This window comes from Balaenoptera acutorostrata, chromosome 1 (assembly GCF_949987535.1).
Source record: "Balaenoptera acutorostrata chromosome 1, mBalAcu1.1, whole genome shotgun sequence".
Classification (NCBI taxonomy): Eukaryota; Metazoa; Chordata; class Mammalia; order Artiodactyla; family Balaenopteridae; genus Balaenoptera; species Balaenoptera acutorostrata.
Window position 1 is genome coordinate 103,781,217 of NC_080064.1, and position 144,179 is coordinate 103,925,395.

The 144,179-nt window shown below is 47.3% G+C and overlaps 1 protein-coding gene across 4 annotated transcripts; it reads right to left on the reverse strand.

Annotated features, from left to right (window-relative positions):
- Positions 1 to 3,453: 3,453 nt before the first annotated feature.
- Positions 3,454 to 104,681, reverse strand: IGSF3 (immunoglobulin superfamily member 3). 4 transcript variants are annotated; one of them, XR_009005057.1, is made up of 13 exons: positions 104,549 to 104,681; positions 103,241 to 103,912; positions 47,979 to 48,356; positions 39,830 to 40,240; positions 34,745 to 35,134; positions 33,288 to 33,347; positions 30,158 to 30,559; positions 27,056 to 27,460; positions 17,460 to 17,870; positions 13,573 to 13,980; positions 8,449 to 8,934; positions 4,083 to 6,619; positions 3,454 to 3,977 (listed from the first exon to the last, which is right to left on the reverse strand). XR_009005057.1 is itself a non-coding variant. In XM_057526687.1 (12 exons), exons 2-12 carry the CDS (start codon positions 103,281 to 103,283, stop codon positions 6,369 to 6,371), a joined length of 3,645 nt encoding a protein of 1,214 aa, XP_057382670.1. In that variant the 5' UTR covers positions 103,284 to 103,912; positions 104,549 to 104,681; the 3' UTR covers positions 3,454 to 6,368. The 4 variants fall into 4 exon arrangements, 3 of the variants coding, with proteins under 3 accessions (XP_057382670.1, XP_057382677.1, XP_057382688.1); XM_057526687.1 differs by having other exon boundaries at positions 3,454 to 6,619; XM_057526694.1 differs by lacking the exon at positions 104,549 to 104,681 and adding an exon at positions 104,039 to 104,139 and having other exon boundaries at positions 3,454 to 6,619.
- Between the last annotated feature and the right edge of the window lie 39,498 nt (positions 104,682 to 144,179).

A 144,179-nucleotide genomic window follows, 5' to 3' on the forward strand; every position in this document is an offset into this window, starting at 1 on the left:
TCCCCGAAAACTGCGCCCCACTCGGCTGGAGGTGACAGCAGAGCTCTGTGCCGGGACGGGGAGGTTCTGAAGCGCTTTATTCCTTCAGCGCTTTCCAGCAGCCGCAGTCGCGCAGCCTCGCTTTTCCTGCCAGTCACTTCGCTACTACGACCCTGGACAAGACAGCTTCCTCAAATGTTAAGACAAAAGGAAACGGGCAACATTCTAGACGACTGCTAGACTGTGTGGGGTGCCCTGGTGCGGCCCCAATCCCCGCCCCCGCCCCCCCCCCCGCAACACACACACAAGTGCCTGCTTCTCCTCATTCAAGCGCAGCCACCTTTTCGTTAAGACGGACCTCACCACAACACTCCCTCGCTGGGAGCTGGGATTTCCAGCCTTGGGTTTCTCCCTTCTCCGTTTCCTCTTTCTTTCACTCTTCATCTCTACTGTGGACTGGCCCTCAGGCTGGGGAGTCAGGGCTGTTCACTCCCTCGCCGTTTGGCCTCCCCAAACCTCTCTCCCTCGTGCTGCAGTGGGCGCTTGGAACTCCCCATCTTATTGGCCAGTCCTCTCCCCTCAAATCCATCTGATCCCAGACTCAGTTACCACTGTATTCCCAGAACCAGCTACTGGCATCAGCCTCCCGGTCAGCCCCCTTTCTTTCAGACAGTGGCACCAGAATGATCCCTGCTCAGCCATTGCAGTTCAGGGAACTCTTCGTTACCATGTGAGCAGGAAACTCCTCCCATGAACTGGACTCCTGAACGGGACTCCCTGATGTCCTAACAAACACCAACATGTTTGCCAGTTGTGAAGCGGTGGAAGTGTGCTTTATTGTTGCTGTCATTACCATCATCCTCAGGTGGGAACCCCCAAACCACTCAAGACACTTGAACTGCCCTTCATAAATTATTTCTTACATTAGCCATGAAATTGTAAAAGGTGTCTATATCCGTGACATTTCTGGGACTGATGTTCTGTACCATGAGCTTAGACATTCCCTATCATCTGAAGATATTGGGAACATAAGGCAGGTACAGTGTGTAGCACACAATGTGAGAAGATCAAGTTTCTCCTCTGCTCTGGGCTAGAAAGAACTCGGGCTAACTTGGAAAGGTAAGATGGGATCAGATCTTTAAACACTGGGGAGCCCCTAAGTTTTTGAGCTGGGAAGTGATATAACAGCAAACATCTGTTGAGTACTTACTGTGAGCCAAGCCCTGTGTTAAGTGCATTACCTGCATTAATTTAATCTTATTGCTTTCCTTGTTTTTACAGATTAGGAAACTGAGGCTCTGAGAAGGTAAATGACTTGCCCATGGACACAGAGTAAGGTGCAGAACTGGGAGTCCAACCAAGGGTAAGTCCAAAGTACCACTCTTACCCTTTCATACAGGATGGGCAGCCATACTGCTGTTTGGACTGGCCAGCAAAAGCTGTCAACTCCCTCAAGAGCAGGGCTGAGGAAAGGACTGCCTGGTCACCTGGGGCTGGGAAGTATTCCCCAGGTCATGGTCTCCAGGTACCAGGTAAGGAATGGTTCAGTAGGTCTTCCTTGATTGGCTGCTTCTCTGGCCAACGAACCATTGCCAGCTCTTTCATCAAGAGAGATGCTGTGCTTCCAGCAAACATTTTTAGAAGCCCTTATATGCCTGGTCTAGCAGACTTCATTAGTCAAAAGTGGCTCAGAAAGGCTGGACCTGCAATGCATTAGGCAGATGGCCTAAAAGGCCCTATCCATATACTGAGGACTGGCCACCAAAAGGAGGGCTGGATGTATTTTACATCCTGTGACTAGTGTTGAGAGGTCCAGTTTGTTTTTTTTTAATTAATTTATTTATTTATTTTTGGCTGTGTTGGGTCTTCGTTTGTGTGTGAGGGCTTTCTCCAGTTTCGGCGAGCAGGGGCCACTCTTCATCGCGTTGCGCGGGCCTCTGTCGCAGCCTCTCCTGTTGCGGAGCACAGGCTCCAGATGCACAGGCTCAGTAGTTGTGGCTCACGGGCTTAGTTGCTCCGCGGCATGTGGGATCTTCCCAGACCAGGGCTCGAACCTGTGTCCCCTGCATTGGCAGGCAGATTCTTAACCACTGCGCCACCAGGGAAGCCCGAGAGGTCCAGTTTTATCTGCTCGTCACTGTAAAGAATCATGGACTAGAAGGGAAAAGAGGAGGGCCCGTTCAGTCTGCTTATGTGGCGTGGATGGGCTGCCGCTCTTCCCAGCATGTCACTCTAGTTCTCTGGCTCTAGTTCTTGCCAAGCTTGGAACTACACCCAAGAAGCTTGGGAATCCTAGAAAGACAGAGCAAAACACTGATTCTAATCCTGCATATGTGAAAATCGTCCTTGCCCCATGTGGAAGTGTATATTCACTTCATTTATATAAACCCTGGGCGGATTTGCACCAAGGATGTGTGTGTGGGGGGGTGTAATCTTTATTCCATAATACTCTGTTTCCCTTTTTAAAATGCTCCCTGGCAAAAAGAGAGCATTTGGAAAAAATTAGGCAAAAATAATACATAAGACTTAACATGGAACCATTCTGGGTACCCAAGAGATAAACAGTCACATTTCAACTCCCGACCAAGCCAGCAGCTGCAAGAAGTTGATAAGGATGCAGCAAACGGGGCTGGGGAGCAGAGGAAAGCACATATTAAAGCCTTTGAAAGGCTTGAGTTTTAAAAAGAAGAAGAAGAAAAGGAAGTACCTCCTTCTGCGTTTTACCTCCATCTAGTTCCTTTTGCACATTCTGTGAATTTTAAAGAATTACAGATGGGTTCTGACTAATCACGTCGCTGCTATAGCTTTAATCATTCTATCATTCTTCTCAATTTGCAGATGTGGTGAACTCCCCCCAAAACCTCCCAGCATTTGAGTTGTGCAGGGAACAGAGATGGGTGTGCTCTGTGGGCTCACTGCACAGGAATGCACAGCTCCTGCGCTTTCCTCCATCCTGGAAAAGGCTTGCTGAGCATTTCACTGCCAGGACAGTACTACAGAGTTTGAGGAGGATGGTGTGGTCTTGCTGCCAAGACCAAGGAGAACGCTGTCCCAGGTTCCTGCTCTCCTCCTCTATCAGTCTCCTCTCACTGCATCCTGTCTCCCCACCTCCACCCCACTCCCACCCAAAAGAAAGCTAGATTCTGAACTGGCCTGTCAGGCCTCCAGGCCTGTGTGTTGAGCGGTGCACGACGCTGGCCTTGACAGTCAAGGTAGATGTGTGTGTATGTATGTATGTGTGATATACATACATTTTCAGCAGCCGAGAGTAAAGTGTCTCGAGAAAGGGGTGGTTTTTATCACTTGTACAAAGGTGCCACTTGCGCTGGGGGTGGGGCGTGATAATAGAAGCCGCAATTCACAAACCCTGAGTTTAGCAAGCCAAAGTCCGGGGCAGGACTCCAGGCCCCCAGGGCACAGCTCTGTAGACAGAGTGGCTGATTAGTGAGGAGAAAGAAGGACAGTGGGCTCTAGTCAATGTAAACAGCCATATTTTCAACATAATTTACTACAGGTCTCTGAAGTGTATATAAAACATTTTAGTGCAACATCTTACAAATAGTTTTCCTTTAAAAAAAACAAACAAAAACAAATCAACAGCTCTCTACATCATGCATGGGTAGTTTGCCTACCCTACCTCTTTTTTTTTTTTTCTTCAAAAGCTAACGCAGAGAAACCATTGTTTGAAAAGAATATGAAAACTTGCTACAGAAACACCCTGGGGAAAGAGGGTGTGGTCATATCCATGTCCTGGAACGGGGCCTAGCACAGTGTCGTTTTTCATTAATGCAACATCGTAGATGTAGATAAGTCAAGAGAGCAGTCGGCAGTTTTCCTCTGCGTGTCTCTCCTGTAGGCAACTTGCAGTGAGGTTTCCCAGCCACTGGAGGCCACCATTATCACTCATCTGACGCCACATTTCCATAGAAATGGCCAAAGAAAGAAGGTCCTGGGGATTTTCATAGAAAGCTGAAAAGCTCACCCTTTGACAGTATCCCCTGGCCCAATAGAAAATGCACAGGAAAAAAAAAAAAAAAGTTATTAAAATACTGGCTTCGGTTTCTTTTTTTTCCTTTCAAATCTCCTGCAAGTGCTTCACTTACTTATGTGCAGCACTGGCTTTTCTTTCTTCTGTGAACCAATTCAAACTCAGATCTTCATTATGCATCCCAGTTCCAGCCAGCCCTCCGGCATCTTTCCTTTCAGACAAAGGGAATGTACATCATCTTCTCGAGTTGGCTCTATGAATTAAGGGCCAGCAATTTCCCACTGAAAGCCCACACCCTGAAATGAAGAAATGGGGCCAAAGACCACCTTATTTCCTCAACACTGCACCTGTTGTGTACCTCTACAGCATTGATGCAGCACAAGAAATGGGGACGAATACGTGAGGCATCAGTGGGATTCAGGTGGCGGTGCCTACACAGTCTCACAGGAGAGGACTGGTGTATCTGGGAGGGAGAGAAGGCAGCCTATGTAAGCCCCTCAGAAAACGGCTGGGCAGTTGCCTTGCTTCCCCCTTGGCTATGACATATCAAAGCACCTGCCGAGCACCCAGGCCCCCTGCGCACCTGCAGACGCCAACAAGGATCGGCACCCACGTGGCCTGGAATCCTACAGCCCTTCCCTGGAGTCTGTTCTGTCTCAGAACAGGGTTTCACACTAATCTCTCTGGTTAGACTTAGTTCCAGAATCCCTGGAGGCTTTTTCCAAAGTGGGAACTCCCTTGGGATTCAAGCTGCAAGTTCATAAGGAAGGGAGATGGACCTTTTGGCCAGCAAAATATGAGAAAGCCAGGGCAGAAAAACATCTTCATGGAGCGGGCAAAAGGAAACACTTGCAACCGATGATGCTCCAGAGCCCAGCATCTTGCCCAGCAAGTGTAAAATAACAGGTGACACTGGCCTTCGCCAGGCTTTAAGGGGCATTCAAATAAAAAGCTGCCATGACAGTGAACAACCAAATCACCTAAAGCCACAAACAAGATCTAAGAAAGGGAAAGATAAAAAATCCACAGACAAAGGCATGTGATCACTTTCTGCCGAGATGAGGTAATCCATAAAGATTACAAAGGGCTGCGTCTGGGCCTCACCTGGGCAGGTATTCTTATGGCAGTGAGATGCAGGTCAAACGGCGAAGAGGAAAGACATCAGTATCTTTGAGAAAAATCTAATTGGAAGGAAGAAGGAAAACCTAGTCTTCATATCTCCAGGGAGGTAGTTATTCCTCCCTGTTCTACAATGCCTGCCTCTGGAAACCTGCCCCTCACTGCTGGCTGACTGTCCCAATGTTCACGAACCTTAGTCGTCAGCCAGCCCCAGTGCCTCCCGACGGTGTATGCGGGGGCTGCTGGGCCCTCTGCAGGCTCACTGGCCATCTTCCCTTAAGAGTTTGGCAAAGCACCTGAAAATAGAAGCCCACCTGCTCGCAGTTATCAGTCAGAGACTGCCCTTGCAGAACAGACCAAGCCAACAACCAGCCTTGTTTCCTTCTTTCACTAATCAGTGACTGATCAATCTGAAAGTCAGCAGCTGCTACAAGCAGCCCTCTGCCCACTTTAACTTGCAAAGTGTGTGCCGTCTGGAGCTTCTGACTTGTTCTCCAACAGAGTTTGCTCATGTTTTGGCAAGGTTGGGATGAAGCCTATTGCCTCCCCAACAGATAGGCTAGGCTGGGCGCTATCTACTCCTAGTGGGGTTATGCAGGATTTATCTTGTACATACAGTTCTTTGAAGCAAAATTCAATGCTTTCATCTTGACTACAAAGTGGTTCCAACAACTCCAGCTGAGGGAAAATATAAGATACAAATTGGGCCCACACTACACATAATTTTCAAGTCTCCTGAAGGAAGTAAAAAATGTTTGGGTATATTTTGATCCATGGGTGGCATTTTCAAGTGTGCAAAAATGAAAAAAAGTCTTGGAAGAGATTCCTTTGCGCTATAAAGTTCGTCCTTCCTGCTGCCATCAGTTGTATTTAAGAGTAATTTGTCCACAACATCATGGAATCCAAAAAGCGTAAACCAAAGGGATTGAAAAAGCGTCCCTTACAAAGAATAAGAACCCCTGTAACATCTATATCTGAGAATACTATATAAATCAGTGAGTAGACGTGGCACCGGGAGCTACTCACCACATTACCGAAAACAGAAACAAGCAACCTAATTCGGCAGGATAGCGCCATCTGCTCGAAAATAGCTAACCAACCAAGACTGCCACCTAGAGGCAGTCCGCCTCTGGCTGAGCGGCGACTCCGAACACTTCTCAAGTCCGACCGTGTTCTGTGAGGGCACCCCAGAGGTCGGGTGCTGTCCGCTGTCTGATCGCAGAGCAAGAGGCAGTGGGGAGAGCCTCAGCTCCTCTGTGGCTTATGACCGCCAGGGGTCCCCTTAGTCTATGGCTCCTGGGTGGATACTGAGCACAGGGGGCTCCAGGCAAGTGGGGGAGTAGTTGAGGTGTGGTTCCTTGATCCACAACAGGGGCACCCCATTCTTCCCGTCGGAGTTCTTGCTGGAGTTCCGGCTCTTGAAGCGCACCAGCAGGATGGTGATGATAAGGATGCCGAAGATGGGGAAAGGGTAGAAGAAGACGAAGTAGAAGAGCGCGTCGTTGGAGCAGATGATGGACTGCAGGGTGGAACCTGAAAAGGACCGAGAGGGTGACAGGACAATGAGGGCTGAGAACCTGGACTCTCACTCACTCCTGAAGACCCCACCCAACTGCATGGATGCAACTTGGCAGCACTCCTGCATCCACCCTGTCTTTCCCCTCCTGCCACTACTGGAGGGCAGACTACCCTGGTATTCTTGTTTTCACAACCGCCATCTCTTCCAACACAGCTGGAAGTTCAAACAAAGCCATGCCTCCATTTCCCACTATGAGTCAGCTGTATTGCTTGGAAAGCCACACAAAAAAGTGTAATTTATTGATTGTGAACTCAGCTGTATCTGGAGTGGTGAAGACGCTGACTCCACTTCAGCCTGAACCTCCTTCCTGGTTGTATTTTACATGTCCCTTTGCACTTACTTCTGCTGCCAATGTCCTTTGGAACAGAACACATTCTCTACCCACCAGCTTCTGAGAGCAGTTTTACCAGAAATGATGCTCATTTGATTAATGTTATCAATTAAACAGTCATTATGGACCACTTACAAATGTCTGCAGTGTATCTGTGGTTGCACAGAACACAGTGTTAGTTATTCCTGGATACAGAGGAGAATGAAACCTCACACCCCTGACCTCATCAAGGACTGCTGCTCTGTGACAGGAGCCTGGGCTCTGGGAGGCTGCATTTTCTCTGTAAAATAAGGCTGCTGGATGATCTCTATGTTCTGTGAAGTTTACTAAGTTTGAACAGCCACAGTGGGCAGAAAAAATGTGGTCTAAACACCCTCGCTTGTACTTTTGGACAGTGGGTTATCCAGCAGATCATTAGGGGGTCTAAGTACGATTTAGGGTTTTTTGTGGGTTTTTTTCGGCTTTCCTTTCTACTGCATAGCTGTTGCTCATCAGTACTATTAAGAAAATTTAACGCACACTTACACTTATTAGATTTCCAAGGTCTGTGAGATTGGTGATATCAAACACTTTTGACCAACGAAACCTCAACTTCCTAAGGTTCTATTTAATAAACAGGAGGTTATCAAAGAAAAGAAAAAGCTGACAAAACTCAAAATGATCTGATAAAATGTTGTGATGAGAAGTTGAAATTTCTAGCCAATTTTTAATTTCTGTATCATAGGCTAATTCTACTATAACAAACACCATTTTCAGTCTGATAAATTCCACATTTTGACAGAAGGTCAACCAAAAGAGCTCCTCGTTAGAACTAATAATTCAGGTCAGCAAGTATTTCCTCCAGTCTCTGTCCATGAGTCCCTCGGTATGATAAAAACATTGGGTTCTGGATCATTCTGTAGCAATAGCTGCTGGCTAACAGAGCTGCTGCTAAGCTCTTTCCAGATGCTCTATAACATCATTGCCCTTCTAGGCTGGTCTTCCCAACTAACCATGCAAAATCCACCTAATCCTCCAAGTTACCCTCCAAAATAAAAATGACTCAGGAACTTGAGAAAAAGGGAAAATGGCAGTGAGGTACTCAGACTTCATTTTATTTTTTCTTCCTCTCCTGTTGCTGATTTGCTAAAAAGAGACTAAGCTGGACATTCTAACAAGTAACAAGGTAACATCTAACAATACACTTGTATAATGAAATCCAACTAAAATTGAATCTGGTGGAGCATCAAGCTTATTATAAAGATTATCACTTCAATTATCACTTTAATTCCTCTCTCTGTTTTTCCCAAGGGCAATCAAGGGTCAGTTATATGAACTGGTTTGTCAAATCCTAAATGCCCACAACAGGCAAGAAAACGGCTTAGCAGTCCACCATTAAGCTCTGATTTTATCTTCCGGACAGCTGGAATCAACTGGAGTGACATCCTCCCCCTGAAAACTGGAAAAACTCACTTGTGTCCAGAACCCGGATGCCGATGGGGGCCGACTCTTCCTCCGTCAGCCGGTACCATTCCTTCTGAGGGCTGGGCAGCCACTCCTCCACACGGCAGGAGTAGTTGCCCGTGTCCTGGGGGCTGGCCTGCAGCACTGTGAGCCGGTAGAGTAGCGGGGAGAGCCTCTGGAAGCGAAGCCTGCCCTCCCAGGGGCTGCCCTCTGGGCCAAAGACAGCGTCTGGGCCCACGCTCAGCAGGGCTGTCCGCTCTGTGGGGTCCTCTTCCTCCTCTTCTTCCCCCTCCTCCTCCTCCTCCTCCTCCTCCTCCCCATCTTCCAGGCCAGGGCTGCCCCTTTTCCCTCCAGCTTTAGTCCTCAGGGAGTACCAGGCCACAGCGAAGCGGGAGTCCTGGCTGGAGCGAGACACGATGCTACAGTCCAGCTGGAAAGCTGCCTTCTCGGACACCGTGGCATTGGGGACCACCGTGTCCACCTGCAGGGCGGCATCTGGGGGGAGACAAGGCTGTTTTAATTTCTGTTCAAAACAACCTAAATGTCCACCACTAAATATGTTCCAGTAATATACAAGAGGATTCTATGTATCTATTGAAAGGAACAAGGGGGTGCTGTGTGCAGAGAGGTGGAAGGAGATTCAAGAAAAACTGTTAAGAGTACAGCACACGGTGCACTCTATGCATCATCGAGTGGAAGAAAATAGAAAATAAGTTTTATACTAACATAAGAATCTGTTTAGGGGCTTCCCTGGTGGCGCAGTGGTTAAGAATCCGCCTGCCAATACAGGGGACACGGGTTCAAGCCCTGGTCCGGGACGATCCAACATGCCGCGGGAGCAACTAAGCCCGTGCGCCACAACTACTGAGCCTGCGCTCTAGAGCCCGTGAGCCACAACTACTGAGCCCACCACCGCATCTACTGAAGCCCGTGCACCTAGAGCCCGTGCTCCACAACAAGAGAAGCCACCGCAATGAGAAGCCCGCGCACCGCAACGAAGAGTAGCCCCCGCTCGCCACAACTAGAGAAAGCCCGTGTGCAGCAACGAAGACCCAACGCAGCCAAAAAAAATAAAATAATAATAAAAAAAAAGAATCTGTTTATATTTGCATGGAATATCTGTGGAAGAATGCACAAGGAGCTGGTAACATGGATGCTTAAAGGGATCCAGGGAGGGAGGGACACTTATTTTCACTGTAACCCCTTGTAGTGGTTGAATAGTGTCCCCCCAAATTCATGTCTACCTGGACCCTCTGAATTTCCTTAACTGGAAATAGGGTCTTTGCAGATGTAATTAGTTAAGATGCACTCATATAGTGATTTGGGGTAGGCCTAAATATAGGAAGAGGAGAGGACACAGAGAGACACACAGAGAGAAGGACACGGGAAGGCAGAGGCAGAGACTGGAGTGATGCAGCCACAAGCCAGGGAACACGGGGCCGTGAGAAGCTGGAAGAGGCAAGGAAGGACCCCTCCCTAGAACCTTCGGGGGAGCAGGGCCCTGATGACACCTTGATTTCACACCTCTAGCCTCCAGAACTGAGAGAGAATAGATTTCTGTTGTTTGAAGCTACAATGCTTGTGCTAATCTGTTATGGCAGCCCTTGGAAATGAATTCCCCATCAGCAGCTTTTGAATTTAAACTGGGTGCATGTAGATTATTGCCTACACCACAGGGAACCAACCCAAGGAGGTAAAAATTGTCAAAGGATTGAAGCTAAACAACAGACAATAAACCTGAAAGGGGGGCTTCCCTGGTGGTGCAGTGGTTGAGAATCTGCCTGCCAATGCAGGGGACACGGGTTCGAGCCCTGGTCCGGGAAGATCCCACATGCCACGGAGCAACTAAGCCCGTGAGCCACAGCTACTGAGCCTGCGCGTCTGGAGCCTGTGCTCCGCAACAAGAGAGGCCGCGATAGTGAGAGGCCCGCGCATCGCGATGAAGAGTGGCCCCCGCTTGCCGCAACTAGAGAAAGCCCTCGCACAGAAACGAAGACCCAACACAGCCAAAAAATAAATAAATTAATTAATTAATTTAAAAAAAAAATAATAATAAACCTGAAAGGGCCCCTCACCCTGAGTATAGACCCCCAGGAGGATAACACAGACAGTGTCCTGACAGAGGTGGGAGACGCAGACTAGCCACGGAGAGACACCTGAGCAGGTAAATCACATCCCACAGACACCACCAGGCAGCTGTATCTGTTTCTTTCTTTTGCGGGTTTTGGCTCACTGGGGTAGGTTCTAAACAAGTAATTCACTCCCTACCTCCTAAAAGGCCTCCCTTTGGCTCTGTTTATGAAACGCTCATGAAAGATGCCAATGTGGCATCAACGAAAGTAGAGAGACCAAATCGGATTCTACTTGGATGACAACCAAATAGGAGCATTTCCCAAGTACTGTCCTGGGCTTACAATGAAGTGGCTGAATCGGCGTGCCAGTGAACACAAAGCTGGTTACCACTGCTTCCGTGGGGCTCTGACAAGCCCCTCCCCACCCCCCTCAGCACATCTGGAACCTTGTGTGCACCGCTGGACACAAAAGCTTAGGAACCAGCTATAGGTGGCAGGCACGGTGCATCAGCTCTGCTATCACCGGGGCTGGGGAGAGATGCTGGAGGGCGGAAAGCGGCAGGACAGGAAATCAGTTCACAGGCGACTCAAACTCCCTCACTCATCGCCTTATCCCTCCAGGGAGCAAGGCTGACATGCCAACAGAGAGAGACGCTGTGCAGTGAGGCAATGGACCCATCATGGCAAGGTGGTCAGGGACCGTGGGACATTCAGTTCCCCAGAAGGGTCTCTTCCCATCTACTCTCTCTTTGCTGTCTTCTCATCTAAAGCTCACAATTTTTCGGGGCCCCTTCAAGTGCCTTGTCTCTGTTAATGACTCAAGTTTTTGGTTTCCCATGTCTGTCCCCTTCTAGAAGAGGCCAAAGTATCTCCCTGGTCAGCCTTTGACACTCTTTCCTTCCTTTTCCATGTGTAAGCTACAAGAAAAAAGTTCGTCCCTGCCCCTCCCCAAGGTCATGCTGATGCTCCCATGCTGTGACCTTGACCAGTGACTCTGGGCTATGGGTGAGGAATGTGGTTCTCTCTCTTCCCCAGTGAGCCAAACACAACTACTAATCTACTCAGCTACAATATCACCCAGGGTAGTCCTTCAGTTTGTATATTTCGTACTACAGTCGCCCCTAAGCAATGCAAGGCGATTCTTAACCCAACTTTTAGAGCTCTTTTATTTCAAGTCTTCTCTATGTTCAATTTATAGCTCAGAAAAAAAGCTTTGAGGTACATCTACATAACGAATGTTATGCAACCAGTAAAAATGGTGGTCATGAAATGCTTTCAATGACATGGGGAAAGGCTCACAAAAGAATGCTGAGTGGGGGAAAAAAAATCACATAAAACAATAAGATCCTGACTTCGTTGAGAGAGAGAGAGGGAGAGGGAGAGAGACAGAGGGACTATGAAGATATGTAGGTAGTGAGATTACACATAACTTTTTGTTTTTTTTGGCTGTAGGGCATGCGGGATCTCAGTTCCTTGACCAGGGATTGAACCTGTGCCCCCTGCATTGGAAGCGCGGAGTCTTAACCACTGGACCACCAGGGAAGTCCCCACAGATAAATTTTCTTTTCAAACCTATATTTTTCTGTTTTCCAAATGCTTTGTTATTAGCATGATCACCTTATATAATCAGGGAAGAAAGGAAGGAAGGAAGGAAGGAGGGAGGGAGGGAGGAAGGCAGGCTACTCAACTGACTGAACACAAGGCAGACTCAGGGCTGCAGATTTAGGGGTCACATTGTGAGCACACAGTGTGCCGGGAGGGAAATTTGGGCGACCACCCAGTCTGCTCAAAGTACTGGCTGTGCAACATTTCTCTTCAGGCTTCAGTTCCCTCGACAGTAAAACCGACCACTTGGGGTTGTTTTGAAGACTGAACATAAACAGCCTCACTGGGGCTGGGACGCAGCTGGCTGCCTCCTCCCACGCTGCCTGGGGCCTCAGTGTGCGGATCTCTGAAATGGGTGGGAGGTGGAGGGGCAGAGTGTTCCGCTGCCGTACTTACCATTTACCTTTGGGAAAAGACACGCAGCAGCTTCTAAGCAAGGGGGGCGGGGGAAGAAAGCTCATGGGAAATATGAGTGACTCAGAGTAGAGGCAATTTCCCCTCCAGCTTAGGCAAGACACGGAGGAGAGAGATAATGTCCTTCTCCTGTAACAAAGGCTGTATGCACTCCCCGAAGTGTGTTCCATGATGTGTGGGGCGCGCATAACCGTGAAGCTCCAGGATTCCACCAACAAAAAGAGCTGCTCTACATAGATGTGAAAACATTATGAACGCTTCCAACAGTGCTCACGACCACAAACAGAACCCTGGATGCTCAGAACACAAGACAAAGCATTCCCCTGCATGGAGGTCACAGTGCATTTCCGCTCCATGTCCTTCAGGGGATCACTGACTTTCTGCTCTGATATGAATGAATGATGATGTGATGTTTCGCAGGACACAGGAACCCTGCAAATCTCTGCTTTAATTATGTGTTTGAATGCGGAACAATAATTCTACCCAGTAATTATATGCATTTGGGTACTTTAGAAGCAACAATAAAGAAAAGCAGAAGGCCACAGAGAACAGTCATTAGTACCAATAAAATTATTAGGAAGTGAGAGTATAAAGGCTGCAGCTACTTCATTTTCCATTTAAATCATATGAATCAATTCTTTTCCATTGAAAATCCACAAGCTGAATTTTCTGAACCACATGGCTACTGTTGCAAGATTTTTGCCACTTGTCTGAATCTGAATGTATTCTTTAAAAAGAAAATATTCTAGGCTCTGGAATAAATAATTGACAAATGTTATTCTAGTTAAGAAACAGAATCACCTTAGGCCAAAGCCAGATGTGCAATTTTCCATTCACTAGGGGAAAAAAATCTCAGACAACTGTGAATGCAAATGTACAATGTAAATGCTCATATATTTAACTGCAAGTAACTAATTAATTGCGTTAATTTAATTAACAATTAGTTCACTTTAAAATTAACTAATTTTATGCAGTGCATAAAATATCACACTTAGAGGGGAACCACCAAAGAGAGCAGAGGCCTGGGGGCATTAACCCTCACCTGGTCGCATGACTCGAACAGCCGTCTGGCCAGCGGTGTCCTCTGCCCGTCTGTACCACGTGCCGCCAGGGCTGGGCAGCCACTCCTCGACGCGGCAGCTGTAGGTTCCGCTGTCCTGCACCGCCACGTTCTGGATGAAGAGCCGGTACACGCCCGGGGAAGGGCTCTCCAAGTGCAGCCGGCCCTTCAGGTTGTTCTTGGCCGCCTGCTCTCCGTAGTGGAAGGTGGCGTCGCGACTCAGGCGGGCCAAGGTCTCCCGCTCCGGGTGGTTGGGCTTCCACACGAACCACTCCACCAGCAGCTGCGAGGCCGCGCTCGTGCGGTTCAGGACCACACACTCCAGCTGCACCTGCCGCGTCTCCAGAACCGACAGGTTGCCCTGCGCCTGGCTGAGCTTCAGGCGGCTGTCTGCAAAGGCGAGGAAAGAGCTGTTGCCAACAAGAAAACAACGAGCCACTTGCACGCACCCCTTCCCGGCGGACGTGAGCAGGTGCCTTCCAAACGCAGGAGGACAGCAGCACGCTCAATCAGCAGAAGCACCGCTCAGGCGCATACCCTGAACGTTCTGAGTTCTTGATCTCGGGTCTGAGTGCCTGAGTTTCATGGAGTTCAATGTTACGGTAACAGCTGCCCCCTAATTTATAACTCTCATCGGTTCAGATGCTTAGGAGAGGACGAGCGTGCACGGTAGATGACTCCACGTCCAAGGGACAGCAGACCACAAAGAGCATGGCCAAGGGGAGGGGGTGGCTGGGAAGGGACAGCAAAGGGCATGGTGAGAACCCTGCTGGGAGAGCAAATTTTTAAAACTGACTACATGATGGCTAGAATGTGCTGGCCTGTCTGCCTCAAAAGAACTGCAGGGGAAAGCCACGTTAATACGTTCACTAGCTGGCCCTAAGAATTGCGGTTCTTACTTTCTTTACCAAAAAAAACCCCACACGGGTTCCCTCTCAAGGTGGAAACAGAACTGAACTGACATCAGTAAAGAAAAGACGGATACTGATGGTTGTTTGAAACCTCAGCCAATCAGATTCTCCTCTACAGAAAAAGTGTCATTAAACGCGGTACACTCTGATCACATACAATTTCATAAAGGGCCCAAAAGCCTCTTTGGACCAGAGGGGTTATAAAGCTATGAAACTGTAAATGCACAGAAGCCCCTGGGAAGGACACCTCCTGAGTGATATCTGAGGAGGGGGAGGTACTTTCACTTTTCACTTTTCCACTTTAATACTGTCAGAATGTTTTATGATGCACATTTATTTCACCTTTGTAATAAAAGGTCAAAAAATTAAAAAACAACAGAGAATGTATTTCAAATAACCAGTCTCCGAAAATATATACTTGGGAAGATATTAACTCTGCTTGTCTCTGGGTTGAAAGATTATTTTCTCCTTTGTGCTTTTTTAGTATTTTCCAAAAGCTCTATAACAGTGTGCTTTCTTATTAAAAAAACAGGCGGCGGTGGGGGGAAAGGGGGTGGGTGGGGACTAGACGAAGCGGGGCAGGGGGGAGAAAAACACACAAGTTAAAAATCTCAACGGAAAAGGGGGAATGTGTTGTTTTAATCTGTGTCCTGTGAGTTTTCTGTTTAGTGTTAATGTTCCCCATAAGCAGAGATTTCACTGTGTTTTGACAAGAAGCCTTACAGCCCTAGTGCACTGCCCCAGTTAGCTTGCTGTGAGTCTGTCATCTCCAATGGGGAAATTCCCTTGACAAATTTAGGACCTACCAAGAACCTCTTAGTTTCAGCACAAATGAGAAAAGGGAAAGGCAGAATGATGACTAAGAGGAAACGCGGTGGGGGAGGGGTGACCATGACCTCCCAATGGGGAAAGCGGTCAGAACTGAGAAAAGACAGGAAGAACAGAAACCTGAAAGAACATCTGTGGGCCTAATGGCAACCTTCAGTTCTCAAAAGCCCCAGGGACTGGCCTGAAGGCAGGACATAGGTCACTGGAAATACCAACAGGAATCACTTAGACCAGAGCTTCCTATTTTATGCACCAGAAGGGTCTGCATGAAATGTCACCGTGGGCAGACCTGAATCCCTGGATTGAGAATCCCCGGATTGGGGCAGCGTGAGAAATGTAATATCCTGAGGAAAGGAGGGGACGAGCCCCATGGCGTTCAGCAAGGGCCAGGCCACACCTGGACTTCTACATCTGGTTCCATTTGCTCACAGAACTTTTTTTTTTTGGCCATGCTGCGCCAGGCGGGATCTTAGTACCCCGACCGGGGATCGAACCCACACCCCCTACAGTGGAAGCACGGAGTCTTAATCACTAGACCACCAGGGAAGTCCCGGAATAAACTTTTATTGAGGCCTCCTGGGAGACAAGCCGTGAGGATAGCATGGTAAAGAGAACAAGATCTGTGCTCACTCATGGGGTTACCCATCTAGTGAATTTAAATATATTAAGAGTGAACAAGTGATAGTGTTCACTACAGTGAACATAATAACCAATGATAAATGAATTTCCATGAGTATAAAATCTGAACAGGTAGTTCATAATTACTCATATATGAATAGGTATGCCAGGTGGTGACATGTGCTACGAAGGGGCTGGGGAAAGGGGATACAGAGTGACTAGGGTGTCATTTTAGTTTAAATGAGCTAGGAATGCCTCTCTGAGGAAGAACAAGATAGATGGACATCTATGGTCAACACGTTCCAGGTTACGAGAACAGCAAGTACAAAGGCCCTGGGGTGTCAAGGAAAGCAACCATTCATTCCTTATTCAACCAGTATTTATTAAGGGTGTCATGTCAGCGGCTGGAGATACAAAGACACAGCAGCTGTCCTCAAAATGCTTACGGTATAGTGGAGAAGAAATGAAAATAATTATTACATTATGTGTTTTATACGGAACCCCTGGTGATATAGGAGAAATCAGGCAAGGCTTCCTGGAGGTGGTGCTGAGTAAAGTCTTAGGAATGGGGTGAAGACAGGGGAGAAGCTGCAGGAGGCGTGCATTCCAGGAGGAGAGGGTAGCATAAGCAAAGGCATGGAGATGGGACGCAGGGTGGCAACACAGCATCCCACAGCCCATCGGGCACCAGAGGCAGGGATAACAACTAACTACAGGGCATGCAGGAATGAGGGATGGGGAGGGAGCTTAGGGCCACACTATGTGAGAAGTCCAAAGAACTAGAGCTTTTCAACAAGGAGAAAGGGCTCCCTTCACATGGTGGAAAGGATATGACTCAAGGCTAATCTTGGGTTGTTCTCGGGCAGACCTAAAACCTGAGAGGGAAATTACAGGGAGGAGCAACTTTTCAACAACCAGGGCTGCCCAAAAGTGGGACTGAGGGCTGTGGAGGCAGTCAGCTCTCCCTCCTGGGAAGTGCTCGGGCAGAAGTCAGACGCCATCTGCCAGGGAGCAGGATATAAACGGAATAAAGGCTGCACCCACAGGGTCTGAGAGGGGGCCGAGGGGTGGTTCCGTTCAGAGACAGGAAGGGCTCATCCGTGGGCTGTGCGTGGTAAGGAAGAAGGGGAAGCCAGAAAATGCCTCCCAGGCAGGAAGCCTGGGTGTGGAGCTGGCACCAGGCCGAGATCCAAGGTGCAAACTGCAAACCCAGAATGAGATCCAGGCGCTGCCGGGGATCCGGCCTTGCCGCACCTTGCGACCCCCAGCTGCCCCTCGGGCCTCTCCCGGGTGAAGATGCTGTGTACAACAGCAGATGCTGACGGAGGATGCTTCTCTGAGTTCGCCAGCAGCACCAGGACCCACTAGGTGAAGTGGGTGGGCCTGCAGTGACCTAGGATGATGCCCCGTACCGCACGCACATCCATCATGGACCCCGCAGAGCCCTGCCACCCCCGGGCAGTCTCTGCACTCAGCCTACGGGCCCAGGCTGGCTGCACCGTCTATCCTTACCTGGCTGCTTCACAGTGACTTCTGTGCGCCCCGAAACCTCCTCTGCCAGCTTGTACCAGGCGTAGTTGGGGCTCAGCAGCCACTCTTCCACATGGCAGTAGTAGCTGCCACTGTCGCTGACCTCGGCTCTCTGGACAGTGAGGCTGAACAGACCCCCGGACACGTGCCTCTCAAACTGCAGCCTGGCTCTCAGGCCCTCCTCCTCGGCGTAGGTGCCGTACTCAAAGGCGGAGTTGTGGGTGGTTTTGAGGATGAGCTTGCCGTCGGCATCCGAGGGCTTGTGGACGTACCAGAGCACGGCGAAGTGGGAGTTCTGGCTGGTCTGGGACTTGACTGAGCAGTTCAGCTGGATGGGCCTGTTTTCCACCAGGGTGAGGGTCCTCTTTGATTTGCTCACCTGCAACTTTGTCACTGCAAAGGAAAAGGGGGTGCTTCAGCAGAATCACCACAAACCCCTGGAAATGTGGCCCAAGTCCCGCCTCCAGGCTCCCCGCCTGGTTTCGTCCAGCACAGCTCCTAGAGTACCAAACACTGGTGGGCTTCCCCCAAAGCGTGGCTCGGCCTGAGGACAGCAGAACAGAGCCAATCTCACCCCAAAGAACCCTCCGCTTGCCTCCTCCTTGCCTCTCCCTGGCTCAGGTCCTCACCATCTCTACTGGTCTCCTGCCAGCTCTCCCTGCCATCATATGGCCGCCAGGGGGATCCGGCAAAAACACACCCAGCCCGTATCAATTCCCTGCTTAAGAAGTTTAATGGCTCCCAACTGCTTACAGACAAGAAAAAAAATTCCTTTCACAGTACAAAGTCCCTCCAGGATCTGGCCCTCGCCCCGCTGTCCTCACTCACCTCCAAGCCTCCCCCGTCACACCCACAGCACACCTCCTCATGCTGCTCCGCCCTGAGCTCGGTCTCTGCTCAGCTGCCCTCCCTGCCTGTCTCCTACCATCTCCCCTCCGGCCCTTCTCCCTACTCACCCCCCTCTAGTCCTCCTCTCCCTCACCCCCATCCCACTGGGTCAGATGCCCCTCTTCTGTGCTCCCATCAGCACCCTCACGCATCTTCAGCTTGTTTTTCCTTACTTCCCTCCCATGCTATCCACGAGCTCCCCAAGAGCAGAGATCAAGCTTTCTCCATTTGATCTGCAAATATTTAGAGTGTGCCCACTCCGTGCCCCTCACGAGGCTAAGTGCTGGGGGTGCTCTGAAGAATAAGACGGTCCTGCCTGGAGATGTTCTCATAACCGCACCCCCAGATTCGGGCTTTGGAGAGCACCCACTCAATCAGTGTTTGCTGGGATATGTGAGTTAGTGAGTGAGTGAGTGAGCGGGTGAGCGAACGAGAGTGAGCTGGAGGACTACGGTAGCAGGTGGCTGGAGGATGCTGGGGTGCTCTTCCTGGAGGATGGGAAGAGAGAAGGCAGAGAAGAAAATGACAAACAATGGGACAGAACAGAGCCAACTCCGGCCTCCCCTTCCCCTCACGATCCTGCTCCAAAACCAGGAGGGAGGGCAGACTCCAGAGGGCCACCCTACCTGCTAATTAATGACCGTGCTCTCCTTTAAGGTGGCAAGAAGCCACGGTCTAATGAAATATATCTTATGAAGGTAATTTGAGATCTCACCCATTCCATCATTATTATACTTGGCTCTGCTTCCCCTACCCACCACCTTCCCCCTACTGAAAAAGAGAAAAAAGGAAAAAGTCACAATTCCAAGTTCCTCCACCAAGTTCCATGCACCAAGGCAACTGAAACTTCTGAAAGCCCCAGACTGTCACCTGGGCACTGGGGTAACCCACAGACAAAGGTTCTGAGTGGCCGAGAGGATTCAGCGAGCTAAGTACGGCAGAATCCGACACCCAATACCATGACTACAAAAGCAACTCTGAGGCTGTTTCCCGGTGCTAAATCAGGGGACACTCTTCACAAAGGAAGCTGGATTCACGTACCTACAGACCTTCTCAAGCCATCAAGAATACACCCGGCACCCGTCTGAGAGAAATCCCCTGGCCCATGACCCTACCCTTCTGGTTTCATCTTTTTTTGGGAACAAGCCCAGTCTCCTGCCTTCTCCCTTCTTCAAACGCACCAAGTCCTCCAGGGCACTGGAATCCAGGGCAGGCTTTACCAGCAAGCAACCAAGCTCTGGAAACTAGATTCACATTAGCTTGCCAGTCGACTTTTCATATCCGCTGCCTCTAATACTTGAAACCACCAGCTCCCTTTTCATTCCTTTCCAACCCGATTCACCGCATGCAAATGATATCTCTATCAGAGCAAATGACACCACCTGAATTATCTGGTTCTGGGCCCAAAAAACTGGGTTGTTCAGTGTAGAGCAGAAAGAGCTTTAAAATGCATTATTAATTGGGGCCAGATTATTTTTTGCAACTGTTACTAAGGAAACCTCCATTGCTATAGTAACCGCATATATTAAACGGGATGCCTATGACTAAACTTCAGCTCAGTCACATGGTCAGTCTGAGAACAAGAATCCAAGGAAGAGAATTGTTTCAAAGCATTTCCATTTTTTTCCCCTCCTTCCCACGTCAAAATATTGTGAGGTGTTGAAAAGCTTGAAAGAGGGGCATTTTTGAAATTTGGTGCATGTCTGACAGGCAGGCAAGGGGTCAGGCTCCTCGTCTACACTCTGAATTTCCTCCTGCTTCTCAAGGACAGGGAGGACCTTTCCTGAAGCCCAGGGGAGACAGCAGCCTGCACGACTAATTAGGAAGCACTCACACGTCCTGCCCAGCGCTGCCCTGGGCGGTGCGCAGCCTGCTAGCACCACCTTCCTCCGTGGGGTTGGGAGAGCCCAGCCCCCTCAAGAACCGTAGGCATTTTCATCTGCAAGATGAGAACAATCACAGCATTTACCTGAGAGGAGTGCTGTGCAGATTAAAAGCAATATCCTACAGTAAGAGTTTAGCACAGGACCTGGTCTATAATAAACACGCAGTACATTTTCACTATGCCCCTTTCTTTTCGGTTTCCGGGCTCAGTCCCACGTTCAAAGCTCCCTATGAGATCGAGAACTGCCAGACCTAAGTGGCAAACTTGCTACTGAAAGTATCGTCCACGGACTGGCAGCATCCGTGTCGCCTGGAAGCTTGTCAGAAATGCAGGCTCTTGGGCCCCACCACCCCAGACCTCCTGAACCAGACTCTGCCTTTTAACAAGACCCCCAGGTGACTCAGATGCACCTGAAAGCCCGAGAAACCTTGGACTTGGCTGTGTGAGTGAAATGGACTTAGGCAATACACACAAAGGTGAAAGACAAGATGCTGAGGACTTGGTTAATCGCCAACAGTGAGTCAGCAGGAGGAAGAGGCAGGAAGAAGGGTGTGAGGCTGCGGGCCAGGCCCCACCATTCAGCACCCCGCCTGCGAGCCCAGACGCCAGCGCACCCAGCAGCCGCCTTCTCAGGCACCTCACGACTTCCAGAGCGGGGCTGTTCCCTGCCGGAGGGAAGGGCCCTTTCTTTCTGCCTCCGGAGAGTTTCCTTCTGAGGCCTCGGATCACCTGTGGCCGGGCAGCAGCAGCACCACCTGGGGTGGAGACGCTGCCTCACAAACGCCACAGGTGAGGCCCAGAGACCTGCGGGCTCACGTGCCCTCCAGGTGATTCTGATGAGCTAAGTTCGAGAAGCCACAGGTGTGGCAGCGAGGGGGCCACAGGTAACTCTAGAGACAGCAGTTTCTGTGCAGTGGTGCAAGCAGCAGCCAGAGGGTAGCATACAGGCAGTGAGGGAGCAGAGGGAGAAAAGGAAGACTCTGTTCTTTGTTATAGATCCGTGACAGTAATCAGTCATGTTAGGAGGAGAGGGGGCCAGTGGCTGGACAGCAGAGATTTTTCAAACTGAGGGATGCAAGTCAGCTAACAGACTGGGAGAGAATGAAGGAAGAGCTGTGGGGGAAGTGTGTGTGTGTGTGTGTGTGTGTGTGTGTGTGTGTGTGTGTGTGTGTGTGTGTGTGTGTGTGTGTGTGTGTGTGTGTGTGTGTGTGTGCGCGCGCGCGCGCGCGCGCATGTCCCACCTGTCCTCATAGAAGGAGGGTTACTGCCCTGTCTGCCTCACCCATCTGCAGACACAGCAGTGACCCTTGCTCACTGACTCCAAATAGTTGCGCCGGGTGTTACCATGACAACGAGGCCTGAGGCGCGGGGGGGCGGGGTGGGCACTCCTCTAGGGCTCCTGGTCTCATGCTCACTCTATCTGTCAACAGCCAGCGGGCAGAAGCCACATGCACAGGGGACAGAAGGAGAACCCCAGGTTCTCCTGAAAGAAAGGAGGGGCCAATCCCTCTGAAGGATGGGGCAGCCTGTCACCTACTAGACTGTGACAAGGAGAGCCACTGTCACAAGCCCTGGACTCCCAGAAGTCAAAGAAAAAGCCCTCAGCTCTGCCAATCTGCCAGGTCAGCAATAAGAAATTGGAGAGAACGGATTTGGCAGCATCCAGAGGGTACTGAATATTCATCCTGACTGCCCATCAGTAAAATCCCAGCAGAATACACCCAGTGACAAGTCAGCTTTCTACACCGGAGGCTGTCCTCCTGGAAGCGTGTTTATTGCTTCGTCAAAGTTTTTTTTTTTAATAAATTTATTTATTTATTTTTGGCTGTGTTGGGTCTTCATTGCTGCACACGGGCTTTCTCTAGCTGCGGCGAGCTGGGGCTACTCTTCGTTGTGGTGTGCAGGCTTCTCATTGCGGTGGCTTCTCTTGTTGTGGAGCACGGGCTCTAGGCGCGCGGGCTCAGTAATTGTGGCTCATGGGCTTAGTTGCTCTGCAGCATGTGGGATCTCCCCGGACCAGGGCTTGAACCCGTGCGTCCTGCATTGGCAGGCGGATTCTTAACCACTGCGCCACCAAGGAAGTCCCTGCTTCGTCAATTTTAACGTGCAATATTTAATAGCCAAACCAAGATATGGTTGTAAATATCTGGAATATGAGTGCTGACATTTCCCTTATTCCTCTGTATTTAGGGAGATGTAATTGGAGGGTGTTTTGGGTGCTAAAGAAAATCAGAAAGAAGCAAAGCAATGCTTCAAAATTAAAAGAGAAAAGAATTGATTAGGAGCTCAGAATCGAATATGTTGACCTGGCTTAAAGGCTTGCCTAAATGCCCCTTGAGGGGTCACACTCTGCCATCGATGGCAGTAAGGCTAAGCCCGATCAACAACAAAACAGGAGGGATGGTGTTCCTTGAAGATTACCTTAGGGATGTGCATTTGGAACAGGAAGTCTAGAATGGTCAATAGGAGATCCACAACACGTTCATCAGGCCATCCAGCCAGAGATTTTAAAGAAACAAATACCCGTGATGTGGTCAGGTCAGCAGGTGGCTCTGGCAAAAGGACTGGTCTGGGGCACAGACCACACAGAGCCTTCTTGGGAGCCAGTGACATCAGCTGTGGAGGGCTGATAAATGGACTGGCATGAGCGAGCCAATGGTCCCTGGGTTTCTGCCTCATGCTGTTGGAATAAGAATATTGGACAAAATCATCTTCTAAAAGGGTTGGGGGCAGGGGGAGGGCGATGATATTCCTGTGGAGAACACCAGAGCAGGGATAAGAATCCATGTTTTGAGAGGCAAGGTATGGAAGGAGAGCATAAAGAAGCCAGCACTGGGTTGAGCTCTGGTGCCCCCAAGCCTTAGAGCCACCTGGTGGCAGAAGTTAGAACAAATAGAGGCATTCGAAGAGGCACAACTTAAACTCCTATACCATTAGCAAACCGTGTCTTGAGGAACCTCTACAGGGACCTTGTGACCCCAACTTAAAAAGAACAAATTTAAGTATTTGCTAAAGGGGCTCAGGGATGGTAAACCAGACAGAGCGGGGATTAAATCAAAGTATGCGGTACCAAAGAGAATTCCTGAGGGGAAAAAAAAAACTACCATAATAAAATAAAATGAAGAGCCTGGACTCTGGAGCCAGACTGCCTGTCTGGTTTTGCATCTTGCCTCTGCCACTTATTATGAATCACTGGAGAATTTATCTATTCTCTGTGTCAGTGTCCTCACCTACAAAATGGGTGAAGCTAGCACCCCCTCATGGCATTGCATGAATTAAGAACGAAGAATGTTATTGTATATAAAGCATTCAAGGTGGTAATGGGCATGCTACAAAAGCTCAGCAGAGATTAGCTGCTATCGTTACTGTTGTTACTTCTGCCGCTACCGGTGCTGAGCCGCCTCCACACAGCACTCTACAAAGAGAAACCGCTTCTGTAAATGATACTATTAACTGAATGCAGAAAGGATACTTTCTTTTCCCCCCTTTTTTTGGCTGCGCCGTGCAGCATGCAGGATCTTAGTTCCCCAACCAGGGATGAGACCCGTGCCCCCTGCAATGGAAGCGCGGAGCCTTAAACCACTGGACCACCAGGGAAGTCCTAGAAAGAATAATTTTTTATTATATGGCCTTAAGAAAGGCCGAAGTCTCCCTCTCATCCACCCCAACTGCTTTTTAATAAAGTTCATACCTGGGTTCCCATCCCCACTTCCCACTCTCTATTTCTTGACTCCGGCAAGTCCCAACCTCTCTGAGGCTCAGTTACTCCATTTATAAAATGGGAAAGCAGTAGCTTCTTCCCAGGGCTGCAGCAAAGGTGACTGAGGTCATCTACACCAAGTGTCCAGTACACGCTCCGGCACGCGGTCAGCCCTCTGGTATTTTTCCACTTCTACTTCCCCCAAATAAAAGCACCAGTACCAACCAGGGTGTGCGGGGAAAAGAGTAAAAATGAACATGAAGCCCTTTGGAAAATATTAAGTGCTCAGTGCATAAATATTTAATAAGGAGAGATTGTAACACTTAAGGGGGGTGCACTCTCCCTGGTGCCGCAGCCCTTCCCAGGGGCCGCGCCCGCCCAGCCTCAGCACCCTCCTTGCTCTCTGCGGCCCCCAGAGGGCCAGCCAAGTGCATTACCATGCACCTCTGAGCAGAGGCCACGCACGCTGCTGCTGCCTCCCAAGTTTCCCACGCCAGCCACTGCTAGTTCTCGCTTTACAGTGAAATCACAAACAAACTGACTCAGTGTAAGCCACAGGAGACACGAAGACAGTGTCTGGGTCAGAGCAGATCCTGGGTCCCCTGACTATTCTCCAGGGGGCAATAAAATGATGTAATGGAAAATAGAGATATATGGACATCAGAACGACCTAGGCTCCAGTCTTGTTCCAATCTGTTTTCCATTTGACAAGCTGGTTTGCCTCCATCAAGGCTCCTAAACACTGGGAGCCTGGCTTTCCTCATTAGCAGAATGGGCATAAAAGCATCTATATTATTTCATTGCTGGATGAATTTAAAAAGAAAACAGAGGTACTAAGCACAGAGCCTGGCACCCAAGACGTATTTAATACATCTTTGACCCTTTTCCCCTTTAGTAGCACCATGAATTGATCTGAATCCAAATAACTAGAACCTTCAATGACCTAACTCCATTTTCTTCCCTGAGTCACTCCAGCCTTAGATTCTAAGTCGTGAGACAAACAAGCAACTATTAGGGATTTATTCAAAAAGGCAAGGCTAGGCAAGGTCCTGGGGTCAGCCCTTCCTCTACCTTCTGCAGCTGGAACCACGTGACGGGCACCAAGGAGGCTCACAGCCCGACCCTGAGGCCAGAGGAGACCACAAAGGGTGCAATTACTCAGCGAGGCAGGCAAGCGGGTCCCTCGGCACTTTCCACAACAAGGGTTCACATAAAATGGGGTCTCTGCTTAGCCTTCCATTAACCTGAAAACCCACTTCACCAGAGCAGCCTCTTCCCCGGCATCTCGTTGTCCAAGTTTAGGCTCTAATTGGCCAAGGAACTGTCCCATCATTTATACAGTTCACTTGTTCCAAACTGGTTCGATACAGACTCCGTCCTGGGGTTAGAAGAGGCGAAGGATAAGCCCAGACACTGCCATTTCGTAACCTCGCGTTGCTGAAAATAACAAGCACCGTGACCATCTGCAGTGGTGGAGCAGACCGGGCTGGGCACACATCATGGCTGTGAGCAGGCAGAAAAATCCTTTCTGCAAGGTGTTCAAACCATCTTGGCAAAGTGGGTGGGGCAGAAAGTCAGAAAAGAGTCTTTGCAAAGTCACCTCCCATCCAGCCCCCACCCTTCGTTGCACGCATGCCTGTGCTCTCCTGCTTGGGGCCAGGCAATGGAGGGAAGCAGGAGCCAGGGCCGGGGTCCACCCTCCACCTGCTTCCACCCTAACCGGAGACAGGTACAGACACGGAGGAAACCATAAGAGCAGCACTAACTTACCCTCTGCCCCGCGTTAGGGGAAGGGCCTGATGAAGGCGAGTGTTTGCAGAACGCCCCCTGACTAAGGCTCCCCAAATGAGTGCATCCTTGTCACCTGCTGCGAGAGAGACCCCGCCTGCCTGCTCTCATGCGCTCAAATCCAGAGCAGGGGGACAGGGTCTGGGTCAGGGAAAGTGTCGAGGAAGGAAGGACAAGGATTCAAACCTTGGCTCCATTCGCCAGCTAGGCAACCCTGGGCTGATCACTTAATCTTTCCTGAGGCTGTTGTGCAATTCTCATAAAATAACCAACCCTAAGCACCTAGCACAAAGCAAATACTCAGTAAGTACCTGTTAGTTTCCCTTTAGCCTCTGAGGTTCCTTGTCTGCAAACGGGGGGGACAGTGGTACCTTGTTCACATCAACTGTTGCAAGGATTATAGGAGATGACATTAAGAGATGGAGCTTTCTGCAAAACAGTCTAGTTGGCCTGCACGCTTCACAAATATCAATGTCTTAACACACACGCGCACGCATGCACACGCGGCTGGGGAACTATTCTAGATTAAAGGAGTCTAAAGAGACACGACAGGGACTTCCCTGGTGGCGCAGTGGATAAGACTCCGTGCTCCCAATGCAGGGGGCCCAGGTTCGATCCCTGGTCAGGGAACTAGATCCCACATGCGTGCCACAACTAAGAGTTCGCATGCTGCAACTAAGGAGCCGGCGAGCTGCAACTAAGGAGCCCGAGAGCCGTAACTAAGACCCAGTGCAACCAAATAAATAAATAAATATTTTTTTAAAAAAGAAAAGAAACTGCCAAATTATTAAACATAAATAAATAAATAAAAATTTAACAAATGATAAAAATTAAAGAAAAATAAAGAGACATGACGACTAAATACAATGTGTGACCCCTGACTGGATCCTAGAAGGAAAAAACACCGTAAGGGGCATTTTCAGGACAACTGGGGAAATGCTAGTACTGTCTATAATCACGTCAAATTCCCAGGGTCTGATTACACTGTTGTGGTCGGGTGGGACAAAGTCCTGATCTTCAGAGATACACACTGACGTATTTAGAAGGAACTATCCTGACGTTGGCAACTTACCCTCAAATGGTTCAAAAACAACAAAAAATTACACACAGAGGGAGAAACAAACGCGGTAAGATGTTAACAACTGGTCATCACCAAAAGGGAATACGAGTCTTGCGACTTCCTACACACTTGAAATTTCTCAAACTAGAAAGTTGGGAAATAGGAGCAGCCGGGCCGAGGGCTCAGCGCACGACACTTCCCGCCTCCCTGCGGGTCTCCTCAGCCGGAGCAGGCGTGGGGGACCCCGGGCCCCTCACCTGGCTGCAGCACCCTGATCTCCAGCAGGTTGGAGGTCCTCTCGGCCAGCCGCGTCCAGGTGTTGTTGTAGTTCCTCCGCCACAGCTCTGCCACACACTGGTACTTGCCCGCCTCCGTGTCGCTGGCTCGGCTGATGCTCAGCCGGACGTTGTTACTGGACTCAGCCTTTTCAATGGCCGTTCGGGTCCGGAAGCTGGAGGACCTGTCCCCCCACTGGACTCCTCCATCCCGGGTAAAGGTCACCAGGTCATGGAACTCGGCGGTGCCCACCGGCTGGAACCGCCACGTCACTGACACGGGGACCCGGGCGGGGTAATGGGGTTTGATGATGCACTGCAGGTCAAAGGAGTCACTGTAGGTCACCCCCGGCGTGCGGGAGATGGCAGTGACTGCAAAGCCCGTTTCTGGAAAGAGAGCAGAGAAACTCAGGCCAGAGGAAACACTTGGCTTTCTCAGGGCCATGCGACGCAGTGACAGGGCTCCTGGCAAAAGCTAGCATGACAGAGCAAAGGCTCACACATGGGGCTCTTTGGATGCCCAGGCCAGTATTACTTTTGCTAGCGTGTTGACACGCAAACCCAGCAGTTCACAGGACCCCACAGAAAGAGGCCGGCGGCAACCCTCCTTAAGCAGCACTAGCAAACTCTTCCCGATGAAACCCTCATGTGGATTTGTGCTGGATCAGTCCCACTCACAGGGACTGAGTGCATGCAGGCGGGGCCATCCCTAGATATCTTGGGATTCCGCGCTGCAACAGGAGAAAAGAGCCCCAGGGCCGATTTCCTTCATCACACTCAGGTGGATGCACCCTGCCCCAGCCCGGACGGCCCCTGTGCCTGGCCCACCAGTGCGTCAGTGCCGGAGCAGGGGAGGCAGGTGGAGCAGGTGCCTGTGCTCCCAGGGCTGGGCAGCGCCGGCTTGCTCTCCGGTCCCTCTCCCACCTCCCCACGGAATCCAGGGCAAAGAGGCAGCGAGGGACCCACAGCAGGAGGGACTGACCTTCACCAAGGAGGACCTGGGGTGAGCTGGGGCCCTGCAGGTGCACTAGGCTGAGTCTCTCCATAGTCCAGCATCACTAATCCCCAATACTGACTCCTCAGTAGAAGTGATCAGAGTCCCCTCAGCCTTGAAATACGACTGACTGTTAACACATTCGTTATGATCATAAAACTGACAGCAGCCATATTTCCTGAGCACTATGGGCCAGGCATGGTGCCAACTGCTTGGCTTTCATCACTCTTCACTGAATCCATCACCCCTTTCTTACAGATGAGGAAACTGAGGCCCAGAGAGGGTAGATAAATTGTCCACTATCGAGCTGGCAGTAAATGGCAGTCACGCTACAAATCTGTGTGCCACTGATTCCAGGGGGCTTATTAGGTTGCTTTACTCCCAGGAAGCATAAGACAGTGGTTAAACGCACACAGACCCTGGAGCCAGATGCCCAACTTTGGCACTTTCTAGCTATGTGACCTTGAGCAAGTTACTTAACTTCTCTCTGCCTCTATTTCCCCATCTGTAAAATGGGTCCTTGTGAAGATTAAATGAGTTAGTATTTATAAAATACTTGGAATAGTACCTGACACACAGTATATACTATATTTTGTTAAATATGTAGTTTGTTTAAAAAACAAACAGACATAAAGGAAAGTACTTTAAACTTCACAGGTAAAAAACAAGGCACCGAATGAATCTTTTGTCAGAGCCTGGCCAGAGCCCCTTGGTAAGCTCTGGCTATGGGAACCACAGACATACGGTGAATATGAAAAAACTCAGAGGACAACTTGATGCTGTAGAATTACTTCTAACCCTAACCACCCCTCAGACATTCCTAGCCTCACAGGATGGGAAAGACTCCCTCTGCTGGACGCCCAGGACTTTCCTCACAGGTTCCATTTCCATGTGTCCACACAGGATACTGAGCAGAGACACGGGGAGTGAGCTGACCTGGAAACTCAACCACTGGATGAGGTTTCCAGAGACAGAAATCTGAATGGGATGATGAGTGCAGAAAGCAGGTCAACCTTTGGGATTAAGCTTATGGAAAGTAAAAATAATTCTAATCTGGGGCAGGCGGTGAAAAAGGACTTTGTTGGGGGCAAAACCACTTGGTGTTGCCATCTTTACTGGGGTAAGACGGTCCAAAGCGCCACCAGCCTTACCTATGAGGAAGGTGGCAGCATGGTCCCAGGGGTGGGATGCAAAGTCACTGAGGACAACTGACGTCACAGTCTCTTAACAAACAGAAACACCTAACATGACAGGTTACCTCCCCAGCAAAGTAGCAGATTGGTCTTTTAATATACTGATTCTATTAGGCAGATAAATGTTGATAGAAGCCTCTTCACCCTGTGAGAAGCAAATCTAATATTCTTTGGTTTTAGCAAATGTCAAGGTATCTTTTCATTTCATGCTAATCAGGAAATGGCTTTCTTTAGGAAGAGCCTTATAGAGGAAAAGGTAAAAACACAGGCTTTGAAAAAAAAATTTAAGACAGATTGCTGGTTTCCTGGGTTCAGATTGTGTGTCTGTCACTTAAAAGCTATAGTCCTGGGCAAATTAGCCAACTTGTCTCACTAGTCTCCTTGTAAAATGACAGTGTCTATCTGTAGGCTAGGTGAGGATTCCAAGGGACAATTAAGCTTAAGTGCTTACACTCAGCCAGGAAGGGTAGTGAGGGCTAAATAAATGGCAAAAGGTGATTTTCTACCCTTCTCTGCCCTGCTCTGAATTTTTAGGAGGGCTGAGCCCCTGGTACAGGAGGGCCTGGGGTGCAGGAGGGAGAGGATTTGCTCCTGCTCTTCCAGGTTAATTTTGGCAGTGGCCTTTGTTCCTCCACCTGGGGCCACCACTCCCCTGGCCAGAATCCTTACAACTTCACTCCTACCACCCAGACCAAGGAGTAGTAACAGCGCCCAGCTGTTGCCCATCCCCAGGGCCCACCACGGAGAACCACTGTTGGTTCCTTGAACCCCATCCACACTTCCATAAATACTTTCTTCAATCAAACCCTTTGGAAGGTGCCGTCTGTCTCCTACAGGAGTCTTGACAAGGGAGCATCACCCCAAAGGGCCCACGAAAAGACTACCGAGCTTACTTACCGAGAGCCGTGATGGACACGACGGTGCTGGCCCGGCGTTCCCCCACGACCTGCCACTCGCCGTCCACTGCCCGCACCCACTCGGTCACGTGGCATTCGTACTGGCCCTCGTCCTCCCTCCTGCTGTTGAAGATGCCCAGGCTGAACGAGTTGGGCTGCACCTGCTCCATCTGGACGCCCCCAAAGCTGCTGCGCTCCCAGTAGGACGCGCCAGGCTGCACGGTGCCGTCCCGGTCCAGCCACATGATGTTGCTGCGGCGGTTCTGCCTGTCCACCAGCTGCCAGATGACGGAGAAGCGGCCTAGGGCTCTACCCGCTGTGCGGATGCTGCAGGAGAGGTGTAGGTTCTCGCCCTCCAGGACGACGCTGGCGTTGCTGGCCACCTCCACCGAGATGCTGCTCTCTGTGCAGAGGGAGAGAGTGCCACGCTGGGGTTTTCTGGGCTCCACTGAGCCCTCCCCACTGACATCAAAGGAGGAGGGGTACAAATGTCACTCTAGGCAGGTACAAGGGGACCTTGGAGGATGCAAGCACTCTGACACTTGCTGCTGCTGCAAGCCCTGGCTGGTTCTGGGTTTCGCTCCCTGTGATTTTAGATCTGATAACCTAGGAGGCCCTTTACTGGATACAAAGATAACGTGTGGGATCACGAGCGTCTAAGACCTGAGACTGAATCAGAACAGAAAGACATTACCCTTAAGGCACAAAGCAATTCATCAGGCCCTCCATATCCCCTGGTTCCACATCCATGGATTCAACCAACCATGGATAGAAAACATGCCAAAAAAAGAAAAAAAATTCCAGGAGGTTCCAAAAAGCAAAACTTGAATTTGCTGTGCACTGGCAACTCTTTACATAGCATGTACATTGTATTAGGTATAAGTAATCTAGAGATGATGTGCGTAGGTTATATGCAAATCCAATGACATTTTATAAAAGGGACTTGAGCATCCGCAGATTTGGGGCGGTCCTGGAACCAATCCCCCTCGGAATCTGAAGGATGACTGTAATGTGTTCAGCAGGGTTCAAGAATTTTTGACTCGGATTTTCAGTAAGTTGAATACCTCGAAAATTCTACTTCACCGAATCTTCCCGTAATTTAGGGCTATGGCAGTCAAATAAAAGCTGAACATCCATACATGCCATTTGAGTCCTTCAGGGCAATATCAGGAGGTAGAAAAAAAAAAAGTGACAGGAAGTATTTGGAGGACAACACGTGCTTGCTTGGGTGTGGGCAGTAATGGAGCACAGATGGCCTCATTTCACAGCGTGTGCAGGGAGCAAGCTTTCATATTTTGATTAACACACAGGAACAGACCAAAGCCGGTGGCTCGCCTTCCTGCGGCTGTCCACCTTCAGCCCTGGGGTTCCGCTGCTCTTGACCTTGACTTTCTGCCAATCAAACTCTGGGATAAGTATTCCTCTCTCCTTCGCTCCTTTGCTAGTCACTTAGCTATGTGAACTCCCTCAATGGAATTATTTAAGCTCTACATGCCTTCTTCTATGAGATACGGAGAGTGCTACATTGTGCAGTTCTTTAAAGATTAAAAGGTAAATGAGACAATGTCTATAAATCACCTAATACATAGGTTTTCAAAAACTGGTTACCATGATCATAATTAATTTTATTATTCCCATTAACTCTTTGTTTTTATAAAGAGTGTGGATACTTTAATCTATCTTAATTATGCATAGATTATTTTGTATAATTATCTATAGAGCTCCAAAAGCCCTTAAGTATTAAAAAACAGAAAGTACCAGACTAATTCGGCTCCAGTTTTCTGGGCACCATCCACATGAAACACATACATCAATTTTAAATCAATCAGTAAATCAAATCCCAGATTAAGAAGCACACCCAATTACTGAGGGAAAAAGCATACCCATGACCATGCATTTGAATCAATCTTTTCTCCCGTGTGTTTCCCTCACAGGCAGAAACATGCAAAGATGAGCATTGAGCCCAGGCATGGAGCTCTTGCTATAGTGAACATGTCTGCCACCCATTCTGGATTGGCTTGTTTCACATGAAAAAAGGTCCAGACAGACAGGGTGGGGAAGAGGAATTTTCCCAGGAGCCATACCTAGATGAGTCATGGAGATGATGGGGCTCCCGAGTAGCTACATCTGTAGCAGTAGTGGCTGAAAGCAAGGATTTGGAGGCAGGCAGACCACGCTCAGGCCCAGGTCTACTGCTTCCTAACTCTGCAATCTTGGGGCTCTTACTTAACCTACCCAAGCTTCCATTTCTTATGTGCAAAATGGAGATACTAAGAGTCCTACTTCTTAGGGTCACGACACTGAGAGTATTAGATGGGGTAATTATTTTTCATCATCATCATTAATAATAACAATATTCCTCTTCAGATTAAAGACTCATTAATGACTCACTTCCAGCGTTATCAGTGAGGAATTAAAGAAGGGCAACTTCGGCATCAATGGAAAAAAAATCCCTTTGCTTGCCTTAAGCAAAAGAATGACTTGCAGGACATCACTCCCACCCCCTACTGTCACCCCAATGGGCTCTATCTTCTATAAGCCCTGGCTTGTTTGTTACAAGGGCTGCTGTTTGGTGCTGTTACTTGAGCAAGCCTGGAAAAACCACGCAGTGAGATGTGAAACTACGAGAAGCAAAACGATTCCGCAGCCCAGGCAAAGGCAAATGCAGACACAGTGCTGACTGCCCGTTAAGACTATTTACAAGTGTTCTCAGGCCTGAGAAAAGGCAGCCAACAATTTAAAACTCTCTGGATTAAATGAAAACTAGGACAGAACTAATGAGAATCTGAGTGCACGGTTACAAACGAAATTTCAAATCAGGAGGTTGATGACGGAGCACAGGCTAAGCGCAGAGCAGTGAATCTGGAGTTAGAAGCAAATACTTCTAATGCGATGCAAGCTCGACCACTATCAGAACCGGCTCGGCCATGTCCCTGTATGGTGCTCTGGCCTCTTCATTCACAGGATGAATAGAATCCTGGCCTCTCCAAGGATTGGAGGGGTGGGAGCGGAGAAGGAGATGATATACGCAGAAGCACTTTGGGCTCTTGAGAGGAAAAGCGCCATTAAAAATCCGAGTTTTTATTATCACCATTACCGATGTGATCACTGTTGTTCTTTGGTAGACTTACCCAAGTGGCCTTGGGGCAGGATCTGGTGGTGCTGGGGGACTTTAACTACCCAGTTATCTGCTGGAAAAGCAATATAGCAGGCCACAGATCATCAAACAAGTTCTTGGAAGGGGATGGAGGAAATCTCTTAGTACAAAAAAATAGGGAGGTACACAGTGTGGCTGTCCTTCCCTGGATCCTTACAGAACAATGAGGAATTAGTTGCAGATTTAAAAGTAGAGAGACCGTGGTTAAGGCAGGCGCAGTCCGACAGGAAAATACTAAAGAGAGTGGGCATCCAGTTTAACAAATTCCATTCTACAAATATTTAGCAAGCACCTACCCTACGCAAAGCACCATGCTAGGCATTGCAGGGGGAAACAGTCTAAGAAAGAAAAGAATTTCAAGATAATGAGATGTGTGTGAGAGAGAGATGTAAAAAAAAAAAAAAAAAGCACAAAGGAAAGTCATCCTGTTGGCGAGAAAAGAAAAAAAGAGTGGCAAGACCCCTGTTGTCTGTTTCCTTTCTTCACACTTGAAGCTACATTAAATATGTAAAAGTGTAAATGAAAATGTAAAGGGAATCATTACAGGGCTAAGAGAAAGAACAGCTTGAGCAGTGGAGAAATAGGTTAAAGGTTAGTTTAAAAAACTTCACCATCTTGCTTAAAATCAGGGCATTCTAAGCTTTCTCATTTTACTAAAAACAAAACTATGAGAGAAATGAGATATTAATGAGAACATCCTGATACTATGGAGAATTAAACCCAACATAAGCAAACACAGGTAGCCCCCCGAGTCCCCAGTCCTGACTGATACCCACCCAGACAATGCCAGCTACCAGGAGGCAGGGAGCCCACCTAAGCAGCCTTGGAAATAAGCTAAGCTTTAAAAGCCTGTGCTCCAGGAAGATGTGAGAGGTCCCATCCACTGACTTTTAAAAACCCAATTCCGATAGGGGATAGACAATTAGGGTAATGCCAATCCCTATACCTCCAAAACCCAGAGAGCAAATCCTTCTTAATAATGCACTTTAGCATTTAAAATCCTCCCATAAAAGACCAACCCTCTTAAGTGAGATTTCAAGACAGGCATCCACCCACTTCTTCTGGGACTTAATTCCCACACAGGAGCAAACAGCTGTCCTGGATTCCTGGTTGGCCTCCAGGCTGAGCTGGCAATGCAGGCGTTTACACAGAGCTGCTAGCGCTAGGATCTGCCATGCCCCCCTCCAGCCTGCAAACATGCACCTGATGCTCTGCCTACCGGGTGGTGGGGGGCGGTTGCTAAGTGTGGGCAGGTGAGCTGGAGAAAGGAGAGGGGCTAACAGGTTTCCTCTGCCAGCTCTGACTGAACCTGCCCCGCCCTGCCCTTCCCTCCCCATGGCTCTTCTCCTCTGCCCCGACTTCTCTCAGACGGTGCTAGCTACTGAACCAGACCAGCGGGAGGAGAAGGAAGCAGCACATCCCTCCACTTACTGATGGGGAGGACGATGATAGGAATGTTCCTGGGACGCTTGCTCTCCTTGTCGATGAATTCCCCGGTGACTGTCTTCTCTCTCTCTGTCACACGACAGTTGTATTTCCCACTGTCCTCCTGGCGGAGGTGGTAAATCTTCAGCACGAAGACACTGTCGCTCTCCTTGGCCACCTTGAGTTGGCCCCTGGCCTCCCGATGGGTGAACTCACTGTTGAGGACCGGCACAGCGTTCGGCCCCATGCTGGCAATGAGCGAGCTGTTGAAGGCCCAGGAGACGGCAAAGTAACGGTCGGGAGTGTTCTGCCCCTCCAGGATGCACCTGAACTCCACCGGTTCACCTACCGTGTACAGCCGCTTCTCCGTCTCCAGCCGAACGGTGAACTCTTTGTCTGAGAAAACAAATAACAAAACGGATGCATGCTGGGTGACCGAGGGCCCCGGCTCTCCAAACTGCATCAGCAAATTCCCACCCACCCACACCTTCTCACCAAGCTGACTACTGGGAAGGCACCTCCACGCTTGTCTTGAGAGAAAAACTCTCGAATATCACAGAACTCAAAGGTAGCCAGACCCAGAGAGTCTAAACGGCTTGTTATCCCAATCAAGTCGACAGGACTCTCTCTGCAGCGTATAATGCCCTAGGTTAGACTCTGAGGTAGGCAAGCAATATCACTCCTAATTTCACTTGCACGGCAGATTACAGCCATGTTGTGATTATGAGGGCATGGCTGATATACTGAATAAGATAGAGCAGAAAAAAGACTAAAACCTGGTCTTTTAATGATGTCATGAACTAGTAGATTAATAACTGCCTGAGTCACCGTGTACTTTCTTGGGACTTCTGTTGCATGACCAATAAAATTTTCTTATTGTTTAAGCCAAAAAAAAAAAAAAATCTGCACTTGCACGGCAGATTACAAAGGTCCATCCTTGATCTATATGCCCAGAACTCCATTAAAGCATCAGGATTACAAATATTTTCAGTAGATATTATAGACATGACGCTGCTGAGACTTGTGAGACAAATTACCCAGTGCCCCAGGTGCTGACCCCAATCCAAATAAACATTCTATCTATCTATCCATCTATCTATGTATCTATCTATCTATCCATCCATCTGGAGAGAGAGAGAGAAAGATGTCCTCCACCCCCAAGTGAATACTGGAAATAAGACACAGGTAAGACAATCCCTAACAAAACTGCATAGGAAAAGTGAAAACTAATGTCTTTTCACTAATCTATCACCTGTCAGATCAAATCTCTAGAAAGACGGAGTGGGAAAGTACCTACTTCCAAGGACAGCCAGATGACCTCTGAAATGGTCAATGAACCCAAGCACCCTTCAAAGAGCTGGGAGTTGAACCAGGCATGGGGGGGGTGGGGGGCAGGTGGTGATCAAAGAAGGGCTCATCGCCACTAACTGTCCCACACACCATGTAACGGTGCACGGTGACTGTCAATGCCGTGAGACAATGATCTTATCTCACAGGCACCGGTGGCAGAAGACAAAGGAGTGAAGGGTCCTGGTAAACAGAGTCACAGAGCCTTGGGTGGGAGAGGCTCCAGTTGTAAGTACTGCCCAAGTCCTTCCCCTCCCAGTTCTAGCTCTATTCCTCTAAAGAAAACATTGACTGGAGAATCGCATTTACAGGGATGTTTGAATTCCTTGTATATCCATTAGCTCCAATCTCGACTGTCTTCCCCACACTGGCATTTCCAAACCGTTACCACTATCTTTAAGTGGTATCTTACCTTTAAGGCCCTTGCCCCATTCTTATCCCCCTATCCCATGCACTCTTCAAGCAGATGAGAATCCTATTTCTCTAAAAAACACAATCACAAGAGTGCTGCTTCCACATTGCTATTCTCCAGCTCAAGTTTGGCTTTGTACCCACCTGTTCCTCAGGCTCTCCATCTCCTCCCCTCCCACATAAGCCAGTGTCTTGCCCCCAATACCCATTTTCTCCAGTGAATTAGCTTCTTCCTTTATTACCCAAACTTCCTGACAAAGCGAATTACCCTCAATGACTCCAAGGGCTCACTTCTAAAGTGACAGCTGCTGCCTCAGCTTCCCTTCCCAAAAGAACAACCTGAGAGACCTGGGTTTCACTCTGCCAGCCTCTGCCTAGATGCATACACCCACGTGGGACGCAGCCCATGTCACTTGCCAGATACTGGCTTTCTGGTCAACCAGATTACAGTAATTTATACCTCAACATCAGAGATTTTAGAAAAAAAAATAAAGCACCCTTTCCACATAAATGCCACTGAAGACATGCAAACAGGTGTCCCAGACCTCAGACTTCCCACTTCCTCAGAGTTAGGCTGGCTGCAACAGTGGCTGTCTTCTTTTGGCAGCCAAAGAGTCTTCTGATCTCACAGGAATCCCCCCATGGCTTGGTGAAGGCTTCACATTCCCAGGTTGAAGATGAGATTCAGGGCAAACCATCCTCTTTTCTGCACAGCCATTTGCCCTTGTTATACCCAGTCAATTAAACCTCTGTAAATCGATTTATGCTTTTTCCAATACCCCATCACTCTTCAGCTCACTGAAATTTGGCTTTGGGCCTTCACCCACACTTCGCTGACCCAGCAAATGTCCCCAGTGACACCCCCCGCCCATCACAACCAAAGGCGTTTCTCAAGTACATTTTAGCCTCTGGACCAGCTCTCCTCCCTTGGGTCCATGACACCATCCCTCCTGCTGCTGCTTCTCCCGCTGGCCTGGCCACTCTGTCTCTCGAACCTGCTCCCCTGACCACCTCTTACTGCCACAGCTCTCCTGGGCCCTCATCGTTCCCAAGCTCAGCCTCTGAGTGCCACGTCTGAGGGCATGCTGGGTGCTTCACATGCTGAGCATCTCTACGAAGGTCCGCTTGCGGGATGGACTCCTTGACCAAAATTTACAAGAGCAAATGCAAAGACACCCAGTGCTGCCACTGAAGGCGAAGCAGAGGCTCTCAAGCAAGACTTGGCACATTGCCTCATCCCTCCTTATCACAGTTCCAGGTACCCCCCGAGCCCCAGCCTCAGATTCCTCCTTCCACAATACTCTCCATTCTGTTGCCTCGAGCACCCACTGCCCGCTTCCCAAGTCACTGCCACTGACCTAGCCCTGGCCTTATCAGCCCTCCCCTACCTGGTCTCCCTACTTCAGACCCAACCTGTTTAGTCAACACTAGGTGGCCTCCATGGCTGTTCCCTTCTAAAACCCAGGTCTGATTGTGTCACCCTCTGCTTAAAAATCTCTATTCCCTCCTCCAAATGCTGGCAGCAGTGGTTTTCAAGCTATGCTCAGGCGGGGCGGTAGGGGGGGAGACCTTCCTTTCCTCATACAAAGTCTTTTGCTGCCCAATACAGAAAACATTTGGTTCAGGCAAGGGGGGAACACCGCGGCCCTTATACGCCCTCCTCAAGCACCCCATGGCATGCACCCATGCACACGAACACACACACATGCCCACATCCACAAGCGACCGCTCAGGCGCCTCTACAGGACTCCTAAGATTCCAAGGAGAACAACCTGAAATGCTGGGACCACAGAGTCAAGGCCAAGCTCACATTCTAGCATGTGGGCTTCAGGCCACCTTTCCTATCTCCTCTCACCACTCCTATCCGGAACTCAACATCTGCTCACCCTTGACTTCTCTGTGCTTGCCAAACAGGTCAAACGATTCTGTACCTTTATGCTTCTCCTCCTGATGTTTGCTCAAGCTTCAAGACTCAGTTCAAGTCACCAAATGTGTTGGTTTTCCTGAATTTTCCTCAACCACCCCACCCAGGGAAAACAATGTTGCAAGAACACTTTACATTCACCATGTTCCCAGGGCATCCTTCACTCAGCCACTGGCTTTCACATCTGTAGTTCCCTGAGTGCAGGGACCAAGAGTTATTCATCTCTGAATCCCCGACGCCTATCGCCACACCTGCAGCGTTGCAGAGACTTACTAAATGTTGACTGAAATCAACTAAGAGAAGGGCAACATTGGGGCTACAACCACTGAACCAGAGCAGCACAGACACAGAGTGAAGTCATCGACTTTTTTTTCACCTAGTTTTCCCTTTCCTGGCTTCGTCTGGATACATTTGCTGGGCAAATTCCAAAAAATCCTCATTCCAAATTGGTAAGATTAAAATAAAGAAGATTAACTGATGCAACCTAATTTGAAAGTGCTAAGACTTAAAATTTGGCCCAGACTTTTGAAGCTGCTCTTAAAACCATCCAGGAAGGGAAGGGATAAATATGAAATAAAGTGCCTTCTGTAGATTTAGTACCGGAAGTTCCAGAAGCTGCTAAATGCTCTGGGTCCTACAGAGCAGATAAAGTGCTCCCAGCGCAGGAGCCCAACCCTTCTCGTAAAAGCCCTCACACCCATTAGATGTCCAGAGAATCGCTTCTGCCCTTTTACTTCTAGATCTGTGCTTGACAAAGCATAGACAGTGGAAGTGTACTGAAAATCCAGCTTCCCAGGTCCCACCCCAGAAGCCTGATTCAGGAATCTGTACTGCCTGAGCCTGGGAATCTGTGCTATTAGCTAAGTCTGAAGCACACCCCTAGGATGGCAGAAGAACAGGTGGCAGGAAAGCTATGCAAAGACCAAGACCACCACCATCTGACTGGAGCAAATGGGATGGGGTGGGGTGGCGGGGTGTCAAAATACAGGTCCTGAAGGGGGCCCCCCACCTGTACCTCAGAAGCCCCAGCTCATCTCCCACAAACCACACCTCCGCTCACCAGGACAATGGCAGCCCCTCACTGAAGGTGGGCAGCAACACAAGGAAAAGCCCTTGGGCACTTGCTGCAGCTCCATGACAGCACACCACCACCTTCCAACCAAAACCAGGGGACAGAAGGCCCATGGAACCCCTGCCCCAAGCCCAGCTAAGGCAGTCAAGCAATAGCTTTTGGCTCTGGTCTAGAGCCCCGCTGGACTCAGGGGCCGGGGGAGTGCAGTTTGAGAAGGTCAGGGCTTGGGATACCAGGGCCCTCTGTACCCCGAGTACTGGCAGAGTCGCCAGAAGAGTCTGCACAGCCTGTCTGACCACCCTCCCTGCCAGACAGAGACTGGGGATGAGAGACTGACCGGTGGGCTGGACGTTGACCACAGTCCCCTCGGAACGCTTTCGGGTCATCGGGTACCACGAGCCGTCTGGGTCCTGGATCCACTCGGTGGCCTCGCAGTAGAACTCGCCCTGGTCGGAGGGCTGCAAGTGGAAGACGGTGAGGCGGAAGGTGCTGCTCCCCAGCTTGTCCAGGCGCACCTCCCCCAGGCTCTGCCTCTGCGCGTAGTCGCTGCTCGACTGCAGCACAAAATCCCGGCTCAGGGCAATGACCTCCACCGGCTTCTCGCCGCCCCGCTGCCGTAGCCAGGCCACGGACAGGTGGCTGTGCTGCAACGTCTCCGTGGCCACCTCACACGTGAGCTCTAGGGGGTCCTGCTCCACTTTGTGCAGAGTGTGGCGCACAGCAGTGGACTGCAGGGAGTCCGGGATCACTGCAACACAGGAACAGCCACGGGACACGGTCACAAGGCCACAGATCTTACACTTGTGGGGCTGAGCCCCCACCCACCAGCCCTCGACAGTCCCTGTGTGGCCATGGAGGAGGACCCCAGATGGCACAGAAACCGAATGAATTTTCTGTTTGGATTTGGACTGCAATTTTTTGGCGCTTACACTTACCTGTTTGATATTTCAATAACACTCAGATAAAAAGTGGGTTGGGGGAAGAGGGATAAGTTCAGAATTTGAGATTAACAGATATACACTACTATATATAAAATAGAAAACAACAAGGACTTACTGTATAGCACAGAGAACTATATTCAATATCTTGTAATAACCTATAATGGGAAGCAATCTGAAAGAGAATATACGTGTGTATAACTGAATCACTCTGCTATACACCTGAAACATTCTAAATCAACTATACTTCAATAAAAAAATACATAAGTAAAATAATGTTTGTAGACTTAAAAGAAAGTGGGTCATATTTCAGTTTACATAATAAATGAACTCCCTGAAAATAACATGTAAAAGGAATTCTGTGTCAGGTCAAATAAGATTTTGTTGTTCACGGTAGTATTGCTTCCAGACATTTTAACTTGGCTTCTGACTGAACTTCAAACAAAAAGAGTCCCTGGAACTTCGAGTTTCACATTTTTTATACAACTTGCTCATTTTCTCCCTTCTAGCCACCCCACCCCCATGTCAGCAATGCAGTGGTCTAGGAAGGTTATTTCTTCCTTTTTTTTTTTTTAAAAAAAAGGACTTCCCTGGTGGTGCAGTGGTTAAGAATCCGCCTGCCAATGCAGGGGACATGGGTTCGAGCCCTGGTCCAGGAAGACCCCACATGCCACAGAGCTACTAAGCCCGTGCACCGCAACTACTGAGCCTGTGCTCTAGAGCCCGTGAGCCACAACTACTGAGCCCGCGTGCCACAATTACTGAAGCCCATGCGCCTAGAGCCCGTGCTCCGCAACAAGAGAAGCCACCGCAATGAGAAGCCCGCACACCACAACGAAGAGTAGCCCCCGCTCGCCGCAACTAGAGAAAGCCTGCACGCAGCAACGAAGACCCAATGCAGCCAAAAATAAATAAGTAAATTTATTTATTTTTTTAAAAAAAAGAAGGTTGTGGTAGAGAGAAGCAGCAGCATCCTCAATTTTTTAGTAGGTTTAATTTTCATATGATTCATGTGTCAACATGTGCCATGTTCGTGGGCTGGAAGGAAGCCATGGTATGGGGATGAGTCAGGCAAGCGATGAGATTTCCCCTGTGGTCACCTGGTCAGCAGTTTGCTGTGGAGACTAAACACCACCCCCTCTCTGACGTGAAGGGTCGAAATCTTAATTTCTAGTTTTTATTATCACAATTAAGCCTGGAAATTATGACGTGGACAGAAAAACAGAACAGCCTTGGTATTTCTGACCCTTCACATTGGCAAACACTGTGGCCCAGAGCCGTCCACAATGAAATCCCTCTCCCTCCTCCTCCAGCTCCCTCCATCATCCAGGGGCCAAGGGAGACAGCTGGTGCAAAATTCCTTACTCTGGAGCCAAAGGACACACAGACCCACTTCAGGTCTGAGCACGGTCCTGCAGCTGCATTACCTTCCTGACTCAGCAGCGCCCCGGGCAGCTCAGAGCCACGTCCAAAGGCCCATCATTGAGAGCAACACCCAGCTCTACCCACCACCAGTCCCGCCCATCAGGAAGCTTGCACAAACCTCTTAGATAGCCTCATCCACCAGAGGGCAGACAGCAGAAGCAAGAAGAACTACAATTTTGCAGCCTGTGGAAGGAAAACCACATTCACAGAAAGATAGACAAAATGAAAAGGCAGAGGACTTTGTACCACATGAAGGAACAAGATAAAACCCCAGAAAAACAACTAAATGAAGTGGAGATAGGCAACCTTCCAGAAAAATAATTCAGAACAATGACAGTAAAGATGATCCAGGACCTCGGAAAAACAATGGAGGCAAAGATTGAGAAGATGCAAAAAATGTTTAACAAAGACCTAGAAGAATTAAAAAACAAACAAACAGAGATGAACAATACAATAACTGAAATGAAAAATACACTAGAAGGAATCAGTAGCAGAATAACTGAGGCAGAAGAACGGATAAGTGACCTGGAAGACAGAATGGTGGAATTCACTGCTGCGGAACAGAATAAAGAAAAAAGAATGAAAAGAAATGAAGACAGCCTAAGAGACCTCTGGGACAACATTAAACGCAACAACATTCGTATTATAGGTGTCCCAGAAGGAGAAGAGAGAGAGAAAGGACCCGAGAAAATATTTGAAGAGACTATAGTCAAAAACTTCTCTAACATGGGAAAGGAAATAGCCACCCAAGTCCAGGAAGCGCAGCAAGTCCCAGGCAGGATAAACCCAAGGAGAAACACACCAACACACATAGTAATCAAATTGGCAAAAATTAAAGACAAAGAAAAATTATTGAAAGCAACAAGGGAAAAACAACAAATAACATACAAGGGAACTCCCATAAGGTTAATAGCTGATTTCTCAGCAGAAACTCTACAAGCCAGAAGGCAGTGGCATGATATATTTAAAGTGATGAAAGGGAAGAACCTACAACCAAGATTACTCTGTCCAGCAAGGATCTCATTCAGATTTGACAGAGAAATCAAAAGCTTTACAGACAAGCAAAAGCTAAGAGAATTCAGCACCACCAAACCAGCTCTACAACAAATGCTATAGGAACTTCTCTAAGTGGGAAACACACTTAGAGAAGAAAAGAGAAGAAAAGGACGTACAAAAACAAACCCATACCAATTAAGAAAATGGTAATAGGAACATACATATCGATAATTACCTTAAACATGAATGGATTAAATGCTCCAACCAAAAGACACAGGCTTGCTGAATGGATACAAAAAAAAGACACATATATATGCTGTCTACAAGACACCCACTTCAGACCTAGGGACACATGCAGACTGAAAGTGAGGGGATGGAAAAAGATATTCCATGCAAATGGAAATCAAAAGAAAGCTGGAGTAGCAATACTCATATCAGATAAAATAGACTTTAAAATAAAGAATGTTACAAGAGACAAGGAAGGACACTGCATAATCATCAAGGGATCAATCCAAGAAGAAGATATAACAATTATAAATATATATGCACCCCACATAGGAGTACCTCAATACATAAGGCAACTGCTAACAGCTATAAAAGAGGAAATCAATAGTAACACAATAATAGTGGGGGACTTTAACACCTCACGTACACCAATGGACAGATCATCCAAACAGAAAATTAATAAGGAAACACGAGCTGTAAATGACACAATAGACCAGATAGATTTAATTGATATTTATAGGACATTCCATCCAAAAACAGCAGATTACACTTTCTTCTCAAATGCACATGGAATATTCTCCAGGATAGATCACATCTTGGGTCACAAATCAAGCCTCGGTAAATTTAAGAAAACTGAAGTCATATCAAGCATCTTTTCCAACCACAATGATATGAGGTTAGAAATCAATTACAGGGAAAAAAACGTAAAAAACACAAACACATGGAGGCTAAACAATACGTTACTAAATAACCAAGAGATCACTGAAGAAATCAAAGAGCAAATCAAAAAATACCTACAGACAAATGACAATGAAAACATGATGATCCAAAACCTATGGGAATGCAGCAAAAGCAGTACCAAGAGGGAAGTTTATAGCAATACCAAGCCTACCTCAAGAAACAGGAAAAATCTCAAATAAACAATCTAACCTTACACCTAAAGGAACTAGAGAAAGAAGAACAAACAAAACCCAAAGTTAGCAGAAGGAAAGAAATCATAAAGATCAGAGCAGAAATAAATGAAATAGAAACAAAGAAAAGAATAGCAAAGATCAATAAAACTAAAAACTGGTTCTTTGAGAAGAGAAACAAAATTGGTAAACCTTTACCCAGACTCATCAAGAAAAAGAGGAAGAGGACTCAAATCAATAAAATTAGAAATGAAAAAGGAGAAGTTACAACAGACACTGCAGAAATACAAAGCATCCTAAGAGACTACCACAAGCAACTCTGTGCCAATAAAATGGACAACCTGGAAGAAATGGGACAAATTCTCAAAAAGGTATAAGCTTCCAAGACTGAATCAGGAAGAAATAGAAAATATGAACAGACCAATCACAAGTAATGAAATTGAAACTGTGATTAAAAATCTTCCAACAAACAAAAGTCCAGGACCAGATGGCTTCACAGGTGAATTCCACCAAACATTTAGAGATGAGCTAACACCCATCCTTCTCAAGCTCTTCCAAAAAATTGCAGAGGAAGGAACACTCCCAAACTCATTCTATGAGGCCACCATCACCCTGATACCAAAACCAAACAAAGATACTACAAAAAAAGAAGATTACAGACCAATATCACTGATGAATACAGATGCAAAAATCCTCAACAAAATACTAGCAAACAGAATCCAACAACACATTAAAAGGATCATACACCATGATCAAGTGAGATTTATCCCAGGGATGCAAGGATTCTTCAATATATGCAAATCAATCAATGTGATATACCATATTAACAAATTGAAGAATAAAAGCCATATGATCATCTCAATAGATCCGGAAAACCTTTTGACAAAATTCAACACCCATTTATGATAAAAACTCTCCAGAAAGTGGGCATAAAGGGAGCCTACTTCAATATAATAAAGGCCATATATGACAAACCCAGAGCAAACATCATTCTCAATGGTGAAAAACTGAAAGCATTTCCTCTAAGATCAGGAACAAGACAAGGATGTGTACTCTTGCCACTATTATTCAACATAGTTTTGGAAGTCCTAGCCACAGCACTTAGAGAAGAAAAAGAAATAAAAGGAATACAAATTGGAAAAGAAGAAGTAAAACTGTCACTGTTTGCGGATGACATGACACTATACATAGAGAATCCTAAAGATGCCACCAGAAAACTACTAGAGCTCATCAATGAATCTGGTAAAGTTGCAGGATACAAAATTAATGCACAGAAATCTCTTGCATTCCTATACACTAACAAATAAAGATCAGAAAGAGAAATTAAGGAAACAATCCCATTCACCATTGCAACAAAAAAATAAAATACCTAGGAATAAACCTACCTAAGGAGGTAAAAGACCTGTACTCAGAAAACTATAAGACACTGATGAAAGAAATCAAAGATGACACAAACAGATGGAGAGATATACCATGTTCTTGGATTGGAAGAATCAATATTGTGAAAATGACTATACTACCCAAAGCAATCTACAGATTCAATGCAATCCCTATCAAATTACCAGTGGCATTTTTTACAGAACTAGAACAAAAAATCTTAAAATCTGTATGGAGACACAAAAGACCCCGGATAGCCAAAGCAGTCTTGAGGGAAAAAAACGGAGCTGGAGGAATCAGACTCCCTGACTTCAGACTATACTACAAACCTACAGTAATCAAGTCCATATGGTACTGGCACAAAAACAGAAATATAGATCAATGGAACAGGATAGAAAGCCCAGAGATAAACCCACACACCTATGGTCAACTAATCTATGACAAAGGAGGCAAGGATACAATGGAGAAAAGACAGTCTCTTCAATAAGTGGTGCTGGGAAAACTGGACAGCTACATGTAAAAGAATGAAATTAGAACACTCCCTAACACCATACACAAAAATAAACTCAAAATGGATTAGAGACCTAAATGTAAGGCCAGACATTATAAAACTCTTAGAAGAAAACATAGGAAGAACATTGTTTGACATAAATCACAGCAAGATCTTTTTTGATCCACTTCCTAGAGTAATGGAAATAAAAACAAAAATAAACAAATGGGACCTAATGAAACTTAGAAGCTTTGGCAAAGCAAAGGAAACTACAAACAAGATGAAAAGACAACCTTCAGAATGGGAGAAAATATTTGCAAATGAATCATCGGACAAAGGATTAATCTCCAAAATATATAAACAGCTCATGCAGCTCAATATTAAAAAAACAAACAACCCAATCCAAAAATGGGCAGAAGACCTAAATAGACATTTCTCCAAAGAAGACATACAGATGGCCAAGAAGCACATGAAAAGCTGCTCAACATCACTAATTATTAGAGAAATGCAAATCAAAACTACAATGAGGTATATCACCTCACACCAGTTAGAATGGACATCATCAGAAAATCTACAAACAACAAATGCTGGAGAGGGTGTGGAGAAAAGGGAACCCTCTTGCACTGTTGCTGGGAATGTAAATTGATACAGCCACTATGGAGAACAGTATGGAAGTTCCTTAAAAACTAAAAATAGAATTACCATATGACCCAGCAATCCCACTACTGGGCATATACCCAGAGAAAACCATAATTCAAAAAGACACATGCACCCCAATGTTCATTGCAGCACTATTTACCATAGCCAGGTCATGGAAGCAACCTAAATGCCCATCGACAGACGAATGAATAAAGAAGATGTGGTACATATATACAATGGAATATTACTCAGCCATAAAAAGAAACAAAACTGGGTCATTTGTAGAGACGTGGATGGATCTAGACACTGTCATACAGAGTGAAGTCAGAAAGAGAAAAACAAATATCGTATATTAACACATATATGTGGAACCTAGAAAAATGGTACAGATGAACAGGTTTGCAGGGCAGAAATAGAGACACAGATGTAGAGAACAAACGTATGGACACCAAGGAGGGAAAGTGGCGGGAGAGGTGGTGGTGGTGGTGTGATGAATTGGGAGATGGGGATTGACACGTATACACTAATATGTATAAAATAGGTAACTAATAAGAACCTGCTGTATAAAAAATAAATTAAATTAAATTAAATTAAAAAAAAAAAACAAAGGCCCATCATTTCCTAGAGGTTTGGCCTCTCTTCCACCTGATGTCACCTGCTTAGTGTTCCTCATCAGTTCTTCAGCTTATCAACCACAAATGTCCTTGCCTTATGTTTTTATATCCCCTTTCACCAGCTAGAGGGTCAGTTAACCTTCTCTGAAATTCTTAACATCTGCATTAGATCTTCTTTAAGTTTCAGCTTCAGCCTTCTACTATTTACAAGTGAACACACAAATCTGGTTCACTTATGCTACCTGTTGACCTCTAAAATATTTGGGGAGCTTTGGATTCTCCTTTTAAAGTCAAATAAAACTGCGCTATAAAAGAAGTGACTCAGTGTTATGGATTGAATGTTTATGTTCCCCCCCAAATTCCTGTGTTGAAACCTAATCCCCATTGAGATGGTATCTGGAGATGAGGCTTTGGGGAGGTGATTAGGTCATGAGGGTGAAGCCCTCATGAATGGGATTAGTGCCCCCCACCTTTTTTTTTGGCCGCACCACACTGCATGCAGGGTCCTAGTTCCCAGAGCAGGGACTGAACCTGTGCCCGCTGCAGTGGAACCGTAGAGTCTTAACCACTGGACCGCCAGGGAAGTCCCTGGGATTAGTGCCCTTATAAATGGACCCCAGACAGCTTTCTCGTTCCCTTTCTGCCATGTAAGGAGACAACAAGAAGTCAGTACTCTGCAACCCTGAAGAGCGCTCTCACCAGTACTAACCATGCTGGCACCCTGATCTGGAACTTCCAGCCTCCAGAACCGGGAAATAAATGCTTGTTGTTTAAGTACCCAGTCCAGTCTATGATAATTTATGATAGCAGCTCACACTGACTATGACACTCAGGCAGGACACCAGCCACGTGAACACAGTTATCTCCTTACCCACGAGGTTCATCTTGGCGCTGTAACTCCCGAAGTATCGCTCGTCGGTGTTGGGCGTGTGGCATTCATACTCCCCAGCATCCCGGGCCTGGAGATCGGTGATGTGCAATAAAGCCGAGTTCCCCTGGACCCTCTCCACGTAGATCTTCCCGCTGCGGACACGCTGGGTATAGATGGCGTAAGGGAAGGAAGAGTCCATGGTGCTGACAATTTGGACCTCGCGCTCAGGGGAGGAGGGCAGGTAAATGGACCACTGGAAATTCTGCTCAGAAGGCCCCTGGTAGCCACTGACGTTGCACCAGATGGTGATGTGGGAGCCCTCTGTGCGGTACAAGGGTCCTTCCTGGACGGCGACTTGCCGCTGTGCTGACACTACCCCTGTGTGGGAGACACACACAACAGGTTCACTGACTTCTCAGACCAAAATGCAAAGCAGGTAGCAATGTTCAAAGGGTTTGTTATTCGTGCGACGTGGTGATAATATAAGTAGCTTACTGGCCCTTTCTGAGGCGCTCTTTGATTTATAAATATTAATTAAAACACTGTGGTAAAGCACTGTCCCTAATTTGCATATATGGGAATTTGACCACGCAAGGACATGGTTCTGTTACTTATTCAATGGCTGACCCTTGGGAATTTCATTTAGTCCCGCTGTCATTTATGCGGCAGTTTTATATCTATTTATTAATGCCCTTTATGAAGTTTTTAATAAAATGAGCAGGAAAAGTTGAATCCTTGGCACAAATTCAGAGGAAAACAAATAAAAGCAACTGCCTTGCAATCTGGCTGAAACTAAATAAACGCTCCTTTCTTGATTAGAGGGGCTGGTAGGAGGGAGTCCTGGGGCCCTTTCTTTGGTGCTGCACCCTTATTTGCAAGAGGTAGCTACTCCCGTGACACCATGTAGAGCATTCGTTACACCCTCTTCCCTCCATATGCGGAGGCCAAGCTGAGCTCCTGCAGGCCGCTGTTCTGAGTACACATGAACAGGAATGGGAAGGGTTGACGCACATCCCTGACGCCCAGATGCCCACACACCGCCGATGGGGGCAACTGATGGGGCCCCCCCACCCCCACTCCCCGTAACAAGGAAGTCAGGCTGCTCTGGAGACTGAGCTCTGATTCACCACCGGCCGCCCCACCTTCTGGCTGGGATATGCGTCTCCGCCTGGCCTCTGCCTGCCTTCTCCGTGCTCTTAACATGGTCTCCCCTCGCAGACTCAGGGGCGGGAAATATAGTGAGTTTGCTTACTCATTCCATGCCAGCACAACTGATTCTGCCTGAGCCACTGAGAAGGGGGGAGGGGGGCACACCCCTGCGGCCTTCCCCTTGACAGCAGCGGGGCACAGCACTGTGGCTGAAAGAGCAGCGGAGGGCTAGTCACGGCTTCGCCCCGAACTGGAGCTGGCTCTGCCATCTTGGACGAGCTGCTTTTCCTCTCTTGGACCTTGATCTCTTCATCCACAAAATGATTTCTAAGAAGGCATTGGACTGGACTAGCACGTGTGCCAATGCTGGCTTTGTCACTTATTAGATTAGCTGTGACCTTGGATAAGTTACTTAACCTCTCCAAGCTTCAGTTTTCTCATCTGCAAGATAGGGATAATCATGTGTGCCTCGTAGAGTTATCAAAAGACTGAATTAGATAACGTATATAAAGCCCCTAGCATGGGGCCTAGCCCATAATTAGTCCTTAAAGAAAGAGCTGCTAGCTAGGGCCCCTCCTGGCTGGAATATTCTGTGGCTCTGGATCCAGAGAGGACAGGATTTTGGCCAGTGATCCCTCAAGGACACGCCAATGGCCTCTTGACGATGACACCATTTGTGGGGTCACCCACCTCCAACCACAGCTGCAGCCCACTCCCACTCCCATGAAAGCTTCTCCCACTCTCCCTCCAAAAGGCAATCACAGCTGCCCCATCATAAACTTATCTGAAACAGATCCAGCTGGGGAACAGCCGAGACAGCTCAAATCCTAGCGGGATGCAGCTCTAAGCCCAGCCCGGGGGATGCTTGAGCCTCAAAGCAAGCTGATCTAATCTAAAACAGACGCTACAAGGAAAGTCCTGTGGCTTATAAACTTTTATTCGTGCACAATCTTTTCTCCCAAACAAAATCTTACATGGAACCCCACCTTGGCTTAAGCAACAGAGCAAGGAAAGTGAAAAGGCGGGTGGGGAGAGGTGGCAAATCAACAGATGGAAGTGGTACGTAAATTTACTTGATACATTCTGGTTGACAGCATTCACGATTATATTGAAGGTCATGGAGAAGACAGCTCATTAGTTGTTTTCAGTATGTTAAAATTTAGTGTGTAACATTTTTACTATGTGTCCTCTTTCTATAACAATTAAAATATATATATATATATATATATAAAATGACACTTGAACCAAATGTTTGCAGCACTCCAGAAATGCAGAACTTTGAAAACAATGTAACTACATTCATAACATTTAGGTCTCCGTGCATTTCAATGTTATAGGACAAAACAGCCACAACCACGCCCCACCCGCTGCAAAGAAGGCTGGAAGCAGGTCAGGACGAGCCAGCATCTTTGTTAGGGCACTACTTCTCAACCTTAGACCCACACTGGAATCACCTGGAGAGCTTTAAAAAATAACAGGGCCCGGGCCCCACCCCACGTAACTGGTCTGGTGTGCAGAAGCCTGGGCATTAGGAGTTTTAAAAACTCTAACGCAGAGCAGTGTCGAGATGTCTTTATCTACGGAGTGCCAGCCAGGTGCCCAAATTAAAGATCAGATCCTGATTTAAGACTCTCAATAGCTTTGAGCTCCTCCCTTCGTTGATCTGGGTTAAGAAAGTTTTTATTCTCCTCTAGTGAATGGGCAGAAGAAAGCAGCTGAGGCCCATCAGATACTGGCTATGATGATGTAATACTGAGCTCACCTAGAGTGCATTCTATTTACAGACTTTACAAAAGCACTGGATCGGGGGATCATACACATTATTCCCCTGAAAGGTAAACAGTGCTAAGTGGCCTGAATGAGCCAGGGCATCAGGGTCAAAACAACTTCTTCAAGTCGGAAGCCGGTTATAAACAGTCCTGACAAATAAATAAATAAATAGATACTAGATTGTACTTTAACCATACACATTCAGCTGCACCTGCTTATTAAATATCTTCTGAATTCCCTTCCGACCCCACAAAGGGCCTCTGACCCTTGAAAATAATGCTGCTCTTAGGAAGTGGACCTTAACATAGAAATAGAAATTAACTTTTTCTTCTCAACAGTTTAATTCCCATTCCATACCCCACCTTCCCCATTTCCTTCTCCTGGCACTGCCCCTGCTGTCCAGATCTCATTTTCCTAGATGCTGCTACCTTCAAAAAGACCCAGGTCCCCGACCCTGGCCAAGGCATCTCCTGACCCCACTGTCCCTTCCATCTTCCCTCTCAGCCTACAATAGAAGGTTCCTCTGGGCAGGGATCAAAAATAACATTTTTTACTTTAGACATTTCTGTACTCTTTGTTTTGCAATAAGTAAGTATCACTTCTATAAATTAAAATGATCGAAGTATTATATATAACTATATAAAAAGGACTAGACACAAAAGACGTAAAAAGAGTGGGAGACAAAAATAGGAACAAAAAACAAGGGCAACAAAAAATAGTAATGAATATGGTAGATATTAATCCAACTATATCAATAATCACTTTGAATGTCAATGGTCTAAAGGTACCAATTAAAAGACAGAGATTGTCAGAGTGGATTAAAAACACCACCCAACTATGTCTTGTCTACAAGAAACCCACTTTAAACATAAAGACAAACAGATTAAAAGTAAATGAATGGAGAAAAATATACCATGTTATTAACACTTATCAAAAGAGCTGGAGTGGCTATATTAATTTTAGACAGACTTCAAAGTAAGGAAAATTATCAGGAATGAAGAAGGACATTACATAATGATTAAAGGAGTCAATTCTCCAAGAAGATATAACAGGTCTTACTGTGTATGCACATAACAACAGAGCATCAAACTACATGAGGCAAAAACTGATAGAACTGCAAGGAAAAAAAGATGAATCCACTAGCATAGCTGATGATGTCAACACCTCTCTCTCAGAAATGGACAGAATCAGCAAGCAGTAAATCCATAAGGACATAGTTGAACTCAACAACACCTTCAATCAACTGGATACAATAGACATCTACAGACTATTTCATCCAACGACAGTAGAATACACATTCTTCTCATGCTCACATGGAACATTCATTCACCAACACAGACCACATTCTGGGCCATAAAATACCCCTTAACAAATTTTAGAAAACTAGAAATCATATAATATCTGCTGGCAGGCCTAAATGGAATTAAACTAGAAATCAATAATAGAAAGATAACTGGAAAATACCAAAATATGTGGAGATTAAACACCACACCTCTAAATAACACACGGGTCACAGAAAAAAATCTCAAGAGAAATTAAAAAATATATACTTTTAAACTATCAATAAATGAAAATTAAAATATGACTTATCAAAAGCTATGATATGCAGGGAAAGCAGTGCTTAGAGGAAAATTTATAGCATTGAATTAGAAAAGAAGAAAAATCTTAAGTCAATAATCTAAGTTTCTACCTTAGGAAATTAGGAAAGGAGGAGTAAAGTAAATCCAAAATAAGCAGAAGAAATAAGAATTAGGGTAGAAATCAATGAAATTAAAAACAGAAAATCAACAGAGAAAGTTAATGAAACCAAAAGCTGGTTTTTTGAAAATATCAATAAAACCAATAAGCCTCTAGCCAGGTTAACAAAGAAAAAAAGAGGATACAAGTTATTAATATCCAAAATGAAAGAGAGGAAATTATAAGATTCTATGGAAATTAAAAGAATAATAAAGGAATCCTATGAACAACTGTATGATCACAAATTTGAAAACCTAGATGAAATAGACCAATTCTTTGAAATATACAATCCACAAAAACTCACACAAGAAGCAAAGATGATCTGAATAGGTCTATACCTATTAAAGACACTGAATCAATAATTAATAACCCTCCAAAACAGAAAGCACCAGGCCCAGACAGGGTCACTGGCGAATTCTACCAAACATTTAAGGAAGAAATTATACCAATTCTCTACAATCTCTTTCACAGGATGGAAACAGAGGGAATACCCCCTCCTAACTCATTCTATCAGGCCAGCATTACCCTGATACCAAAACCAACAAAGGAATTATAAGAAAACTACAGGCCAATATTTCTCATGAACATAGGTGCAAAAATTCTCAACAAAATATTAGCAAATCGAATCCAAAACATATAAAAAGAATTATATACCAGAACCAAATGAGATTCATCCCCGGTACATTTCACTGCCAGGGCAGTGAAAATACTCTGTATGATACTATCAATACAATGATGGATATATGTCATTCAACATTCAACATTCGAAAATCAATCAATGTATTATAACATATCACATCAAAGTAAAAAAGAAAAACCACATGGTCATATCAACAGATGCAGAAAAAGTATTTGACAAAATTCAACACCTATTCATTATGAAAACTCACAGTAAACTAGGAATAGAATGGAACTTTCTCAACTTGATAAAGACTACCTACAAAAAACCTATAGCTAACATCACACTTAATGGTGAGAAACTCAAAGCTTTCCCACTAAGATCAGGAACAATGCAAAGATGTCCCTTCTCACCATTCCTTTTCAATAAGGCAAGAAAAAGACTTTAAAGGTATACATATTGGGAAGGAAGACATAAAACTGTCTTTGATTGCAGGTGACATGATTGCCTATGTAAAAATAAAGAAGTTTTTACTGACAAAAAAAACTCCTGAACTAAGCGATTACAGCAAGATTGCAGTATACAAGAGGTTAATATACAAGTCAACTGCTTTCCTATATACCAATAATGAATAAATAGAATCTAAAAGTAAAAGCACAATACCATTTACATTAGCATCATATAGTCAACTGATCTCTGACACAGGTCAAAGGAAAAACAATGGAGTAAAGATAGTCTCTTCAACAAATGGTGTTCAAACTACTAGACACTCACATACAAAAAAAAATGAATCTAGACACAGACCTTACACTCTTCACAAAAATTAACTCAAAATAGATCACAGAGCTAATTGTAAAATGCAAAACTATAAAACTCCTAAAAGATAACACAGGAGAAAACCCAGATGACCTTGGGCATGGTGATGTCCTTTCAGCCACAATACCAAAGGCATTATCCATGAAAGAAATAAATGATAAGTTGGGCTTCATTAAAATTTAAAACTTCTACTCTGCGAAAGCCAATATCAAGAGAATTAGAAGACAAGCCACAGACTGGGAGAAAATATTTGTAAAAAACACATCTGATAATGAACTGTACTGTAAAACATAAAATGAACTCCTAAAACATAAAGAAAAAAAAAAAACCAACCTGATTAAAAGATGGGCCAAAGACCTTAACAGACACCTCACCAAAGAAGATATACAAATGGCAAGTAAGCGTATGAAAGGATGCTCCGCATCATACATCATCAGGGAAATGCAAATTAAAGCAAAAATGAGATACTGCTACACACCTAGCAGAATGACCAAAATTTGGAATGCTGACAACACCAAATGCTGGTGAGGATGCAGAGCAACAGGAATGCTCACTCACTGCTGGTGGACACGTTAGGGGAAGCACTGACTGGAACCGCCCGCCCTGGCCAGGCAAAGACAGTAACAATTTGCATGAGTTATTGTACAACAGGAGATCTGGTAAGGAACACGGAACTAACAAGCCACCAACAACTGGAAGAATTCGGGAAAGGTCAAAAGGAGAGAGAAGATGCCAGTCCACATGTCCTACCAACCTCCCAGAATCCTCCTCGCTGGAATCCATCTTGGCTGAGCGACGTGCATGACACCAGGAAGGACCCTGAGTCAGAATGATTGGCCAGAGACAACCCGGAAACTAACCCCATCACCATAAAACCCGAGACTGTGAGCCACGTGGCAGAGCAGTCCTCCTGGCTTCCCTTACCCTCCTGCCCTCCACCCGGGTGCCCCTTCCCAATAAAGTCTCCTGCTTTGTCAGCATGTGTGTCTCCTCGGACAATTCATTTCCGAGTGTTAGACAAGAGCCCACTCTCGGGCCCTGGAAGGGGTCTCCCTTCCTGCGACAGAAATGCAAAATGGTACTGATGCTCTGGAGGGCAGTCTTGTGGTATCTTGTAAAAGTAACCATATTCCTACCACACAATTCAGCAATTGCACTCCTTGGTATTTACACAAAGGAACTGAAAACTTCTGTCTACACAAACACCTACACATGGATATTTACAGCAGCTCTCTTCATATCTGTCAAAACTTGGAAGCAAATGAGATGTCCTTCAGTAGGTGAATGGATAAATAAACTGTAATACATACAGACAATGGAATATTATTCAGCAGCAAAAAGAAATGGGCTATCAAGCCATGAAAAGACACGGAGGAACTTGAAAATACATATTATTATTAAGTGAAAGAAGCCGATCAGAAAATGCTACACACTGTATGATTCCAAGTAAATGACATTCTGAAAAAAGCAAAACTATGGAAAATCAGTCTCCATAAAGATCAGTGGTTGTGGAGGGCAGGGATATGAATAGGGAGAGCACAAAGTATTTTTAGGGCAGTGAAAATACTCTGTATGATACTATCAATACAATGATGGATATATGTCATTCATTATACATTTGTCCAAACCCACAGAATGTATAACACCAAGAGTGAACCCTGAGGTAAACTACGGACTTTGGGTGATTATGATGTTTTAATACAGGTTCGTTCTTGGTTAAAAAACGTACCACTCTGATGAGTGATGTTGATAATGGGGCAAATTATGCATGTGTGGGGACTAAAGGTATACGGAAAATCTCTGTATCTTCCTCTCAATCTTACTGTAAAACCAAAACTGCTCTAAAGAAAATAAAGTCCTTATAAAGAACTCACACAACTCAATAGCAAAGAAACAATCTGATTAAAAAGTGGGCAGAAGATCTGAACACATGTTTTTTTCCAAAGAAGACACACGAATGGCCAATAGACATGCGAAAAGATGCTCAACATCACTAATCATCAGGGAAACGCCACTAAAAATCACAATGAGGCATCAGCTCTCATCTATTAGAATGGTTACTATCAAAAAGACAAGAAAAAACAAGTGTTGGTGAGGATGTGGAGAAAAGGGAATCTCTGTGCTCCACTGGTGGGAATATAAATTGATGCAGCCACTATGGAAAACAATACTGAGGTTCCTCAAAAAAATTAAAAATAGTACTACCATATGACCCAGCAATTCCACTTCTGGGTATTTACCCGAAGGAAACAAAAATACTAACTCAAAAACATACATGCACATCCATGTTCACTGTAGCATTATTTATAATAGCCAAGACATGGAAGTAACTAAGTGTCCATCGATTGATGACTGAATAAAGAAAATATGGTGTATATATACAATGGAATATTATTCAATCATAAAAAAGGAGGAAATCCTGCCATTTTCGACAACATGGATAGACCTTGGGGGCGTTATGCTAAGGCAGGGGGTGGAAACGTGGGAAATGGGTGAAGGTGGTCAAAAGGTACAAACTTTCAGTTATAAAATAAACAATTCCTGGGGATATAATATATAGCATGGGGACTATAGTTAACAATACTGTATTGTATATTTGACAGCTGCTAGGAGAATAAATCTTTAAAGTTCTCATTATAAGAAAAATAAACTGTAACTATGTGTGGCGATGGATGTTAGCCAGACTTCTGGTGGTAATCCTTCTGAAACCGAGCAGGATCCTGCAGGGCCTTCCTAGGTACACAAGCCCCTCTGTGTCCCCTGTTTCTTGATTACAGAAAGAGGCTTTAGTCTCCTAAGGCCTTCCCCAAGTTCCAAAGAGCAGACTCAAACAGTTACTAATTAGAGAAGTGAGAGAATGCAGAAACAAAGGAAAAGCAGTCAAGCAAGAAAAGTAATGATAGCTTAAACAACCGTTCAGAGATAAGACAGAGACACTGGACTCCTACTTTCTCCTCAAGGGATACACGTAACAATCTGACGCACATCTTTGAGTTGTTCTGCAGGAACTAAGACCCCCGTGCAGGTAGAGGGTTGGTGACAACATGCTGACCACAAGCACTAGACCCCAGGCTGGTTGGAACCAGAAGGCTGATGATGAAGGTTCCCAAAACATCACCCTGTTACCTCATCACCAACCAATCAGAAGAAAGTCCATGAGCTGATCACACACCCAGCAACCCTCACCCCTGATGTTGCCTTTAAAAACTCTTCCCTGAAAGCCATTGGGGAGTTTGGGTCTTTTGAGCATTAGGCGCCTGCAATAAACGCTGTACCTTCCTTCACCACAACCCAGTGTCGGTAGATTGGCTTTGCTGTGTGCATCAAGCAAGTAGACCTGAGTTTGGTTCAGTAACAATTTCACAACATATACAATACCGAATCATTATGTTGTACACTTGACACTAATATAATGTTAAATGTCAATTATATCTCAATAAAAATAAATTTTAAAAAAACTCTTAAAAAAACAAAGAAAGAAAAGGACGAGAAAGAAAAAACTGGGTAACAGAATGGCAAGTGATTAAAGAATGCAGAAACTGAGGAGGAGCAGCCATGGGGCAGGGTCCTGGTTCCTCCTCAAGGAAAAAAAACATAAACAATACCTTTGAGTTCTTCTGCAGGGACTAAGGCCCCCACCCAGGTGGAGGATGGTAACTTCAGGCTGAGCACAAGATTCCTGGAGCACCGCCCTGTTACTTCACCACCAACCAATCAAAAGAAAGTCTGCAAACAGTGGAAGATAACGAAGACTCTGACCCCCTCTGCAAATGATTCTCCCTTTCATGGTCAAGCAGAATCTTCGGAGTTGGGTTTTGCCAGCCTCCTGAATAGAGCAACCTTTCCTTTCCAGCCAACACGTGTCTCTTGTATTGCCTTTCAAGCAGCAAGCAGCCAAGCCCAGGTAACAAGAAAGACTATATATTTGGTCTTTGTCCCCTAGTTCCTGGCCCAGAGCTCCTAAAACTCTTGGAATTTCCTTAGTTATAGAGTCTTTTGTTATTCACAAGGAGCCTCTGACCGTACAGAAGTTGTTGCTAATGAGGTAATTCAAGGTAGGCCCTTAGATATTTTCAAGAGAGGGTTGGAATGTTCAGCCCCACCCCTCTGAAGTCCAGGGAGGAGAAAGGGGTTGGAAGTTGAGTTTAATCACCAATGGCCAATGATTTAATCAATCATGCCTATGTAATAACACCCCGCCCCCCTAGCCCCAGATAAAAACCCTAAATGACAGGATTAGAACTTGCAGGTCAATGTGCTGGGAGGGTGGCACACCTGGAGAGGGCCTAGAAGCTACTCCCTCATACCTTGCCCTCTGCACTGAAAACAGCTGACCTGTGTGACCAAAAGGAAATGCAGAAATGATGGAGTGTGACTTCCAAAGCTAGGTCATAAAAAGACACTGGGGTTTCCTCCTCGCTCTCTGGGATCACACACCCTGAGGAAAGCCAAATGCCATGTCATGAGGACATCAAAGCAGCCCTGTGACCAGGTCCACGTGAAGCCTAGTGCCAACAACCAGCATATAACTAAGCCTCCTTGGAACGACTTCCTCCAGCCCTGGCCAAGCCTTCAGATGACTGCAGCCCCAAATGACATCTTGACTGCGCCCCGCTGGGAACCCCCGAGTCAGAGCTTCACAGTTAAGATGCTCCTGAATTCCTGATCCACAGAGACTGTGAGAGATAATAAATGTTTACTGTCGGTTTTTTGATTTGGTTTTGGGTTTTTTTGTTTTGTTTTGCTTTAAGAATTATACTCACAATTGCAGTAACTACTGGTTTAGCAGAACACAGCTCCTCCAATCAAGATTTTTATTTTAGGACAATTTTTTTTATAAGAGCAGTTTTACATTTACAATAAAATTGAGAAGAATTTACTGTTCTTTTAGTCTTAAGTGTTGGAGTAATTTGTTTTGTACCAATATGTGTCTAATATAGACACCTGTGGGTCTTTAAGAGTGAATGAAAAATTATACTACATGCACTTGTGTGTGTTCTGCTAGAAAGAGTCCATAAACTTCAAAAGATAAAGAGATTCAAGACCCAGAAAAGAAGATTAAGAATCACTGCTTTAGACAATAAATGGTCAGTGGGAAAGGCTACATCCTTTTAGATTAGTTTTGGCAGTCTCTAATCCATAAACACATGATATCACTTAACTAGTTTTTCAAGCTATTGCTTGTCCAAGTTTGCTCCCGCTTTTTCCTTTGTGCTGAGTCCTAGACAACCTGGCTAGGGGCAATATGATTCAGGAGTTAGTGAGCAGGGAGGGGTTGGCTGCACCTGTGAAAGTCAGCTTCCCGTGCATTTTTGGAACATGCCTGGGCTCAGGGACACACATCTCTAAGCACAGGATCCAATTTCTGAGTTCAAGATGCATAAGTGAGTATGTCAAAGTGTCAGAAGGATCTAGCTCACCATTCCACATCTCCTGTTCCAGTTGTGACCTCTATAATCCTCAGAGCTCAAACAGCACACAGTTGTTACAAATTCTGCATGTGCCTCGGCCACACTAGTATATTTCTTAATCTGTAAAATGGGAATAATGTAAATGCACTATATATCAACCTCAGAGGTAATCCTAGAGATCAAATAATACTGTGAAGGTCACCAAATGAAAATTTAAAAATTCCATCTTGTTTCTACCAACGTGAGATACTAATCCAAAAACAGGAAAAATCTTTGTAAGTACAAAAGCATTAAAGAGAAGATTAATGTTTGAATTGTAGTTAAAAATGCAAAACTGCACACACAGTAAATTTATGTTAAAAAAAAAATACTGTACCTAGGAAAATAACCAAACAAAACATTAATGATACTGGGCTGAATCTGAATGGTGAATGATTTTCCCCTCTCTCTTTTCCTTTCCTCTATTTCACCATTTTTAAAAATAAGCAAGTATATGTTTAAAATGAAGGTTAAAAAAAAAAAAAAAATGAAGGTAAATGAGGATGATTAGCACTTTAGTGTGTCAGGCATATTCTGCATGCATCATCTCATTTAATCCTCACAACAACTAAACGAGGTTAATTTCATTATAGCCACATTTACCAGAGGAGGAAATGGTTTTTCAGGTTAAGTCACTTTCTCCGTGACAAAGAACATGGCTAATCGTTTTCTTAGTCTGTGGCTCATCCTGAATGTGCCTGGTGAATATCAGCAATAAGTGATGATAAACCACCCACTGCGTTTCCTTGCCAACTTGGTCCTGAAGACTATGATGGGGAATGTGCAAGGTCTCATGTTAAAAATGCCAAACAGACCAGCCATGGGGTGGAAACCAGGCCACCCAAGGGCCTCACAGAACGGAAAGGCTCCCGAGAGAGCAGTCAGGAAAGCCACTCCAGTGACAAGGCTGGGGATTCTCACGTTTCAGCCTTCAGCCAAGGGAGGACAAGAAGGGGCGTGAGCTAAAACGAATCCTCACTTGATCCCTTTCTGGGTCAGGGGACAGACAGACACAGAGCTTGGCCCTTACCACCAAGAGCCAGCAGTTGCTGGGCCCCAATCAGGGACAGTAAATTATGTGTATTAATATGTCAACGAGGGGCTTCCCTGGTGGCGGAGTGGTTAAGAACCTGCCTGCCAATGCAGGGGACACGGGTTCGAGCCCTGGTCTGGGAAGATCCCACATGCTGCGGAGTAACTAAGCCCGTGCGCCACCACTACTGAGCCCGTGCCCCGTAACTACTGAAGCCCACGTGCCTAGAGCCCACGCTCCGCAACAAGAGAAACCACCGCAATGAGAAGCCCATGCACTGCAACCAAGAGTAGCTCCCGCTCGCCACAACTAGAGAAAGCCCACACCTGCGTGCAGCAACAAAGACCTAACGCAGCCAAAAATAAATAAATAAAATAAATAAATTTATTAAAAAAAAAAAATGTCAACGAAGCCAGGCTGGAGACACACACACTATGGAAAACACCTTAACAAGGAAGGCCCCGTTAGGTCAATGTCACTGCCTTCCAGGGGCAGCCTGACCAAGGTCCACACACACGGGGGGGGGGGGGGGTCCACACTGAGCTCATGGCTCAGCTTCCCCAGACCACCTGCACAAAGACCTGCAACCAGGTCCTTACTTCCATCAAAAACATCCCCTGAAATAGCCATCAACACCCACGTGACATGTGCAGTGGCACAACACAGCAGCAGACCTGAAGGATGGAGCTAATTCTGGAATCTTCTCCCTCTCTGACTTCCCACAGCACAGGCAGTAGCTGGAGACCCTGGCTGGTCACTTAACCTCTCTGTGACTCAGCATCCTTACCTGTAATGTAATGTAATCTTCACAGTATTGTTGAAGGATTAAATGAGTTAAAACCCTTAGGACCTGGCCCACCATAAGTGCTCAATATGCATTAAGCCAGCAACTGTAGTTGTAGCAGTAGTTGTAAGTGATATTAGCTCTAGCTGTGGAACTAATCTCTCCCACACACCAACCATGGCAGTTTGTATTTTCCAAACATGGCAGTAACAATATCTCCTGTCCCACATGCTCTTCTGCATTGTGACCAAGAGATGGAGTTTATACCCTTCCCTTTGAATCTGGGCAGGTTTGTGACATGGTGTGACTTTCAAGGCTCGGCCATAAAAAGCAATGCGGCTTCCACTCTGCAACTTGATGCCACCGTGGAAGAAGTCCTGAGGCTGCCATGCTGTGAGGGAGTCCAAGACATGGAGAGGGCGCTCCAGTCCACAGCCCCAGCAGAGCTCGCAATCAGTAGCCAACCAAGGGCAGGAACCAGCCTTCATGATTCCAGGCCTGAGCTGTGAGCCGCCTCCCAGCCTTGGGATCCTCTCAGCCGAGGCCCCCAACATTGTAGAGCAGAGAGAAGCCACCCCTGCCGTGCCTGCCCAAATTTCCGACCCACAGATTCTGTGAGCCTAATAAAACGGTTATTTTAAGTCACTGAGTTGTGAAACAATTTGTTACACAACAAAGGTAACTAGAACATGTGTTATACTTTCAGCCAACATTTTTTGAATACCTATTATATGAAGGGGACCAGCACAGAAACCATGAAGGAGAGATGAATAAGACGTAGTTTTATCCTGAGTTGACAATCCCCACAGAAATACTCATAACTAGTTAATACTATACAACAGGATGTGATGGCGGTGAGGTGCCAAGTGCAAGGTTAAGACCTCTCAAAAGGAGATAGTAAGGCCAAATAGGCTTCACAGAGGTAGTAACATCTGAACCGGGTCTTGAAGGAAGCAAGGCGAGGTACGTGCCCTGTGAAAACATTGTACTATGTCCCAGGATTAGCAAGAAGTTTGCCAAGGTCTCTTTTGTCACGTGACTGGAGGGCACATCAGTGCCAGGTGGGAAAGGGCACTGAAAGGCATGCAAATAAAGTCACACCCCTCCTCTGGGACCGGGGCAGCTGAGAAGAGGCAAGTAGGAGACAGATCAGATTTGTGTTCCTGAATCATCACTCGAGTGGCAGGTGGAGGACAGAGTAGAGGGCAAGACCGGAAGCAGGGAGACCAAAATTAACAGTCAGGTGAGACAAGATGAGGGCCTGACCTGGTTTTAAGTTCAAGGACAAAAATATCACTCATTTAATCCTTCATTCTTTTTTTAGTTTAAATCTCCAGTGGTACCTAAAAGAGATGTTCTAGAGACAATGATGAATAAATGTTAAATTATTGATGCTACTTCTGAGGTGTGACTACCAGCTCCAGAACCAGCAAAGAGGGCTGCAAACGAATGAAATCACTTCGTCCCAAACTGACTTTGATCTCCATGATGTCCGCTGAGTCACCAGGTGCCTCACCATCCCAGGACATTTAGCTACCAAGACCCTGGGCTGGGTCCCTGCTTCTGAGCTGTTGTCTAATTCACTCATTACTAAATGTTGAAGCGGCCACCTTAGAGGACTGCTAAACTATGACTTCAAAAGTTTTTTAAACATTCTAATACTTACTTGATTTAGACAAAAATTTTTTAAAAATTTTAGTTAAAATATTACAAGCTGGGCTTCCCTGGTGGCGCAGTGGTTGACAGTCTGCCTGCCAATGCAGGGGACACGGGTTCGAGCCCTGGTCTGGGAAGATCCCACATGCCGCAGAGCAACAAAGCCCATGAGCCACAACTACTGAGCCTGCACATCTGGAGCCTGTGCTCCGCAACAAGAGAGGCCATGACAGTGAGAGGTCCGCGCACCGCGATGAAGAGTGGCCCCCACTCGCCGCAACTAGAGAAAGCCCGCACACAGAAACGAAGACCCAACACAGCCAATTAATTAATTAATTAATTAATTAATTTTTTAAAAAAATTACAAGCTTTTAATCTCTTCTGACTACTAGCTCTAATCCTGCTTTCCCCTCCTTTCTCCAGAGATTGGTACAGCTAAGACTTAGGGATGGATCACTCCTGACTTAAAAAAGGAAAAAAAACAACAACATATATATATATATATATATATATATATATATATATTAAATATATATTTACATATATAAAAATATATATATAAAGCCATTGAAAATATACACTATTGATCAGCATTTTTTTTAACGTAAACATCATCCTTTCATACAGAAATGTTCCTTAGTTTTCCTCCTCAACATTTTTGAGATTGAATATAATTCTGGGTCTTTCCTTTTATACAGCTGTATAGTATTCCACAACAGGACTACACCACATTTTATTTATTCCCATATTGGTGGATATTTAGGTTTACTTTTTTCTTTTTTTGGGGGGTGGGGGCTATAACAAACAAGTTCTTCTTTTTTCACATGCCTTCAATTTCTTGTCCTTTTCTCACCTGAACTTATGAAATCCTCCAGCTCTCCTCTCCTTCACTATTTAAACCATAGGGAAGACCTGGGCACTTCCAGGATGTCCATGGCTCTTTTCATCCCATGACGCGCTTGGCACGAGGACCAACCCAAAGACCACACCTCCCTGCTCTTCCACCTCAGCCCCTCCTCTCTTGTCACTCACCTCTTGCCACTACCCTCCACTCTTTTCCCTGAAAAGGCAGGGATAACACTCCAGAGTCCTACCCACGCCATAATATTCCTCACCCATATTCCCCGTCACCCCCAACCTAGGAATGGCATGGAAGCGACATCTGGAGGGACAGGCAGCCAAGGGGGGGAGTCCTGCAGCCCTGCCAACCATGCCCATGCCCATGGCTATGAGACAGACCCTTCTCCCAGCTCCACCAGGACTCAAGGCAGCAAATCCAATGGAAAACGATCATAATTGAATATAAGTACCAGCATTTGCCTTCTGTTTTCCAGAGGGGAAAAAAATTGAAAGATAGAATCGCACTACTTGCCTGTAAATGCTCTCCCTGTAGGTACCCTAGATCTACTGCCCACTGTTTCCTTCCATCCGGTCTCAAAGATGACAGAAGCGGGCTGAGTGTCAGGCTGGTTCTTTTCAGTAAGAAGGCGGCCTCATGGCACAGCAGTCCCTGCCGAGTCCAGGCGCCTAGGAGCCACAAGCTGACAGTGAGCTCTAGTAAAAGGACCATCGCTCAGAACCAGCAGATGCCTTGGTCCTTCTCACAAGCAGACATTTCAGGACTGCTGCCACCGCTGCTCGTTTAGGCTGCATTTCTGGACCTAGGATGTCTCGGTTGATCCAGATTCTGAGTCAGATCAAGAGGTGTCTGCTGGGCTTTACGACAGTCTCTTTACTGTCTGCCCGCCCTCCCGGCACACGGGGCAGAAAAACTCCTCCGCGGCTGCCCTCACACTCAGCCGTCCTGTTCTTCCTCCTGGAAGCTGGCCAGTCCCATCAGGAAGAGGACCACTGAGCCCAGGTCCTTCCTGAACAATCTCAAAGGGCTTCTTTGGGCAGCATAAGGATGCCGGCTCGCCAGGGCAGCAGAAGGAAGCAGAAGACCTTCTGGGGATTCCCCAGTGACATCAGGAACAAGACCTGACGTGAAGGGGTCCTTGACACACGCCCCCCGCTTCTGCCTCTCAGCACGCAAGCCTTGGAGACACAGAGCTAGAAAGTGGAGCCTGCCTTGCTGCCAAGGGGTGCCCAGGTCTGAACGGGTACTCTGCAGGGGGCCTCAGAGCAGTTTCCCACTCCAGGTGCAGCCCCTCCAGCTCTGACCCCGTAAGCCTCCTTGTGCAAAACACAAATGCTCTTCTCAACTCCATCCAAGGCCCCTGCCCAGAGCCTTCTCCTCTGGTCCCCCGGCCGTGCTGCGACTCTCGGGGCTGGAGTCACTAGACAATGAGCAACTGTGTCTCTCTCTGTGCGGCCCTGGGCAGAGCTCAGCGCTGGGCTCATGAGAGACTTCAGTAAACATTCCTGATGGATGGGTGAATGAGTTCGATGACTCCAGCAGGGCACTGGCTCCAAGTGCTCACTTCCCCGAGGTGAGGAAAAGCCCTGAACACTCGCGTTTGGTTCCAGAGGTTCCCGGCCAGCTTCCTGTGGGAAAGGACAGGTGGCTCTGGGCGCTGGGGGCTGGCTGCATAGGACAGTAAGGGCAGCAGCTGGGCGGGCAGCAGAGATGACCGTTCTCCTAGACCACAACCATCTCCAACACACGCGGGCTGTCCTGTTGGATGGTGACCAGACAATCACAGGAAGCTGAGCCCATTCAACTAGCTCAAGTGTGTGCTGGGGAGGAGGGTGGAGAAGGGGGTACAACTCAGAGTGGAGGTTCAGAGCAACCCGAAAGTACGATCACAGCACAGCTAAGCCTTGGAAGGCCCAGAACTGGAAAACCTGCATGACCTAGGCCCCCTCCCCCCAGACAGCTCCACTCCACTCTTCAGGGATGTGCTTCCTGCCCTTGGCCTCAGTTTCTGGGCTCCAGCAACGCAGCCTACACGTGCCTACTGTTGCCGCTGCACTCACCTGCAGCTCCCCGCTCTGCCTCTTGGCGCAGATTACCCAGACAGCAAGCTCAAGGGTTGAGCAACTCTTAACCAGCCCTCCCAAGCTGTAGACTTGGGGGCCAATTAGGATGCACACTTCACCCCACCCAGGTCCAGCCAGACTTGACCAGCTGGGCATCTGTACTCCATGACCTGGCATACAACCACTTAGGGCAGCAGGGACCACTCGAGGAGGGGCCCACTTTGCTTTGAGGGTGGGTGGCCAGTAATAAAGTACCAACGTCTACACTCAACTAAAACTTAAGAGTCAAGTGCACTGACACGGCTTCTGGGGATTTTCCCAGGCACGTGTTACTCAGAATAACAATCCGTGGCCCTTCTTCCTCTCTCAGCTTTGACTTTCCTTGTTGGTGGTTCAGTCTCTTGCTCTCTGCCCTCCTCTGTGGGCAGCCCTGGGGTTGCATCTTTTTTTCCCAATTCAACTAGAGGAACATGCTTCGAGCATGACTGTGAACAGGTGATAGGCAGTGGGCCCTGCCTGTTCTTACTTGGGGGGGCACAGGCACGGAAGACAGACCACGGTGGCAGCGATTAATTCTGCAGCAGCCCCGAGCAGAGAACTGAGGAGGAGGAGTCTGGACACAGTACTGGAATGTGGAGGGTTGTGCTGGCAGAGGGTACAGGAACCTTCCAAAGGGAGGTAGAAGAACGAGCAACACACCCCTGGGGCATTCCCAGAGCAAGGAGAGGTCCACCAAGAGACTCGGTTACATAAATTACAGCACTTCCCCGTGCGGTGAAATACTATGCAGACATGACAATCACAGAGAAAAACATTGATGAACACCAATACTGCTGAAAGCGCATGACTAAGTTAAAGGAGGAAAAGGCTCTAAAAGGGTTTGAAAGTATTTTTGTAAAGAACCCCCCCCTCACACACACACCACACACATGGGTGGGGAAAGTTCTGAGCGAACACACAAGAGAATGCTAAAAGGCAGTAAGGTAACAAGTGACTGTTTTCTTTGCACTTAGTGTTTTCCAACCATTCTGCACTCTGCGTGGATTACTCCTGCAACGAAGACAAATGGTCCTAAGTCATTTCTCAGACCACCTTCCTCCTCACCGCCCCCCAGAAAGGAGTCAAGAGGGGTGAACACTCTGGTGCAGATGAGTCAGAGGTTGTGGAAGTGGCGGAGGGGGTTGATGTGAAATAGGGAAGGGGCTGAGAGAGGAACTGATGCCAAAATGAGCTGGGAGCAGACTGGCCAAGTGGCCCAGCAAGTCTGTGATGTGTCACATGTTTAGTCAGTTGCCTTCTATTTGAGCTACCTACTGTTCAAGGACCTGGTTGAACAGGTTTGACCTCATCTCCATTCTTTTAAGGCTATTTAGTCACTTCCCTAAAACTCCTTTTTTTCCAAGGTATTAAAATTTCAATTCCAGGTTGATCTCTCTAACACATCTCCCCTGCTTCTTCCAACTGAGTGCCTCTGCACGCATTAAGAGATACCATGAGCCTCGATGAAAATCATCCTTCCAGGATCCAACAAAGAAGGCACCTGAGTGACAGATGGTTGGAGAAATCCTGAGAAAGCAGAAGTTCAGGCATTAACAGGCAGGCTGCCACTGATTTACACAGGGCCCAGGACATGACAGCCCACACAGGGCCGTTTCTCAGTCGCTACTGACAGCCAAGCGGGCGCACCATCCAAGGCCCTGGAGAAACTTGGACAAACAGGATTTGGGTTCTGAACGTTCGCTGAGGCCTCCACAAAGTGAGGAGGGTTCACACGCCTTTGCCCCCTGGTGGCAAACCCAGCCCTCCTGCTGTAAGGCACCCCCCCACCGAAATAGGGGCAAGATGAGAAGCCCTCTCTGAGAGGAGACAGAAGCACAAGGTAGTGATGAGACTCATCACCCCGAAACTGAGACTTCCTCCCCAGCTGTCAGCTGAAGTGGGCAATAAGGACCGAGTCCCTGCTCGGCTCCAGACGCTCGCCAAATCTGCACCACACTAGTCTTTTCCCAGGTGTCTTCTCATTTTAACTTCACAGCCATCTCGTAAGAAAAGTGTACTGTCCCCATTTCACAGATGAGATGAGCAAACTGAGGCTCAGGGAAATTCAGTGTCCTAGTAGATGCAGAGCCAGCACCACAACCCACAATCTCTGACTCCAAGCTCCTTTCTCATCCACTCTACAAATACTGATGGTGCTCTTCTTTGCCAGGCGTTGTGCAGACCCAAATCCCCGCAGTCTAGGAGGCGGAGACAGATGTGTAAATGGAGGCTGCAACGTGCTCGTGGCGCGGTCAAGGACACTTGGAGGACATGGGGCGAGGGTCCCCTCTAACCAGGGGAAGTCAAGAAAGGCTTCAGAGAAGGAGCGTCCTTGAGCCAGGTTTTAATTGAGAGGAGTGGGCATGCCTGCTGGGTGAGGGCAGGAGGACATATCGCAGGATCTCAGCACAGAGCAGCCCGAGTGTGCGCAGAGCTACAGGAGAGAGCCGGAGGGGCCAGAGTGCTGTAGCAGTTTGCCATTGACAGGTGAGGGGGAAACTGAGGGGTAAAGGTAGACCAAGAGGAAGCAGCAGAAAGGGGCAGATCAGGGTGTGGCTTGGATGCCATGCGAAAGAAGCTTCGGCCCATGGACCACAGGCAATGGGGAGCCACTGAGGGGTGTAAGTAAGGGAAAATCTACCTATCACCTATTTATCTACCTATCTATCTTCTGAATCAGGTCTCGGGAAGATAGTTCTGGCAGGAATGTTGGGAAAGGGGCCCCAGCAGAAGGCTTCGGCAGTGATCCCGATGAGAGCTGCTGAGGCCCCAACTGGAGCAGGGCACAGGGGGTGGAGGGGGTGTGGTCTGGCAGGAGAGATGCTAAGGAAATGACATCAGGAGTCAAGAGCACATGGCGGGGGTGTCTAGGGAGCTGTTGAGAACAACCCCCAAATCTTAGGCAACTGGGGGGGTGGCGTGCAGAATGGAAACAGAGGAGGGGTAGGCTTAGGGGGAAGTGGATGATGTCATCATTGGACTGAGAATTTATTCCCTGGGCCCATCCAGCTCTCTAGACCACTGCATCACATGCAGCCAGAAATCATCTCCTCCAGCTAGCCCCTGGCAGGACAGAGGGAGCAGAGAACAGTCACACAACTGATGGATAGCAAGCATTCAGACAAGAGGGGCCTCAGAGGCCATAATAAACCATCGATCCATTTGAGAAAGTTGCCAGAAGACTGTTAATTTCCAAGCTGCTCCCAAATACTTGGCATTCAGTCCTCCAAGTCTCCATCAGTTGCAGCTACCCCGCAGCTCCCAAATGGGTACCGTCACCACAAAGGTCAAGACATAGCAGAAGTCAACAAGGGCAGAGCCCATCCCCAGAACGCAATCAAGGACTCCAGACTCACGTGACCTAACCAAGGAAGGCTTGATTGAGGAAAGAGAGGAAAGACAGCCAAGACGTTCAAAACAGAAAATGATCCCAGTGATGAGGGCTCTGATGATATAGCTGTGAAGGTTATCACTTGGCTAGAGCTGCACCTTGAAAATACCAGACAATGGTATGACCATCCCCAAAGGTCTCCAGCCCACCCAGTGCTGAGAACTGGAATCATCAGTTAGTTGCCTTTTGTGTTGGCCAGATGAGATGTGGAGCCGGCGTGGGGCTGGGCAGGGGCTGTCCGCATCCCTCAGCACAGCAGGCTGTCGTCGCATGGTGACACATCCTCCAGGATCGAAACAGCATCTCCGAAACCACTTCCAAGACCACTGTGGGATAACTAACCACACAACACGCTGAGTGAGGAGCCCCCGGAGGTGGGAAGGAGAGCAAACCCGGAAGGCAACAAACGGGCACGTGGACGCTGAAGGATTAGTTTTTAATCCTGCCCTGCAATCCTTTTTCAGCCATATATTTCTGTCTCTCCAAAGTTAGGAAAGACTTTTAAAAAATCCATGCTCCAAGGCGGGAAAGAGAGATTGTACTCATTAACTCAGAGCTGCCCTTGTCCGACAGGATTAACTCACCAGACCTGCAGTGCCAAGACAACAGGCCCCAGTGCATGGGGGGCACATTTTGGGGGCAAAGGAGCTGCTGTTTAAATCCTTTTTACAGAACCTCCAGCCAAATCCAGAAAAATAAAGGGCTGCAGTGAGGAACAGGTGAGGCAACAGATAGAAAGGGGCTTTGAAAAAGTTCTAACTCCCCATGGGTAGGGACCGTGACATTAGCGTGTTTAGAGTACTTGATTCACTTGCCAAGGCAAAATTCCGAAAGCATGAGGCCCTGGGACTGGAGTGGAGCATTTCTTCACTGCAGCTATCCCTGACAGGCTCATTGTAAAGTAATGAATTTTGTGGACACGCAGAGAGAAAAAATAGACTCGAACGCTACGGATCGATGCTGTGCACTGCAGACACAGCCTCGGGTTTCTAGGAGCTGCATCAGGGTCCTGGGCAGAGTTCAGCTGCAATCTGTCCCCCTGAAAGCCAGCTAAGGAGAAGTCAGCCCCAGGCCTGGACACAGCACCAAACATCCCCACACTCGAATCATCTAGACTATCCCGGGTTCAAGCATTCCTGTCCAGAGCTGGGCCAGGTACTTCCACCGCCTGCTCCAGGGAACTGGGAGGTCTCAGCAGGTCACCATCCATCCCAGGAAGTATAGCAGAGTTGGTCTGGGTTTTTGGTTTTTTTTTTTTGGCGGTGGGGGGGGGGTAGGGGCTTTAGACAATATTTTAGTTTCCTGTCTAGTGCTGAATTCCCTATATGCCAAAAAAAAAAAAGCTTTTTTAAAAAACATTTTAAACCCACACAAAAAAACACAAAAGGGAAAACACCTAGACAAGCCTTAAAGTCCCTTTTCAGATTGTGTGATTTTGTGATACCAAAATTCAGAGCCCCAGGACTCCCCTAATTATATACATTTTCCTCTTTCAGGAAATTTTACATGTAAATGATAGAATGAAACCAAATATCAGAATCAGCATCTTGGGAGTAAAAGAACACTTAGAAACCATACAAAGTAGAAATGAAGAACCACCATGAAAGGAATCTGACCTGAATTAAGAAGCAACATTTAAAATCACAGGTTCAGAAAAGCTTGAACAGAATCCAGGGCTGAAGTCAGCCCTGAGCCCGCAGGCCCTGCCTTCTTGCGAAGGTGGGTAGATTCTGGTCTGCAGAGGGGGTGCCAGCTAGGGAAGTGCCTCCACCCCCACCCCACCCCCACCCCACCCCCACCCCACCCCACCCCACCCCCACCCCCACCCCCACCCCACCCCACCCCACCCTATGCTGCGGAGGCTGAAATGGAGGCCAGAGAGCAAGGAGCCCACAGCCAGCATCACAGCAGCAACACAGAGAGAGAATACTTTTTGAAGGAAACATGTGAAACCGAGAACACCGGTGACCTCTGGGGGGATGGGGTGAGAAGCAGACAATCTGCACAGTCTACCTCCTAAGCTATCCTTTTTAATTGCATTACCTATTCAAAAATAAATGAATAAAATACATGCCATGCCAAAATAAAATAGGAAAACAATAAAAAAGACAAAGATAGTTTAAAACTTCTCCTAATGAAATGTCATTTCAAAATCTAAGGGGAAAATGGGGCTAGGGGAGGGGGATGCAGAGGGCTCAAGCTAGCGAAGAAAACAACTTGATAAACAAGAGCCATCCGTCCTGGCCAAACCCACCACTCTCCGGTCCTCCTCGCTGTTCACATCTGCCTCGGAGCTCCCACAGCAAGCCCAGCTCTGCGCCCGGAACACCTGGCTCTCCTCCTCCATCCCCGCCCACGTCTCCTCAATAATTGGTTATGTCCCTTCCTGCCTCCTGCCCAGAGACTCAGGTTGCCCACCAAACCACAGGGGGTGCCCTCCACTCTCCTCTGCTGTAATCATACTACTAGGGAGTTCACCTGTTCATACGGGCTCCCCACCTGAGCCCAGGTGTTATTTCCCAAAGTTGCCTGTAACACGATCTCCCATCCCGCCAGCTCTGCCTTACGTGACTTTGACACTGTTCCCATCAAGAAAAGGGATCTGTGTTTCTTCCCCTTGAAGCTGGGTGGGCTCATGACTGTGAGAGTAGTGACCCTCTGTGACTTCAATTGGAGCCCTGAGAGCCACGTAAGCAGCCGGAATGCTCTGAGCGCCCCATGCTGAGGAACCCAAGTCAGCGCCCAGGAGGGACCCCGTGAAGACAATTAGATGGTGGTCCTGCTGTTCCAGCTCGCCCGTGGCCCGGCCCCAGCATGAAAGACACTGAGACACAGACACCAGCCAAACCCTTCCCGGAATCCTGAGCTACAGAGAATTCCTGAAAGACAATAAAATAATTTTTAAGACACAGATTTGGGATGATTGCTTACAAAGCATTAATAACCTGCCTCTGAACAGCAGAATCCCAAAGCCCCATCTCAAACTCACGTTAGGTTCCCACTTCTTACTGGTTTTAAGGCACTGAGCTAGACAAAGCCCTCGAGTCGCCAGTTCCAGAAATTTGTTTAAACAAATTCATTGTGTCTGCCCATAATGCCTATTCCTCCAAAACTGTCCCACTGATGTCTACCTTACTCAGTTCTCTTCCTGGAATAGAGGAGTCCATGGTCTCCTCCTCTCCTTGGTTAATTTCACCCCCCCTCATGCAAGTGTCCCTAAACTCTGCGTATTCATAGGAACTCGGCCCCAGTCCTTTCTTGCCTTCCTGCACTCACATCTCCGTCCATTTTCCTAGGCCTCTGCACCCGGGGTCTGTGTCAGCCACCTCGCTGCCCCTCATCCTTTCCAACTCCCCACACACACAACAGGAAAGACTATTTTGTTTGTTTGTTTTACACCCACGATGTTTCAGAAAAGACTTGAGGCAGCTTAAGCACCAAGAATTCTCATCCTCAAACACAGGGATGACCATCCCCTTGCGGGGGCACTGAAGTAGTATATCCTCCAGCGAACCAAGAATCAAATGAACAACATGTGGGTACGGGGTCTCTGGCCTCCACTCACAACATGAAGGTAAACTCGGGAAGATTTCAAGGCTCCTCCCCTGCAGTGGCCTTTTCTCTACCCCACACCCAACCAACTAGTCACACTTTGAGGCCCAGCTCATTTGTGATCCCTGCTGGGAAGCCTTCCTCGCCCCCTTAGGCTGTCAGTCACTCTCTCCCCGTGTGGTGTGCCTGCCCGGCACCAACATTTTTTTTTTTAATTTATTTATTGTATTTATTTATTTTTGGCTGCATTGGGTCCTCGTTGCTGTGCGTGGGCTTTCTCTAGTTGCGGCGAGCGGGGGCTACTCTTCGCTGTAGTGTGCGGGCTTCTCATTGCGGTGGCTTCTCTTGTTGTGGAGCACGGGCTGTAGGCGCGCGAGCTTCAGTAGTTGTCGCATGCAGGCTCAGTAGTTGTGGCTCGCGGGCTCCAGAGCGCAGGCTCAGTAGTTGTGGCACACGGGCTTAGTTGCTCCGCAGCATGTGGGATCTTCCCGGACCAGGGCTCGAACCCGTGTCCCCTGCATTGGCAGGCGGATTCTTAACCACTGCGCCACCAGGGAAGCCCCCGGCACCAACATTTACCTCCACACTCGCCTGCCTTGCAGACTCAGGGCACCTTAAGTCAGAGCCTCACCTCAACTCATCTCTGTGCGCCCTTCGCACTTCGGACGGTAGGTGCCCAGTGAGTGCTCGTGGGATGACTCAGTTGGCTGCTCTCTGGGAACCCCCTTTCCGTGTACCTACCCTCCTCACAGGGGCTGACATCACCCCTCACCCCACTCTGAGGCCTCCCTCAGCCTCTCCCTGAACAAAGCAGGACCCCTCATCCCGCTGAGAGCCCCACTCCACAGCCATCTTTCCTGGGAATAACGCCCCACCCCAGGTTAACGATTCATTCCAGGCTGGAAGGTGCCTCTAGAAGCACCTGTTCAGCTATCCAAGGCTTCATGGCTTGATCTTCATGCACTTCTGAGTCAGCCCTACTTACCCTTTAGGTTTCAAGCACATCAGCTGGAAGCCTGGTGACAACTTCCCCCAGCTCAGAACAGTTTTCCCACATACGGTGCTTACGCCTGAAGGAAATGCTGCGCTCTCCAGTAACATTAGTGAAATGGATGGTGATGTGCTTAGCATCCTAGGTCTTAGACTAGAAAAAGCACTAATACTGCCGAATCTCCAGCTTCAAGAATGGTGACTGGGGCTTCCCTGGTGGCGCAGTGGTTAAGAATCCGCCTGCCAATGCAGGGGACTCGGGTTCGATCCCTAGTCCGGGAAGATCCTACATGCCGCGGAGCAACTAAGCCTGTGTGCCACAACTTCTGAGCCTGCGCTCTAGAGCCCGCGAGCCACAACTACTGAGCCCATGCGCCTAGAGCCCGTGCTCCGCAACAAGAGAAGGCACCGCAATGACAAGCCCGTGCACTGCAGCCAAGAGTAGCCCCTGCTCGCCGCAACTAGAGAAAGCCCGCGCGCAGCAACGAAGACCCAATGCAGCCAAAAATAAATAAATTAAATAAATTAAAAAAAAAAAAAAAAGAATGGTGCCTGGCACTTCATAGGAGCTCAAAAATACTAGCTGAATGAATGAAAGAATGAACAGTCACCTGGCCCAGCCTTGACGTGGAGAAGCTGTGGTCTGCCGGGCCGCTCCACACCAGGTGCCGAAGCTTGAGAGGTTATGCGACTCCCCCAAGGTCATGAGCAAGCCAGCGAGGGAAACTGGAACCCCCGTCTCTTGCCTCCCAGCACATGGCCCTCCTTCTGCCCAAGTGGGCAGCTTTCTCACCACCCACCCCTTCCACATTCCAAAGACAGCATCTCCACGAGAAGTTCTGGATGGCATCCAGGAGTATTTTTCTTCCTGGCTTTAAAACAAACTGTGACAAATGGCTCTGCAGATCTACTGGGCCACGAAGCCAAGCAGATGGTACTGCCGTTCACACTATTAACTTGAATTCTACTCGATGCTATTTCAAAGTAGGGCATTTTATCTAGAAATTGTAAAAAGCACTGTTTTGGGGACGGGGGTGTGTACTTGTAAGTAAATTTGCCACCAGATTCATTTACAAATCTACTTGCTCCTGGCCACCCTCAATGATTACACATCTTTACCCACTCCCCCTTCCTCTCCTCCACCAGAAAGTCCTGACTCACGTAAACAATGATAGATTCCTGGGGCCCGCTGGTCTAACCACCCACCTAAACTTGACTGTGGACATTCTCCCCGCAGAGGCACATCGTCGCTGATGGCAGCCCAGGCGGGGAAGCTCTATTGGAAAGTTCTTTACTGTGAACTGATATCGGGCTCCAGGGTCCTGGACAAACCCAGTCTCTCAATTTATCCATTCAATGGGCAATAACCGAGCACATTCTCGGCACTGGACACTGAAGCAGACACTGAGGCTACAAAGAGACGCACAGAACGATCTTGAACCTCAAGGAGCTCGCCATCTAGAAGCTCTGAAGCTTCTCGTCTCCAGGCTGAACAGCTGGAGATCTTTCGTGGCTGTGCATGACATGGATTTGGTTCCTCTCCCTGTCTCTTACAAACGGGCTCCAGTTTGCCTCTGTCCCACCGAGCGTGTTGCCCAGAACTCTGTGCTCTTCCCCACGCGTGGTCTGGTCAGCACGGAGCAAGCAGACCACTACCCCTCGGCTCTAGACACCGCATCTCCTTTAGTGCAGATAAGACGCCTGCCGGCTAAAACCTTCCATCCTTCCACCACCTGCCCCTCCCACACTTGTGCAACTGGATTCAGAACTTATTCAGGATAAGGACACTTATCCCTGTCCGTCCTAACAGGACCCAGACCATCAGCCCATCTCTTTCTTCCTTATCAAGCCACATACTTGCTGTCCATTCTTGTTTTAAAGTGATGTACACAACTTTAAATGATATGGAGGAGTATGACCTCTACCTTCATCAAATGGACTAGAAACATGCAGAAAGGTCGAGGACAGAATGCTACAACACCTAACCCAGCCAGAGAACTCTGACAACGATGCTTGGGCACAGTGTTTCCCTGCTCTTGTCCTGCCTGTAAGTGTATGAGCTCATGGTGTCTCTAGCTGGCATCCGCAGCAGGTATGCTCAATAAATACACCAATTTGATGCCAAATCCTAAGCCATTCCACATGTATTAAAACTAAAAATAAAATTTAAACAACAACAAAAAAATGTTATCTCTGCTATCTTCCCTCTTTTTGTGGCTTCCTGCAGCCTAACTCTACCCCTTCACCCAAGCCTGCTTCTTCCTCACCAGAGCCTCTCCTGTTCCTCTGCCACCATCAGCAGCCCTGTCCAGCTGTCTTCTCTTCAATCTTAAAGGTCTTTAGCATATTTTAATACTTGGCTCCTTACTGCCACTCTCTCCTTCCGCCCCAGCCAGTCTACCCAGTAACTTACTGCCACTTATGTCCCCCACGGCAGTTTCCCGCCTCAGGAACAATGGCCCAGGGGCTCTGTTTTGCCAATCCCTTCATGTCCAACTCCACCTCTTGGTATTCAAGGCTCCCAAGTTCTGGCCTCGCTCCCCCATCTATCTAATCTGACTCCTACATGTCCTTCCACAATTTGCCTATTCCCCCCAAGCCCACCGTGACTCATTCCCGCCTATAGGTTTTGCTTCCAATGTTTTCCATCTTCCGGTGTTGAAGAGCTAAACAAGAAGAGGAAGGAGGGAAGGGAGAAGAGGAGGAAGAGTGAAAAGAAAGAGGAAGGGAAGAAAACGGAAGAATGGCGACAGCAGCACCAGCTAACTCTCGCAGAAGTATCCTGCCAGGCCCTGCTCTAAACGCCTCATACACATGACAACATTTAACCCTGACGACAACAACAGGAGGTAGCTGCCACCCTTATCCTCATTTGCAGATGAGTGTGGCGCCGAGAGGTTAAGTACTCTGCCCAGGGCACACATGGAGTCTGTACTCTGAACCACTCCACTTGCACGACAGGTGGAATTAAGCACCAGCCCCACACAAGCAGCCAGCTGCACAGGTACCGGGGGAGGCGGGGTCAGCCCGGGGAGTCAGGGAGGGCGTCACACGGAGGGCACCTTGATCTGAGTCTTGGAAGCAGGAGTCAGGCAGGCAGCCCAGGAGCAGGTACAGGCACTCATGCCACGTGAGAAGACAGGGCACGGGCAAAGCCAGAGGCCAGAGAACAAACGATGAGTTCACTCACAGGGCTGGTGTGGGCTCTGGCTGGAAGGGGAGCATGAATGGAGGTGGGCAGTGAGCAGAGGTGAAGATGGGGGGCAGAGACTAGGCCTTGAGGGGTTTGTCTCACTATAGATGGGCCCTTAATCCTGCGACACATCAGGTCAACCAGTTCTCATTATCTAAACCCTCCCTCTTCCAAGGCCCATCCACCCTATTCCAGTGCAAACAGGTGTTAACCAACTGCAGATGAAAGGGAAGAAGCTGCATCTAGGACCAGTCCCCATACAGGCAAGACAGGATGCCCTCCTCAGCCTCCCCTCTTCACACTGTCCTCACCTTCTCCAACAGAAAAAAGAAAATACGATGCAATTGCTTCTTCTATAAGCTTGTTAAGTCAAATCCTTAGGGCTTCATTACTTGGCTTTTGCTAACTATCAATATGAGCGTCTGGAAAATACGTGGAGTCATGGACTTCTAGGAATCCATTAAATTTAGGGAGAAACTGTGATCTAATGTCATTAGATGACAAAGAAAATAAGCATTTTCTCAGGACTGGACAAGTTTTTGAGCTTTGGTTTAGATGCTGACAACATCATGTGACACAGTGACCATCTCAAGCTCGTCAGAAGATGAAGAACAATTACACAGTTCTTAAATTTACTTCTTGAATGAGAAAGTATTTAAAATATATAGAAAAGTACAGAGAATAATAAATACCTGTATACATCCAAGACAGTCAAATCCTCATTTTTGCCACATTTGCTTTAGATTTTTTTTCAAGAAAGAAAGCATTATGGGACTTCCCTGGTGGTCCAGTGGTTAAGAATCTGCCTTCCAATGTAGGGGACGTGGGTTCGATCTCTGGTCGGGCAACTAAGATCCCACATGTCATAGGGCAACTAAGCCCGCATGCCAAAACTACTGAGCCTGCACCACAACTAGAGAACCCACACGCTGCAACTACTGAGCCTGCGCGCTCTGGAGCCCACATGCCTCAACTAGAGAGAAGCCCGCACGCCGCAAGGAGGAGCCTGCATGCCGCAACGAGAGATCTCGCATGCCACTACTAAGACCCGATGCAGCCTAATTAATTAATTAATTAATTGCCAAAAAAAAAAAGAAAGAAAGCATTAGACACTGATCAAGTCCCTATTTCACTCCCTTCCCGATTCAATTACCCCTACCCACCCCAGAAATAACATTCTGAACTTGGTATTTATCACTCTCATGCATTTTTATGCTTTTACTATAATATGTATGTATCCAAAAACATATTAATAATTTTTGCATGATTTAAAACTTTGTAAAATGGCATCACACTGTATGTACTCTTTTGCATCTTTCTTACTTGACAAAACACTTTTGAGAGTAATCCTTGTTGACATATGTCACTCTAGTGAATTCATTCTGATTGCTGCAGATCACATTTCATTGTAGGAATATTCACCATATGCATCACAAATTTTAAATTCATTTTCCTGTTGATGAATTTTTCAGACGTTTCCAACATTTCACTGCAATAAATATTCTTGTAAATGTTTGTCTAGGGGTATCTTTGGTCACAGGAGACATTGCCCAAATGACTCTGCAACACTGGTGCACCAATTTTATATTCCCAAGGTCAGTGTCTAAGTATTCTTTTTGTATCTTCATCATCTCCTGGTATTGTTCGACTATTACACTGTCACCAATCTGATGGGGATGAAATGTTATCTCCTTGTTATTCTGACAATTATTTTTAAATGAGAAAGTACATTACTAATAAATGTAGCTTAGTGGGCAAGAGTTCTCAACAACACATGGGAATAAAATAAGTTTTCCTTGGATTTTCTGGAAAATAATACAGAAGGGATACGGAAGTGAGCAAGGGTACACATAAAACAAGATTGGCCATGAGCTGATCATTGTTAGAACTGGGTGATAGGTGCATGGGGGTTCATTATCCTATTTTCTCCACTTTAGTCTATATTTGAAATTTTCCACAATAAAAAATTAAAATAAGGAAAAGCAGCAGCAGCATTTGGAGCAAACAAAATGCAACAAAGAGGAGCCCCTGTAACAGTGGAAGGAAGGCAACCTTCAGAAAGGGCAGAGCCTGGAGCCGCAGGTAGAAGAGGACAAAAGGAAGCTGGGAGAGGGGGCTTTCAAATTGTGTTGTGATTTAAGTCAGAAGAGTTAGGAACATTATTTCTCAAATTGGTGTTTCTGATGACCCTTTACAATACTGTAGCACCTAATTAAATGTTATCAGATTTTAAACGTACGATTGATAGGATGATCACCATTCAAAATCACTCAAGTATTTGTTCCATGAAATTTTACTTTGAATTACAGAACATTTGTTTTCATACTCCCAAGTTTGTTGTTCAATATGTGCAAGAATAACCTGTTACATCATTAAAAAACAAAACCAAAAAAATACTTTTTAGTGAAAAAAAAAAAAAGGTCCTTAGGCTTTTAAGTCTGGAATGACTTCAGTAAGGATAAGAGGTCATACTGTATGCTTTTGAGTGAAACTGTAACCATCATGAATCATATTAGAATTCTGGGTGCCTCCAAGCAGGTAGGACCTGAGTCCCCACGCTTACAGGGCAGGGGTCCAAGCAATGGAGTTGGTCAGGATGCCTGGGATATAAAAGATAATCCCCAAAGAAACACAGAGTGGAATTCTAGACAGAGCAAAATTTGACCCGAGAGGGAGCTAAAAATTCCTGTCACATAGGTAGGAAAAGGCAGATTAGCTCAACTGGATTAAGAAAATGTGGAAAAGGGAAAGCCTCAACCAGAATTACAGCCAGTGGTGTAGAACTGGGACGCAGGATGTCTGAAGTGTACTGAAAGGCAGGGCGTGGCAGCGCCAGGTGCAGGGCAGAGGCTCGGCCGCAGCGTCATCAATGACGGCTCCCGCGGGCCTTGGGAGCTCAGGGTGGCAGGTGTGAGCCGGGGGCCACCAGGGCCACCTGCCATCAAGCCTGCAGCAAAAACCACGCAGCAAGTCGTTTCCAAGTTCCTGGGAATGTTGTTGCCTAAGATCATCTCACACACGTGTGTCCCACACATCTTCACTCATAGTCGTCACTCGCCCACCTCTGCCCCTGAAGCAATTGTTCATTAACCACAGGCATTTACCAGCCAGTAACAAGGCCCACAGGTCCGGAAAGCACAGTGTGAACAGTGAAAGGGGCCGGGGTCGTGGCGCCAGCTCCTCTGCAGAGGCAATGCCCTCCAGAGCTGAGGGCAACCTGTCCAAGGTCACACGACCAGTTCCTGACAGAGAGACTTCGAGAGGCCAGGTCTCCAGATTCCCAGATCAGCGCTCTCGTCCCTCCCACGGCACCATGGGGGATCTTAGTTCCCCAACCAGGGATGGAAGCCATGCCCCCTGCCCTGGAAGCACGGAGACTTAAGCACTGGACCGCCAGGGAAGTCCCACGCCTCCCTCTTCTAAAGCATCCTCCTTGCGCTGGAATCCCGGCAATTGTTCTGTTCACGCCCCTGGGCCGCTGAGATCTCATTTGGATGGGCACTCGTGGCAGGACCTTCAGGGGCCTTGACTCACTCCCCTGCCGTCCTTTGTGTCCTCGACTCTGGACCGCTCGTCAGCAGCTCTGTGCTCTTTTGTGCATCTATTCCTGCCAGTCTAAGGGAGCAAGCAGGAAGTTTCCAGGCCGGGTGCTCAGAGGCTGACCATTCTCAGCAGATGTCACCTGGTGCCGGCCTGCCCCAGGGGCACCCATCCATGCCTGGTCCTCCCGGGGGGGTGCTGGGCAGCAATCAGATCCGGGGGAGAGGAAGGGAGGGGAGCTGAGGCCAGGTTACAGCTGCAGGAAGGGACTGCACGCACTCAGGAGGACTCCCTGTGGGCAGGGCGGCTGGCATCCAAATCCCTGGGCAACGGGGATGTTGTTCCTACTCCTCGGTGAGGAGCTAAGGGCCAGGGAGTCAGTGACTCAACCAAGGTCATCAAGTCCGTAGGGGTCAAGGAAAGGGCAGCAGCCAGGGCGTCCCACTGCGAGGGCAGGGCTCGTTCTGCCCCCACAGGTGGGTTTGCCAGTGGGCTCTGACCTCCCCAGACCTGTGGCCCCAACGTGGCGAGGCCCCTCCACGGTCCACGTGCTGCAGGACAAACAGCTGCGCGCTCGCACTCCGGATATCACTCCTTTAGAAAGGATGGCCTGTGCTTCCTTCCATCCTGACCCCTACCAAGAACACCACTCAGGAAATGCTGCCACAAGTAAAGAAAAAAGTACACCCAACCACAGGTCCTCAAACTCCTCCTCTCCATTCCCCCCGGAGGCCGCACCAGGGCGAAGTGCATCCACCGCTACCATTTACGGGCTCCGTCAAAACCTCGGCACAAAACAGGAAAACGATCCAGGCCACTGCGGTCGCTGGGTGCCTGTTCAGGAGCATCCTGAGCAAGCTCCAGCCCTGAGATGCCCGTGAAACTGCGGCCACCAAACAGCTGCCCAGGCCCCAGCAAAACGCCCTCCAGCGCGGAGCCTGCCCACAGCTCCCAGTGGCTCCTGCCCCGGCCGTCGCTGGGGAGACGGCGTCTCCAACTCCAGCTCTGGCCTGAAGCCATCCCACGGGGCCATGATGGCTGGGGAAGTGAACAACACATGTGTAGAATGTTCCAGTGTCCACCCTGCAAGAGGGCCCCGGGTATAGCATCGCAAATCCACGGGTGACCCTGAATTGTGAACCGAGGTGACGGCCAGTGGGAAAGCCAGCAAAGGAGGATGTCCACGGAGTACACGGCCGTCAGAGGAGACGGCTGTCCTGACTGGCTGGAGGGCGCCTCCGTAAACCCTTTCCAATAGCAACTGGCTCCAAACACTGAAACCTCTCCAGACACCCACTCTTAGAAGGGCCGGCTCGGGACTCCTTAACGTAACTATCAGCCACTAAAACCTCAGCAGCGAGTGACACTACAGTATGACCAGAAAGGTCCGAGATTAGAAGTCAAATGTACCAGGTCCCTTTCATTCTCTGCTGGTGGGAATGTGAGATGTGCATCACTATGGGAAACGATCTGGAAGTTTCTTATAAAGTTAAACACACTCACCATATGGCCCAGCCATCCCACTCCCGGTGTTTACACAAGAGAAATGAAAACCTATGTCCACACAAAGACTTACCCACAGGAAGAGCAGCTGTATCCATAATAGCCCCAAACTAGAAACAGACCAAATGTCCATCAGCTGGGGAGTGGAGAAACAAATGGTGATACATCCGTACCATGGAATACTACTGAGCAATAAAAAGGAATGAGCCAGACACATACAACCACAGGAATGAATCTCAAAAGCATTTTGATGAGTGACAGAAACCAGATTCAAAAGACTTCACACTGTAGGATTCCATGTGGACCACATGCTGGACAGGGCAGAACTGCAGTTACAGAAATCAGATCAGTGGTTGTTGGACCTGGAGATGTGGGGCGGGAGCTTTTGGGGGTGATGGGAGCATCCTACATTTGTTTGTGATGGTGGTTTCCATGACTGTTTACACTTGTCAACACTCAACGAATTATACACTTAAAATCGGTGAATTTTGTTGTATGTAAATTATACCACAATAAAGCAAATCAAAACAGTACTAGGTTCCTTTCCCTTAACTAGAGTTCAGAGAAGTGGCCCGTGCTGGCTGTGACTTGGAGAAATCGCATAACCTTGCTGTGCCTCAACTATGCCATCTGTACAGCCATCTGTACCGGGGCTGCCTCACGGTCCCCTGGCTCTAAACGACAAGAATGAAGTCGGAGGATGTGAGTGAACGCACAGACCTGGCACCAAGCGGGGGTCCGTAAGTGCCAGCTTCTGCCCACCCGCCCTCCCCGGTATAAGTCAGCCTTCAACCAGCCGGTGTCAGGGATGAGCCGGGGGACCCAGTGAGGAACTGAAACGCCGCGGAGGGTGAAGGACAAAGGCCACAGCCTGGGTGGGGCGGGGCGGGTGGGGGGAGCTCATGGAGGCGGCTGCTGGGGAAGGGGCTGAGGCTGGGGACAGCACAGAGGTGGGTGGGACGGCCCAGCGCTTGACCATTTTGCCCAAGGCCAGCCTGGCTGTGGCCTCCAGGTCTCTCATTTCCTCTACTTTAACGAGGGGTCACAGAAGTGCTTTCCCACAACTGCATCATCTCCCTATAAAGTCGTCAGCTTAAACACAGAGCTGAGCTGGGGCAGGACAAAGTCTCCTTTATGACACAATGTCCCCACCCGTTTGAACCCTTGGGCTCTGCGACACAGAACACAAGCTCCAGCCACTTCCCGCAGGCGCCAGGACAGAGCATTCCTTTCCCTGGCTTCTGGTTAAATGCCATCGTCAGTATCTTTAGGAGGAAGCGGGGGACTTGGTGCAGGGGGAGGTGGGTCAAAAAGAGGGAATGGATCCAAAGGACTTCTAGGAACTTTAAAAGGCTTGGAAATTCACGGTGCCAGTTCTTTACTATGTCTTATTTTACTCTGAAAGTTCCTCTTGGCACAAAACATTTTCCAGCCAAGACAGGGTTAGTTTGGGCTCATAAATAACGAAGGCGAGGGGCTTCCCTGGCAGCGCAGTGGTTAAGAACCCACCTGCCAATGCAGGGGACATGGGTTCGAGCCCTGGTCCGGGAAGATCCCACATGCCGCAGAGCAACTAAGCCCGTGCGCCACAACTACTGAGCCCGTGCTCTAGAGTCCGTGAGGCACAACTACAGAGCCCTCGCGCCACAACTACTGAGCCCATGCGCGCCTAGAGCCCGTGCTCCGCAACGAGAAGACACCGCAATGAGAAGCCCGCGCACCGCAACCAAGAGTAGCCCCTGCTTGCCGCAACTAGAGAAAGCCTGCGCGCAGCAGCGAAGACCCAACACAGCCAATAATTAAATAAAATTTAAAAAAGAAATAAATTAAAAAAATAACGAAAGTGAGAATTTCCTCAGTTCTCTGAATGGAGGTGGAATGAGGCAGAAAGTGGCCATAGACGAGAACCCACAGGAAACTAAAGTTGCCAGAGGCAGAATCAAGTGAGCTGTCAGGGGTGAAATGCAGAGAGGGCATTAGTTGCAGACAGCTAAGCTGGGCAACAAAGGAAACTGGGAACAAGACTGTGGGTCCTTCGGGAAAGCCTGGTAGAGCCTTCTTGCCTGTTAGATGCCTGTGTTTCAGGTGACACCAAGTCAGGTAAGGCTGCTATCTCCGCAAACCCTCCCCGCCACCCGGTGATAAACCACTCCCTTTCTCCAGGACACTCTAATTACATCCTCTTTGCTTGACACTCACAGGGCCAGTGCAGGTTCTCTGGAGTAAAGCCCAGTACTGTACACAGAGGATGTCAACACCGCTCCCTAAAATACCGGGAGAGAACGCAAAACGAAGGAAACCTTGAAGAACAGGCAAGAGACAGCAGTGTTGACAGGAACAGGTGCTGGAGGAGGTGGAGAAGAGGGAACAATGGTTGACACATGGGGGGACATCAGAGGCGGAGGTGTGGCAGGTGGCAAAAGGGGTGACTGCTGCAGGGCAGGGGAGACCCAGGCAGCACCACCCAGACCATGGGGGGAGGACCCCTCAGAGCCACCCGATGCTGTCAGCGTGAGAGAACACCAAAGCTGGGCAACGCCCAGGGGCCATTGGGTCAAAGGCTCAGAGATTTCAGCCACAGTGGCCTCGCCAAGACTGAAACAAGAACAGCAAGATATCCCGAGGGAGGTGACAATGTGGTCCAAAGGGGGTGTCTTAATGGCTCGGCGGTACGTACCGTGGCCTAAATCCAACCTCCAAATGACCGCGTATCTAACTAAGGCAACCTGAGGCCGTCAGCTGACTAGGGTGGCACCCTGGTCCTGAACAACGATGATAACTACCACTTACGGAGCATCTCCTACATTAAGACTCTCCCCGACGGTTCCACTCAAGTCTCACGATAACCCAAATGAGTGGCTCCTGCTATCTTCGGATAAGGAAATGGGCGCCTAGAAGAGTTAAGTAACTTGCTCCAAATCGCACCGCTGGCTGAATAACCAATGCCTATCGAATGGTGGTCGGGTGGACGGATGGATGGATGGACAAAGGAAAGGCCAGGCTGACAGACGGCGCCTCCTGGGACTAGACTTGGCCCTTCTGGGCCTGTCAGAGGGAGCAGGGAGAGCGGTGGGTAAAAACAAGCCCATGAACAGGACAGCATCGACAAATATATATGACAGCCCTATTTTGCTGAAAGTGGAGGAAAAATAAAAACACCAACTCTCCATGGGAAACAGGAAAAAGAGAAACAGTCTCTCCCTGTCTTTAAATTTGCAAATCATAAAGAAGAGCCCCGGTGGCCCATGCCGGCTGTCCCCAGGTCTGAAGGGTTTTCCTCTGAGTATTTATTTGCAGAGTCAAAGTTCTCAGTTAGAGGAGAAACAGGACACAGCAGAGATTACATCGGAGCAGGAGAGGCGCCGCACAAAGGCCCTTCCTTTGTGTCTAACTCTGCTTTGTTTAAAGCAAGATCAGATTTAGCATCTGCACTTTTACTCGCTGCCTGACGAAAACCAGATGCCAAATGCCTCCCAGCACTGCGTCGGGGCCCCTGCCCTTCGGAAAACAACTTGAGTCAGCCAGGCCAAATGCACACGGCACTGAACAAAGCGCGCCCGTGCTCCAAGGGCCGAGATCCGCGCTCCTGAGCCTTTAAGAAAAGGCACATTTGGAATCTTTTCAGGCTAGGAAAGGTGAAAAAGATAGGCTTCGTACCTCATTCTTCGTCTAGTCTAGAGGTCTGGAACTTTTTCCTGAAGCTCCACCTTTAGCTGGATGATTGAGATGCTGAAGCTGGTCACCAGTGGATACCAGTCACCAAAACATTCCCCTCTGCAAGCCACTGACATTCTGGTGACCGATGGGAGAGGGCAGCCATCTCGCTGACATGGCTCAGGGACAAGGATCTCCCTAAGCTAAAGGGCCTTCGGGGTGGAAGTAAACTCACCATCCAAAAATACTCAGAGCCCCAGAGAGAGGATAAACCTCAGCCAGCAAGCTCTAGCTCTTTCAACACAGATCTCTGAGCAAATCAAGTCAGAAGTAGATGGAAAAGTGTCACCTGAAGACCACTTATCTATCACCTGCATCACAAACAGCAGTCAGCAGTGCCACCCTGTTACAGCTCCAGACCTGGCTTCCACAAGGATCCCCAGCTAAAGGTGGAGCAATCCAAGTCTGATCCTGGAAGGATGGCACTCCTCCCTTTGTGGCCACGCCCCCCCGGCCCCTGGCCCTGGGCCCCAAGGATGCTATGGCAGGGGAGGACAAAATGAAGGAATACAGGCTCTTAGCTGCCTCGGCCAGGAGATGACACCTGTCGCTTTCTCACCCAGTTCACTGGCTCACATTAGTCACACAGCGTCAAAAAATCTGCAAAAATTTGGAGGAGTGCCTGCACATCTGGCGAGCTGATGTCTCTGCCACATCGTCTAAGTCCTAAGACCTCTCATTCCCAAGGTCAAGCCCCTATTTTCAAATGAACTCAAGGTCTCATCACTTAGCGCTTCCATCATTACCTCAAAACCCCAGTGGCAAAAACAGACAGCATCTTCCTAAATTCGGTCCCCTCTTCCAAATTTCCATTTTATATCAAGTCATCACACTCAAACTCCTACAGTCATCTTCTAGATGCAAGATTCAATCATCTCTTCATTCAATCCTCCCTTCTTTTAACAGTTACTTTCCTTTACAATTTTCCTTTGATATGTTCCCCCATTTCCTACTACTTTCAACTCAAATCTCACCACCAACCACTGAATTATTCCAGGAGCTTAAACTGGTCACTCGGCTTGTATTTTCTTCCCTTCCCATCGACCTGGTACACGGCTGCCTAATCCTCCCTTCCAAGGTCCACTTTCTTAGTCTCTCCCCTGCTCAAGGGCCCACAATCCTCCCCACTGTATAAACCAAGGGTCACCTTCTAAGCCTGCAATCTGCAGTGCTCTAGAGTCTGCCTGTGGAACTAGGCAGGACATAATTGCCCTGTTCTCTGCCACAGCCATGTCCACTCCCATCTCCACAGGTCTGTTCATGCCACCTGCTCTTCCCGTGCAAATCCTAATCCTACCTCACGATCCATTCCAAATACGACCTCCTCAGCTGAGTCCTTCCCACTAACATACTTAACCTCTTTCTCTTCTGGTTTACCACAGGGCTAAGCGCTGTCTCTGCCTAGTGTGCCTTCTGATGAGAATATACGTTGTACTGTTTTACAAGAATAAATCCTATTTCCTGCTCCTTGGAGGGAGTGTCTAATATAGGTTGCCTTCAACTGTACGTAGTGGAAAACATCAATTCTCTCACCCGAAGAACTGGGTTTGCCTCTCGGTGGGTGTTGAGCCAATTAAGACACAACCAAGCCAAAGATCAGGAGAAGGAAGGATTTATTACTTGAAGCAAGTAAGGAGAACACTGGGGGTCTTTCCCAAAGCAGTGTCACCCCGAACAGCAAGATTAGGATAGTTTTAAGCTCCGGGTACATGCATATTCATGGAGGGGCTTGGGTGGTTGAGAGTCTAAGCTTTAGTTGACTGAAGTCACGAGGGTCAGAAAAGGTCAACATCATCATCCCTTAGGTTCCAGCTGATCTGGTGGTTGAGCGTTTCAGGCTAATCTTTACTATTGAAAGAGAACTGGGAGTCTTTATAACTGATCTATTATCTTTGCTATATACTTACTATCTCTTGCCTGATAACAGTTCTTGCATTCTTTTGTTCCCTTAAGATTATTAACTACTGAGGTCTGTTCAAGGGCAAGCACTGTGGCCAGGCTCAGATCCCAAAATAACTTAGGCCAAAAATGGCTTCTCTTATGTCAAGAAAGCCATGCCTGGTTCTTCTTCTCCAGGGACTCCTTACCCTAACTGCTTACAATACCTTTGGCTGAAACAGTGATGACAGAAAGTGCAAGGTCGGCCTGCTCATTCTTCAGTGGCTCTAACGTCAAGGACCCTGGTTCTTCCCATCTTTTCCCCTCTGATGGCCTCAACAGATTTGCTTTCCTCATGGTGACAAAATGGCTGCCTCATTTCCAAGAATCTAGTGTATGGAGCTGTCCCTTCTGTGTTTCCTTTTAAGAGAGAAAATGTCTTTCCCAGAATCCACTCCCCGCCCTCCCCAGAGGACTTCTCATATCTCATCGGCCAAAACGATGTCACACGCCCATATCTAGACTACGGGCATCCATGACTGGCCTGGATCAATCAGCTTTTACCATGGAGCTTAAAGCAGAGTTACCTTTCCTTGAGTAGTTGGCAGGGAGGCAGGGAGGGGGGCATGACATTCAAAGGAAATCAGGGCTCTGCCAACAAGAAGAGAAAACAAATGGCTGTTGTGTAGGTAACCAACAGTGTCTGCCACAGGCAGGGCCCAGCGTCATGCATCCTTGCGTTTTCCCTCCCTTGCCACACCCATCCTGCACTGGCACATATGGATGCTCAACAAATACCGGTGGAATTCAGCCAAACTAGGAATTATCCTGTGGGTGTGAGAAAACAGTGAGCATTATAATAGAGTGGCACAATTGGACATTTGTGCATAGAAAATGGAAAGAGGGCCATGAAATCCAAACAGATGCAAAAAAGTACTTAGCAGAGGAGGCTGGGAAGCTCTGGTCCAAACCCTAGGCTGGGCCTGACTCCCAGTTCCACATCCAGGGAGCGGGCACCAGGCCAGAGGGCTGGGCCTCTCCCAGCAGGGCCCAGCTGGGCCTTCTCCTCATTTCAACCCTTGCCTCCACTGGGCCAGGGGTCTACATCCAGCCCACAGCCGGTCAGGCACAAAGGAGGTTCCCAATGAGGCCTGCCAGTGCCTAGCTGGTCTCTGAGCACATCATGGGCACCACAAGTCTGTGGACCATGAATACCTTAGCACAGGAGGTCTGGGCTCTGAAAACAAGTCCTCCCTTCACTCAGGGTCAGGGATGGCTCCTTCAGCTGGGCTCACAGGTCTCTGCACCCTCTTTCCTCTTCAGGCCACCCTGTTCCTATCCTTGCCTCCCAGCTCAGCTTTCCAGCACACTCTCCCAGATTCTCTGGGCTACGGACAGCAGTCCAGACCCCAAAGGCACATGCCTCCACCCTTGAGTGGAAAATGCACAAAGAACTGTATAGAAAATATACTGAACACAAGGCTCTGAAGTCTCACAGATGCCCTACGTCTACATCACAGGTCCATGAGTTTTTACCTACTGGAAGTTTTGGAGTTCCTTTTCAAATACTATAGCTGGGATTTCACTGGCTAAAGAAAACTGTGTTGAATATAGCCACTCTCAGAGCTCATTGATTATGACACGTATGCAACATTCGATACACAGTGACGGAGCAATATTAGGTTGAACTGTGTGACACTGCTGATATTCGACCGCTTTTGACCTACAAACACGGCAACGTCACACAGTTCAACCTAATATTTACTCTGTGCCAGGCAACTGGCTTGGGACACCATGACCAACTACACAGCCATAATTCCCTGTCCTGATGGAACTTACAGTCTAGTGCATTAAACCATTGACTAAAAATTCATCTCAGTTTTTAAAAAAAGAAAGGAATACACAGTTTAGCTACACTATTATAATTAATTATATGTGTATTTATGTGTTTACTGCCTGACTTCTTTGCACGCCTATAAACCACAAGGATGGCTGTGTCACCTCTATATAACACACAGCCAAACACATAGCAGAATGCACTGGATATTCGTTAAACTTATTAATTCATGTTACAGTAGACAAGTGCAGGTGCTCTGGAAGCATTTGGCAAAGTGATCTAACTAATTTGGGGACATAAGTGTCAGGGACTTCACCAACTTGGAATTTCTAACATTGCTGATAAGGCTGAATTAGGTCCTCGAAAAACAGGTCCGTATACCACACAGAAACTGCCAGCAGCATAAGTACATGGAGTTTCATGGGGATTATTTAAAATACTTAATAGAACAAACTGTTTTTAAGCACCGTCTAGTATTTCAAAAACGCCGTTTACATAAACAATTGGTACGTTAAGTGCAAATCATTCTTATTTCTCTCCTAAAGCAGGATGCCCCAAGGATCTTTATTAGGTGCTCTATTAGCCTAGTCTGAGTTACAGTATTTACTTAAAAGTACTAACAGTGAAGTTCTGGAGAAATATTTGGTAACTCGGACATTTTTCTAATTCAAACTAATCTTCCTCGTTAGTCTACGTTGCTAGGGATTTTACTATCCTATTAAGAGAAAGTATCAAAGGCTGCACTTAGAATAATATTCACCAAATTCTTTTGCAGGACACTTCTGGCAGCGAGAACCAGAGCTAACATTAGAGAGCGGGTGGGAAAAAAAATAAGGAAATGACAATTTGGAGAGCAGCTGTAATCCAATTCAGCCTAATACGTGACACCTACATGAAGTCACATTCAAATTCCAAGCAAAGCACGTGAAAGCTTTAGGCCCCGCACCCCTGATCTTTTGATTGACCTGACGTAATTTCATGAAAAACATCGGTGAACACCACTAACCAGCAGGCCTCCTATCTACTTTGCGGCATCTCCGTGAGAGCCAGCCCTTGACACACTGCACAGACATCAATGAGCCTGGACAGTATCTTCATGCGTGTCTGGCCTGTCATTGCTCGCTGTACCAGCACAGAGATTTGGTAAAACACTGGTCACATTCATGGAACATCTTGAACTCTCTTGACATAGCAAATGATCAGCAGGCCCTGTCCCCATGCCAAAGGCAAACAAAACTCTGTCGCCAGCAAGGAGGACACCCGGTCTCTCCGAAGGACGCCAAAGTCCCTGTCCTGCCTCCTCTGCGGAACCTTGCCAATCTCTGGGATGCAGGCAGGATGATCAGGGGCTAGGGGAGATTATGCTCTGAACGTCTTAAGCGATTAGTTCCTTAAAATCCTCCACCTGACTTCAGTCCTTCCCCGTTACAGATGACAGAGGAAAAGCCTACTTGATTAAAGCTGAATGCCTATACATTTGAAAAAGGGAAAATATGCAGAAGAAAACAAGAGTCAGATTACGGATGGGCATAGCACCAGCCCCAGGACATCAGGGGCTGCTGAATAAATTATGACAAGGAAGCACATACATTAACCATAGATTCGCCATAAATACCTCAGCCCTTCCGGCTCTCACAGTTACTTACTTTCCCCCAAAGTGTAGATTGAATCTGGCCTTGTCCTCAAGTGTGGCCTGGCTCTCCCTAGATTCCAAATATGGGAAATTACAGCTCTTCTGTGGTGGGGTAAGAGTGGGAAGGCAATACTTGTGTTGCGTAACGTTTTAATTAAAACAAAGACAACGTACCCAGAGTCTCTTTCTCGTCTGCTGGGAGAGTTTTCCAGGCCTCCTTCCACTCTCTCCCCACCCAGGCCATCAGTCTTTGCCTCCCCTCCAGAATAATAACCCCTTTAAAATAAGGGGATTATGCATAATGAGATCTGCAAAGAGTCTTCTAAAATAAATTCAAGTCTAGAGCCACATTCGTTTCCATCTACTTTCAGCCTTCTTAGAAATCCACCCTTGCGGGTGGGGGGTGAAGTGGAAGGATCCGGACTCGGAGTGTGAGAGAAAAAGGGGGCCACAACGGATGCCGCTCCTCCCAGCCGAGAGGTGCGGGGACACCCAGCTAAGAGTCATGCCCCATCCTGACACAGGGAAGGAGAAAGACCTGGGCCGGCGCTCCGAACGCAATCTTGCTTTTTTGTAATGCAATACCAGTAGACAGATTGCAGAACTCTCCAGCAAGCTACCTTACTGTACTGAAACGTCAGAAGACCTTAAGAAACCGCTCCAGCAAATCATCTCTGAACAGGGTCACGCAGGGTTGTCCAGCTTGGGGGTGAGCCGAGAACACACCTATCCGCACAGTCCCTCCTCTAACAAACCAACAGACGTGTCCATCTGCGAAGCAGAACCCCCCAACAGACCGCCCGTCTCCAAACCAACACAAAACCACCGCAGAACAAAACCACTGAGGAGGAAAACCAGAAAGGCCTCTGAGAAGAGCTGCTCGTGGGGAGAAGGCCAGCCCTGCGCACAGGCTCCTGGGAGCAGCACTGCCTGCTCCGGGGCTCAAGCCGTCGCCGCCAGGCACAGCTTACAACCTGCCTGGGACCTGCAGACTTAGGGGACGTGGGCGAGAGGGGGGGAAATACCAGCAGCGAGGGAGAGAAGCGCAGATCAGGGCTTCTTAGGGTTCACCCCAGGTCGAGGGAAGGCCCCTGGGAAGGTGCAGACCTGGAAGAGTCCGTCAGTGTGTCCCGTGCCACCCGGCTGAGCTAACCCAGCAGCTTCAGGAAAACAACCGTGGTGAGAGCCTTGGGCTCCGGACAGGAGTTAAGGGAGGCCAAGTACCACGTAAGGGTGATCAGCCTTAACACCACCATACCCCTAACACCAGGGTCCTCAGCAGAAAGCTGGCTATGGATGCTGTCTCCTATCTGATGGCAAAGTATGTGACTATTCTAGGTCTCCTTTGTTCTGACTTCCTAGAAGTTCAGAGCTAAGTATGCAACTCCCAATTCCAATACAACATGCCCAGCAGTTAATAAGCACGTGCCACATAGCCAGGACTCAGGATATTTGCCCTTACAACTCTCCCCACCCCCAAGCTCCCGCCATCATTGGTACCCTTCTCTTACTCCTATAGGCCCTTCACCAGGCCTGCCCAGGGCATGTGTAATTCATGGCTGCTAATGAAGAGTTGAGAACAAAACAGGAAGATTTAAGAAATAGTAAGAAAAAAGACGTACCTTAGGAAAAGAGTTCCCTTACGTCAGAGTGTCTTTAATCTTTCTATTTATTGAAGATTAAAAAAAGCCATCAGGTGACTACTTAAAATATTCATCATGATTTTAGCTTTTAGTTCTTGGTATTTGAGATAACAGAACGATTGCTTGTAACAGGCACTCAAATATTTGTCGAAGGAACAGATGAAAGTCTTTCCAGGAAAGTACTGGAAGGAGATTCTAAAACAACAGTGGTCTCTGGATGGGTGGTAGCCAGGTCAAACCCTGACGTTTAAGAAGCGTAAGATGTGACAAAGAGAGAGAGTGGCATGGACATATATACACTACCAAAGGTAAAATAGATAGCTAGTGGGAAGCAGCCGCATAGCACAGGGAGATCAGCTCGGTGCTCTGTGACCACCTAGAGGGGTGGGATGGGGGGGTGGGAGGGAGAGAGATGCAAGAGGGAAGAGATATGGGAACATATGTATAACTGATTCACTTTGTTATAAAGCAGAAACTAACACACCATTGTAAAGCAATTATATTTCAATAAAGATGTTAAAAAAAAAAAAAAGAAGAAGGGTTGGCTGTGATATGTGAATCCGACAACCATCACTCCAAAACAGCGACTCTTTTAAAAATCAGGTCTAAAGGTGAACCATCCAAGAAACCTGCTTTTGCCCCCAGGGTTTTAAAGAAAGTCACACCAGTGAACCTGAGAAGTAACCCAACACTTGGAAATGATCATCTTTTTAAGGCAATAGTTGCTCCTGCAGGGTTAAAGAAAAACAGTTCTCTTCCTTTGGGTTAAGGCCTTGAAGGTCTGGTAGCCAGCAACCTTAAAGGTTATTCCAGTCCAGTTCACTCTAAATGGAAGAATCATTTGGGAGTGGAAAACGCAGGAAAACTTCTCATTTTTTTCCTAGTCTGTGAACAAATAAGAACAGTTGATTGAATTGGATACAAAATCCAGTATTTACAACTGTCCTCTTAACAAGTTTTGAATGGGCTTTATTTTAATTCAAGATTATAACTAAGACAGTCAATAAAATATGTGTGTGCTTAATTTGTTAAATGTATGTGTTTCTAGAGAAAATATTCAGAATAAACAAGTCAATTATTTCTCTTCAGTACATTAAAACTTAAGGGTAGTGTTTTTATTATGATTCTTGCTCTTGATACAGCAAGACAAAATTGTTCTGTTATATAGCTATTGAATAAGGCTCACTACTCCCCAACGATTTCACCAATTACAGCTTCTTCTAGCTATAAAAGAACCAAATCAGTTCTGATATGGCCATAAAATTAAGACTGAAAAAATAGTGGAATACATCACCCCTTTAAAATCAAGTTGTTGAACAATATGTTTTGTATGAGTCCATTTATGTCCAAAAAATCTATATTTGTGTGAGTATACGAATAGAAATTATAGAAAAAAAGCCTGAGAGAATATAGTGTATCAAACTGTAGAGAATATATTTCAGACTCAACAAGGGGCACAGGGCAGAGAGGGGAACACTTTCACTTTTTACTTTCTGTAGGTACTGTTTGGATTTTTACAACAGAACTATATTCACGTCACTCTGTCCAAAAATTAGAAGTCAAAGAAATAAAGCAAGCAAATATAAGCTGTCTTGTGAAACTCCAACTAACAGCTCAGTACCTTTCTTTTATGTAACATTTTACCCTGAAGCACTTTATTTGTTGTTTTAAATTATGACAAATCTTCAGTGAAAATCGAGATTTCCTTCCTGATGGGGGTGTTATGTCTAAGAGGTTGTGAAATTTCATTCTCTGGAAGTCTTTAGAAAGGGTGGGTATGTGGGGTGGGGAGGTGGTAACTGGCCAGGACAGGGAAGGTGTGGTTTGCCCTGAAGCCAGGATGGTTACTCACACACAGGTCTCCGGTTCCTCCTCCTCCTCCTAAAAGCCCTTCCTAGCAAAGTCAAATCAAGGTTGCCCATGCAACCAGTTAATGGGCAAAAACCCCTAGGTAAGTTACGTAAGCTCCTTAGGGCTCTCAAAGTTAACACTTGGGGTGAGGAAGCTGGCCACCTTACAGGTTTCAAAATCACCTCACCATGATACCACTTTCCCTAAGCTGCAGACACAGGGCTAAGGTACCTAATGCGTCCAGGCTATGTCTCCTTTGGTCACCGGCAACCCAGAGAACCAAACTAATTTTGCTTTAAAACTGGACTACTGTATCAAATGTGAGAGGTCACACTGATTATCACGTAGAAAAAACAGATTAATACTACTTAATAAATGCTGCCTGGCTGGGAGACAGAAGATTTCAAATTTAGGTGGCTCTTGGGGGAAGGGGAGTTAATAAAGGGGGTCCCTGAGAAGGAGGCAGTCAGCCCATCTCATGACATGGCTCCGTTACCAGCATAACACAAGCAGAAGCCAGTGCCCAGCTGAGAGCAGAGAAAGTGTTTGCAGAGGTTGCCATGGAAAAGGAGGAGCAGACCGTACCCCAGAGTAGCGGAAAATGGGTGTTACAAGCAAAAGCAGAAACAAATACATGAAAATAACACCAACTTAAGGCAATTCTGAACATACTCCACTACATCAAAGAATCATAATGGGGGACTTCCCTGGTGGAGCAATGGTTAAGAGTCCGCCTGCCAACGCAGGGGACACGGGTTCGAGCCCTGGTCCGGGAGGATCCCACATGCCGCAGAGCAACTAAGCCCGTGCGCCACAACTACTGAGCCTGCACTCTAGAGCCCGCGAGCCACAACTACTGAAGCCCGCGCACCTAGAGCCCAGGCTCCGCAACAAGAGAAGCCACCACAACGAAAAGCCTGCATTCCACAACAAAAACCCAACGCAGCCAAAAATAAATAAATAAATTTATTTTTAAAAAAAAAAGAATCATAATGGGAAAGAACACATAGCTGGTATCAGATTTCTTCCCTCTGTTTTAATAAAGGGAAGGTCTGGGGACCTGTAAGTTGATGGGAAGAGGTCCCACGAGAAGACTGGACACCAGTCTCTTTGAGTTCACAGTTTTGTTAGAATGTCTTTGCTCTGATGATGTTTTGATAGACACACAAAAGCTCTTCCTTCGATACAGAAACAGGTCCCCTTCACTTCCACTCTGGACCCCCCCACCTCCAGTAATGCCCCCTGCCCTCCCTGCCACTTCTCCCGTTGGTCCTCTAGGACACCCACCTACAGCTCTCTGGTATCTGCCATCTGCCTCTGATCCAAATACCTAGAACCTCACACCAACCGACTGTTCCAGCTCTTCCCACCAGCACCTCTAGGGCCCAGGCCCAATGACACCTGGGCTTCTCCACCCCTTTAGAAGTCTTCTTAAAGCAGCCCCTTGTGCCCCAGTGTCCTCCACCCCAAAATTCTGCCAGGACCTCACTCTCCTATTCCTTAAAAAAAATGCCTAAAATTCCCGCCCATCCAGAAAGCCCTTCCAGACTGACCACTCGAGAGCTACTCCAGTCGCATCCCTCTCCTGGACAGCGCATTCCCTTCACTCCTCCTGCTAAGCTGAAAGCAAGACCAAACTTGTCTCGCGTCTCCTTCCCCAACAAGACAACTGTCCTTGGAGAGCACGTGGTATATCACTGTCTCCTTGTCCACTTGCAAAGTGATTTACCACTTTTTTTACCCCAGGCTTTAGATGATCATCTCCTAGAGGGGAGGAACATGGTTGTGTGCCAGCAAAGCCTGGATCACCTGGGTGAAGGGAAATAGGGTATTCGGGTGAATATCTTAGAGGGTTAATAGAGGGTTAGGCAGAACCTTTGTTTCAACCCTCATGATCATAAAGCCTATTATAAATAGGCCTATTATAAGCCTATTTTTAAGATACATCTGACCACTTCCCAGCCTGAGTAGAGTTAATATAATTTAATCTTTGATTCAGAATCTTGCAGTGCCCCCAGGCTCATCATTCTCTCCTGCTCCTATAATTACAGATGCGGAAGATGTAGAGACTGGGCTGATGGTGGCCTGGAAGCCAATTTCTAGAATCAATCCCTGCTACTACATCTTGTGATTTTCACGTTCCTGAAAGTGGAGCTCAAAAATAAAAACAAAATCCCACTTAACTGGGATGGGATTCCAGTTAAGGGAGGCCCATTGCCATGGTCTTTGTTAAGTGCCCGCGGCTGTGGCCCACAATTAGTCACTTAATCAAGGGGTCTCGATGAGGGAATTTGGCAACATGTGATTTTCTACAAATATAAAGCTTGGTTTTGATGCAACCATTCATTTCTTTGAAAAGCAGGGCCATTCACACACAGGTGTCCTAAATTTCCTTAAATTAAAATCCAACCGTTTACAAGGAATAGCTGTGCTCACATCGAAGCAGCAAAGAAACAGGTGTCCAATCACGGTGAATGAGGAACTCCCAAAGGAACCTACAAATAATAATCAAGGAGCCATAATTCAGGATGCACAAGGCCAGGGACCATGGGAGGCCAGTAAGTGGAGTCACTTCATCCAGTTCCCGGGCTAGGGCTCAGTGGAAGTGGTCTGCCTGAGCTCCACAGACCCAGTCTAAGCCCAAATCCCAAACTCATTACAATCTGCACTAATTCTCTGTGTCCGGCATCATCCCGCATGAACTGGTCCCTAAAACTACTGACAATCATTTCTCCAATCCCTATGCCACCACTATGACTGCTGACTCCTCTGCATTTGCAGGACTCTCAAGAGAATGCCCTCCCCATCCAAAGGCTGCCCATTTCTGAAAGCCCAGCCCAAGTCCTCACGCATAGGTCTTTCCCAGTGACCTATGGGAAACAACAACCAGTGACTACATTGAACTTTACCTTGAACTTCCTGGGAGTCCATGGACAGATTTCAGGAGGTATGTGAACTTGAACGGGAAAAAAAATTACATCTTTATTTTCACGAACCTCTAAGTTAACTGTTCCTTAATTGTGAATGTAGGCAAGCATCATGGTAATGTTTCCAGGACCTGTGACTGTCACAATACAAATCACACATACTTTCATATCACGTCACAGTGGATGCAGATACCTCAAAATATCATTTTCACCCTTCACTACAGCAAAATTACATAACTGTTAGATCTGCTGGTAGATCTTGTTGTTGAATGTGTTATTAAAGAAGCACATTGCTGTATCATAAATTTTTTTAAATATTTTGATGGCAGCATTTCAATATAATTGATTTTCTCTGTTATCCTATGTTATTATTTATGCATTTGAGAATGTTATCCTAAGAAGGGGTCCATAGGCTTCACCAGGCTGCCAAAGGGATCCATGGCACAAAAAAGGTTAAGAACCCCTGGTCAGTGGAATAAAAGCACAAGCTCTATAGCCAGACAACCCGGATTCAAATCCAGGCTCTGCCAATTTCTAGCTCTTTCCCTTTGAGCACAATGATTTGAACTCCCTGAGCCTTGAATTTCCTCATCTTGATCGAGGGAGTCAATATAGAAACAACACCTACCTTGTGAAACCATTCATTCATCAAAAATTTAACTGAATACCTACTTTGTGCCAGGCACAAGGCTGAGTTCTGGGGCTACAGTAATGAACTGGACAGAGACGGTCCCTAAGCACTTTATACACAAGATCATGCTATATAAAGTGTTTGGCAGTGACTGGCACATAAGCATTCTATAAACACTACAGTACCACTGTTAAAACCACAATATTGAGCATTCAATTATATGCTGATTTGTGTTGCTTCCCATGTAACAAGCGTTGGTTCATCTAGCTCATGCCTTCCCAACAAGGCTTCCTGGAGGCCCGGGGCGGGGCCTCATACTCAGAGGGGCAACTTGTTAGATGCAAGAACACAGGATTTGAACCCAACGGTCCTGATTTCAAAACCCTGTTCTGCCACTTCCTAGCTTTGTAACTGTGCCAGAGACCAACAGCTGACCCCCCAAAAATCTGTCCTCTCCTTCCCCTACAATAATAGAACCCCAGTTTTGGCTGGATACTTAGAATTAAGGATGACATTTCCCAGCCTCCGTTGCAGCAAAGTATGGTCATGTGATCAAGTTCTAAACAATGGGGATATAAGCAGAAGTAATGTGTTCACCAGGGCATGCCCTTCACCAACCCTTTTCGTCCTTCCTAATGGTTGGGACTAGCACAGCCATCTTGGACCATGAGATGACCTCGGAAATAGAGGCCTGCACTTGGAACAAGATAGAAAGGACCTGGTCCCCACCGCTGTGGAGCACCATTTCAAACTGGTACAGTCATCTACCTCAGGCAAGTTCCTTAACCTCCCTGGGCCTCAATATCCCCATCTACGAAAGAATGATAATATAAGGTATCTAGCTGGCAAGATTGTTTGAGGATTTAATGAGATAGGACTTGCTTCACAGTAAGGGCTAGAGTTAGGAGAGATGGTAGTACTACTGTTCTCTTGCTTCAATGACAAATGGAGGGGATTGGGACATCTTAACACAGCCCTGGGTACCCAGGGGTGGCTCAATGATTCACACAGTTGAAAGGCGTCTTAGCTGGCCTAGTCCTGACAAGAATTCCCTTCTCTGGCACCCTTGTCAAATGGTCCCCAGAGGGGCTTCCCTGGTGGCGTGGTGGTTGGGAGTCTGCCTGCCAATGCAGGGGACACGGGTTCGAGCCCTGGTCTGGGAGGATCCCACGTGCTGCGGAGCAACTGGGCCCGTGAGCCACAACTGCTGAGCCTGCGCGTCTGGAGCCTGTGCTCCGTAACAAGAGAGGCCGCGGTAGTGCAAGGCCCCTGTGCACCGCGATGAAGAGTGGCCCCCGCTCGCCGCAACTGGAGAGGGCCCTCGCACAGAAACAAAGACCCAACACACCCAAAAAAAAAAAATCAATCAATCAATAAATAAATTAAAAAAAAAAAAAAAGGTCCCCAGAAAAGGGAAGGGCACTGCCTCTGGGACAACTGTTAGGACAGTGGTGTTTGTTCATCCGTAAATCACGATCTCCATCCTCTTCCTTCAGAACCCTTCCCCGACTGCCCCAAGCCATCTCGCTGCTCTCCACTTCCTCCTCCTTCTCCTCTGCCTTTGATCACCCAGTCCTGCCTCTGAGCTCACTCCCCCCAGAACATCAAAGTCCCTTTCAATCTCTTTTGGAAGCACCCTCTGGCCTCTCCCCTAAGAAGCCTTCCCTAACTAACTGGGAAGGTCGTGATCGCTTCCTCAGTCCCAACCTATTCAAACAAGAGGCTTTTCAAACTCTACGAATGAATTTCTCTCCCACTGGAGAAGAACACAGATGACCATCTGACATCTACAAGTTCTCTGTGTTGATCCAGGGATGTCCCAATCACTTACATTTTTCATTGCTAACACTTTCAAAGCTATTTCAGCTTGTTTGCAACATCAGCACTGGTCTGGAAGGCCTAACTCTTCATGGTTACGCAAAATCGAAATTTGCTTTATGTGCTTAAAGCTTATATTCAACTTTCCTGATTATTCCCTTCCTGCTCTTGCAGACACAAATCCTATTGTCTCCCCCACAGTGCTGTCACCTTTCCATGTCCCTGTCGCTCACACAGGCTGCTCCCTGCCCCGGGCCTAGGCACAGATACAACCACCCTCTTCTCTCCTCACTCCCTCTTCCACACTCAAGCCACGTCCACACCAGCCCCTGTTCTCTCTCATCTTCTGCCCCTCTGGCTCCATCCCTTCTCGGTAGCGGAGACTCTACTATCCTCTTGGCTCAACCAAGCCCACGCTTAAGATGGCTTTAGAACTGGAATAAGGGTGGCCATGGCAGCCGATAGTTCCCTAGTTGGGTGAGGCACCCAGAGCTGCAACAGGACGAAACAAGACACGGTGGTCGAGAGGGCAGGAATCGGTGGTCAAGAGGGCAGGAATCGGTACCCAAGCAGGCAGAAAAGGAGGAACCTGATCCAAATCCTAGACATCGGTAAAGGAAGGGAGCGGAACGCACGGGTCTGATGATGTCGAGGGGGTCACAAGCATCTCAGATTTACCCTGTATACCCCTCACATACTGTCACAGGGTTTTCTCAGATTGCCACTTCTGGAGGCTGGCAGCACCTGTATCAGTCTCACTTTGCAGAGCACTTAAACTGGTCCTACTTTTTACATACAAAATTTTATTCCAAGTGTGTGACCCACCTGGACACAAAACCTTGAGAGTCTCTGCTATTTTCAATTCGTATTACACATTAATTTTCATTACACAGCCAGAATGCTGACACATGAATCAGATCACACCAGATTGCAAGCAAGAAATAAGACCCCAACCTGGGTTTTGCTCCCTCTACAAAGACCTTCTAGTCTCCAAGGTTAACAAAGTAGTAGCGAGGCCCCCTCCCTGCCATGCTGCCAGTCATCGAGTGATAAGAAAAGGTGAGATTTCCCCAGTGGGGGATCAAAAAACAGGCATGTCCACAGTTCTAAACCTCCCCACTCTCACCCAGGTGTGGTCTTCTGCCACCGTTCCCCTTTGACACCACCTTGACACTCATTTTCCTCCATGGCACCTGTTTATACTTGAGGCTGGGAGTGGAGGAAAGATACTAGTGCCCAGTGCCAGGGCTCCACTCCAGAGTGGCCCAGAGGGTGGACAGAAGGGGAACGAGCCAGCAGCCTTACATTTCTGGAGGAGCCAGGAGAAACAAACAAAAGGCACACATGTCCCATTGCCTTGTTTGCCCATCGGTGGTTCCTTCTCCTGCCCTGGGCCCTACCCTTCCACTCAGCCCTCTGTCCTGCCTTAGCCACACCATCAACCCCATGCCCAAGCCTCCCGGAGGGCTTCCCCTGTTTGTCCTCTTGTATGCACATGAATCACTAATTACTGATTTAAACCCAGACACTAAGTGAATGACAAACACCAATACAATATTTAGGATTGGCGAATGGAGAGCTACCTGTCTTCTTGACTCTGCCTGAGCATACAGGAGACACAGAGACACTGTATCCTGACCCACACCTGAGGAGAAGACTGACTAAACTTGCCGCCAGACGAGGTGTCCCTGTGAGTGTTGAGAACGGGAGGACAGAGCTGGCAGTGATGAACTCACACACCGGTTCTCTAACTCAGCTCCACACTGGAATTGTCTAGGAGAGCTAAAAGACTCATGCCTGGGTCACCTTCCCAGAGAATCTGGTTTAATTGGCCTGGGGTCGCTGCCTGGACATCGGGATTTTTTTAAAGCTCCCCCAGTGATTCTAACATGCTTCCAAGTTTGAGAACCACTTATGGAACATACTTACGTGCTCCCGACATTTTTCAAAGCAGTCAAGACCTTTAAAACACCTTATAGCCTTTAACAGTCAAGATAGCCCTTGGCGGTACACCCCATTTTGCTGTGATTCAGACGTCAGTCATGGTCAGGCTGAGATCTGAACTCAGGTTCTCCACCGCCAAAGTCCACTCTCTTTCCACTCTCTGTGAACTCTTGCAAGGGTGTAGACAACACATGAAAGCAATCTCCACTGCCGGTAGGTCACAAGTAAGTCCCATAAATGCAAGACACCTAGATGTGGAGATGCAAACACCACAAGCAGCAGTGATGACCTTTTCTGAATGCAGGGGACTGAGCTGAACCCAGAGGGCAGCCGGGTGTGCTCACGTGCCAGGTCTAAGGCAATGGAGGGAGAGGATGCATCAGATCCTGGCCAGGGAGCTTATCCTAGACCCAAGATGTGTCCTGAGATACCACACTTAAGAGTAAGACAGCATTCGATGGCATGGAAAGCACTGTTGAATCGGAGAATGTCAGGCAAAGCGGGGCCTCTTCAATGGGAGGGAATCTTAAGAGAGGTGTCAAGGGTTCACCTCTCAGGCCAGTTTCTCCATCCCAATCTAACCATCCTAACCTTCTGTGGGGTCACAAAACCCAATCCTAGCACAGCCCCCTACCAGGCACCACTCCTCCAGTCTCTCTTCCCCCCAGAACTACGATCTGAGCTTCTTTGGTGAGGGGACATATGACTAGACCCTCAAACATTTTTAGTCCACTGATCACTTAGGTAGGGCAAAGCATCCCTTCAACCCCTATTCCACCCATGCTTACTTCCCCGTCAAAAAAACCAAAAAACAAAAACAACACCATCGTTATCACCAAACCAACTTTCCTGAGAGTGGGAATATCGTTGCCACTTCGGATTAGGAATTGACGTGGACTGACACAGACATTTAGATGCTGAAGCACCACGTTTATAAAATACAAGAAACCAATCCACGATCCACACGGAGTCCCTAAAGCGTCGACATAGATGGGGGACCCCACGGCGAGGCCCGGGACAGACACTAAGGACAGCAAATGTTCCTTCTTAAAGACAACAAACGATGTACCACCTTTCCTCCTGGGTCAGAAATGGGGCTCTATTCCAACCTGTGACACACGCCGCTGCCTCCCGGGGTCCCCCAAAGCCGAGTGTTGATGGGAAAGAACCACAAGGAATTACAGGAGCCAAGAGCAGGTTAAACTTTCACATCGATCGTGCTGATAAGCAGCAGCCACTTACCCAGCACAGCCAGACAGCTCAGCACTGGGAAGAAGCACTTCATGTCGGCAGCCGAGACAAGACACAACACAGGGCGCTTCCTCTTCTCCCAGCACTTAATCTCTCATTTCTGGCAATCCACTTATAGCTCCAGAAGGCAGTTTTGGAAACAGAACTTAACTCAGGGAATGAGAACAGGTTAAAGAGCTCAGCAGGAGGGAGTGGGGGAGGGGCGGCGGGTGGCAAGTGTTAAACTCCCCTAGGCTAAAGGAAGGGTCCAGAACAATTCGGGGACGGCGCTGGAGGCTCCTGCCACATCCTGTGCCTTGTGGTTTCCGCTGTAATTGTAGATTGCGGTGGATTAATCCTCAAGGAAAAGGAAAAAAAAGAGTCTGAGAAAATCCTTTCATCCACTGATTATACAGAAATGTCCTTGGCTTCTCAGTGAAGGTGTCTGTAATCTTCCCTCATTCGGATTCCCCAAAGGGAACAGGGCAGGTTTTGTCAAAACCTTTGACAGCCGAATCGCCCTAGCCGGCCTCGACTGCTCTGGGTTTCTTCATCAAAAAGTCTGTCTCCATGCATGATGATGGGTCACGGGCCTGCCACCTGCCCCAGACCTGCCTGCAACGCACGAAGCAAGTTGGCGTTCGTTCGGCAGCCCTGAAGCGGTCCCACAATGCCAGCAGCTTTCTAAAACAAACACAACAGAGATTTATCAAAGGCAAGCACGGCCGCCGCAAAAGCGAGAGGGGCTGAGCGCCAAGCTGGTCCGGGCACCTAGTCCTGGACCAGGACGGTCAACCTTTGCAGTCTGACCTTGGCCAAGTCGCCACCTTAGCCTCCACCTCAGTTTCCCCGCACAGAGCCGAGCAATTGCGGGAAGCCCGATTGTTCCTGCAATACTTTCACCAAATGCTTCACTCCTGGGAATTCCTTCCGCCTCCCACCGAGCCCCGGCGCCGCGGGTAGCCCCACCCTCCGCGGGGGCAAATCGGGAAGAGGCTCCGAGGTGGGGCCGCCACTCCCCGTTCCACCCCCGGCCCTCGCCCCAAACGTGGGAGCTCGGCGCGCGCCGCGTCCCAGGTGGCCCCGCTATTGTTTTACCTTCCCGGGTGTTTATTTTTCGCTGATTGGGAAGAAAAGAGAAGGAGGGAGAAGGGAGCCCGGGGCTCCGCTTTCGCTGCCAGGGGAGGGGTCTCAGGCCGACCCCCCGAGCGGAGCCGCCGCCGGGCCCACCGCCGCCCCTCCCGCCGCCCTCCCCCCGGGCTCCGGCTCCCCTCGCTGCCGCCCCTCCCCGCGCCGCCCGCGCGCTCGCCAGATACCGACCTCGCCGCCGGCCCTCTCCCTCCGCGCGTCGGTCAGTCGGTCCGTCTGTCCCGGCGCACGCCTCTAGGGACGCGCCGCCTCCTCCCTCTGCTCCCGCAACGGCACCAGCAGCCGCGCTCCGGCCCCTCCCCAGTCCCCGCCCCCTCCACCCGGCCCGTTGCACCCGGGCCAGCCGAGCGCGGGGCGAGGGCGGTGGCCTCGGCTAGAGGCACCGCCCCCGGGCCCGCCCCTTCCCCCCCCACCCACGGGGCCGGACGGACGCGCTGGGGGCCGGGCGGGGGCCCCGGGTGCGGCTGGTGGAGCCCCGCCCGCACCTGCGGGTAGCAAGGGCCACCCGAGGACCTGGGCGTAGCTGGCGTGGGGGCCGGGCAGCGCCGAAAGTTAATCAGGGGGCTCACAAGCAGACTACCCGGCCGCCGGCTGGATGCACAGGCCCTTCCCAAAGCCCAGCAAAGGACCCCTGAGCCTGGAAGAGGGCGGACCGGGGGGCGCATCCCCTCTCTGGGAAACAAAAACAAAGCCCTCTGCAGGAGTCTTGAATCTGTTCATATAGTAAGAACCCCACATTGCACTTCACTCTAAGACAGAATTTCCTAGACGTTGAGACTGAATTGGACTCTGGAAACAGTCTGGCTTCTAACCCCGGCTCCTCCACTTCCCTGCTAAGGACCTTGGTCGAGTTACGTAATAGCCCTGTGCCTCAGTTTACCCACCTGTTATACGAGGACATGGCCTATGCTTAATAGGGCTATATGGGATGTCCATGGCACACTTGTAGAACACTTAGGATGGTGCCTGCTACATCTTAAGCACTCAGTAAATGTAAGCTATAATTATTTTATGAGGAACACTCGTATCCAAGCAAGTGCATTTTCATTCACTCAATACTTGTCCAACACATGCATGTACTGAGTAAGCACAGACCCGAGGTAACCAAGGTAGACAGTCTAGTAAGGAAACCATAAAACACGTATGGCAGGAAAAGAACAGTGTTGAGGAAGCACATGCAAGTCCTCCGACCCTGTGTTGGGGGGTCAGGGCATGAGGAGGAGGGGGGTTTGATCAGATCAGGCCAGGTGCCGGGAAGGCTCCTCAGAGGAAATGAAAACTAGGTAGAATCCAAAAGAGCAGAAGGAGGCACCAGGGGGAGAGAGAAGAGGAAGGGGAGGACTCACAGGCCCTGGAATCAGTGTCCTTGAAGGCCCAGAGGGGAGAGAGAGAGTGGCCCAGGTAGGGGATCAGAAATCTCTGTTGGACCCAAACTAGTCTGTAAGGAAGAAGTGGCAAGAAACGAGCAGAGAAGAAATCAGGTGTCAGAACCTGAAGGGCTTCGTATGATGTGTTAAGGGGTGTGGACTTTAGCCCAGAGCCATAGCAAAGCCCCTGCAGATTTTGAGTAAGGCGGTATTGTTATCAGATGTACATTCTAGAAAGACCACTCTGGCCTAGGTGTGGAGGATGGATGGGAGGGGAGTTCTACAGGAGGCTCGACATCTCCAGACGAGAGATGATGGTGACCAGGGCCACAGAAGTAGCAACAGGGAGGGAGAGGAATGAGCAGGTCAGGAGCTAGGCTCTGTGGAATGCCAGGTTGAGGGTGAGGAATGGAACAGAAAAACCAGTGCAACCTCAGCAGCTGAGATCACAATACATAGGATCAGGTTGGATGTATTGAGCTAGAGATGCTCAAGAGGCATGCAAATGAAGATGTCCAAAATGTAATTGGGATGGGGGTAAGGGTAGAGTGGAGTTCAGAAGTCAGAAAGGTACTATGGCTTTGTAAGGTATTTTTCACCCCATTGGACAGTGTGATGGTGACAGCATTTAGTGAAGAAATAGTCTGATAATCCACTGATCCCCCAAAAAAAAAATGTTAATTACCCCCTCCCCTCACCAGGGTGCAGGGCAATGAAGGTCATGCTATGGGGATGCAAAAATAACTAAGGGGTCTTATTTGCCCTCACCCCTCTCTCTTGGCTATAAATTTCTTGTGGGCAGGATCTGCCCTTTAATTATCATTTACCCCAAACAGCTCTTGACATTGTGATCTGCATACAATAATTACAGTATTAATACTTCGACCGAATTGAATTAAATTAAATATTTATCACATCTGCCAAGTATTGTATTGAAAATCTCTTCTTGTGTTAAATATTACCTCTTTCCCCCAAGACAACCCTGACTCCGGCATCTCTCACTTCTCCTTTTCTGCTAGACCCCTTCCTTTATTTATTGAGTGTCTATTATGTGCCAAGAAAACTCTCTGCTCTCGCTCATGGTGCTTACATTCTCATGGGAAACACAGACAATGAGACAAAGAAATATATGGCATAATGTGACATATTCTGAGGAAAACTGGGATAAGGGAATATGCATGTATGTGTGTGGGGTAAGGAGGAAGATTCTGCTCTAAGTAGGCGGTCAGGGAAGGTCTCACAAAGGCAGTGACATCTGAGCTGAGATCAAATTAGAAGGAGTGAGTGAGCCCCGGATATTTCTAGAGGAAGAGCATTCCAAGCTTAAGGAACAGCAAGCACAAAGCCCCTTAACATGCTCTGATAATAGAAGGTGTGTTAGTGTGCCTGAAACGGCATAGGAGGGAAGGAGAAGGAGAAATATGATCAGGGAAGTTGCAAAGGCAAAATCCTGTAGGACTTTGCAGGCTTGGGGGCAGTCTGGGGGGGAACTACAGTGTTGGGAGATAGGAGTGGAGAAGGGACACTGAAAAGGTGAGAGAGGATGGTGGCTCAGGCTAGGGTGGTAGAGATACAGGTTGTGAGAAATGGGTGGCGTCTGGAAGCATTTTGAAAGTAGATTCAATGGAATTTTCTGGAGAACTGGATATGGAAGGGGTGAGAAAGAGGAAAGTCGAGGATTCTTCCAGAAGATCCACCTCAGCCTGCAATGGAGCTCTCAGCCCCACCAGGCTGCCCAACCTCTTCTCCAAGACCATGCTTCCCAAGCATTCAAACCCCAGTCCTCTGCCCAGGCCACTTCCTCCATCTTTGAACCTTGTACTCAATTATCCCTTCTCAGTTCTTTCCTTCTCAACCCACCCCACCTCCTACCACCTAGACCCCTGGCATCCCTCTGGATGATCTGTCAACCCTGGACTTCCATCACCACCCCAGATACGTTATGGCTGGTTCCCAGCCTAGTATCTTTCCTATTTCCACATTGATATTCAAAGAGCTGTGCTAACTGTCAGGCGGGGAGAGTAAAGTACAATTAAAAGAATGCCTCTGCCCTTCGGACAGAGGAACAAGTACATGAAGTAAGTGCTGAACAGTGGCCCTTTCAGGAGATCATCCACAGGCCGAGAGAGACTCAAGTCACAAGGGAGGGAGAAGCATCCAAGGAGAAGAGGGGACAGAAGTCCCTAGTCAGCAGATCTGTCAGGGGCCCAGGCTGAACATTAGCAACGTGCTTCAAAACATCTTACGTTGGAATGTTGAAGCCTCTCCTGGACTGGTCGGGAATCGGGTGGATAGTTTGAGTGTTTTGGAAAACTCAATCTTCTCCCCCAGGGAGTCAAACGAAGAAACCCTACAGAAGCACAGCTCCAGCAAAGCGCTGCACTCGGGAACAAAGGTCCAGTGTTGCCTGATTTTCCTACTTTTCAGGAAAAGCAGGAAATCCAGACGTTCACTGAATTCTTCCTAATTTTATTTGCTGGAAGCTAGTGTTTAAAAATTAACACTCTTGGGGAGCAACAGCACAGAATTTCTTTGTGGATAAATATGGCCAAGTGGTTCTATCTGTTTTGACGTCTGCAGACCTGTTGTGGATGCAATCGAAAGACTAATACAAAACCACAACTGACAGAAAGTTCTATTTTTTAAAAAAGGGAAAAAAGGAAGGGGGCATTAACCTAGTTCTCTTTTGTCAGCTGAAAGAAAGCTGAGGGCAAGGCATTTTGCCTAAATATAGCCTGACCCTACGTGCTCACAAGCACTGATGTTAATTGCTCCTAATGCATCTTGAAATGCTGGGTGGAAATAGCAATGCCTTCACTAAACAGCCAAGTAAGAGCTCAAAGTGCCACTAAACAATCTTCCTGGTAGAAGCTTCCTTCTTGGTGATTACCCTCCTGCACGGGCGAGGATCCCCAGAGCTGAAGACTAGGAATAGCTTACTCAGGATACCATCTATCTTCAAAAAATATAGAGTTGACTCTTCTATCTTGAGATGGGGTAGGCCCCTTAAGCTTTCCCCACAGGTGGGTGCTCAGAACCCAAGGGGTGCCATCTAGCGTTAGAGAAGGGTCTGGACTTGCACCCACCCGCCCATGGAACTCTGAAGGCTGGTTCATCCGGGATGAAAAGTAAGATTCATTCAGCGAACATTCTCCTTCCTCCACAAAACCCCACAGCTGTGCTCGCTTATTCTCCGGCTGACAGAGAACAGTGGACCTGGAGAAGAATGCCTGGGTTTGTATGATCTACACTTACTGACACTCAACTCTGGTCAAGTTACTTCACCTCCTTCACCCTAGGTTTCTGGTTTGCAAAAAGGGATCGCAATAGCACCTGCCGTCGCAAGGAGCTTGTGAGGATTAAATGAGCTGATATGTAGAAAGAACTTAGCAAAATGCCTGGTACTTAGTTCTCAGTACTCCTTAGCTATTCTCTTCACTGATTATAAACTTCACACAGTCCAAGGAGCCGGGAACCGGGAGCCAGAAATTCGAGCTTTCAGTCCAGACTCTGCTGCTTATGCTGTCTTTCGACCTCTCTGGACCCAAGTTTTGTCTTCTGTAAAATGGGATTAGTCAGATGAGTCAGAAGGTCCCAAACTGCTGTGCATGAATTACTCCAGAAGCATTAAAATACAGATTCCCAAGCCCCATCCCAGAAGATTCAGTTTCCAAGCATCAGTGTGAGACTGGACTAAATGAGTTCTAAGGGCTCTTCCAGCTCAAAATTTTATGATGGATCTTTCCATCATAAATGGAAATTCAAGATCCATCTCCTCTTTCCAAGTCCATTTCTGATTTTGATTGGGAGGACCCTCAACTGCAATAGCATGTCACCTAGATCAAAAGAATTAGAAGAACCCATCATTTCCACCACTATTCCATTCTAAACCTCGTCCTGACCATGTCAAGAGGCTCCCCATCCTTCCCACCCCAAGCCTTGAGCGTTTCATTGCTCTCTTCATTCCTCCTTTCCAAAATCTCAGCAAGTCCTGATTTTTTTGTTTGTTTGTTTAAACCCAACAACAGCCTTAGATGGGCTTCTTACACCCAACTCTGGCTCACCACCTGTGCTCTTCTCTCTCTGCACTCCCTCCCTTTGCTAAAGAATGGAAATAACCCAGAGCCTCTGGGTAGGCAAGGATTTTGAGTTCAGTCTGAACGCTGTGGCGCTTGTCATGTTGGAGTGATTCCTCTGAGTTAGATTGGCTGACCCCAATCTCTGTCTCACTCTCTCAGTGTCCCAGGGCAGCCGGGCTGGCTGCCAGGGCTGGCTGCCACTTTCAACCATGCTGTTGCCCAGGTGGAGGACTCTTAAGAATTTGGCTTGGCCTCTCTTGTAAAAAAAAGAACGTTAGTTTGATCATAGAGCCTCTGTCCTCCTACAGGGGAAGGTGTGTCACCATAGACCTAAGATTCTAAGGATTAAACAGCCATGAGCTTAGAGTAGAACAGAGCCTTTTGGATGTGGAGGTGCTCTTTCTGAGACATCTGTTACCCCACTGATCACCCAGGCTGTCTGGCCTGATCTGGCTGGCATGTTGCCTGTTTCTATAAAAGAGTGCAAAGACATTGGCCAATCTCACCCAAATATATATGGGCCCGGCTGACAGTTTCCAAAAGTTCACTTTGAAGTTAATTATTTGGAACTCAGAAAATATTTCCCCATAAGAGTAAGATAATAAATGGTGATTATATTTCCAGGCTGACACACAAGTCTCTTTAACCCTTTATATGCTTAAAATACTACATATTTAAGAGGAAAAGAGCAGTCAACCAACAATACAGTTGAAACACCAGTGATTAAATAATATTGAAAAATAACACTGGGACAGGATTTTTTTTTAAATGTAGCAAATATTTAGTTAACATAAAGCACTGTTCTATGCCCTGAAGTCCTGGAGAAAGCAGGCATGCTTCCTATCCTCGTAGAATTTACACTGTGTTGATTTTTCTGTTCATTGTCTGTCTTTTCCTGAGAATGTAAGCTCCCTGTGGGCCAGAATCTGGTCTGCCTGGTCCTCTAGTGTATGCCAATGCCTAGAAAAATGCCTGGCACAAAGAATGTGGTTAGTAAATAAATATTTGTTGACTTGGCTTCAAGTCATCTGGATGTGACAGGAGCCTAGAACTTCCACTAAAGGAGTTGCAGACTGGGAGCAGCACCAGGTACCTTCTAGAAGCAAATGAAAATCCTTTCAGGAGGGAGATCCTATTATTATTCTAAAATGAAATTTCCAGCATATAATCATATATAACCAGAAAATAAGACAGTATGAGTGAGAACCAGTAGAAACTGCAGAAAACTAAAACAGACCCACACATCCTTAAGATATTGGAGTTATCTGACACAGCCAATAGAATAACTATGCGTACTGAAATTCAAACTGGAAAATTTTGTCAGAGAACTGGAAGCTGTAGAAAGATCTAGAGGAAGAGTATTCCAGGTTGAGAGGAAAACATGTGCAAAGGCCCTGAGACACATTTGAGGGAGAGAAAGTCAGTGTGGCAGAAGCAGAGTGAGCGGGAGAGAGAGAGAATGGTGGAAAGTGAGTTCAGGAAAGAAGGCAAAGGCAGATCATGTGGAGATGGGAATTTGGGTTTTATTCCATGTGTCAAGGCAAACCATTGGATGGCTTACAGCATTAAAGTGACATGACTTACTTTACTTTTTTAAAAGGCCAATCTGGCTGTTGTATAGGAAATAGGCTACAGGGAAGCAAAAGTAGAAGCAAGAAGACCAATTAGTAGATCATTGCAAGGTCCAGGTGAGAGATGATGGAGGCTTAGACTAGGGTGGTGGTGATGGAGGTGGTGAGAAGTGAATTCGGGATATACTTTGAAGGGAGAGCTGACAGCTCTTCCTGATGGATTGGACATGGGGTATGGTAAAAAGGTCAGAATAGCTCACCGCCCCCGTGTACTCCCTCTATGACCCCGTTCTCCCCCAGTCCCCACGTGGTCTCTACTTCTCTCTCAGTAGACAACTTCCTAATTGTAATTTTCAGCCCAGTCCTTTTTTCTGAGCTTTACCCCTATGGAGCAAACCACCTTTTGAAATGTTCTACCTGGATGTCATCAGACCTTCGACTAAACATGCTCAAAACTTAGCTCGTCATTTTTCCCTCTAAACTATTTTTTTTCTCCTCAATTTCCTATCTCAGTTAATGATACCACTTTTCACTCGACAAGTCAGAACCTTGGGACTAATTCTAGACTTCTCACTTTCCAGGTCCAAGTGGTAACAGGGACTGGCGATTCTACCTCCTTCCTTAACATCTTTCAAAGATGTGTGCTCCTTTCTGTTTTCATGGCTTCTGCCCTTGCTCAGGCTTTGTCACCTCTTTCTAGACTCTTGTCATGGTTTCTCACCTGGTCTCACTCCCAGCCCATGCGTCCTTCTAAAGTACACATCTTTCTAAAGTGCAGGTGGAACCCTTCTGGAGCTTCCAATTGCTTACAGAAGATTCAAACCCCTTAGAATGGGTTACAGGCCCCTCCTCCAATACCCCCATCCGCACACCCACTCTGGAGCCATCTCCAACTTCTCTATGCCCTTGATTCTTCCCACTATGATATGATCTGGTCTCACCCAGTTACCTATGGTTTCCTGGACGCACCTTTATATATGCCGTCATCTGCCACTTTATGCCCTTTCTCCTTCCACTACCATCAACTTGGCAAACGCTCACCCTTCTAGTAGGAACAGTTGAAGCATCAGCTTCTCTGTGAAGCAGACTTTCTCCCCTCTCCTTGCTTGCCTCCTCCCAGCATTGAGTTCATCATCTAGGAAAGCTCTGTGTAGACCTCTAGGCTAGCGCTTTTCCACTGCTTAAGGTTATGTGTTTACTTGTGTATTTTGTCTAACGAGTTTCTTGAGGTCAGAGACTGTCTGATAGAACTGTGTCTTCCACTCCCTGCATTGAGCCTGGCACTTAGCCGGCGCTCAACTAAAGCTCTAGTGGCTAGATGGAGGAGTGGTTACGTGAATACCCTGGACTGTATCCTCAAGCCCACAGAGTGGACCCCCAGCCCCTGAGCTCCAGGAAGCAACAGCAGCCAGGGGTTGGGGCATTTCATGAGTTTTACTCTGGGTGACTTTATGCATGGCATCTGCTTCTCTGCCCAGCTGCTCTGGATGGATGGTCCATGGAAACAAGTAGGAGGTCCAATTTTTTGTTCCTACTTGTGCCCAAGAGCCTTCCTTTTTAGTTCCATCCACAAAGTCCCCAGACAAGGGACATATGCCCTCCACCACCCCTGCCCATCTCCCTGGGATCCCCAAGTTCCACCCCAGCCCAGACCTCATGGCCCTTGGGACTTAATCAGAGACAGCATTTCTACTGGGTGGCTTTGGGTAAAGCTGACAGTGTTTAGGAGCCCACAGTGTGCCTTAAGTTCACAGCACAAATGACCATACATGGATATTAACAAGCTTCTTTCATAATCACTTGTGATTTCTATAACATTTCTCTGACACCCGTCCCCCCGCCCCCCGGTCCTCTTTCCACTCTTTTCCTCACTTATAATTTTCTATTTATGGAAAAAGTGGTAGGGAGAAGCAGAAAGGGAAGAAAAGAACTTGGAAAAGAGAGACTGAACCAAAGAAGAAAAATTAGGAAGGGAGAGGAATGAAGGAGGGAGTAGAGGGAAAGAAAAGAAAGAAGGAGGAGAGAGAAAGAGGGAGACAGAGAGAGAGAGAGAAAGAGAGAAAGAGACAGAGAGAGAAGAAAGAAAGAAAGAAAGAAAGAAGAAAGAACCTTAAATTAAGTAACCACACATGTGTCTAAGAAACATATCTGAAGTATCTATACTTAAACAGCAGGGACCTCATGGCAGATATTACACATTTAATTGACTAGAGAAACCAATCATAGAACAAACCCCCTTTCTTTGTGAGCTGTCATATGATAACCCAAACACAGTAGTTGCTAGTTTTCTCCAGACACTACCAACCACAGCCGTCTGTCTTGGTCCTAGACTGTTTAAAAAAAAAAAGAATTTTTTTTTTTTTTAAATATGTGCGTGTGTGTATCAGTCACAAGACCATCGCAACAATGGCTGCCCTGTGGAATTCAGCTGGGCTCTCCCAGCCCACAGCCCACTCCTGGCCGCCAGATGTCAGCCAGCCAGAGGTTCCCTTTCATCCTCACCCACCGCAGAGCCATTTTGGTCTGTGCAGTGGTGAGGGCTGACAACCCTCTCCAAGCTCCACCCCAGATCTGAGAGAGGCCTAATCTAGCCTGAGGCCAGCTAGGGGTGCAGGGTGAGGGGGTGGGGAGGGTGAGAGCAAAGCCTCCTGGGAACGGAGACGGGGTGGGTTAGGGCTGTTCTCAAAGCTCAGCAACTGCTGCTTATTAAAAATGCTTGTTTTCAACCTAGGGATCCAGTCGTGACCATCAGGGAAAACCAGGACAGACCTCACTGCCAGGGCTTGAAAGAAGCACCAGGAGCTGGGGTGTGTGGTGGGGAGCACACATGAGTCCTCCTCCCGTGGGTGCTTCCCGGGTGGTCCTGTGTCCTACTGTCGAGGCAGGAAGCAGCTGGATGACTCCGGACCCCACTCCTTCCACCACCTCCTCCATCCCTTTCTCTCCCAACTCTTTCTTCTTCTCTTCTTCCTCCTCTTCCTTCTCCTCCTCCTTCTTTTTTCTTTCACACTGCAGATTTGGAACAGCAATGGAAGTCCAGCAAGGCAGTCGGAAGGCTCACCACACAAAGATGTTGCCCGGAGGGCCCCAGAGCTGCCAACCCCGCCTCTGGGCTGTGAGAGGACACCGCAATACAGTTCAGCTTTCGGGGAAGAGCTTCTTCCTTCACTGGCTACGTGACTTTAGATAATTTATTTACCCTACCAGCCTCAGTTTCCTCACCTGCAAAATGGAGATAATAGCACCTGGTTCATGTGAGGAGGTATTGGAGTGCTTCGTTCACAGGGTTAGCACAGGGAGCTCAGGGGTAATACGGTGGGTAAAATCTGCAGCACATAGTAAATGTTTAAAGAATTCAGTCATTTAACGAATATGATTAACACCTACTAAATGTCAGTCTGTGTTCCAGGTGCTGGGAGAAAAAACAGACAAAAAGCAAACCCCGATCTCATGGAGTTAATATTCTAGGAGGGGGAGACAGACAAGAAACAAGTAAAAAAGTAAAATAGGTAGGATGTTAGATGATGAAAAGGGCTGTGGAAAGAATAAAATCAGGGAGGGGATAGGAGTGCTGGAGGAGGGGGGCTTTGCAATTTTCAATACAGTGGCCAACACGCCCTGGAAAGTGACATTTGAATAAAGAGCTGAAGGAGGTGAAAGAGCCCAGCCTGCAGATGTCTGAGGGAAAACCCTCCTGGGCAGGGGGGACAGCAAGTGCAAAGGCCCTGAGGCAGGTGTGCACCAGGTGGGGCTAAGAAGCATCTAGGAGGCTGGTGTGGCTGCAGCTGAGTGGGGGTGGGAGAATAGTTGGAAATGAGGCCAGAGAGGTAATGGTTCGCATGTGCAGGAGGGTAGGGTGGTAACAGGGAGTGCAATCACGTAGGGACTTGTTGATCACTGTAAAAACTTGGGAGAGTTTTAAGGAGAGGAGTGATATAATCCAGTTAAGGTTTTAACAGGAGTGCTCAGGCTGATGGGTTGAAAATAGACCACAGGGGTCAGAGTGGCAGCAGGGAAACTAGTTAAAGGCCAGTGCAGTAGTAGTTCAGGTGAGAGACGGTGGTGGCCTCGATCAGGCAGAAGAAAGGAGGTGGTGAGAAGTGGGTTGGATTCAGCATATGTTTTTTAAGGAGGAACTGACAGAATTTGATGACGGATTCCATGAGCAGTGTGAAAACAAGAGAGGAGTTCTAGAATGTCTGTGAGATTTTTGGCCTGAATGAAATTGCCATTTAGAGCAAATGCTATGAGTTCTGTTTTGGATATTGTGAGAGACTGTTGCCTCAATAGCCCCCAATGAGTCATGCATTGGGGCTTGTACCCTGGGACTTGCCCTCTTAGAAGGCTGCCTCAGCCATGTGAGAAACACAGACTGTCCTGCTGGAGAGGAATACGCAGGACAACCAAGAGCTCCAGCTAATGGTCCGACATGTAAATGAGGGCATCTTCAACCATTTGGTCCCAGTAAAGCCTCCAGAGCATTTCAGTCTCATGAGTGATCCAGCTGGTCCAGCCCAAAATGCCACTAAGCTTTAGGGTTTCTGATGAGCAATAGATAACTGGTACAATCACGTGAAATTTGAAATGTCTTATGGACATTCAAACTGGGATGTCAAGTAGGCAGTTGGATGTATGAGTCTAGAATCCAGGGGATGTCCAGGCTGCAAACACATCTTGGGAGTCATCAGCATATCAAAGATAGTTAAAGCCATGAGACTGAAAGCACCAACGGTGTGAGTATAGGTACAGAAGAGGAGTCCAAGGACTGAGGCCCGAGACACCGCAACATCCAGAAAGGAAGAGGGATTGCAAATGTGACCGAGAAGGACCAGTCGGTGCAGAAGGAGAAGAACCAGGCATGTGTGGTGTCCTGGTACCAAGTAGCAGACTGTGTTACTGGTAGAAAGAAGGAATCAGTTATGTTAAAAACTGCTGATGGATTCAATAAGATGAAGACTGAGAATTGACCAATGGATTTAGTCCATGAACATTTTTAGTTAGCTTGAGAGGAACAGTTTTAGTGGAGTGATGAGTGGAAGCCTGCTTACAAGGAATTGAAGAGTGAATGGGAGGAGAGGAAATGGAACCATGGCCATAGAAATCCCCTTTGAGGGATTCTGATATAAAAGAAAAATAAGAAAATGCATCCATAGTGGTAGAAGGATGTGCAATCAAGGAAGGTGTCTTAAGGTTGGGAGCATGTTGTTTATGGATGGGAATGATTTAGTAGAGAGAGGAAAATCAAGTGATGCAGGAGACAGAAAGCAGATTCGCTGGATAACGTCCTTGAGTTGAGTGGAAATAAGACGCAGGGTATAAGTGGAGGCACTGGCCTTAGCTGGGAACAAGAATGGACCATACATAATGTGGGAGGAAAGGCACAATACGTGGAAACTGATGTAAGCTAGTGAGTAGATGTTGGTAGAAGTATACGAAATTTCACTGCTGACGTTTTCTTGGCAAGGTCATTAGCTGAACTTGAGGATAAGGGAAGGGGTGTTGGAAGGTCAAGGAGGAAGGGGTAGAAATGAATGGTAGCCATTGTATGATCTCCCTGTGAGAGATGAGCGTTCCCATCCTACCCATTACTCTCCAGGACTTAGGACACTGGTAGATCCAGGCTTTGTATAGCCTGTAATGTAGAGTAACTTTGGTAGGCACTACTGAGCCTAGACAAAGCCATTTCTTACTTCCTCCTTGACACAGAACCCAGTTTTGTTCAGATACACGGTGGCCATGTGCTTAGGGGAGTCTGGGTCTTTTCCCTGACCAAGGTTGTGAATCTTGATTAGTGTGAGCTGATCAAGATAATTCTGGTCCCTCTGCCAGCAATTGTTGTAGGCCTGGACATGTGTTGCAATTCTGATCAATAACATGTGAGGGGAGATCTGTTGACAGTCTCTTAGAAAAGATTTTCCCTTATGATAAAAAGAGAATCATAGAAAGGACATTTCTTCTCTTAGCTCCCCTGTGTTATCTGTGTATAGAACCTGAGTCTGAAGCAGCCACACTGCGGCCAGGTCTAAGGGGGGCCCACATGGAAGAAGGAAGGTCTTTCATGACATCACTGAGGCATTGAATTCAACCCAGGAGCCTCCCTACCTCCTGCCATCTTAGTATGTGAGATATTATCAGCTATTTTCCTTATTGATGTTGCCCTTTTGTGTTGGTTCATCTGTGTTTTGCAACTGGAAGAAATTTGATACCCAGAATATCAGCAAAATAGATGCAGAATTTAGCTTGGCTTTATTGAGGACACCAATTCAATTCGATGCAACACAGATAAAATGAGAACAACGTGCCAGGCATGGTATTAGACACAGATGAAAAAAACTCCCTTACCATAAATTACTTATAACAAATCTATGTGTGTTTGTATTGGGGGATGGGAATAATAAAATATAAAATTACTCTTCTAGAAAGCAGAATATGTTAAGTGCCTTGAAAGAGATACAGGAGGTCAAAGAAGATAGTGATAGCATCCAGTGGGGGAAAGTGGGCTAGTCTCCATGAAAGCAGTAGAATAGAAGCCGGGTCTTGAAAAGTAGGTAGGATTTTTAGAGACAGAGTGAAGGGCTTTCCAGGTCTAGAAACTAGGAATCTGTACTAGGAAAGGCAGAATCCAGAAAGTAGACTGGTCTGGAAAGCCAAGTAGAACATCCGGTTCAGCTGGCGTATGGAAAGTGTGTAGAGGAGGGGTGGAAATAATGTTGAAAAGTTACACTGGGTCAGGATCTGAGACACCTTAAATACCAGGCCAAGAAATGAGGGTTTGCTTAGGTTGCAAATGGCGGCCCCTGGGGATATTCTCAATAGATACGTAACAGGATCAGAGCTGAATGTGGGGAGATCCATCTTTAGTAGATGGACCGAAGCCTGTTCTTTTTTACCAAATAATAACGGTTTTAATTATTTGCCACACCCTCAACACACACAGACATGAATATAGATGCACCTAAAGCCTCAGCAAGAACGAACAAGAGAGAATTACATTCTCAGACCCAAGCCATGGGAGGGAGGAACAGGGACAGATCATTTGCCCTGGCCTTGTACAAACCTCTCCAAACCTTCTTCCTGGATTCCGCTCCCCTCCTTCTTTTAGGCTCCCTATAACAGAAAAGAATCCGCATTCTGTTTATTTATTTATTATTTTTGGCTGCATTGGGTCTTCGTTGCTGCGCGCGGGCTTTCTCCAGTTGCAGCGAGCGGGGGCTACTCTTCATTGCGGTGCGCGGGCTTCTCAGTGAGGTGGTTTCTCTTGTTGCGGAGCACGGGCTCTAGGTGCGCAGGCTTCAGTAGTTGAGGCACGTGGGCTCAGTAGTTGTGGCGCACGGGCTTTGTTGCTCCGTGGCATGTGGGATCTTCCCGGACCGGGGATTGAACCCGTGTCCCCTGAATTGGCAGGCAGATTCTTAACCATTGCGCCATGAGGGAAGTCCCCCCCACCCCTCATTCTGTTTAAAATCTGCCCGCAGAGCCCACATTTGCACCAGGACAGTGGTTCTCTACCTTCTAGTCTCTAATGTTTTATACAGTGGAGCTCCCATCAGTCACGGTACCCTTTGCAGAACACCATAAAATATTGATATATTTAAGTCCAAAATACAGCCTATGATTTAGCACAAAATTAGATATTTAGCTACTGTATGCTTAAGTTGCTTAGAAATGTTAAATTTAATTAAATTTACGGACACTAACACCCAATATAAAACCACAACCATAAGCCCAAACACCTGTCCATAGAAAAAACAAGCTGTCAAACTAAGCACCGGCGGCTATGTCCGGGTCCATTAATATTCACTTGCTACTTGCTAATTCTCTCTGTCATCTGCTAGCACTGGCCAGTGGACAAGCAATAGCAGCTGCCAAAGATTTAATAAAAATGTAGAGAGCAAAAAACAAAAAACTGGAGAAATTCTATCCATTAACTTAATTTTCTGGGAATTAGCCTATTTCTTCATTCATTCAACAAAGACTGATTGGGCAGTTACTGTGTGCCAGGCACCATGCCAGGCGGAGGAGACACACAGAAGTAAGGTGCAGGCCTGCCTCCCAGAAGATGCCTCGTCGTGGCTACGGTCGAGAAAACGCTAACAGGACGAGAGGAAGTGAATGCCGTGGTGGAAACAGTGGAGGGACCTACGGAGCCTAGGGCCCAGGGCCAGGGAGGGCATCCTGGAGGATGAGCAATGAGAGGTAAGACCTGAAAATAAGCTCAGGTAATCTCAGCCAGTGCTCGTCAGAGACCAGCACAATGTTCACGGCCTCGTTGGGGAGGGCAGGGCCACTACTGGGTCACCGATGTTTACATTTTGTGAGATAATGATCATATAAAATATCACCTGCCATTATCATAATTTTATAGATGAAAGGCCTTTTAGCACCTGAAATTTAAAAAAAAAGAAAGAAAGAAAGAGAAATCAGAAGTACATAACTTCATTACAGATGTAGAAAACAAACTTATGGTTATCAGGGGAAAGGAGGGGGAGGGACAAATTGGGAGGTTGGGACTGACATATACACACCACTATATATAAAATAGATAACTAATAAGGACCTACTGTATAGCACAGGACACTCTACTCAATACTCTGTAATGACCTATATGGGAAAAGAATCTAAAAAAAGAGTGGATGTATGTATAAGTATAACAGATTCACTTTGCTGTACACCTGAAACTAACACAACATTGTAAATCAACAATACTCCAATAAAAATTTAAAAAAAAATACACAACTTCAGAAAAAAGGACTGTCCTGTACTTGGTATAATTTTAACTTTGTGAAGAAATCATCACATTGTTCTTATTTGTCTCATTTGGCTGCAGATTCATGAAAACATGAGTCCTAGAGCTGCAGTGGGGAGAGAAGCTGGGGAAGGCGCAGCAGCAGAGCGAAGGAACGTGGACAGAGGTGGACAGAGGTGCTGAGGCGTCTGGGACTTCGTCTTTCTGGGCGCCCTGGGTTTGGGGGAGGGAGGGGAGTAGAGGCAACTAGCCCCCAGGGCTGTGTCATGACCTTCCAGGGCATGCTTTCCTTGGGGGGGGGTGTGTAGGGAGCAGGTCTTCTTCTATAAAAATATTACAAATTACGTTTTATGACTATGTTGGAATAAAGAATATAATCTTTGACCCTAACAGCTTATTATTTCCCCTTTGATGTTAAAAGAAATTAAAACATTTTTGTGGACCCCTAAAAGTACTGTGGACCTAAGGTTCTTTGTCCTCTATGCCTAATGGGTAAATCAAGCCAGACGGTCCTAAAACTAGGGGCAGCACCCGGTGAGGTGGGATGCCAGAGGACCTCTGTGTCACCATCAGGACCTCGCTGGTCCTGCCTGTGGAAAAGTCGGGCCCTGCTTGGGGAGCAGGAGTGTACCAGAGGAAAGTTGAGGAATGAAGTCACAAGACAGCCAAATACCATAGAGGTGTGTGGATCTGGTAAACGAGCACAGCCAAGAATGGATACCCCAGAGGACAAAGGGCCACTTGCCAATGGCCAGTAGGACAGCCTGGCCTCTTCCGGCTTTGGAGACAAGACACAGCAGGGACCAGCCCTTCCTAGAAATTCTGCCAGATGGTCTAGCATCCTGGGCTTGGCCTCATCTACATTTTATCAGCCAGGGCCAGACCAAGCCTTTCAATTCAGAGCCCCTCCCTCTACCACGATCCTTCCCCAAATACCACCTGTACTGTGGACTGGATAAACCAAGGCTAAATTTTAGCCCCGCTGACCTTTTTTGTCCAAGTCTCAGGTGTGTGTTTATACAAGGTAGGCACTGGGGCTGTCACTGGTGCTTTTTCCCTTGCTTCTTTCTGCTCAAAGGAAGTCTTGTGTAGGGTACACAGGGCTGGAGGGCAGGGACCAAGGTCGTTTAAATGCATAGGGCACTTGAGGTCGCTGATGGGAAGACATGAGAGGATAGAAAGAGAGAGAGAGAGAGAGAAGAGGCACAGAAGGAATACACAGCAGGAGCCCAGATGATGTTTTTGAAAGAATGATGTCTCCTTACAAATATATGTGCTCTGATACATTACCCTCATTTTTCTAATTTAGCCTAGGTAAAAGGATTCCAAAGACAAATGCATAATAATAAAAATTGAGAGAATCAAAATGGACAAAATGTAAATGTCTAACTAGAATAGTGTCTAAATAAGTAAATAGGATTTTCATGCTCTCTGCTAATGTCTTTCTGCCCAGTGTTTTAAAGTGAAAAATTCAAAGCTACAAAAAGCTTGAAAGAATAGTGCAGTGAATAATTTTGTACCCTTCCCCTAGATCCACTAGTTAGCATTTTGCCACTTTTGCTTTTTCTGTGTATATGTGTGCCTGACTGTTTGTCATGTGTGGTGTGTGTGTTTACATGAGTGTATTTGTGTCCGTATTTTTTTTGTAAACTATTTCAAAGTAAGTTATGGATATCAAGACACTTCACTATGTAACTACTAAGAATAATGACACTCTCCTAAAATATTGCTATCACACTGAAGACATTTGACATTATTGCAATAGTATTATCCAACATATAGTCCAACTATCGAAAAAATATATTTTATAGCACTTTTATAATCTAGGATCCAATTAAGTTCACTCATTGCAGTTTGGTTCTTATATCTTCTTCGTTTCCATTCATCTGAAAGAGCCCTGCCTTTTGACTTCTTTTTTTTAATGACACTGATATTATCCAAAGAGTTCAGCTGGTTATCCTGTGGAACGTCCCACGATCTGGGTTTTGCTGATTGTTTCCTCATGATTATATTCAGGCTGAGTGTTTGAGGCAAGAATAGGTGAAGCTGTGTGCATCCCACTGCCCACATCAGGAGGCCATAATGTCAGTTACCATCATTGTCTGTGATGCCAAGTTTAAAAATTCGGCTAAAGGAATGCCTATCAGACCTCTTCATTGTAAAGACAACGTTTGACCTTTGTAATTAATAATTACACTGTGGGTGTTAAAGTCTTTTTTTTTTTTTTTCTTTAGGGGCCAAAAGTAATCTACTTTTCCTGAAAAAAAAAAAAATCTTCCCTCCGTTGTCCCATTAAAAACCTCGCCGATAGTATGGTGTGTCTTAGAGCCCATACTAACATCCAAGAGGCTGCTCCTATAGCAGGAAGCTTCATGATTGTAATAATGAATACTTATAACATTTCCTAAAGTTTTTGTAGCATCTCACAGTTTACAGAACATTTTCACACTTACTACAGCTTTTCATTTTCCCCCAATTTCCTTTTCCTTCTATAAGAAGGGGGACTGTTTCTAATCACTCACTCATTCATTCACCCACCCATCTCTCCATCCCGACCACATTCAGGCACTGAGCTAGAGGCAGGGGGCTTTCAGAGATGAGTGAGGGGGTCAGGTCTAGGTGAGGAGACGAACACACAAACTGCAGTAGAGAGACACGCTCTGGTGAGGAGAATGTGGGGAGAAAAGGGGCCCACCAGGAGAGAATCACAGGGAAGTAGAAGCAGAGCCTCCAGCCTGCCCTAACCATGGCCAAGTGAGAAAATATCTTTCCTCCTTTTTAAAGTCTTGTCAGTTGGGTTTTCAGTTACTGCCGCCAAATGTGTGCTGATAGAGTAGCCTCACTTGCAGATGAGGAAATTAAGCCCCCAGAAGCAAAATAGGTTTGCCCAGTGACACTCAGCTAGTAAGTACCTGAGGTGGTTCTTGATCCTGACGGCCTGATTCCAAGCCCCACGTGTCTCTGTACCCTGTGCTGGTCCCCTAGGGGAAGTAGACAAGGGAATTCCCTCTGGTCTGAGCCTTGGTGTACTCCCTGACACCCCTCTTCTGCATGCAGAGCGGAGATGGCCAGGCAGAAAGGAGATGCCCAGGGACACTTATTCAGGTGGCATGAGCGTCGGTCACTTCCTCCCAGTAGGCTGAGTGACGGGCATTTCAGAATAGGAAGCAATTTCCTTAAGTTCACCGTTGTTCACATAGACAGATGGGGGCGGGTACACAGTTAATCAGCCCACATGTAAACAGACTATCTGAAGGCCGCAGAGTGCCCCATGTAAATAGGAATCCAGTGCCTAAGTTTCAGAGAGCCTGATTGGGTGGGTTAAAGACTGAACGGCTCTGGGAAAAGGAGTTAACGGGTGGGAGGAATCTATTGGACTTGGGGTTGGAGAGTAGGCACATTGTAGCAAAGAAGGAGGCCCAGCAGCCAGCTGTGAGTTTGAAGTATGCGGGCAATTAGGCATGAGCTATTTGCAGACAGACAGAGAAGAGGTGAGCTTAGCGGCTCAGTTCGAGGTGCAGCCTTGACGCTGAGGACTGTCACCCTCCGTAGAGGCTGTGAAATGACGCACAGGGTTATCCTTGTAGAGGGGAGGGCCCAGAGTCAGAAACATTTAAAGTACATCTTTTGAACGTTAAAAGAGGCACCATATATATAAACATGAAGGTCAAGAATTCTAAACCCTTAACCACTAATTGTCCCGGTTCACCTTAAGTAATTTTGCCAGAGTATGCTGATGTAGCCTGTATTTGTGGTGGGGTGCAGGGTGGTGTGTGTGTGTGTCTGTGCAGGGGAGGTAGTGAGAGGGGGAAAATGTGGCGTTTTTGCCAGCATTTGCTTTTTTCTTTTAAATTTTGGTCTTTTTTTTTTTTTTTTTTTTTCCTGCTGTTCTCCACCCCTACAATAAGCTGAGGCAGTGTAAGTTACAATTTATTAGCTGGTTGCTATGGGTTACACCAGTGCTCCACAGATACTCCCTTCAGAAATAGTAACATTTAATGTAATGTAAAACAGAACTACCTCATCACCGCTTGGTTGGCTTCTGCGGGCTTGTAATATTATATCCTTCCCTGCTGGGAAATTAGCTGGTACCATTATTTTATTATGATGATGGGTGTCTGCCATACCCCTTGTTTCGTGCAAAAGAGAGTTTGCTAACCAGAGTGTCTGCAGGATCTGGGGTGCTAACTTGCAGGGCCACGCAGTGCCTGGGGACGGAGAGTTTGTTTCATCTTCCTGTTCATTATTTAAGGCAGTCTTCTCAAAGCTTAGTCTCTGTGAGCCGGAGGCCACTTACCATTTCAGGGAGGCTAGTCATAACTACTGATGAGTTTTGTTTATTTTGCCATCTGTATAATATTTGTAGCAGGCTGGTTAACAAAAATGTGTGGGCTGGTAAATTTTTAGGATAATATTTAGCTGTAAGGGTGATGTAAAAGGAAATGGTTAGGAGATGGCAACCCTGACTATAGCCATGCAACTTAAAATAAACCCCGTGTAAGAGATATAGGCGTTTCCAGGTCACCTACGTTCTCTTTTCTGCCCACCGTCTCCGTCAACCACCCACCTGCCTCACCTCTACCCCACCCAGAGCACACCTTCTGCCAATGGCCTCTCACTCGCTTCGCTCTGCTGCTCATGGAGCTGTGTCTCGTCCACATGTGGGTCACCGGGTCAGACTACAAATGTGTGCTTGCTGGGTCCACTTCTGTAGGAAGAGTGCTGGGGTAGTAGAAAAAATATGGGATCTGGAGCCAGACGGTCCATGTTCAAAGCCTGACCCTGCCACTTTCTGGCTGCGTGACCTTGGGTAAGTCACAACTAGTTGGAGCCTCAGTTTCCATACTGTAAAATGGGTTAACAGTATTTGCCTTGAAATGCATATCCTTAGGATGAGAGGGGAAATGTATGTTAAATCACTTAGCACAGTGCCTGGCTCATTGTAGGTGTTTAAAAAGTGGTCCCGCTTACTCTTTTACTTTTCTAGAACGGGGGGTATTATTGTTCCCTCTGCCAGCTTGTCCATCCGGGCAACTCCTGTTTTTTGTTCAAGACTCAGCTCACAGACAACCTCTTTTGTAGTCACCCTCCCACCTCCTGCTTTCAGACACTTGTTTTCCCTGCTCTCGACTCCACGTGGCACCTCTCAGACCCCTGTTGCAGCAGGCACCCTCCGGATTGCCAGTCTATTCACAAGCTTTCCTCCCATGGGCTCTGGGCTCCTTCAGGGCCGGGACCTTGCCTCATCCATCTCTCTTTCTAGCACAGATGTTTTCAGTGAAGTTGGTTGGCTGTACAGATGAGGTAAGGAAGGAACTAGTTCATTAATTCATGTTCACTTAACACTACACCCAGGGGATAAAAGCCGAGGCTCCAGTCTACCGGCCAGGGGCAGCCGCTAGGACTAAGGACCAGAATATGCCATAGTCTCTATGGTTCAAAAGCCTTTGACAGCAAGGTACAAAAGATGCCGCTTACAATGGCTTAAAAATGGGAACATGTATTATGCCCAGAACAGGAAGTACTGTTCTTCAATAACGCCATAGAGGACCCAGGGTCTACAGCTGCACTCAGGCGTGGTATCCAGATCAAATGGCAGTATCTGCTGCTCCTTTTACGATGCGAAAACCTCTTTTAGAACCTCTGACCCTCACCTAGTAGACTTCTGCTCACGGTTCTGGCCAGAATTCTATTGCTTGTTCTTTCTGTAGCCACTTACTAGCACAGGGAAAGGGACACCATGATGGCTCATAACTCATGGTAATGAGTAGGACAGGCTGCCAAACAACACTGAGTTTCTGTGAAGAAGGGAGAAGCGTGGGGGTAAGTTTATCATGGCTGCTGTGGCGTTCATTCATTTATTTATTCGTCCAACAGATACTTGTTAAGCACCTACCACGCACCAGGCATCGTGCTGGAAGCTGTGGACAGTTGTGAATAAGAAACAAAAGACCCCTCCCCCCAAAGAGCTAACATTCTGGTGGGGAACGGGACAGTGAACGTGTCAACAGGTTAACAGGAGAATTACAGATTGTTGGGAATGTCAAAAAGGAAATAAATAGGGCAGTATAGCAGAGAGAGAACAGGGGCTACACTAGCCTGGGTGGTCAGGGAAGGCCTCTCTGAGAAGGTAACATCTGACGGAACAGGGAGCACACATCAGGTGATGATCAGGAGGAAAAGTACTCTAGGTAGAGGGACAGCAAGTGCAAAGGCCCTGAGGCAGGAATGAGGGGATGGTGTGGCTGGAGCAGAGTCTGTGCCTAATGACTGATCAAATGTTGCTCCTGGAGCCCAGCCCAGGTCCCACCCCAGGCTGGAAACAGATGACTGGCAACAACTCCGGCTTCCCAGAGCCTCTCCTGCCCAGACTTGCAGCCCCACCCAGGTCAGAGGCACAGCTGCTGAGGCCACAGGACAATAGGCAAGCTGTGGGATCAGCCTGTGAAGAGAGGGAAAGCCACCATGATTCTGACAAAGGACCCACACATCGGGTCAAAGACTTCTGCCTAATTTGTGTAGCAGAGATTTCCTCGGCCACAGCTACCTGGGGGTATGAACAGACAGGTGTAAGGTAACCATGGAACTGCTTTCTGTGTCCCCCATGGGCTCACAGGCTCCCCCATCGTGCCAGGGCGGGCCCAGCTGCTCCTCCTTCACGTGGAAGCAGGGCAAGGCCGCTGCTAGGTGTGACAGCTCTGCGGGATGAAGAGGCAGGGCCTGAGATTCTGGGCTGTTGGTGTAGGACTCTCTCCCACCTTTCTGTAGCCCAGTTTCTAGGTGGGCATGAGGATGGACTGATAGATGTGGTCCCCAAATCTCATTCCTTTTCAGAGACTGGTCATTCCTCTTCTTTCCTCCTCTTGCCAACAGTGAAAACCTCTCTGGGGATTTTCACCTGCTTCTGCCAGGTTCAAGCCAGTCATGCCCATCACAGCCCGGCCAGGCCAGAGCAGTGGGTCCTCCTCCCCCTTCCTCTGTCAGCTGTGATGGCAGGCGTGCTCACGGGGCTTCCTCTGGAGGCTGGTCTTTTTGCCTCCGTCTTCCAGGCAGCTACCTCCCCAGATCCATTTTAAGTAAACTAGAGTAGGCTCGTGGAGTGTCCAAATGAGGCCACATTCACATCAGTACCCTGTCCCTGTTCACTGCCCCAGGACACACACCTGCCTGGTGTGTCTCATAGCCACAGCTTTTCTGGAAGTCCCTGGGGATGTCTCAGGCACGTCTGCAAATCGCTTTGCCTTCCTGGACCTTTGGCTCTTGGCAGTCAGTTTGGGAGTACAAGAAGGAAAACACCTCCCTGCCCCCAGTGTGACAATACTACCGGGCCCTAGAACAGGGTCGCTCGGCATCCGGGGGGCTGGGAGGAGGGCGAGACACCCCAGCTGTCCTCTTGCCTCCAGGGTGGCTGGTTGCCATAGAGACTACCACAGTGGCCCCAGGACCACTGATTCCTCCTGACTTGGACCTGTGCCGCTGAATCTGCCAGGCTCTGTTCTCCTTGAGGTTAAACCATCTCTCAGGAGCTTCACATTTGACTTTTGTCACCAATTTCCCTGCCTCCTTCCTCTCCTTGTCCCAAGTCTGCAGGCAACCCCAGCTGGGGTTCTTTCTCTGGAGCTCCGGAAATCCAGGTGGGAAGATGTCACTCCATCATTCAGACGTACCTGAATCTTGGCTCTAACCCAGCCTGTTGTAGAATATTAACATCAAAGGGAGTTGTGGTGGGGGGGGGAGTGTCCCTAAGATCAACAGCCTCATTCTGCAGATGAGCCAACAGAGGTCTAGAGAGGGGAAGTGGTTGAACTCAGGACATGGACCACAGAACTCACGGCAGGATGGGGTTAACCACGTCTCCTGACTTTCAGTCTGCGTCTCTGTTTACTGGATCATCTGCCCTCTCCCATTCAGAATTTTACAAAAGTCCTTCTATCTTGGAGCACCTCCTCCTTCAGCCCTCCACCAACTTTGTATGACATCTGATAAGGGGCCCAGCCACAAGTGGCATCAGTGGTCTGTCTTGAGGATGAAGACCACCTTTGACATCCCTCTCCTAGGCCAAGTAGGAGAATCAACACATATTTATTGAATCAGATTAGGGAATAATTTTCTATTTTCTACTTATTCTATAGTATATTAATAGGACTCCTGTGAAAATAAGAATGCATATATTCTGCTCAAACAATTAGGTTATACAAATTATGATTGTTATTACTGCAGGACTTAGAGCTTCTGACTATGGCCAGCTAATAGGAACCTATAATAACTCCAGAAACTGCGCTCTGTACCACATTTTGGGAAATGCTGCATGGGGGAAGAGGCATGGAAAATCTGAAGCTTCCTTGCTCCTCGAACAGGGTCTTCTGGCTCCCTAGGACCAGGGTCTTCTGGCTCCCTGGGACCAGGGTCTTCTGGATCCCTAAGACAGCCAAACCCCGAATTACTCTTGGGAAATTGTGTTCCTACTCCTTGGTGAAGCTGGCTCTCCATGGCCTCCGGGCCGCTGCAGGGCAGGGTGGAGTTCAGATCACCCCATTTGCACAGGTGGGGCTTCCGGAGTGGCTGAGATGCTTCTACTCCTTGCCCCCTGTTTCTTGGAGCAGAGTTTAAGGAAGCCAAACAGGCTTTTGGCCCGAGAGACCAGACATGAAATGAAACCTATTTTCCAACGGGCATTCTTCTGGCTTTTCCTCCAAGTGGGATTTTTGACTGTAGGATTGGGTTTAAACATTGAATTTCAATTTTGTATACACACACCAAGAGGCCCCGGGGCAATGGGGACATTTGAAATGAACACCAGCCCAAGTCCTCTACCTGCCAAGTGTTCGATTAAGCTGCTTAGGTCTGTTTCCACCATCCTGTCTTTCAAATATTTATGTGGCAGATTATAGGCAATCTTCAAAGGCAAGGAAATGCAAATCTGTTCTATAAATCAGAGAATAACACAGCTGCTGTCTTCCTCAGAGTGACAGCTCACGAATGCCAGCATTTCTGCCTGCGGAAGGGGTGGTAGGAGGTAGGCTTCTTGCCCTCAGACAGGCCTGGGGTGTGTGTGTGTGTGTGTGTGTGTGTGTGTGTGTGTATGTGTGTGTGTGTGTGTGTGTGTGTGTGTGTAGTGGAGGTGGGGAAGGGAGTGGGAAGTTCTTTGCCTTTTTGTAGAACAGCAGGTTTTATTTTTTGTTTTTTTAATTTCCCAACAGTGAAGGAGTTAACTTATTCCACGAACCGTAACAAACTGCCAAGGGATAGAACCTCTCCAGGGATCTGAGGCACCCAGGAAACTAGAGAAGGGGGTGACTTTCAGTTTGGGAGGAAATGCAACCAGAATGTGAAGTAAGGGTGACAGGAGAAATCAACAAGTAATGACTTTGAGAATTCCAAAATGAATTTAATTTAGTCAAAATGAGTAAAAAGGAAATTGTGCCTTGCAAATACTCATGCACATTAAGCTCTGGCCCAGGGTCTTAACAATCTGCCGGGACAGGCCCAGTGTGCTGAAGATTATACTTTCGTGGGCTCTTTTCGGCTGTTGCCATGAACACGTGGATTTGGTACACTGGTGTTCAGTGACACATTCACATCCACCAAGACCAAAGCTGGAGTTTCTGGTCCTTGTCAAGCAGCTGGTTCTGGCCTAGTGTCACCCTGTGGAAGCACCTGGAGAAGGCTTCAGCCAACAGGGTGCAGAGGCCCTGGGAAGTGATGTATATGAGGAAACGTGTTGGGAAAAGGTTTGCTGGGTATTAGTCAGAATTCTGCTGAAAGTGACTCAAACTCACTTAGGCAAGAGGGGAATTTTCAGGGTCATAGAAGGGAGTGTTGAATAACCAAATTACGGGAAATAAAAGGGCATATAGTTGGGCTTGGGAATAGCTGGAACAGCTGGAACACTGCCAGGGCTCTCTTCCATCACATTTCTTTAATTTTCCTCTGTGCTGGTTCTAACATGGCTGGCAACAACTAGCAGATTCTGTACCTAACACCTTTACCACTATAGAAACTATTCTGTACCGAACAACTCTTGTCATGATCAAGTCCTATTTCAAGTTATCCTAGGGAAGAACTATGATTGGCCCAACTGAGATCAGGTGTTCATGCCTGGACCAATCAACTGTAGGGAGGGGGCATGGGGTTATATAAAAACATGGCAGCTCTTATGGACCGCACACTGATAAGGAGAGGCCCTTTTAGCAAAAGGAGTGGGTAAGCTTTGGACAGACAATCCATCAATATCTACTACAGCCAAGAGAGGACCTGAAAAGGGACGAGGGAAGATAATGTGATGAATGAATTATATATTGGAATTCCACTGACCTCCTCCTTGAAACTCAGTATTCTATAGGATTCCTTAATGACACTAAATTCACCTGGCTTGCCTTTCTCTTTTTCCTGACTTTTCTCTTTATTCTTTCTCCTTGATTGCCCTGGATCCTCCTCTTCTCTGCATTAAGGATCCTCAAGATTGCAGGCCCTTTACAATCTTGCCTCTAGAGGAGACCAATAGACTCTTTCCTTCCATGCATAAAAATCACTCCCTGTTACAACCTTCCCCTTATCTTCCAGAAGAAACCTACACTTGAATTTCTGTTAGCTACTCAAAGCATGCTCCTTGAATCAGCCATATCAGAATCACCTGGAAACTTCTTGGTTTCTGCAGAAACTTTGGACTTGTCCCAAAACTACTGAATCAGTCTACATTCCAGCAGGATGACCTGGCAAGTTCATTAATCTGAAACGCATTGCTTTAAGCAGTTGCAAATTGAACTCATAGCCTTTCTGCTCTCGACAGCTAAATAAATATTTCTTCACAATCTTCCCATGAGGTCAAAAGCAACTACATTTAAAAACTCAGACTCCAATAACCCTCAGAATTACTTTTTTCAATACTTGTCTTCACTACCTATACCCAATCCATCACCAGTTTGTACCTATTCATCGCACTGTCTCATTGGTCTGCTTTTCCTAACCACCTACAACAGGCTCTAACATACATTTGCCACTCATTCATAAAATGGGCCTAGGGGATTCCCTGGTGGCGCAGTGGTTGAGAATCTGCCTGCCAATGCAGGGGACACGGGTTTGAGCCCTGGTCTGGGAGGATCCCACATGCCGCGGAGCAACTAGGCCCGTCAGCCACAACTACTGAGCCTGCGCGTCTGGAGCCTGTGCTCTGCAACAAGAGAGGCCGCGATAGTGAGAGGCCCGCGCACCGCGGTGAAGAGTGGCCCCCGCTTGCCACAACTAGAGAAAGCCCTCGCACAGAAACGAAGACCCAACACAGCCAAAAATAAATTAATTAATTAATAAATTTTTTAAAAAAGTATTTAAAATGGGCCTAGTAGTACTATGCCTCATTTACATATTTACATACAAATTTAATGTGCAATTATATTCATCCTGCTAGGAGCAGTTTTCAACCATGGCTTTGTGAGCAGTTGTAAGGGATATTGCAAACAATATATTATTAATTATAAGGTATCATAATTTATGAACAATTTATATTCTTAAATATATTAGTTGGGATTAAAGATTATTTCTAAAATTATGTTGACTAACCTGCATTCTAATATGCTATAATGAGCAGCAGAGAAAGTGGTAGAATAATACCTTTTGGGCCAGGAATTGTACCTAAGAGTATGTCTTATATATAAACATCATCTATCACAGGGGTCAGAAAACTCTGTAAAAGGCTAGATAGTAAATATTTTAGGATTTGTGGGCCATATGGTCCCTGTCACAGCTATTCAACTTAGCCATTATAGTGAGAAAGCAACTACAGACAATATATCTTGGTTACAGTAGCTTTAAAACAAGACTTGAACTCAGATAGTTCAAGTCCTCCAATTTTGAATTTCTTTTTCAAAATTATTTTGGCTAATATAGGTTCTTTGCAATTCCATATCAATTTTAGGTTTAGCATGACAATTGCTAAAAAATAATCTGCTTAGATTTTATTTGGGATCATATTGAATCAATTTATGGAGAATTGACAGCTTAACAATACTGAGTCTTCCAATTCGCAAACAGGGTATATCTTTCCTTTTTTTTAATATAAAACTTTTTATTCATAAACATTTTCCAAAATGAAAATAGGTTTACCAAAAAACGTCCCTTACTGGGGAGGTGGGGGACAGCCCTTGCTCCTGGGCCACCAGGATGGGAAAACTTCGGGGCCCACTCCCTGCTTTCTAAAGGGGGGCGGGGAGTCCCATCAATCTTCCAGGGCAGGGCCCTCACCTGGGCAGAAGGATCAGTATGCCAGGGAGAGGGGTGGGGTGGAGTGAGGGGCCAGCGCACTCAAAGGTGAAGTCCTCCTTCTTCCATGATCCCCACTTCTCCTAATTAAAATAGATTTAGGGGCCCTGCCCCAACTGGACGGTGATGGCCTCGGGCTCCTCGTGCCTCTGGAAACATATCATGTATCTGGTATGGAATGCCACGACTGTTTTTTTAGGGCTTTGGCTGCCTGATACTGCACCTTAGTGCCCTCCAGATAGAAGAAGATGAAGGAGAGCGTCTCTGTCCACAGGCGCTGGTAGAACTCTGCAGTGTGCAAGTGCGGGGGCAGCACCTGCTGGTGCTTGGGGATTCGGACAGGGGCTCCTGGGGAGGGACTGCTGGATGCGCTCAGAGTCTGAGGGCTGAGGAGTGTGGTGCCAGGCGGCCTCCTGGTTGAGCTCTCCTTGGTGAGGGCCACAGACCCCAGCGGACACACATCTAGTAGTGGAACTGCCGTGGTGCTGCTCAGGATGATGTCTTGCTCAGTCAGGTGCAGCATAGGCAAGGGGTCCTCAGTGCTAGAGCTGAAGGCTGCTGGCTCTACCATGGACTTGAAAGAGCTCAGAGGCTCGGGGCCTTGATCTCCAGGGTGATGCTGAGCTGCCTTGGCCTTGTTGAAGCTAGGCTTTGGGGAGCTGGGAGGATTCACAGGTAGTAACACCAGGAGCTACGCCCCCATCCCCAAGGTGGTTGCCTGATCCTGGGATCACACAGTACTGGGTTCCTTTGAGGTAGGTTGTGGGTCCAGATGGGGGACCCAGAGCCTGGCTATTGGCATTTTTGCTCCCACTGCTGCTAAGAGCAGGGGTTTTTTTTTTTGTAGTTTTTAGTGTACAGGTCATGTACATGTTTGGTTAAATTTATTCTTAAGTATTTTATATTTTTGGTGCTCTTGAAAAATTCCATTTAAAATTTTATTTTCCATGCTTATTGTTAGTATACAGAAAAACATTCAATTTGTTTTGTATATTGATCTTGTGTTCTGCAACCATACTAAATTCACTTATGATTTTTTTTTCTTATTAGTCATCCATTTTATACACATCAGTGTATACATGTCAATCCCAATCTCCCAATTCATCACACCACTACCCCCACCCCCTGCTGCTTTCCCCCCTTGGTGTCCATACGTTTGTCCTCTACATCTGTGTCTCAATTTCTGCTCTGCAAACCGGTTCATCTGTACCATTTTCCTAGGTTCCATATATATACATTAATATACGATATTTGTTTTTCTCTTTCTGACTTACTTCACCCTGTATGGCAGTCTCTAGATGCATCCACGTCTCTACAAATGACCCAAGTTCGTTCCTTTTTATGACTGAGTAATATTCCATTGTATATATGTACCACAACTTCTTTATCCATTCGTCTGTCGATGGGCATTTAGGTTGCTTCCATGACCTGGATATTGTAAATAGTGCTGCCATGAACGTTGGGGTGCATGTGTCTTTTTGAATTATGGTTTTCTCTGGGTATACGCCCAGTAGTGGGATTGCTGGGTCATATGGTAATTCTATTTTTAGTTTTTTAAGGAACCTCCAAACAGTTCTCCATAGTGGCTGTATCAATTTACATTCCCACCAACAGTGCAAGAGGGTTCCCTTTTCTCCACACCCTCTCCAACATTTGTTGTTTGTAGATTTTCTGATGCTGCCCATTCTAACTGGTGTGAGGTGATATACCTCATTGTAGTTTGGATTTTCATTTCTCTAATAATTAGTGACGTTGAGCAGCTTTTCATGTGCTTCTTGGCCATCTGTATGTCTTCTTTGGAGAAATGTCTATTTAGGTCTTCTGCCCATTTTTGGATTGGGTTGTTTGTTTCTTTAATATTGAGCTGCATGAGCTGTATATATTTTGGAGATTAATCCTTTGTCCGATGGTTCATTTGCAAATATTTTCTCCCATTCTGAGGGTTGTCTTTTCGTCTTGTTTATGGTTTCCTTTGCTATGCAAAAGCTTTTAAGTTTCATTAAGTCCCATTTGTTTATTTTTGTTTTTATTTCCATTACTCTAGGAGGTAGATCAAAAAATATCTTGCTATGATTTATGTCAAGGGTGTTCTTCCTATGTTTTCCTCTAAGAGTTTTATAGTGCCCGGTCTTACATTTAGGTCTCTAATCCATTTTGAGTTTATTTTTGTGTATGGTGTTAGGGAGTGTTCTAATTTCATTCTTTTACATGTAGCTGTCCAGTTTTCCCAGCACCACTTATTGAAGAGACTGTCTTTTCTCCATTGTATATCCTTGCCTCCTTTGTCATAGATTAGTTGACCATAGGTGTGTGGGTTTATCTCTGGGCTTTCTATCCTGTTCCATTGATCTATATTTCTGTTTCTGTGCCAGTACCATATTGTCTTCATTATTGTAGCTTTGTAGTATAGTCTGAAGTCAGGGAGTCTGATTCCTCCAGCTCCATTTTTTTCCCTCAAGACTGTTTTGGCTATTCGGGGTCTTTTGTGTCTCCATACAAATTTTAAGATTTTTTGTTCTAGTTCTGTAAAAAATGCCACTGGTAATTTGATAGGGATTGCATTGAATCTGTAGATTGCTTTGGGTAGTATAGTCATTTTCACAATATTGATTCTTCCAATCCAAGAACATGGTATATCTCTCCATCTGTTGGTATCATCTTTAATTTCTTTCATCAGTGTATTATAGTTTTCTGCATACAGGTCTTTTGTCTCTACAGGTTTATTCCTAGGTATTTTATTCTTTTTGTTGCAGTGGTATATGGGAGTGTTTCCCTAATTTCTCTTTCAGATTTTTCATCATTAGTGTATAGGAATGCAAGAGATTTCTGTGCATTAATTTTGTATCCTGCAACTTTACCAAATTCATTGACGAGCTCTAGTAGTTTTCTGGTGGCATCTTTAGGATTCTCTATGTATAGTAGCATGTCATCTGCAAACAGTGACAGTTTTACTTCTTCTTTTCCAATTTGTATTCCTTTTATTTCTTTTTCTTCTCTAATTGCTGTGGCTAGGACTTCCAAATCTATGTTGAATAATAGTGGCGAGAGTAGACATCCTTGTCTTGTTCCTGATTTTAGAGGAAATGCTTTCAGTTTTTCACCATTGAGAATGATGTTTGCTGTGGGTTTGTCATATATGGCCTTTCTTATATTGAAGTAGGCTCCCTTTATGCCTACTTTCTGGAGAGTTCTTATCATAAATGGGTGTTGAATTTTGTCAAAAGCTTTTTGTGCATCTATTGAGATGATCATATGGTTTTTATTCTTCAATTTGTTAACATGGTGTATCACATTGATTGATTTCTGTATATTGAAGAATCCTTGCATCTCTGGGATAAATCTCACTTGATCATGGTGTATGATCCTTTTAATGTGTTGTTGGATTCTGTTTGCTAGTATTTTGTTGAGGATTTTCAACAAAGGATTAATCTCCAAAATATATAAACAGCTCATGCAGCTCAATATTAAAGAAACAAACAACCCAATCCAAAAATGGGCAGAAGACCTAAATAGACATTTCTCCAAAGAAGACATACAGATGGCCAAGAAGCACATGAAAAGCTGCTCAACGTCACTAATTATTAGAGAAATGAAAATCCAAACTACAATGAGGTATATCACCTCACACCAGTTAGAATGGGCAGCATCAGAAAATCTACAAACAACAAATGTTGGAGAGGGTGTGGAGAAAAGGGAACCCTCTTGCACTGTTGGTGGGAATGTAAATTGATACAGCCACTATGGAGAACTGTTTGGAGGTTCCTTAAAGAACTAAAAATAGAATTACCATATGACCCAGCAATCCCACTACTGGGCGTATACCCAGAGAAAACCATAATTCAAAAAGACACATGCACCCCAACGTTCATGGCAGCACTATTTACAATATCCAGGTCATGGAAGCAACCTAAATGCCCATCGACAGACGAATGGATAAAGAAGTTGTGGTACATATATACAATGGAGTATTACTCAGCCATAAAAAGGAATGAACTTGGGTCATTTGTAGAGACGTGGATGCGTTGAGAGACTGTCATACAGAGTGAAGTAAGTCAGAAAGAGAAAAACAAATATCGTATATTAATGCATATATGTGGAACCTAGAAAATGGTACAGATGAACCGGTTTGCAGAGCAGAAATTGAGACACAGAAGTAGAGAACGAAAACGTATGGACACCAAGGGGGGGAAGTGGTGGGGGATGGGGGTTGTGATGTGATGAATCGGGCGATTGGGATTGACATGTATACACTGATGTGTATAAAATGGATGACTAATAAGAAAAAAATAAATTAAAAAAAAAACAAAAACAGAAGGTGAATTCTGAAAACCACAAATGGCAAGCAACCTGGATCCTGGGTGGTATTTATGAAAGAATTGTTTAAAGGGAATTTATGAGTACCTAAAAAAGGAAGTAGTGATTACTAGGAGCCAGTATAGATTCACCCATAATGTTAAGGTGTTGTAACCATTTTTTTTTCTTTTTGAGAGGACTATTAAGGGGATTCTGAGCCAGTGTCTGTGTTTTAGGAAGAGAGCAACACTGTTCACTCCACCTGTGACCCCATAAATTAGAAGTTATAAATTAGTAGCCTGTGGTTCCCTGTGTTTGTTTGGCTCTGCCCATGTTTCATGATGCTTTTGGTGCAGTTGCCAACGTTTAAAAAGAGGAAGTGTGGCGGGTCATATTCTTGCCCCAATTACCCTCTGCCCTCCCACCCATGGCCATGTGAACAGCTATGTCTCCCTGTGGGGCGGTGAGGGGGTGGGCAATCACCCTTCTCCTCAATTGCTCAGGTTTGGCCAGGGTGCTTGCTTTGGTGGATGGGATGTGAGCAGAAGTTCCCTCTGCCACCTGGGAGCACACCCAGGATGGGGTCTGCTCTTCAGTGTGGATCCTGGAAAGAGAGGAACCGCAGAGCAGAACCATTGCTGCTGATATGTAGCAGGAACAGAAATGAACCTTTACTGTTACAAGCCAGTGATACTCTGAGGGCTACTCATTACCACAGCCTAACCTAGAAAAAATGACGGATAGAGGAGATAGCCTGTAACAGTCTGGACCTTGCCCTTCTCTTAAAGAGTCAGAAGATCTGATGACACTGGCCTCCAGAGCCCCATGGCAACAAGTGGCTGGAGATGAAGGGCGGCTCCCCCTTTGGATGGAGACCGGTCATCACCTGCCCACTTTACTCATCTGCATGGCCGAGGGCCCTTCTAAACATCTAACTCAAACTCCCATGCCACCCATGTACAACAAGAGTCACAGAGAGCTGTAAAAGCCAGTCCTGGGCAATAATGCCCTGTTTCAGGCACTCGTCACACGTTCCACATGGCTTCCTCTGTTTCCGACCTCACTGACACATCCAGCGCCTGTACTCCTCACTTCAGCCTGGCAACTTCTCCAAGCGCCTTGAACACAGAAGGCTCGCTCACAGCACAAACCATGTGAGAAACAAGGGCTGACCTGACCGTCTCCCAGATTTCATGAGTCATTGCTGGAAGCCGGGACCCCTGCAGTTCACCCACTGCTCAGCTACAACCCTGGGAGACCCCATCCACCCTCCTCCTGTTCCTGGGATCCTCAGCAAGTGCTCCAGGGGAGGGTGAGCTCAGGAGATGATGGAAATGAACGTATCCAGAGCTCTAGTGCTGTGTGGACGCTGATGTGTGGAAGCCACCAAGTGCCTGGGAGCAAACCAAGAGTCTCGAAGGGCTACTGCTGACCTTTGAGCGGTTGCAGCTGCCCCCTGCTGACATCCCCCTATCTTCCTTGGCCTCTCCTAACTGGAGAATGCCAACCCCATTCATCTGAAATGCAGTTGCATCATCTAAATATCTCCTCTCTGGACACCCCTCAGGTGCCAAGACCCTAAACACTTAGGTTACGACATGGCAGACCTGAGTGCCCAGGGCCTCCCAAACATCCTCCATTCATCTGGACCCCAAGGCTCTCGGCATATTCATAGGCACTGGTTTGTGGCAGTGATACATCAGGGTCCACCATCCCTGCAGGGTCCCTGCTGGATAACGAGGGAAGGTAGAATGCAGTAAGGATTCAGAGATGCCACTGCTTGAAGTCACTGCCTTTTCCTGGAGCCCATGGTTTTATGAAACTAGACCCAGATGGTACCCACCCCGTCACCTGGCACAGGGAGGAAGAAAGTAGAAACAGATTCCCAGGCTCCCATTGCCCAGAGCTAGGCCGTGCTGTTTGTCTTCCAGCAGAGAGGGGCAGGGATCCTGGACCACCCCAGGGCGTCTCCATAGAGTTGCCTCACCTAGCCTCTAATCTCACGCCCTTGCCAATCCCGTTTACAGGCTGCTGCCAGAAAGAGCCTCATACAATGCACCTCTGATTATGCCCTCTCTTGCCTGGTTCCCATCTCTTTCAGGATATAGTTCAAGCTTCTTAGCATAGCAAGCAAGTCTGTTCAGGATCCGGCCCCACAGTGCCCACTCCTACTCTCACTCTCCACCTGCCCCAAATTCACACCACATCAGAGTGTTCAGGGCTCGTCTCCTGCTTTCCCATGTGCTGGAATCTCCTCTTCTGGCTTCTTCTCACAGCCAGTTCCTTCTATGTGTTGTCTCCTTTGGCCAGCGTCCCTTGACCCCACAGGCTAATTTGGATGCCCATCCCCTGAGCACCCTGGGCTCCCTGTGACAGAGCAGCCCTCACGGTATGCTGCCACCTGTGCCCACACACTCATGAGAGCAGGTGCTCCAAATGCCAGGTGTCTGCACTGCCTTTGGCATCAGATAATACTTAATGTTAAAAATTGCAAAAGGAATCATCCCACATCCTTTCTTCTCCCCACCTGACCATCTACTCTAAATCTTATTGTTTTCCCCACTAATCCTTGAGATTGTTGGTCCATTCATTCATTCATTCATTCATCAGACATTTATTGAACGTCTACGCTGTAGCAGGGACCGTGCTCAGCCCCAGGGACACGTGGGTGCTTACATTCTAGTGGAGTGAGAAAGACGGCACACAAGTCGGGCACTGAGCAATGAGCTAGTAAATAGACTATGTCAGGTGATGGTGTGTGCTATGAAGCAAAATAAACAGTACAGGGTGGATAGTGCTGGGGTAGCAGGTGGTTTGTTCTCCTTTATTTAGGGTCAGCTGGGAAAGTCTCTAGGATAAGATAGCATTTGAACAGAGACCTAAAGGAAGTGAAAAGCCATACAGCTATTTGGGGAAGAGCCTTCCAGGCAGAGGGAACAGCAAGTGCAAAGGCTCCGTCTTAGTCCAGGTAATGCTGTCATGACAAACAAATCCTAAAACTCCATAATAAAAGGACGGCAACAATGAATGTTTATTTCCCGTTCATGTTCCAGTCTACTGTTAAGCTGCTGGTGATGGGCAGTCTCCATTTGGGTCCAGAGACTCAAATGCCTTTTATCCTGAGGCTTTCCTGTTTCCAAGGGCTTCGAAGACCTCCCCATTAAGGGGCAGATGGGGAGTGGAGAAGGCACGGACGGCTCTTAAGACCACACCCCCAGCGGAAGTGACAAGCACCGCTTCCTGCTATGTTCCATCGGTGAGAACCAGTCAGGAGGCTACCCCTGAATGCCAGGGGTCTGATGGGGTTGCTGCTTCCTGGCAACAGGGCATTCTGTGGACAGGCATTTTGGGGGCCAGCTGGCCCCCTCTGCCTGTGAGTGGAGACAGGGCCTGGTAGTTCAAGGCTAAGTAAGGAGGCTGCTTTGGCTGGGGCAGGGGAAGCCAAGTGGGGCAAGGTGGGTGGTGGGGAGATGATGGAGGGGCCTGTAGGTCACCCTAAGGACTTCGGACTTTACTCTCTATGAAATGGAAGCCCTTGGAGGGCTTTGAGCAAGGCAGTGACAAGAAAGGGCTTATGTTTCAAAGGGGCGCTCTGGTTGCAGTGACTAGACCAGTCACTGGAGAATCGAGAATAGACTGCAGGGGACAGGGAGACACAGGTAGGCAGGAAGTAGGCCAGGGCAGTCATGCAGGGGTGAGGTGATGGTGCCCCGGACCAGGTGGGAGGGCAGGGTCCATGCAAACCCTCCAATAGAGACACCCAAACAGGATAGGACTGAGACCTCTGATCTACCCCAACTCCTGCCTTCTAAGCCAGGGGCTGGTGAAAGGGCAGAGGGTATTTTAGGCTTTACAGGTGGAGTCCATGGCAACTACTCAGCTCTGCTGTTGTAGCGTGGAAGCCACCGTAAACAATGGGTAAACCAATGAGCATGACTATGTCCCAATAATGCTTTATTTGCAAAAATAGGCAGTCAGCTCACAAAGCTTCCTGACCCTGATAAACCAGTCACAAACGACGCCGGTCTTCTCTTATCACACTTTTCCAGTCCAGGCACAGGTGTTGGTTGCAGAACACGGCTGAGAACTCTGTCACTGCTTAAAGTTTGTGCGGCAGTGAACCGAATCTTTTAGAGTAACACTGCGGCATAAGAATGAATCATGGCTTCTCACTGTCTTTGAGCAAGTTCTCTCCTGACAAAGGAAACGGCTTTTGGCAAAAGACCTTTTTATGATAGCGCAGACTCATCAGCTATTCTTCTATAACTAAGTACCTTTATGATATGTAATTAAGGCAGCAACTGAGAAAAGATGCAAATGTGTTCTTAAAAATCTGACTTCGCAACAGCTGGGAGCTTTGCAAATTTTTAACAGAGCAGGTTTAAATGAAAGCACATTTGGCATGTGCCAAAATGGGAAAAGGAGGGAGGAAGAGCTAAAGAAAGGAGGGGAGAGATAAGGGGGCTGCAACTTAGTGTTCAGGAATTCAGGCCAGTCTCGTGGCCACCCTGTGAGCTGAGCTGACTGTGAACTGCAGGGAGCACCCTCCACCCCAGGCCGGCTCTGCCCTCCACAGTGGCCCCCCTGCCCCAAAGTTAAGTACGGTAGCAGCACAAATAACACACGCCACCGCTTTTCCAACTTTCATGGGTATTTTCTTTTTCAGAATTTCTTTCATCTCTTTGCATGGCTGGGCTGTATGTGTAACAAGATGGGGCTACAGAAACAGGAAAGGGGGCCAGAGAAAAGAAGAGAATATCTCATCACCTCATTTATGATGAGAGCTGGAATCCAGGAATGATCCATCCATGTAGCACGAGGGGGTCCAATAGAACTGTCTGTGATGTTGAAAATGCTCTATATATTCGCTATCCAATATGGTAGCTACTAGCCACATGTGGCTACTGAGCCCTTGAAATGTGGCTAGTGGGGCTGAGGAACTTCATTTTTAATTTAATTCCATTTAATTAATTTTACTCTAAATGTACGTGTGGCCGGCGACCACCGTATGGGACGGCGCAGCTGCTGTGTGTGTATGTGTATTAGGCTCAGAGTCAGACAGACTCTTTAGGTTTTGACCCTGCTTTCCCACTTACTAACTCTGATCAGACAAAATGCTTATCACCACTAATCCTTGGTTTCCTCAAGTGTAGTCTGGGCACATTTGTGCCTACCTCATGGAGTAGCTGTAAGAATGAGGTGAGAGAGTGGAGATAAAACACTTTGCACAGCACCTGGCAGAAGGTAAACACTCAACAAATGTTCACTATTTTTGTTATTCTCTAGGAAGTTCCTCAAAGGACCCATAACCACCTTCCAAGCATTTCAGAAAGGTAGCTCCTAAGGCATCTGTGCTGGTCTTCCCCACTGAGGCTTCCTTGATCTTAAGTGATACCCGCAAACCTAACTGCAGAGAGCTGATGGGCACCAAATGAGACCTCTGCCTACCTCTGATCACCTTGAGAGTTCCTTGGGGAGGAAAAGACTGCTAGCTTCCCATTCAATATTTGGGTGGCAAAGTGCCCAGCTAAAAGATCATATACTTCCCAGGCTGTCCTGAAATTAGAGGTGGTCAATAAGATGTAAGCAGACATTGTTAAGTACAACTTTCAGGAAGTCTTAAGAGGGCAGTTTGTATGTGCCCTTTTGCCATTTGTCCCTTCACTATTCCTCCTACTTCCTGTCTGGAATGCAGACATGATGGCTGGAGCTCCAGCAGCCTTGAGGAAGTGTCCCTGTGGATAAAAGCCTGAACTACTAAGGATGGGAGAGCAAAAATAAAAGAGGCCTGCATTCATGAACACTATGAAACTACCATACCAGCCTGGGACTGCCCACCTCCAGATTTCTTTTATGTAAAAGAAAACTCCATATCATGTTTATGCTATTATTCCTTTTGTTTTCTCTTATATGCAGCAGAACCTAAAATTAGCTATGGCTAATTACTCCTGAGCAGTGATTAATTCTATAAGTCCAGAGTTTTATGGCATATACAGTCAGTGCAAGGCAAATTCCACGGCCACAGGTTCTGCATCTGTGTGTTCAACCAACCACGTATCAAAAATATATATAGTTTTAAATTCCAGAAAGTTCCAAAAAGCAAAATTTGTATTTGCCTTGTACTGGTAACTACTTACATAATATCTGTACTGTATTTACAGCTATTTACATAGCATTTACATTGTGTTAGCTATTATAAGTAATCTAGAGGTGATTTAAAGTATATGGAAGGGAAGATGTGCGTAGGTTATATGCAAATACAACACCATTTTATATAAGGGACAAGAGCCTCTGCAGATTTTGGTATCCACAGAGGGTCCTGGAACCAGTCTCCCTTGGATACTGAGGGACAACTGTATTTGATGAAACAGAGAGCTTGAGAAAAATCAGTTCAGTTCTTATTCCTCTATCTTGCCTGCAGGGGGCACCGAAGCCTGGGAGTGACATTAGAAATCATCCTTTCTGATCAATTTTTTTTTTTTTAATCATCAAGCATGTTCATTTTTTTCTTCTATGGATCCTATGTTTCAAAATAAATTTTTCCCCCGTCAATTAAGTTCTAATTGGTTTACTCATCATGGCAAACATTTAACAACCATAGTGGACATTTGCCATTTTGGGGGCTGTCCAACAGCTGGTTCTCTTTCTATATTTGGGGAATTTTCCTAATTCAGTAGAGACTCTGAAGAACTGATACTAGAAAGTATCCAGCAAGTATCCTTGTTCTCCAGAAGCTGGACACGAGCACAAAAAGTTTAAGATTAGCCCACTGGATGATCACCTGAGACTTTGCATCTGGAGTGAGGGACACAAAGAAGCCACCATGGTTTGGAATTCATCTCATTGGGCAACAGCGTCCTATGCCCTAGAGTGGTGGTTCCAGTGGGTCAGTGCCTGGTATCCAGTGGCACCCCCCCCCCCCACTGGGCTGCTCCTTTCATGGGACCTTATCTGAGTACCTCATTGCTCAGCTTTCTCTGCTTACTGCCCATTTCCAGAGCCTGTTCCTCCTGCTTTTCCATTTCTTCTGGAGCTAGCTGACATCTTTCCAATGCACTTATTTTTTGTTTTAGTCAATCAGACTTGGTTTCTGTTCTTCACAACCAAGAATCCTGACTGGTGCACATGCTGAGCGACATGACTGTACCTGTGATACTGCACAGAACTGACATCATTGCAACTAGATCAAGAGACAGGGTCTACATGAACCAGTGTAGCCATAATTGGGTAGATGCACACTTTCTTTTGAACTCTTAAAAACATTCAGAGTAGTTTTCTCCTTTTCTCCATTTCTCCCACTGTGGATCCCTAAAGACTATGAACTCCAGCCTGGAAACCACTAATATCATTGTATTTCCTCATTTTACAGATAAATTGAGAACTGAAGTGACTTTCTCCATATGTCAGGCTGTAGAAGAGCTTCCCAGGGAGGGTCACTAGCCCTTCATTCATGCACTGTGCTTGGCCTGGGGGCGAGCGTGGCCTCTCAAG

Coding starts and splice junctions, on each gene's coding strand:
- IGSF3 (XM_057526687.1), bottom strand. CDS start 103,283: ATGAAGTGCTTCTTCCCAGTGCTGAGCTGTCTGGCTGTGCTGG. Junction 48,357..103,240: donor GAGCTGTCTGGCTGTGCTGG/GTAAGTGGCTGC, acceptor TCTCCCACACAG/GGGTAGTGTCAGCACAGCGG. Junction 13,981..17,459: donor AGTCACTGTGAAGCAGCCAG/GTAAGGATAGAC, acceptor TCGCCTTTGCAG/ACAGCCGCCTGAAGCTCAGC.